General features: G+C 37.2%; 2 protein-coding genes across 2 annotated transcripts; one reads left to right on the top strand and one right to left on the bottom strand.

The window, feature by feature from the left end:
• Positions 1–14,796: 14,796 nt before the first annotated feature.
• On the bottom strand, positions 14,797–18,283 carry LOC145778671 (speriolin-like protein). Its single transcript, XM_082590213.1, has 4 exons — positions 18,120–18,283; positions 17,072–17,270; positions 16,222–16,375; positions 14,797–15,308 (listed from the first exon to the last, which is right to left on the bottom strand). Exons 2-4 carry the CDS (start codon positions 17,256–17,258, stop codon positions 14,825–14,827), a joined length of 825 nt encoding a protein of 274 aa, XP_082446339.1. The 5' UTR covers positions 17,259–17,270; positions 18,120–18,283; the 3' UTR covers positions 14,797–14,824.
• Positions 18,284–46,056: 27,773 nt separating this feature from the next.
• Positions 46,057–137,691, top strand: LOC145778979 (uncharacterized). Its single transcript, XM_082590562.1, has 140 exons — positions 46,057–46,333; positions 46,411–46,622; positions 47,390–47,589; positions 49,729–49,927; positions 50,350–50,559; positions 50,753–50,918; positions 51,371–51,519; positions 52,938–53,168; positions 53,457–53,550; positions 53,634–53,666; positions 57,634–57,764; positions 58,082–58,333; positions 59,603–59,777; positions 60,072–60,223; positions 61,499–61,669; positions 62,201–62,356; positions 62,468–62,620; positions 63,712–63,864; positions 64,865–65,047; positions 65,205–65,360; positions 65,573–65,728; positions 66,194–66,349; positions 66,706–66,861; positions 66,999–67,154; positions 67,345–67,497; positions 67,924–68,082; positions 68,341–68,496; positions 69,314–69,469; positions 69,680–69,835; positions 70,590–70,745; positions 70,932–71,087; positions 71,770–71,925; positions 72,080–72,232; positions 72,451–72,606; positions 72,725–72,880; positions 73,128–73,283; positions 73,458–73,616; positions 74,559–74,714; positions 74,932–75,087; positions 75,303–75,458; positions 75,912–76,061; positions 76,340–76,498; positions 76,893–77,048; positions 77,202–77,357; positions 77,991–78,149; positions 78,416–78,574; positions 79,093–79,248; positions 79,716–79,871; positions 80,043–80,198; positions 80,617–80,772; positions 81,001–81,159; positions 81,482–81,637; positions 81,803–81,958; positions 82,251–82,394; positions 82,851–83,009; positions 83,781–83,930; positions 84,049–84,204; positions 84,630–84,782; positions 84,931–85,086; positions 85,201–85,353; positions 85,541–85,696; positions 85,810–85,965; positions 86,241–86,385; positions 86,541–86,673; positions 86,793–86,948; positions 87,447–87,564; positions 87,852–88,007; positions 88,160–88,315; positions 88,476–88,625; positions 88,760–88,915; positions 89,295–89,444; positions 89,834–89,989; positions 90,206–90,346; positions 90,581–90,736; positions 91,216–91,371; positions 91,780–91,938; positions 92,119–92,274; positions 92,510–92,665; positions 93,189–93,344; positions 93,725–93,880; positions 94,318–94,473; positions 94,638–94,793; positions 95,533–95,688; positions 95,835–95,990; positions 96,148–96,303; positions 96,553–96,708; positions 96,871–97,026; positions 97,490–97,645; positions 97,728–97,883; positions 98,193–98,348; positions 98,856–99,011; positions 99,580–99,918; positions 100,380–100,535; positions 100,784–100,939; positions 101,078–101,233; positions 102,366–102,524; positions 103,264–103,419; positions 104,422–104,577; positions 104,813–104,968; positions 105,063–105,218; positions 105,449–105,604; positions 105,678–105,821; positions 105,894–106,049; positions 106,311–106,466; positions 107,074–107,214; positions 107,594–107,749; positions 108,160–108,315; positions 108,494–108,649; positions 108,760–108,915; positions 109,299–109,454; positions 109,599–109,745; positions 109,862–110,017; positions 110,178–110,333; positions 110,532–110,681; positions 113,121–113,276; positions 113,540–113,695; positions 113,856–114,017; positions 114,287–114,442; positions 114,744–114,899; positions 115,098–115,253; positions 115,424–115,579; positions 115,905–116,051; positions 116,378–116,533; positions 117,132–117,290; positions 118,180–118,338; positions 118,658–118,813; positions 118,964–119,119; positions 120,460–120,615; positions 121,768–121,920; positions 122,143–122,301; positions 124,627–124,785; positions 125,197–125,362; positions 127,277–127,468; positions 131,671–131,807; positions 132,593–132,809; positions 133,260–133,468; positions 134,615–134,776; positions 135,651–135,732; positions 135,888–136,022; positions 136,301–137,691. Exons 1-140 carry the CDS (start codon positions 46,057–46,059, stop codon positions 136,519–136,521), a joined length of 22,329 nt encoding a protein of 7,442 aa, XP_082446688.1. The 3' UTR covers positions 136,522–137,691.
• Positions 137,692–144,179: the final 6,488 nt, after the last annotated feature.

Genomic DNA, 144,179 nt, shown 5'->3' with positions numbered 1-144,179 from the left:
TTGAATACGTCAATATTCTTTCGCAAGGTTAGAATTACATCAAAAACATGAGTGGTCCAATTGCCTTGTCTCTATGGTTTCACTTTTCTCATTGTTTAAGGCTGCAGTAGAATGTCGATTCAAACAAAATAATACGTTTAACCGCAGTATCAGAAACTTTGATTTTTAAAATTGCTTTGCTTCTTTGTCTTTCGTCCTTATAATGCTAGTATGAACATTGTTTTTGGTGGACTTGGTTGTTTTGTGTGTTGAGTCATACTGAAAGCCCAGATGGCTCTAGCATGTCAGGCAACTATTTTATTGCAAATACTGTGTCGAATGACAATGAGAACGCATCCGGGGGTGTAAGAAATTTACTGTATTGCACTGCCTTTTATTTTTAAGATTTACTGCTAAGATTAAGTTGAGTACATGATTGCAATAGCCACTCGAAATCTGGCTAAGTTAAAGAACTTGAACATGATGAGACAATGTGTACTGATTGTGTAGCCGCAAATAGCCGACTTTAAGCAATCAGAAAATAGAACTTGTTTTTAAATGTTGCTGTCAAACATGATTTTTATTGCAGATGAAACAACTGTTGATGATGTGACCACGTATCGTCAACTGGACTTTGCTCTGAAAGACCTGGTTCTCTTGTCAGTTCGAGCAGTTGATAATTCTCTCTCGTACTCTCTGCGCTTGCCTCATACCTTCCTTCAAAAGACGTCAGGATTGTTAGGTTTGAAAAAAATTGTAAATCAAGTTAAGTTCGTCGTCGCCGACGACAAATGAATCAATGCTAAGCTAATTTCATTTTAAGCCTTGCAACTTTCTGATGTGATTTGTTATCGGTTTTAGAATGGTTATTTTGTAGCGGGTAAGGCAAGATGAAAGCAGTAAAGGTTTAAATCAAAAGGTTATGTTATATTTTATTTTAATCTGCATCTGCATGTTCAGAAAGTTTTTATTGAAATCGAGTTTTCTATATTCTGTATATTCAGATATTAGTTTACTTTATGCGGCTTTGATATTTCAGGAAACTTTGATGGCAACCCTGCCAATGACTTTGTGACATTCACTAGAATTCAACTTCCTGTAGCCGAGGAAGAACAGGAAATATCGTCCGCATTTACTCGTCTTGACACAGATGAAATGGAGGACAGATATTCACTTTCGTGGTCGTTAGGTGTTATTGCCAAATATTCAGCGATCTCTGAAAAACAAATTTCCGCTTTCATCAACCACTACACATTTGACAAGACTTACGAGACGTCGGTAGGCTATTAGTAATTAGGAAATGTTGCATTTATAAATCATGTACATAGCAGGTCATGTAGTTTCTTCAACTGTTTCTTTAACGTTTAACCGTCTACTTCAATTTAAAAGTCATCAGCAGCATCAAATGTTGCCCATGTTGCAGATTGAAATGCATTCATCCAGCAATTCCAATGTCGATATCGATGCTTGCTCGAAGTTTTCCAGTGACGACCAGTTTATACAAGAAATGTGCCAAAGCAGCCTGCATGGGACAGGCAGCAAGGTCTTCTCACTGGCAACAGGAGAGGTTATGTTGGGATTTAAAGAACAAGCGTCATCGAATGTCGTCGGTGGACCTCGCCCAATAGTTTATTGTCCGGAGCAATTGAATGTGTGGATTGGAATGCTTGCGGTAATGTCTTGCACAGTTGAGGTGAGAAAAAAGCAACATCTTTTATGTTACATGAAAATGATTAAGAATGATTTTTTCTGTAGTGCTTGTTCATGTAAAAGTTCATGAAAACAAAGAAAACATTGAACTTCAAAATACGTAACATTTTTTGCTCTTTGAATTTTAGGTCAATGACTTGTATCACGCTTGGATGCGTCTTGCTGAAGGCTCGGCAGGGAACTTATCATTGATTACGAGCAAGCCAGGAAAAAGTGTTTATGAATTCCGCTTCGATTTAACAGAGCAGCCATTTGATCGTGATGCCTTCCAAGCAGCAAGTGGCGATAAAAACTCCAATGCAAATATCAACTTACTTCCAAACTTGCTGAAACAGCCAGTGGTGTTTGAAGTGCTTTTGGGTGACCTACCTCAAAATGGTTTGTTTTAGTCTGTTTTCTTTTTAACTAAGCTTTCAAAGTTGAAAATAACTTCCACCCCGGTAGCCCAGTTGGTTAGCGCGTGACTTCGTGAACGAAGAAGCGTTCAGATCAAGCGACGCTGGTTCGACTCTCGGAGTGTGCGCTTGAGCAGCGCCTTTCAGGACTGCTTTCCATTCTAGCACCTAGTGAAAGTATGCGAAACTACCAGAAATAAACCATCAAATCAAGGCTTTGTCAGTCCGAGGATAAAGATTCAAAACCAACCAACTTATCAAAGCATAGTCCACTACTCTACATAACTGGTATGTAATTTTGACGTGGCCTAAGTGTTGATTTCCTAATGAATTGCCTACTGTGTTAAAATCAAATGTAAATTAATTGTATTGATACGGTTTTTTTAGTTTATCTCATCTTTGTCATCACTCTCACCCCACGTTTAACGTATTCTCTCACAAATTATTTGTAAACTCGTGCATGGTAATGTAATGAATATTTTTGACTGTTCACTATGTTCTTAAAGGTCAAAGATATAATTAATGTAGGCTATTTCGTTTTTAAATTGTACTGCGGATTCCTAATGGATGAAAACCGGTTCTGCAACAAATAAATTCTTACAAAATGCTGTGTGAGTGATATCGCTATTTAGTTGCCTTGAAGGTTTGACGAAGGTGAAAAAACTTTGGTGTCTCTTTCACCTGATGTGTTAAAATTGAACTTGCACGAAACATTGTAGCCTCCAAACAAAACGAAAGTGATACGACTGATGTACCTCGTCCACCACCGACTATTGTTTCAACGCATCTTCAAACACTGGTGTTTTGCCCATGCGCGAATTACTCTCAATGCACCTTTGATGAAGTAAGTCATGCAGCAATGCTTGAAATTTTCTCTACATAAAGAGAAGCATGCTTTTATACAGTGCCATGTCATTGAAGTTAGTGGCTAAGCCTTGAGATATTTTTTAATCTTGTGTAATGTTGGCATTGAAGATTCGGGGTGATTTGCTCATTATTTCAACCTATTATTACAATATAAACTTATATGAGCATATTAGCTTCACTTTTCAACGTCAAGTTTTTGCATTGTTAGAATACACAGCTTGATCATCTATTGTGGGATGCCCGGTTTCCAGGAGGAGATTGGATGAGGGTTTCTGCTTGTAATTGTCCCACATGGAGCAGTGGGAACCTTTGCCAACTCTACGAAGACCCTTGTTCGTATCACATTTGCTTTGCTTGTAAGTTCTTTGTACATTCCGATCATTCCGATGCTATATCATTGTTTATTCGGTGTTATCAGTGTTAGTGCTATCAGTAGTATCAGTGTTATATCAGTTATTTATTCGAACAAAACCTGTAGTCACCTGTCGTTGGCATGTGCTCACATCTCTTGCTACTTATCTGTAGATCATGGTTGCTATTGACATTTTATTTCTCAAAACAACACAGTCAGTTTGAATGTCGCTGTCTTCTTTTTAAAGTTTGATTTATACTCTTGTAAAATGATTTCACAGATGATAACATTTTTGAAATACTTTGTCTATTCCAATAAAATTTTATTTCTTCAATGTAAATTAACGTTTTTGCTAAATTGTGTTCCAGCTGTAAATTGTACTTCCGATCCTTTGCACGGGAATTACACCTGCGGACAATGTCCTATTGGCATGACTGGTGATGGAGTAAACTGCTACACTATGTCATGTGATGATCTTTCCACTTTAACGCCACTGGACTGCGACCACGAATGTGTGTTAGATGCTGGACTTCCTACCTGCACTTGTCCTTCTGGGTATAATCTCCGTGAAGATAAGCTTACCTGCGCAGGTACGTATTATTGATGTTCTTTTTGTCTCAAAGCGACATCACTGAGATAAATCGGCTGCATAGGCGAGAGATGAGAGCCCTAGAACAACACCAAAAAAGTTTCCAGTTCGACATCGCAGAAGAGACTGCAGCTGTGTCTTTTGTAGAACAGTTAGTGACATGCATGAAGGTGGACACGAGGCTCCCTTGTCTTTCCGTTCATTTAATCTAAATTCTGATCTTTAACCAGTCACCACCGAGTGTAAGTCTGGATACTACAAAAAATATATTAAAGTTAAAAACGATTAGAAAAATTATTTGCGGCATCTACTTATTGTGATGACATCTTGTAGAAAATTTTCAAACCTTAAGTTGGAAAACGTTCTTGTTTATACTGTAATTCATGTTAATTACTGTGTCGTGAATGATAACTCGTCAGTTTTCGTTTTAATTGGTGAAGTATGCAAATTACTCAGTGAGAATTGCTAAGATTCAACTACACTAGTGCATATTACTTGACAGATATTGACGAATGTGCTGAAGGACTGTTGGAATGCATAGAAGAAAATTATGTTTGCGTCAACACTAATGGAAGCTCTCAGTGTCTATGTGCTTTGGGTTTTGTTCAAGAAGGTTACAAACTTAGTTATTTTGTGTTTGAATAAGTTGTTTATGATTAAAGTTATGTAGAGAAAGCAAATGTGGGACAAATTATGTAAATCGTAAGAAGTAATCTTGTGTTTAAGAAAGGGATGGGCATGTTTGAATTGTAATTATAGTTTGATAACTCAACAAAGATCAAAAATTGTTAAACTATTATGAAGCTTACTGAAAGCCGCAGCATTGATGTACTTAAAATGATGACGCATTTAGGAGAAAGGTGTTTGGACGTGGATGAATGTCTGGTTGACAACGGAGGTTGTGACATGAGATGTGAAAACACCATCGGCGGTTACGCGTGCTCTTGCATAGCTGGCTACACGCTAGTACGAGAAAGTTAAACTCAGTATACTGTTTAATTCAGCTACTTTTTGTTTTAAAAACGACATGGTAAAAATTACAAGAAAATCTGCCTTAACAACTGAGTGTTTAACTTAATAAAGTTACGGTTAATGGGTCGAGTTTCGCCTTTAGCAGCATGATCATAACTTATTCTACAAGTCGAGTGCACAATGCACATTACTAGGGAACTGTGTTCCGAAAGCTTGTGAAAAACCGCTATTTCTCCTAACCCTAACCCACAGTATCACTCTAAAACATATCGTTTTATTTACACTTGTAGATCAACAAAATTATGTAATATGTCTTGAAGTTCAAGAAATCAAACGTTACAAGTTATTGAAATCCAAAGCTTAACCAGCTCTCAAGTGTGCTTGGTGTTTACAGAATGGGACATTTTGTGAAGATATAGATGAGTGCAGCTTAGCTCATCGATGCACTCAAGGATGCAGCAACCAAGCAGGCCAGTATTCCTGTTCCTGCAATAGTGGTTTCATTCTAGATACTGACCAAACAACTTGCATACGTAAGTACAGCATATTGCTTTACATACAGGGAAATGATGTATTTAACCATGGCAACATAGCAACCTAGTATGTTGAAAATGAATGAGCATATTATTCAAATTAAAGCAAATTGTCTACTATATTAGCATTTGACCTCTGATATGTTGGCTATTTTTGAATAAGATCTTTGCGTGCACGTCTAAACCATTTTGGGTTTTCCACATTTCCCTTTTGTTGCTGCATTGCATTCCACAATATCGTTTCTTTTGCATTCCAATAAAGAAAAAGAAAATTGAATTGAAAGTTGGCTATCAAGCTAAGGTAATTCGCTGTATACTGAAAGCTTACTTTATGCTTTAGCTGTTCGAGAATGCGACGAAGAAACGTCTCGACATACTTGTCAGTTTGAGAACTCTGTGTGTGCTCTTGATGACATTGATAAGCCTACATGTGGATGTGTTCACGGCTTTGTTTTGGAAGGAACAAGGTAACGCTTGAAGTAAACAAGTAGAAGATGCTCAACCTTTCATTTTTATTTCAAGCCTTTTTCGCAAAACTTTTGACTTCTACATTTCAATCTGACGATTGTTTTCATTAAATAGAACCTTTGGTTTGAATAAACTAGTGTTTTTGAAAAAACGTACTGGATATAAAATTTTACAATTGTTGATAAAATTGTATTGTTTATCATTTTGATTAATTAATCTGTTTTTCGCTAGTAGAAACTGGCCTTTGTATTATTTTCTCTCTTTTCCTTATCAATGGTGGGAGGGATGGTCACGTATGGGTTGAAATAGTGATATTTTCAAATCTAAAAGTGCTCAATGCCTTATAACTCACCTAATATGATATCGGCAAAGATGTAGCACGTAATCACCACGTTATTCGGGGTATTAGGTAACGGAAATCACGAAGCGCATACTTATTCAAATAGCATAACATGTAGAAGTGATTTTTCTTTTTCTTTTGTTTAGATGCAAAAATATTGACGAATGCTCAGCGACGGCAGAGCTATGTCCTCCTGAGTCATTTTGCGTCGATACTGAGGGTGATTTCTTCTGTCAGTGTAAGGTCGGATTCCAACGGGTTGAAGGTGGTGTCGGCTGTGAAGGTAAAATCGCTACAAAGTAATTGTGTAATTTTTATTTTCCAGTTTGTATTTCAGATTTTATCAAGAAATAATTTGTGAGTCTTGTATTTTGCACACAAGAATGTAGTCAGTCTCAACCGTTTCAGTGCTTTCAATCTTTTTGTATATATTTTGAATAGCTTAATAAATTTAGTAAAACGCTGGCCACTTCGGAAAAGAAATCATGTTTTTTAACGGTTTAAAATTAGGATTTTTGATTTTTCTTGCCTGTATGCAGTGGATAATGATTGTGACTTAAAAGCAAGTACAAATTATTCAATCATTTTACCCGACAATGTAAAACTTTAAAAGATTTGATTATTTGGTTTGTTGCAGACGTGAATGAATGTAAGACAAGGAATGGAGGGTGCGACCAGGTGTGCGTCAATGTTGTCGGTTCCTATCTGTGCACGTGCTGGAATGGATACAAACTTGACAGCGATGGAACGAACTGCATGGGTGTGTTTTCTGCATGACAAAGTATTAAAATGCCATTGTTTAGTTTTGATGTACATTTTAATGTTTTGTTTGCTTTGTATTTGTCAAGTTAACAATGCGTGCAGTATGATAGACTTTCACTGTCTGATGTTTGTGCAGCAACCTGATCAACTATATCTTGCAGTTTACATAAGTTTCCGTTATCAAAATAATTTTTTAAAGGCAAAGTAACGAATATGTCCTATCTTTTATGGCTTGTTTGTTTTCCTTGATGACCTACAGTCATGAAAGGTTGTTCGCTGAAGGTCCTAAAATGCCATTTTCTTATAGATGTGGACGAATGTTCTTCATGGCAATTGAAAACCTGTGATGTTAACGCAACATGTGAAAATATTCCTGGGTCCTTTCTGTGTTACTGCAACAAAGGTTTGTCAGTTTGTGAACTTTTAAAATCTTTTGTTTAGCCTTCATTGCAAAACCTATACCTGTTGAAGAGTTCCATGAAGTCACTCGTGATAAGTATTGTGTAATTGTCGACTGCACGGCAAATTTGTGAGAACCGTCACTGACGATCGACAAGACATCGTTTACACACATCCTTCTTCAGAATACCAATTTCTTGACTACTGTAAATTTATGATACGTAGCATAATAATTTGAAAAAAGACACATAATCGGCTTCTTTTTCTTTCCTTTTTTTCTTTCTTTTTTTGTATAAACCCCATCTAAGTCTGGAGCCAGTCCCAAGTCTGAATATGGCAAAAAAAGAATTGCAAATTGTGTAGTTTTTGAGCTTGTTAATACAATCTGTCACTGCTCAGAAATGCATTTTTGATTGAAAACATATCGCAAATTAAATTGGCTAACTTGAACTGTATAAAAGAATGATCCTATTTCGTATAACACGTAGCCTATTGTAAACTTTCTACAGATGCTTTTCCTGAAAAGTTGTTTATCAACACTAAACGTAGCAATCAGTCGGTTATTTTTACATTGATTTAGCGTCTTTAGAAGTTGAACTGGTGCAAAAAAAGCCAATTTAAAAACTTATTTACAATTTGTAAACTTACAAACGCAATTTTAGGGTTTGTTGGAAACGGTTACAGTTGCTTGGATTTTGATGAATGTGATTACAACAACGGCGAATGTCAGTTTCTGTGTTACAATTTTGCTGGCGGTTACCGGTGTTCCTGTCCGAGTGGATACATGCTCTTGCCCGATGCTAGATCATGCCGCGACGTAGACGAATGCATCATACCGGATATGAACACTTGCTCAGGTTGACAAGTTTTCCAAATTATTTACCTATACGAAACTTAATTGCTTATTTTTCTGCTTATCTGCGCAAAATGTAGCCTTTTATGTAGATATCATTTTGTCAAAGAATTGAAAATGCACGTCTGCTCAAAATTTATCTTTGCGGGTCATGCGACTCTTGCTTTCCAGGCTTGAAGAAATGCTTAAATTACATTCCCGGATATTCGTGTGTTTGCCCGGAAGAATACACTCAGTTGGAAACCGGCAAGGATGCAACGTGTGTTCAGTCAAGTGAAGTGACAGCAATACTAGAAGATCGTTTTGATTTGTCCAGGAAATGCTCAGATTGTAAATTAGGGTACGCAGATTTTAAAATTGAAACTTCACTTTTGAGCGAAATGGTTGGAATGCCTAGTCAATCTGATCAAAAACTAAGTAACTCCAAATCTAGGCTACATACTAAACTCATGTTCAGTACACGTTTCGAAAACTAAACTGTTTTGATCTTCAGTGCAATAATTCAAAAAATAATAATTTTCTTATATCGTAATATTAATATTTATTATAATTCAGTGCTATTGAAAAATAAAAAATAAATAAAATAAAAGCGTAAGGATTTAATAACGCTGATGATGAAAACAGTTTAGTATTCACAACATTTGCTGAACAAGAGTTTAGCATCTGCATTTTGTGTTTTTGCTTTTGTCTTGTAATCATCAACATCATTAAAATTACTTTAACTGTGAACCTTTATATCTTAATCTTTGATGAACATGATATGCAGTATTCAACAACAGTCCTTATCGCCTTTTTTCTAGTTGCAGTCTATCTGAAGACCAGTTAGGATCGTACAATGTTTCCTGCATATGCCAGAAAGGATACGAGTTGGTACAAGTTGATGGATCACAGCAATGCCGAGACATTGACGAGTGTGCAAGAAACGTCACTGTGGGATTATCCCACTGCGGTGTCAATAGCTACTGTTCGAATCACGAAGGTTCTTTTTCTTGTGAATGTATTCACGGTAAGCCGATCTCATAGTTTAAACTAGAACATATTCTCTACTTTGATTATGTTATATGTCTACAGTAGGGTCAACCTTACCCATTTTCATCGTTTGTGCTCAAGCTGCGGAGAAAATGGTTGAGCGTTAATAAGACGACTAACCATTAGCTTTATTTTGCAAATAAATTAGATGTTGAACTTGTACCGAAGTCTATGAATTCTATCAAGTTGTGCTGACACAAACAATTTCTGTATAATTCTGTTCTGAAAGAAGCAACAATGTTGTACATAGCCTAATGCGCTTTGCCAGCTGAAATCTTAACACTTAAGAGAAACCCGAAACAATTTGTCATTCCTTTAAATTGATGCATTTTTGCGGTTGATATCTCGAAAGCATAACGCATTGAACGTTTGCATGGACATACATAGACTTGTACGTTCTGGACGTGGACAAGCTGGCTTGCACTGAACACAGAGGCGCTTGGAGTGCTTGGACTGAACTATCGTCTTGTCCAGCGGCATGCGATTACGCTTTGCAAAGCAAAAAGCGATTTTGTAACAACCCTCCACCAACAAATAATGGACCGTACTGTGAAGGACCTGATCAGTTCACTCAACTGTGCGCCACAACAAATTGTGCAGGTAATCGTTGAAGACAGCGATTGTATAGCTACAAAAAATGGGTATGCGTAGGCTAAATGACTTATCTAAGTTTTAGTAAAAATGTTATGGATAAACAATAGGTGAAAACAAAAAAAAATTTAAATGAAAATTTTAATTGATGCCGGTGTAGACAGTAATTTATGGATGAAAAAATGGTGCTAGTAAAAAAATCTATGCAGTAAAATGATTTGCACGTTTATTTTGTAGAGTATACAATATGGTACCCTGTACGAATGTACGTACATGTTTCCTTTATAGATTGTGACCTGTAGGCTGCTGGAGTTTTTGTTAAGATCTTCAAAGCAAACTGGTAGATATGTTATGGTATACACGTTGGGTTATAATGGGCCTAGGTTAGGACAATTGTAGGGTTGGGGCTGTTTTTATCTGATATTCGTACCACCATGGCCATGGTACCACCAACAAAAATATGAATATCGTTTCGGTGTGGTTTTTTCTTATTCGTTTTTTGGCATCAGTAACAAAAGACTATTCTATTTGTATTGCAATATATCCTTGTTGCTCACAGATCACAGCTGAAATGTAGATAACAAGTTATTTTAGCCTATAAACATGCACGTAAATCACCTACTTAGCAAATTGTGAATGAGATTTAAAAATTTAGAAAATATGATTTTTTTGTAGTGGCTAGTTATCCATAATGTAAATAAGCCATAGATATGTTTCAAATTTAAAAGCGGAAACCACCATTGGCTTTCAGTTACAATATTTGACTACAATTTTATATGTTCAGTAAACCGAGATGAAGAATATCACTCCGTCGAAGTTGTGTTTGCGAATTCGAACATGTCAGATTGGTTGATCGATGTAAACGGCCAACTCGCATTTTGGGTCTTAGACTCAGTAGATCAATTTTGTCAAGTATGTATTTACTTTATAGTAAAATGTGCTTTTGTTGGTAGCTTCAAAGTGTTTTAAAACTTGTAACCAACATTGAAAATTAAAATAGTTGAAACTACTTAAAGGGAACCATACAGCTTGCAATGTTACAAGCACTACAAAAGGCAAAGCTCCCAGTCTACATCTGAACCTTCTCGTGGTATCATTTTGGTAACATTGTAATAGATAGGGCGACCACGAGTTTCTAGCTAAGTATATCTAAAAAAAAATCAAAACTCCTTCTTTCTGTACACTACCTGTCGGGAGAAGGTCGCCAGTGTTGTAGCGTCTGAGAATAGGTCTCGGTTACATATAGACGGGAAAAAGTCAAGATCTGAGTAGGGATAACAGCCAGGATAGGCGATATTGTAAAAAACATGTTTCAAAATCACCTATACTGGTAGAAAAAACACAATGTATTTATCGAAGGTGGTATTTTGTAACCAAGTACTTGCACATAATTCCCAGTGTCACAGGAAAGGTATAGTTCGAACTAAATGCTCATGATTTTTGTCATTGTTTTCATGCACCGAGTAGGCTAAGGCTGCTGTGTTTTTTTTATTCGACACTGTTAGCCTACATCCGCACATAAGGTCAACTTTAGCAACTCACCACCTTGCGTTGTCGCTTTGGTATTGTTTCCTTGCTAAGACGCTTTGTGTAGCTCTATACAATAGGAAGTGTTTAGTTACCCTTTTTCAAGCTAAACTGTTTGTGCAGAATCACTTTGAAATTTGCTGTGGCTTTCCTCCTTCGGATCCTAATAGCACTGTAGCTGGCAATTTTGCCCTGCTACGAGATCCTGTGATTGCATCTTATCCACGAATCGAGCAAACTGATATTAGGTAATATAGGCTACATTTGTAAGCAAAGCGTTTGAACAGTCCATTCATCAGCCTAAAGCTATCGTTGCTTTTGACGAATCTTCTGGGATTCTGTTTTTTCTATCCCCTTTTTTATTGGTTTACCAACGATAAAAACGGAACAAATTAACTTGGTTGTATTTCCATTAAAATTGGCTATAAAATTGCAGATCAGGGAACTTGTTTGCGTTTTTGATTAGATTTTATACTTGTTTTCTTCAATTTTTTGAAGTGAATTAATAAAATGTGGGCAGTGAATCTAGAATGAAAATGCGTTAACAATAAAATTGACCAAGAAAGAAGTCTCATGACAGAACTGGCGGTGACACATCTCATCGGTACAAGAAACAACGTACTTGGTGTTTTTTAGCTTTATGTCTCACAAACTGATGTAAACGTGTTATAAAAAGTTACTCTGTGCATTGCTGTTAAATAAATTTTAAAAATCTATTATTTCTATCGCAGTGTCAAAGTGACGTCCAAGTGGATTCCTTTCAATTACTTTTGCTACTCTAACTCCTTGGAGCGTGAGATGAATGTTAATGGAAATTCTGGAGCTGAGTATCTCAAAGCACAAACTCTTTTGTTAGCTCTTGAAGCCGCCAATGCATCCAGTACCGATCAACCCCCCTTTCCTGGTTACGTAATAGAACGCATAGAACTTGGCCGCGAAAGAGATATTCCTCCAATTTATTCTGAAACTACCATTGCTGTGGTAGCAGGATTGTCAGGCACATTGCTATTAGCCTTCAGTCTTGCCACAGGTCAGATGCTGAGAAGAAATAAGTCAGGAATAGAAGCATAGCGAAACTGTAATTTTTCTGATTTCTCTTAAACTTATGACTTCTGCTTTGCATAACTAAAATGAGCGTATGGTAACTCCAAATCGTAGCCTATCCGTATAAAGCCACAATGAAGGCTACTTTGTTTGCTGTAGTGGGTGCTATGACCTAATTAATGAATTTTATATACTAGCTTAACACTTCTGGACATTACAGAGCAATAGCCTGTTAAGCATACGGATACGAAGTTTTAGTCCAACTTGTGGTATCAAAATAATCTTGTTTTAAGTATGAACTACTGTTCCCAATTATTTGAAAGAGAAGACAAAAGTTGTAAAGATGTTCTCATGTCACCCATAAGTCTTAGAACGTTTCTCCTCATGATATAGGCCTAGTTCTTTATAGGCTACTTGATCGTTTCAATGTTTTATTACAATGTTTCACCACTTGTATATTTTAAACATAACATATTTGTCAGTCCCTAGAAGTCACGTAGAATATTTTTATTTGAAATAAACGATGCTGTATTTAAACATATAGTACTGTACTAAAAGGTTTTCTACGAATTAAACTGTGAGGAACAAACCACAGATCATGCTTCAACGACGGCAACATTTTTTTTTACCACCAAACGCTGAAAGTCTGCAGACTGCATGTCCTGGATGGCAAGGCCATATTTTTCCTCATCTCTAGTAGGTCTACTCCTCAGTAAAATCGAACTACAAACTCATGACGTTTGCGTGAAAAGCATTAACCCTCAAAATCGGAGCTGATCAAGTACATCTCATACGAAGAAGAACATGTTGAAAATCTGATCATGGTGACTTGTCAAGCTCAGTAAAACGTCAGTGTTTCTATTGATAATAGCAGCTACAACGTTGTATGGAATATGGATGAACGTTGCTGCACTTCCTGGACAATTGGTTGACTGAGCCGGTCACCTGTAGCCTACCGTCTTAGCTAAATCGGATGTAGCCTCCGACAAGCCTAAAATACGTAATTATTTTTTGAAAAGGAAACCGTTAGTTTGTGTTTTTCACAGGAATGTTCTGTAAGTTACATGCTATGAGAAAAAAAGAGGTTTGCGTCTCTGCCTGAACATGTTCTTTCAAAACGTGCTTTAGAAGTTATTTTTAAAATACCGTAAACCAGGACTTCCCAAACTGGGGGTTGCGACCCCGCAAGGGATCGCGTAACAAACTTCAGGGGTCGCAGAGAGTATACCAAGTTTAAATAAAGTACTGCATATTAACACTTATGTGCAAGAGAGCCCTGTAAAAGTTATTAACTCTATTAAGCCGTGCACTCAATACCCGTATTTTTGCAAGTTTATGTGATGAAATGGAATCGGAGTAACTCTTTCACTGCATTGGGAAGTGAGGTGGCTGTCACAAGTCAAAGCTCTGAAAAGGCTATTAATGTTGAAAAATGAAATCGAAGGCGTGATTTTGTCTAACAGAAAAAAGTTCAGACTTGATCCGCCATTTTCGCAATGACATCTGACATTTGAAATTATGCCAAATATCAGATTTGCTTGAAATACTGAACGAATTTAATTTGTCCCTCCTACGAGAAAGCATAAATGTTTTACATTGAAACCTAAAATTGATGCGTCCATCAAACAGTTAAACATCTGAAAACAAAAGTTTCAAAATGACTTTTTTTGAAAAGTATTCTTTTACGGAAGAGTTTTTGGCTAACAATGGTGTGGAACCAAAACAAAGTAGGCCCACCAAGCACCTCTCTCTTGAATCTCTGGAAGAACTTGCAGATCTAAGTTGGGGCTTGAATTTTCTGAAAAAAAGCTTCACACTTTTGGGCTGAACATTAGAGTGGAATATCCATCATTATCTCACTATATCTCATTTCACGAATATCTATGTATCCGTGCGAGTCAACGTTTTCAGTGTTGACGTCAATCACAATAAAATAGGCATATCGTTCCAGGAACTTCCAGTGCAAGATTGAAAACACCTTGATACCAGCATTAATAAATATTAAGCCACGGCTGGACTTGCTTTGTGGCAGAAAGCAGTCGCACCCATGACCAATCACACCGAATAAATGTGTTTGCTTTTTTGGTTTGTTTCCAGTAAGCTACGTGTAAACTAATAAGTTTCAAGTACGGGACGCCTAGTAGCTTTTAGTTTTGTTCGAAGTAAGCTTTTCAACAAATATCACAAATATAGTCTATATTTCGCACTGTTTATCAATTTGTCATTTTAATCGTGAAAGGTCGCGAAAAATTTTAGATGATTAAAAGGGGTCGCGAGCAAATAAGTTTGGGAAGCCCTGCCGTAAACCATTATACTGTATCCTCTACTCCGACCAAAAAAAACTTAAGATCCCCTTACTTACAAGTTCTAATGCATTTTTTTGTTTATTCCAAACTAATAGGTTGTCTGTTTTTTTATTGTCCCATAAACAAAGGTTTACCATCTAGTTTGGACAACTCAATCAATGAATTGAGTAAGATCAAAGCGTCGTATGTGTATTCAGGTCCCATTGTCTCTAAAATAACAGATTTAATTTTTTCTTCGTTGAGCTCCGCTTTCAGTTTTGCGTCTTTCGCTTTGTTATGAAGGACGCCAAAAGCATTGACGAGCATTTCAGCAAATATAGGATGATATTTGGAGTTGTAGCCAGTAGTATATCGAAGCATATTCATCATGGCTTCGTGTTTCGAACGCAGCATGTTTCGTTTCTCGACGTCAACAGTTCCTTTGACTATGTCCGTTGTGTATTCGTCAATTTTCTCCTCGATATTCCGCACTGTGAAGCCATACATACGTTTCCTGGGAGTGAAGACAACTTGAAGAATTCTTCTGTCGAGTTGAAATGCTACTTCACCGATAATCCGACGAAACTGTTCATCCACTTCATCATTTTCACTTCTGCCAACATCAATTGAAGATTTTCACGTAAAGTAGGTTAAAAAGAAAACAAAAAAAAACACGCCTATGCTAATAGCCTAGGGATATTCAATTTAATTTATTTTTCATCGATGGCGTGAACATGTAGAGAACGGTAGAGTAAACACACGAAATTGGCACCAACAAAAGGGAAAGATGGCAAAACCAAAAGGTTTAAAATGTGCAAATACAGTGTTTGGATGTCACTGTTTTTAATTTGTACAGCCACCAAACCTAGAAAACAGCTGAAAAAGATAAAAAAAAGTTATATGAAAATACTACAAAAATACGCTACAATTACAATCAACACTTGCCAGTGCAACAAGGGCGATTTTAACCACCAGCTGAAGTTAAACATAACAACCCCAACCCCTCTCTTCAACAAAAGAAAAAATAGGCCGAAAATTACTGTACAAATGTACAATGAACACTTGCAACAAGGGCAATTTAAACTTTCAATTCAATCCATTTTAGTTCAATTTATTTTTCATTGCAAAAAGGAATCTTGTTTGAATTCAAAAGGAATCTTGTTTGGGAAAATCAAAATCTTCGTTGAAAAATTGCATTTCAAGCGAAGACAATATAAAAAGTTCCTGTGACGCAACCAGAAAGACGATTTTTGAGAAGCAAGCAGCCTATTTTTAATTACCGGTGAAGAAGTAGTAGGTCACTACAAAAAATTGTTATTGGTAAAAACTTTACTTCTGAATTTTCTTTGGCGTTGTGTTTTATAACTTCAAGAGGATTAATTAAATTTACTTGAAGTTATCGTCCATAGCCTACTCGTCCAGCGGTCCCACAAAAGCCTACAGCAGAAGGATAAATCAATGATACGTATCTTTAAAAACACACACTGGTTAATTGAAGCTTTCATCCAGGTACATCCCGCACTCACGTAGCTTTGAGCAACTTTTCTTCTTTGCCTCCGCTAGAGGGTATGCTTTTAGCTATGAAGCAATTAGGGTCAGTGGGATCAAACTTTCCATCATCTATGCAACAGTTTTGTGTTTGTGATGGACGTTCCTTTGGTTTAGATGTACTTTTCCATTCTAAACAATGAATTAATTACTTCATGAAAGTAAAATCTGCAACAGTTTAAGCATTTTTTAACGAAAATCAAACTGTCAGAACGGTTGTAGAGTGCTCGAGAAATCTTGTAAATTTGACTGAGCCAAGAGCAATATTGTGCCCAAAGTCCGCCCCGATAGCTCAGTTGATTGGCGCGTGGCTTTGAGAACAAAAAATCTTCAAGATCAAACAGCGCTGGTTTGACTCTCGGGGTGTGCGCTTGAGCAACGCATTCTAAGGACTGCTCCTTCAGTGGCACCTAGTAGATGGATTAATTTCCCGGCAACAACATTTCAACAATCGAAAACCTCACTCTGTCAATTTCGGTAACCGATCCTACGTCAAAAACCTATCGAGGCTTTGTCAGTCCGACCCCGAGGATAAAGATTCAAAACCAACCAACTCTAAACCAGTCGTGCTTAACCTTTTTCGATATTAACATCACTTTGAAGTCTCAACCAGTTCTCGCGCTTCCTTTTGAGAACGGCTAAAAAGCAGCAATCACCCTCAATTCAGAGTGTAAGTTAAAACCCCAGTAACCGAGGCACAGCTTCTTCAATGTCATTCTATCTATTAAGTTATTAACCGTAATGATTCAGCATCCACGCACCTCCTAAGAATACGTCTCGCACCTCTGTGTAAGAACTCCTACTCTAAACCAATGTAAATTTTCAAACCTTTCAATATGGTTACATCTCTGCTGACTTTGCTGATATTTGTCGAGCAACGCGATATTGATTGAAAGACTGGCAAGGAAGACTTCTTGCTGGAAAGCAATGTTTGGATTTCTTCTCTCAGTCTTTCATTTTCATCTAATAAAACTCTGGCTTCTAGATTCGTATCAATATTTTTATTCTTTTCCATCTTTGATATGATCTGAATAAATAAAAACTATCAATTTCTATGTTTGTGAAAAATATTAGGTGTTTCATAAAAACTTTAATTTGAGGTAAAAGTTTTGCATTATACGTCACAATATCAGTTATTGACAAACAGATGTTCTGATCACAGCCCATTGAAATTAAGCAAATGACAAAGGCCGAAAGATTAGCAAGCAAAATGTTGAAGGTTTTCTCAGAATTTTTGTTTTTTACAGTAGGCCTACAAAGTATACCGTAGGTACAACAATTGCGTCAGAGCTGTAAATGAGATTTCTATCAACTGTGCTTACTTTGGGCTACTTCTAGCCACACCTTGATTAGCTGTTTGTGCATTCGTTGATAAAAACAACACACATCTTTATTAACAAAATCGTTTTAATTTTACTCTCGTCTCAGGTTTGAATCTCAAATCTTTATTAGTAAAAAAGGATCTAGACGGCGCTTGGAATTTCGAAACTCAAATCGAAATCTTTGATTCAGGCTTGTTATCTCAGGCTAATTTGAAAATTGTTCGGGTTAATAACTAGGTGAAAAAAATGTAAATGTAAAATCTAACATTTTTCCGCCAATAAGGAGGTTTAATTTTTTTTTAAATGTTGTGCTAAAAAAAGATTGGAGTAGGTCGAAAATAAAAAAATGTAGAAATGGCAAGAATTTTTTACAATTTTTAATGCTTGACTTCTTTAAAAAAAAAATTATTTTGATATACTTCAATCATTTCTTGGCACACTTTTTGTGAAAATTGAACCAAGCAAATTAATTCATTTAAATATACGAGTTTCACATGAACAAAAAAATTGTCACCATTTAAGACAATTTTTAACTTTTGAAAAAAATACTTTACCGGAGATAGCACTTGTGGTCCCAATCATAGGCGTACGCAAGGGTGCGGCTGGGGGTCAAAACCCCCCATTCAGCTTGTTATCTGAAATCGATTTATTGCTTCTTATGCTTTTCCTATACTAGATTTTTTTTTAATCAGAGCAAAGTGTTAATGCTTTGTTTAAAAATGGAGATTAAAAAACGCATATTTTTGTTGTTAGCCTTTGTGATCAATTAAAATAGCCAAAAAATGTCTGTGACGTAACAAACCAGTGAAAAATTGCGTAGGTGATATTGAAATTTCTAAGTTTTTTGCCTTCTTTAAGGAATCAACCCAAGTGAACCAAACGCTTAAATAAATCGGTTTGTTTGTAAAAGGTGGCTGTAGTCAGACTTTTTGTTTTATTTAGGTAGAGATTCATGGAGGCTCACTGTGCATGAGGCCGTCTCCAAGTATGAGGAAACTCGTATAGCCAATCAAGAGGAAAAGTGTCGAAATAGACACAACCGTCGGAATCCTCATCATCACCGGTGGCAGGCTTTACATGTTATCGTTGCGGCCTCGCCTGCCAGTCACGCATTGGACTTTTTAGCCATACGAGGGCTTGCTAATGACGTGATTTTTAAACTACTACCTTCTTTCCAAAGTTGACTACTGCCATACATATTAGTGTTTCTAATTTGGGACGATTTCAAAACCCAGGTTTAGGCGTTTGAGAAACAAAATTCAATTATTTTCGCGTTCGAAAAGATGCAATTAGGCGTGGATACTTATTATTAGGCTACTTCAAAATCACTGCTATTGTTTAATTCAAAGGTCTCCAACTCCAATTGCTCTGAGGGCCAAATGAATATACTTGATGTAAATGAACCCGAGGGCCGCAATACCTTTTTGCATTTCGAAAAGTTAAGTCTGTTTCCCTGGCCTGTATTGATTTTCTAAATTATGCGGACGAGTCCTACAGAGTTTTCGATCCACATTCTCCTTCCACAGGTACCTCGACTCCTAAACCTAGCCCCCACAATTTAATCTTGTGGACCTCTTCCCTGCTGGGTGCATCGCCACTTTTAAAAAACGCCGCTCCCCGTCACCGCGGGTGTGGCAGACCGGTTCTTTGAAGTCTCTAACCTGGCTGTGTTCATTGTGCTCTTCTCACCGTGTCAATTATGTGTAGCTTTACGTATAGTCAAGGTTGATAAAACAGTTCATCACCATTCAATAAACAAAATAAACCAGTAAAAACGTAATAAAAGGGGTAGAAAGAACGAACCAAGAACGTAAGATCGCAAAAAAAGAAACAGTAGTAGGAACAAAGAGATACAAAAACCTGTAAAAATGCAAATGGAACGACTTGGACCTCGAAAGCAAAAAATCTTGCAACCGACTTTTAAAAAGCGCGGAAAAAACAAAATCCTTAAAGAACTTGAACTGCTGCAAATAGACAACCAAAGTTGACAAATGGCACAAAAAGTGACTAGTCATTAATCAATGTGACTGTGATGTAAAAATATGGTTTTCTCGAACGTAATAACATTGCGCGGCATTAGGCAATAGCGCTTAAAAGTCGGGCGAAGTTTGATGGTCATATTCAGACGTTTTGAGCAATTTTAGAATGAATTTTATCTTATTAAGGGAATAGTGAATAAGAGTGAAATTTATTTGTTAATTGTTTGAAAGTTCAAAAATGCATCGCAGGCAGCACAAAAATGTAAGCTGCACCAGCCACGAACAATAAAAGAATAAATCCATGGGATTTTTTGGAATTTCAATTGCGGTCTAGAATCTAGATGTGTAGTTTTTAAATTTTTTTTGTATTTGTTTATTTCCAGTTTAGGCGCTTGCACTTCTCTTTTAACTATGTAAAGTTGAATTATCAAGTGACCTGTGCACAAAAAGAGCAGCTGACTCTGTAGATTAGGGTGCCACAGGCGCCCTCATGTGGCCGAAATCACCTGAACTTTTTTTCTGGTGTGACATTTCACATATTAAGGCACTTTGCAAAGTTTGATTGAGATTGGACAAAAATTGGATGTGCAGATTGAAAACGAAAGTCTAAACTGAAATACAGTAAAATTAGGGGATTTCCCTAGTTTGAACATCAGTTTTTTTGCTATTTCTCATCTTTTTCTCAACATTGAAACAAGGTAAATTCAAGAATTAGGTTAGGAGACCAGTGCCAGTATGTCAAGAATCAAGCTCTCAATTGAAGTCAAGCATGACAGCTCCGCGCCTGTTACATTGATTCACCATCTTGCAACATTGAATCAACATAGCTGGCTTGACCTCACTCAGGGTCTTGGAATAATGGCTTTAGTATTTCTTCTTCTGTTGAATCAGTATTGCAGCGCCCAGGAAAGCTTAGTATTAAACCCATGCAAGTTGTGACTTAATCTGGGAGAATATAGCAGACAGCAAAGATAAGGCAGGTAGCCTACTGTAAGAAAGGGTTATGTTACCTTTGCTTCTTGCAGGAAAGGCTAATAATGTTGTAAAACCTATGGTTGTATTGTTTTTTAGGTTATTCTACTAATGATAATTGATACGGTAGTGCTTTTACAAATCGGTCTGGTTAGTATTACAATCATGAACAGCCAGTCTCAGAATGCTGAGAAACAGTATCTTCTTTCTACTATTCCAACGAAAGATGATCAGAAAATCAAGGGAAGTAAACTGCCAACTTATCATCAAGTGATTTTAAGCTTTCTTGCCTTTAAGCAGGAGCTTGAATCTCAAAATCCCACGAAAAGGAAAATCCAAATATCAGTAGATGCAGCAAACGAGACAGTGAAGGACATCTTAACGTTTTACTACAAAGCTAATATTCCAACAATTCATCCAAAAAAAAATGGCTCAAAAAATTCAATCTTTTCGAGATGAAATGAGTCTTATCTTCAAAATTCAGATGGAATACTTCCATAGGAGTGATGGAAAGCAATCGGAAAGGATTAAGGAATTTAAAAAGAAATTCAATTGACCTTTCCTTTCTGGCCTCGCGATGTAATGAAGAAGATGTCAATTGAGGAAGATAAAGAATTTTTGTGGAGCATGCAAACTACCAGAGAGGCGTCAATGGCAGGGAGAGACAATGCTTTGCGTAAGATGTTGAAACGAAAACATTCTAGAAAAGAAGCAGAAGTGCAAAGGAAAAAAAAGAAATAAAACGTCAAGAGGCTGAATCCAGCAGCAAAAGTAACATTTTACTTTCTTCTAGCGATGATACCAGTGATGAAGTGATTGCAGTTAACACTGCCGAGCCTTCTACATCCACAGGAAGTAAAAGGAGTCACCGTCGAGTTGTAAAAACCGGTACCGCAATATTTGTACCACACGACATTTTACGATCACCTGGTTTAGTGGCCACAAGTTTACTAAACAGAATAACACCAACTGCATTATCTGCAACACTACACTCGTTAATCAAGAGTTGTTCTGGTGAAACTATTCGCGTAAACTTAAACCACATGACGGCTCAAAGGTATAGAGTTGAAACGATTTTCAATATTTCTGAAGCGGTTAAAAAAGGTTGGATACCTCCTGAAGTTGGAACCATTCATTGGGATGGTAAAATGATGGAGTCACTAACAAACCCTAATAAGCAAGTTGATAAGCTTCCGATATTACTATCAGGTATTGGAGGCTCAAAACTGCTTGGTGTTCCTTATTTGCCTGCACAAACATCCGATCCAAAAGGAAAGCAAATAGCCAATGCAAGCATGGAATTGTTAAACAATTAGAACTGTACTGCATGTCTTGCTGCAATGGTGTTTGACACCACAAGTAGCAATACGGCCACAAAACTGCGGCCTGTATCCAAACACAAGATCATCTTGGAAAAGACCTACTTTGGGCAGCATGCAGGCATCATATTGGGGAGATAATACTGACGCATGTTTGGGAAGAACTCAAAATAGAAAGCAGCAGTGGACCCAACATTTCCATATTTCAACGCTTTAAAAGCAATTTTCAAACTCTTTCTGATAGCGCATCAGGTTGTTTTCATACATCAAAATCGCACGAGGAAATTGATCTGCTTGCCAGCAAGCGGGAAGAATTGTCTAATGCATGAAACCTCATATTTTTAGGCATTTTTCATAAATTGTTGAACATATACAATTGACACATGGTCTGTACGATTGTAAATTAGTGAGTAAGTTCACCAGAAAGTATTTGAAGTTCAAATACTCCGTAACTGAGAAGAAATGTCTGAGTTTTGATGATTTAGAGAGGATTTTACTATTGAAATTGTGAAAATTTACCTTTAAAAACTTTAAACTTAATCTGCACGTCCAAATTTTATCAAAACTTATTGAAATTTCTCACATATGCTTTTTTTACCAAGTGTCACATACAAAAAAAAGTTCAGGTGTATTGGACGCAATTTTAATTTTTGACGGGCGCCTGTGGCACCCTACTGTAGATGTGTAAGTGTATCAAAAGAGCAGCTGACTCTGTAGCTGTGGTGTAAGTGTATATCCCTTCGCTGCTTTTTGTTGTCTGTTGTGTTGCATTGTAATCGCAGTGCATTGTATGTTGTCGCAATCGGCGCGAAAGAAAACATGATTATGAAAAGAGCCACATAATTTTCCGGATAATACTTTGAAATTTTTATTCAACCTTTCTACTAACCATGAGTTTCGTGCAGTTCGGTTAAAATTTTAAAAATAAACCCAGGTTAAGTTTTCATTAATATTGCAACACTGCAAACGTAGACTTTTTGGTGCTTTTCCTATGACAATACAAGCTACTCTTTATTATGTAGCCGACGCTTTCATTCAAAAAAGTCCGCGCCCCGATAACTTGGTTGATTTTGTGAACGAAGAAGCTTCAAGATCAAGCAGCGTTAGGTCGACTCTCGGGGTGTGCGCTTGAGCGACGCGCGTTAAAAACTTCTCTCCATTCAGCGGCATCTAATGGATGGAATAATTCCTCGGTAACAACATTTCAACAACCGGAAACTTCACTCTGTCAATTTCGGTGACCAAGCCTGCGACAGTAGTTCAAAGCCTCTACATTCTACTGTACAGCTATGCGAAATTGTGTGGAATAAGCTCTCAAACAAGCTTTCCCAGTCCGAGGATAAAGTTTCAATCAATCGATCAAAAGTAATAGGATTGTAGTATTTCTTTTGAGCGAAATTAAATAATTGTATTTTTCATCACTGTGGTAAAATTTCTAATTATTAAACTTAACCTTCTAATACATGTTGCTTAAGGATTGCTTTTTAAAGTTCTGATAAACATTCAAATTTTTCCGTATGCAGTTTAATTTAAAGTGTGAATGTTTCCACTTTTTAAATTTAAAAAAAGGAAACAATGTGTTATATTGTATTTAAGAAACTTTTGTAATTGCGGCATGATAAAGCATTATTATTCTCATTGCTTCAAAAGATTCAAAATGGTTTGCAATCGGTTCAAATAAATTTACTACTTGCCAGTGGAGTAAGTTTAGCCAAAGAGCGCCAGTGATCATCATATGGCGCCATAACTTTGGCGCCGTATCACACTGTTCAGTGTTCAAGAACATTAAAAAAAAACTTTTCTTGCATTTTATCTTTCGAACTGAATACGTGGTGCAGAAGCCGAATTTTAGAACAAATTTCTTCCAGCGCATCAGTTCTTAGATTTAATTAACCAAGATTATCCTTATCCAAAAATTGCATAATTTACATTAATATTTGGTGGCCTACCAAGTGGTTTGTGTCACATCGACAAAAAAAATTGAAGTAGGCTACAGTGAAAGAAATTTTGATACAAAGATATTATGATGCAAATGATTTGCCTAAAAAGAGTGGCCTGATAAAATGGAAAAAAAAGCAATAACTGGGTAGGCCTACTGGTACTTCCTTGATACTATTTTAAATTAAACCACGGAATCTGCATCAAAACCGTGAGTCCATTTTAACTAGTGTTAGCTTTTATGATACAAATCTGAGCCTACTTAATACATCACAGCATAACATATGTACTTGATAATTGCAACCTAAATTACGCAACCTTTGACAAAAATACATATTTTTGTTATTACATCAAATTCAATGAGTCTCCAACAGCCTGTTTCACTTTGTTAGGATCATCAGAAGGTACTTATGTAAATAGCAAATAGATTCAACTAGTTGTGTTATTGTATTTCAAAAATTTGTTGAAACATAAAAATGTGAACATAAATTTGAATTCAGTACTGCTATTTTAAAGTTCCTCTGATCCAGTTTGCAAAGTAGATGTTTTTTACCTATATTATTTTCCACTTGAAATATAAGCAAAGAGTCCATGATGTTTAGATTTGGTGGTTCCTTTGCTACTTTGCTTCTTTTCAGTTACTCAACCTTATTTAACTAGAATTTGTTTATCTGCCCTCAGTCTTTTCTTTGATTAAATATGATTTAGAGTTAAAATTAAAATTAATCAATACCTTGTAAAAACATCAGCAACAGGTTTAATTCTAATTTAGAGTAGCACTGACAATAAATGTCTCTTAAAGCGTTTTTAAATAATTTTTCTTTAAACGGATGCGTTTCACATCAACCGGTAGTCAGAAAAGTTGCCTGGTTTTTGAGGTGCAGCATGTTGTGGTTGCAAGAAAGCCTAAGGCAAGTTTCTAAACTGCTATGCAGGAAAGAGGTGTGCAATTGTGCGTTCTTAGCCGGCAGATAAGATCCATGCAAGATATACAGCATTTTTTCAAAGCTTTTGTTTGCTATCAGCGCCATTGTTTTCCTTCCAATGCAAAATACATGAAATTAAAGCACGTCTGTCGTTAAAGATCTGAAAAAAGATATTTTTTTGGATGGTAAGGTAAACTATAGTTGTTTTTTAGATTTTGAAAAGTAGGCCTATAGCTTTTAAAAATGAATCGTCCTTTGAATTACCAATGACTTCAACACTATTGAATATTTTTTTATATAACTAGTTCTTTCTGTAACAACTACATCCAATATTTACATAATTCAATATAATTTCATATAATTTAATATAAATCAAATATAGTTATTACTATCTAAATCCATAACAGCCTGTTTCACCTTTAACGGATCATCAGAAGGGTCTTATTCAAATAAAATTCATTCTATTTGAATAAGAAATTTTATTCTAAATTTTGTTTTATTCTAAATTTTATTTTATTCTAAATTTTGTTTTATTTTAAATTTTATTTTATTCTAAATTTTGTTTTATTCTAAATTTTATTTTAAGAAAATTTATAAGGAATTTTATCAATTTTATTAATTCTATTTGAATAAGACCCTTCTGATGATCTGTTAAAGGTGATACAGGCTGTTAAGGATTCAGATAGTAATAACTATATTTGATTTAATTCGCTCTGCTTTGCTTTTTTGCTTAGCATTGAGCACTTTTTTGTAGTATGAATAGTATTTATTGTTTTTATAATTTAATATAAATATTTCACAGCTTCTTTGCTATGCAATATGCATTAGCTATTGTTAAAAAAGGGTAAGTCACAGACTTAATACAAACAATAGTATATGTTCGTCAATGTACAAAAAAAATGTAGTTTATTTTTTTTCTGATTTTACATTTTTTTCCTCAAAAATGCTTAGAAGAAACATTTTTCTAATTCTAATCTAGTCACCAATAGAAATTACGATTGACAGATTAGCTTAAAATTTTCACACCAGAATACCGCTTCTTTGTAACGAGAATTAATTATACTGCAGGAGAGGAAATCACTTTACATTTTTATCTGGGTATTTGTTTTTTTACGAGAAGCTTAAAAGTGACAAATATTTCATTTATTTTCATATTAGATATTTTGGTTACAAATTTTTTTCCATTCAGTGTTTCTTGTGCGTCCACCTCTGTCAACGAGCTGCCAATTTGGTCTTCACTGAAGCTCTCAACTAAGTCAAATTAAAATGTTTTATTTCAAAGTACAGGTAACGCAATATAGAAGCAATAAAACGTTAAAAAAATGAATTTGTTTAAATGAGGTAACAAGCCGAAAAGTAGGCTAGATCATAGAAAGTAGCACGACTAAGAAAAGCTCAATGGCATGGTACTGCAGAAGTAAAACTTTATTTTACAGAAATCAGGCTTGCTCTAATGAAATGCTTCACTCTGCCCCGCTCTTTGAAAATTTCTCAATAAGAGTTGTGATATCAAAATTGTAAATCTCGCTTTTTTAGCAAATTGAAATTTCTACTCCATATTAAATTTCTAAATGTAAGAATTAAAAAAACCTAACAGAAACTCGTTTGAGTCTTACAACAGCAGAAACAATTTAGTGTATATATAGCGTACCAGCAATAGGCTGATGTTTGAGTGTGGATTTGGCATTGATAAAATCTTTGATGTTTTACATTTTATGGTATAAACGTCACTTTTTACGTGCGGTAACAAGAAAATCAAATCGATGAAGAAACAAACTTGAATTTAAGCTAAAAAAAAAAAATGTTAAATCAAATCAGCTTCGCAAATTTTTGGTAAACTCAAAATCAAAATTGAACTCACATAAAGTTCAATTGTGGTTCGAAAAGTTGAGATGATGTTTATCATGTTGCTTTATTTTGTTAAATATAAGTACTTTAGTACCTACATAAACTTCTGCTTACAAAAGTTTTTCGATCGTGCATCCGTTGTTTCATCAAGTTGAATATCAGAAATCTTGAACGTTAGTGAGATAAAATATAACAAATTATTTTAAATAGCAACAATATCACACAAACTGCTGGTTTTCTACCATTCCATTGGGCCTTGACGTTCATGTAACTACATGCATTTACGATCTTATCGCTGTATCAATATTATCATAGGGTCTAGTGTTCTTGGCCTTCAAGCAATGATCCCTTCGTCGTGGCCAACTTGTGATACCATCATAAATGGGTGGTGTTTTGCCTTCCGGCTCCAAATAAGCGCCACGCTTTGTGTTATATTGCGGTTTGACTGAACAATTCGATTGTTTCCGTTGAAATGTTGTGATTTTTTACGAATTATGTTGTATCTTACTCGATTTATGGCAATTTTTTGAACAATGAATTAGAATGACGACAAGAAAAACAATTTTAGCCATCGGTTACAACTTACTGTACAAGTACGTGTCTTCATGCCTGTCCTAAGAAACTTATAATAAGATTGAGCAAGTAGATAGGTAATCATGGTTTACAAACACAATTTTGCGGTTAGATGAAACTATGAATATGTTAAAAACATATACTAATGTAATTACACTTGATACCATGAGATGAAAGATATTGTATACAGTAGAAAGTTTTAAGTAAAACTGATCAGTCATTGAATTAATTGTCAAGTTTCGGTGGAAGCTATTTCTTGTCTGCACGTTGTACTTCTGCGATAAACGTCGACGATCGAAGATCATTAGAAGACATTTTCTAGATATTTGCATTTATGATCTGGAATGTGTCTGTATTGGTTAACTCTTTATCCACCAATGAGTCGTTTAAAAACTATATCTGTACAACAAAAAAATTAGTTTCTTAGTTTGCTCAAAGCTTGGTACGGTATGAGTATTTGAAATTACAGTAGAGTAGATGGATTACAGTGGTGGATAGAGGAACTCCTTATAATTCTATTTTTGACGTTTGAGAAATGATCGTTGCAATCTTGCGGTGTGAGAAATACTTAGTGTGGGATGGCAAATGACCTACAATTATTATTTTTCTAAAACAATTGTATTTAATCTTTTTTGGCCAAAGATAAATAGTTTCTATAACAATTTATCAACTGAAGGTAATAAAAAATATTACGAGGTGATTAATACATGATCTCAACATTTCCTGTTTTATTTCAATTCGCTTTTATACACATATTAAAATTATTTCATAAATGATTTAAAAAAATTTTTTTTTGCAGCAATAGTAAGAAAAAAGTTTTTCTGTGGGCAACTGTGATCATTAAAGTCCATGTTTTGAGACAAAAACAACTATTGTGCGACTGGTAGATGGTGTACGATATATCGAGTGAACAACAATTTATTTTTGTATAATTTACGTTTTTGTCTTATCTAACGATGCCTAAGCTACAAATTAATTTTAGAATAATACAAGCCGTATCTAAGCGATTATAGAAAAACAGTTTGTTTAACATAAACCGTTACCAGAGCTTGAAAAACATGCTCGATCTTTTCAAAGCTTATTTTTTTGGTTAGGCTATATTTATGAAAATATTGCCTTTTTTGATAAAATTTGCCACAAAGATTATCTTTCTTGCCTTTCCTTCCACTTCGGCTTAATTTAAATGTTAAACCACCGCGCAATAAGGCTGGATACAACAAAAAAAGAAAAATCAACCACAATTATCATCCACAAAATACTAAACCTTAAGAAAACGGAAACGTCAAAAACGAAAACTGACACTACATCAGGCCGATCCCCTAACATCGTAAATGGCCTATAAGCATTAAGCAAGCATCGCAAAATATAAAAATAATCATCTTGAAATGGAGAAGCTTCGATATGATGATTTATTCGCCAATATAATGAGATGACATAACCGATCGTGTACGAAAGGTATTTCAGCTGATGAATCAAAATTCGTAGAAAAGTTTTGTCAGTTGAAAATTAAGCACTTCAGCTCTACTTTGAAAACATGAATCGATATTATTAACAATTTTTCTACGGAAACAACTCCTTGCCAAAAATAAATCAATATAAATCTCGATCATTGTTGTAAGCCGACCAAGGTTCCCGCATAATATCACAAATATTTTGTTACAGACTGACAGAGCAAAACTTTATCAACATTGACCTGGATTTGTTCTCAGTGACTAATCGGTAGGTAGTATGGCTTTTTTATTATTTCTAAATACTGTAAAACACCAACATATGTTCACCAACACCAACGACGTTCAAGTTCCAATTCACTTTATACTAAACTGGCAAATACCCAATTATTTCAAAAAAGTTTAAAATGCATGGGAATCAAGGTATGGGACAGTTTACCTCAAAATATGAAAAAAAACATGAACAAAGGCTTCAAATATTTCAGTAAAATGTGCAAAATACACTTCTTCAATAATCAAGAGCTATAAAAACGACATCCACTACCTGACTATGTTAATTGTTATTATTGTTTGTAGTATCTGTATTTGTTTTGTTTTTTCTGTTCTTCCTTTCTTCTTCTTTTTTGTGTCAATTTGCAACAATATTAACAACGCAATACTTTCATTTGTGTAACTATTTGAATGAGAGAGTGCAGACTCGACGACCTCCTACGCCTTCAGGGCTACGGTCTTTCGCACTCTCTCATTGGATGCACACTGTCAGTTTTTGTTTTATGTGTGTTTCGGCGTTTCGCATGCAAACAAAAATAAAATGACCATCCATCCATGTGGTTTAATAAACTGCTAAAAATAAACTGCTTAAAATTAATCACTGTATACATCTTCAATAAAACGGGCAACACTGCACCACGGTTTGGGCAGTGGCATGAACGAATTGACCAAATTCAATGAGCTAATATTCTGCGGATACCTAAATTCGTGTGATGCACTTGTGAAAACGAACAAAATGAATGATTAGGTTGATTTTAGAGCAACTGCATCGATTTGAACAGTTTCCTAAACGGTTTACCCAAATTGAAGATGATTTCGTGTTTCAAGACTTCCCGAATCAATATGATACATATAGGCCTACAGTAGTTGTAAATAAACAAAACATTAATATGAGAATGGCAATTAAAATTATTGAGTAAATATTTTGTGAAATTTGTAATTTTTCTTATTGACGCAATTTGGCGGCTTTTTATTTAATAACTAGGGCAAGTTTTTGTTGCACTAAAATCGTGAAAAAGTTGCACTTAATTTTAACAAAATTTGCAGTAAAAAGTTGCATTTATTTTATTTACCTTTTTACAATTTATTTACCTCGAAAGACTAGACACAACCTGTTTCCGTTTGAGCGTGCTTGGCACAAAACCTACAGTAAGTCATACCTACTTCCACTTCTAATTTAGTTCGGGCACTGTCGTGCTTGGCTGGGGTTGTTGAACTTCTAGCTTGCAAGCCAACTCTTGCGTCATAGATAACATTGAGATGCAGCTAATCCATCACATAGCTTTTTGTTATGCAAATCAAAGAGAATAGAACCATACAAGAATTAGTTTTATAGCATAATTTTTAAATCACACCTTTACATTTTGCGCAATACTTCGTCCGCCCCGTTAGCTCAGTGGTTACGCGCCCGCTCAAGATCACGCGGCGCAAGTTCGACTCTCAGGGTGTGGGCTTGAGCAACGCATTTCAGGACTGCTCTCCATTCCGCGGCACGTAATGAATGGAATAATTCCCCGGCAACAACACTTCAACAATCGGAAACTTCAATCTGCTAATCTCGGTAACCGGCCCTGTGTCAAGAGCCTCTACAAGTATGCGAAACTACCAGGAATAATCAATCAAGGCTTTGTCAGTCCGAGGATAAAGATTCAAAAAACCAAACCAACTTGATAAAAGTTGCAGTAAAAAGTTACATAAAAAATAGAAAAAGTTGCAATATAAAATTCCTACAAACAGCTTAAAATATTATACTACATAAATTCTGAGTATTAAGGAAGCTGACGGAAGCTGTAAAAAAAAGTTGCAAAAGTTGCAAAAACTTGCCCTATAACCTTTTGCCAAACAAACCGTTGATTTTTTCCAAATTTGCAACATTTTTCGTAACAGGGGGAGCAGTAGCAGTTCAGTTTGTTTTTATTTCTGACCATCACAACAAACAACAATATATGCCAAACATATGAGAGATCTAGAAAAAAGGTAGAAGCGACAAAACCCGAACGTTAACGTGCTTGATACCGATACATGATGATCAGTTGAAATATGGCACGATCAAACACCAGAACAACTGCCTCCTGCTTCTTGGCTATACGCCAATATGTAGTTGAACATTACAAACACAGCGAAAACGACAATTGCAACTTCGACGGTCAACCACCATTACTGTTTGTGACAGATAACTGGAATTACAACAATAATTTTAAACACTTATTACTCCATATAGGCTACCCTTATTTTATAAATAGTTGCGGTGACTATTCATGAAATCATTTTTTCTGAAACTTTATTCAATATTTGAAAAAGCATTTTAACGTCTACAACAAGTTTGTTCTTGTTTCTCGGCAGCCGATTTGTAGCAAGAATTGACAGCGATAGACACGTGTTTCGCCCATGAGGCTGGGCTCATCAGTATCGCACCGTATTCTGCCACAAATTTATTCGACCACCGCTTTACCAGTCAGTTTAACTCTTATCTTTGTGGAAACAAAGAAAGAGCCAACAAAACCAGCAGGCGCCAGGGCAGAGGACATTGTGAAGAAAGGGGCGTTCTTCCCGGCTATCAGCACAAGGCTGAGCACTCACTAGTACAGCGAGCAGCTGCGATTCGCCAACCATAACGGTGTAGCTTCCACGCTAGCCATTCAGACCATCCAATCAACAATATGTTTCTCGGCAGCCGATTTGTAGCAAGAATTGACAGCGATAGACACGTGTTTCGCCCATGAGGCTGGGCTCATCAGTATCGCACCGTATTCTGCCACAAATTTATTCGACCACCGCTTTACCAGTCAGTTTAACTCTTATCTTTGTGGAAACAAAGAAAGAGCCAACAAAACCAGCAGGCGCCAGGGCAGAGGACATTGTGAAGAAAGGGGCGTTCTTCCCGGCTATCAGCACAAGGCTGAGCACTCACTAGTACAGCGAGCAGCTGCGATTCGCCAACCATAACGGTGTAGCTTCCACGCTAGCCATTCAGACCATCCAATCAACAATATGTTTCTCGGCAGCCGATTTGTAGCAAGAATTGACAGCGATAGACACGTGTTTCGCCCATGAGGCTGGGCTCATCAGTATCGCACCGTATTCTGCCACAAATTTATTCGACCACCGCTTTACCAGTCAGTTTAACTCTTATCTTTGTGGAAACAAAGAAAGAGCCAACAAAACCAGCAGGCGCCAGGGCAGAGGACATTGTGAAGAAAGGGGCGTTCTTCCCGGCTATCAGCACAAGGCTGAGCACTCACTAGTACAGCGAGCAGCTGCGATTCGCCAACCATAACGGTGTAGCTTCCACGCTAGCCATTCAGACCATCCAATCAACAATATGTTTCTCGGCAGCCGATTTGTAGCAAGAATTGACAGCGATAGACACGTGTTTCGCCCATGAGGCTGGGCTCATCAGTATCGCACCGTATTCTGCCACAAATTTATTCGACCACCGCTTTACCAGTCAGTTTAACTCTTATCTTTGTGGAAACAAAGAAAGAGCCAACAAAACCAGCAGGCGCCAGGGCAGAGGACATTGTGAAGAAAGGGGCGTTCTTCCCGGCTATCAGCACAAGGCTGAGCACTCACTAGTACAGCGAGCAGCTGCGATTCGCCAACCATAACGGTGTAGCTTCCACGCTAGCCATTCAGACCATCCAATCAACAATATGTTTCTCGGCAGCCGATTTGTAGCAAGAATTGACAGCGATAGACACGTGTTTCGCCCATGAGGCTGGGCTCATCAGTATCGCACCGTATTCTGCCACAAATTTATTCGACCACCGCTTTACCAGTCAGTTTAACTCTTATCTTTGTGGAAACAAAGAAAGAGCCAACAAAACCAGCAGGCGCCAGGGCAGAGGACATTGTGAAGAAAGGGGCGTTCTTCCCGGCTATCAGCACAAGGCTGAGCACTCACTAGTACAGCGAGCAGCTGCGATTCGCCAACCATAACGGTGTAGCTTCCACGCTAGCCATTCAGACCATCCAATCAACAATATGTTTCTCGGCAGCCGATTTGTAGCAAGAATTGACAGCGATAGACACGTGTTTCGCCCATGAGGCTGGGCTCATCAGTATCGCACCGTATTCTGCCACAAATTTATTCGACCACCGCTTTACCAGTCAGTTTAACTCTTTATATAGAAATTTTATTTAACAAAGCAGACAATATCATACCAGATTGGCAAATTCAACTTTAATAAACTTTTATGTTGCACATTATTTCACATTTTACGGTAAGCAATGCATAACTTGCTGCCAAAAATTATTAAGAATATTTTAAAGGTCTTTACTGTGCTACTGCTTTGTGTTGGTGTTAGGCTGTTAGCCTTAAAAAGATTCTAATGGTGTTCCGCGTACAAATGGTCAAAGCTGTTGAAGAAAAACGTAAAACGTTTTGTGACACAAAAAAATATTTTTAAGAAATGGTTCAACACAATGTTCTGTCTCGTTTGCTTGGTCTGAAAAAAGCGCTTACTTTTTTCCTGAATATAAATTTTCTTTGTACCAGTTGTCAGTGACAACAGCAGCGAAAAAATTTCACTCATTGTTTTGAGGAATAGCATAGTAGTCATTGCCAGGAATTATAAGTTGTTTTATGCTAGTCGTTAACACAGTAGACACAATACTGATTATGGAAGGATTTTCTAAATAAACCGTATTCATTATTGGATACCAGCAAGTAGTTAATGTCTTTCTATTAACAAACCTACAGTACAACTTACTTTTGTACAACAATTAAAACAAGCAGTCTAATAATTCGTATGCCATGTATGAATATTTATCAATTCAAAAGACATTATCAAGTGGTTTTGGAAAATGTGGTTGATGTATTTGAAGCTTTCCAATACTACATCAGATAAAGCTGTAGTTGCTTACGTTATGATTCGATCTTGACCCGAATTATGTCTATGAAAGTAGAAAACATTGTGTACACGACACATTACACTACACACATTACGCATTCTCAAAATGAAAATTAATGTTTTTTCAAAGACTAAAGTCAGCCTTTTTTCCCCCAAAATTTGTTAGAATGCTTCACGCAGAAAACGTTTTTTATTTACAGTAAGCTAGAGTGCTAGACTAAAGTCAAGTCTGTGTTCATTAATTTAGTTAGAATAACAATAATTTGCAACAACTTTCACTTTTTGCAGTAACATAGTATATTATTTTAAGCACTCTCATAAAATTTATTTGTTTATATAATGAAAATACTTTGACAATAAAATCAATTGTAGCTTTCGTCATGGTCGGCTTCTTATATAATCCTTTCCAGGAACTTGCATCACAGTAACAACGTAATTGTGAGGAGCAAAAAGCAATGAAATCATAGTTTATAGTTTACCTATGAAGTAGATTTGCCAAGTTAGCCTTGCAAACACAACTACGAGAAATAATATGCAAATAGTTTGTGTCGATATAACTTTATTGTCTTGTTTTGATGTAAGGTTACTTTATCTTCAGAACAATTTGAAAATATCTGCTGGACAAAATGTTATGTTTTTTCAACAATTGTTTTGTTTATTATAAGTTGTATGAATTAGCAGTTAGTGACAAGGTTTACGTCTGCGAAAGAAACATTTACTCAAAAGCATAGGGGAAAATGATATGAGGGTAGACACTGTCACCCCGTGTCAGGTACAACCGAACTGTGTTCAAGTGAGAGCGCTATGCCTGAAGGCTAATAGATCGCTGATACCGTTTGCCTGTCCGTATCAACTCTAACGTTACGCAAGATGGCATTTGTATATTTCTGTTATTAATCTTTAGGAACGCAACGGTTTCAGTTTTACTTTTCGGAATCATAAAATTTTATCTTTCCTTTTTCGTCGTTGATGCATAGTGAAAAAATAAGCTTTATTTCATTTTCTGTGGAAGCGCGACGTCTTTTTCCCTTTTTAATGTTTAGCTTGATACTTTAGTCGCGCTTTAATTCGATTCCAAAACAATCAAATTTAACGTTAAAAGATAGTGTAAGTACTTGAACAAAGCGTTTTTCAACGAACTTACCACCATACAAAATATTGTTAGCTTTCCTGTGAGCTACTTTTTTTTTACTTTAAACAGGCCTGCCTGATTAAGAAAAATTTAGCCGTTTTTTTAATGACATGTTTGCTTTCAACAGCAAACCAGAATTATTGGCTTCAAAAGTTAGGTATCAGAAGAAGAAAGTGTTTAGTAGGTTGCATGTCAATACAGGAAAGCTTACAATGGTTGTGGATTCATCCTCAGTGGGCGTACTAGAACCTTTACTTTTCTACGTTCAAACCGCAGAGTTTAAAATATTGAGTCGAAGATGGAAGCTGTTGATTAGTGTCTAACAGCAAATATATCAAAATTTAATGTTCTACAAAATTATTTACCTTGTTTGTTAGGGCGTGATGGGAATGTTTTGTTGTTTCTATATTGCGTTAACACTGTGTTTGGTTCATCTCTGTCTCGCCCGCAACAAAGATGAAGACTTCCTGGCTTTGGCAGAAGGAAGACTTAGAGTAAGTGGTTTCATTTTGATTTTGAGAATATGTATGGTTCTAAAAAGAAAGCACTGCTGCACGGTTTGGTACCGAACACATTTTTTACAAAGCAGTTGTTAAAGAATTAACAATTTATGAAAATTTATTTAAATACATCTTTTCATATGAAAATTTATTTAAATACATTTTTTCAACTATATCCCTACAGACTCATCGCAGGAGTCTGTCTTGTACAAATACCTGAAAGCAAGCGCTGAAAGCAACATATTTCTGAAAACAATCACACGTTATAGCTAGTCATTATTATTTTTTTCAATTCTGCGTCTTTTTTTATTTTATGATTTGCAGTTCCTTAATTAAAATAGATTGCCACCTAGATTTGTTAAAAAAGTCATAGCAATTATTCAAAGTCATGTTATATGGTATTCTTAGTTTAAAGAAAATTATTCTTTTGTTTTATGCGTTTCAAATTATTAATGTGCATTTTTTAAATGACTTTTCTTGACATTTGTACACTACACAAAAAGCATACACTGCGATAACCAACAACAACGAGGCGAGACGAAATTAGCCGCTAAAAATTTCACACATTTTGATAATGAAGAAGAACAGTAAATTCAATTCAATTTTGTTTAACTTCTTTAGAACTTTCACTAATTTTCATTTCAGCTTACATCTTTTGAATCCGTTTACGATAATATCCTCGTACCATCAAGTCACAGCGAGGTTTTCACCTGCGCCATCGTGCCAGATAATCGAGGAAGCCGTATCAAACAGGCGTGTCGATCGAATGATGGTGAGCTTACAGTAAAAAAAAAATTAAACATATTCTGCTTTAACAATCTTTCTGCATTTTGGTATTTTATAGAAGATCTAACTCAACCAACAAGTCATTTGTTACATCGATTCAGCGTCTGCAGACGTCTGCAGACGTTGAATCAATGTAACAAGAACTAATAACTTGCATAAGAGGAGAGCTACAAAGTAGACGAAAAAAATACAACCTTGACTTCGTTTCAAAAGCAATGATCAGCAAAAATCTGGTGTGCAATACTTTCCTGAAAATATCCGCTTGTTTAAAATGATGTAATTGTTTTCTAATGATGCTTTATTGTGCATGTGGTTTAACATTTCCTAATGCCATGTGTTCTTGCTGGTTAAATTCATAGTAGAGGAGGTTTAATGGAGAAATTAATGTATTTGTTTGCAGTAATCGTTGGACAAGATAACCAAACCGAATGTGCCTTTGTATACGGTTGTTGCTTCAACTGGTTTGAGAATATTCTATCTCCAGGAGTTGTAAGTAATACTAAGAGACCACTCAAACTAATTACACCTTATTTATTTTAATCTAACCTGATTTTGAACGAACTTTAAGTACGGTGCAGTAAATGACTTGGGTCAAATATTTAATTCTCGAAGTTTAATAACTTTTTAAGTCGAAAATTGAACGACACGGACGTAAAAGACATGGTGTTCCCATAAATTTATACATAGGTTGAAGAAAAATTCATCATCACTATTTCAGCTTGAAATGTATCAGTGACGTATGACAACATCGGTTATCAATCCATGAAGTTTTTGCTAATTTAATTGCTTTCAATAGGTGCCTACAATGTGTAACTTTTCTGGACTAGATGTTTATTTTGATTGGTTTATTCATCTGCTTGTTCCCTTCAAACTTACTTGAAAGGTTTCAAGCATGTACGGTAACCGACTGTCTATCAAGGAAACTGAGTGTTGTTGCGTCTTGGTTGCATCCTGCTGTCGTTGGAAAAATTAAACTCTGAATGCATTTACTTTCAGCCTGCTTGTTATCAAACGGAATCACTTAGCACTTACAGGCAGGGTGGCATTGGAGTCTTAGTTGTTCCCAATACATTTCAAGCTACAGGTGTTGCTGTTCCTTCTGGCGTTCAACCAGGATCCGTTGTTACTATGAGTAGGCCAAACGCAACCCCACTCACAACAGCAAGTAAGTATTTTTAGTTATGCCAATGCTGTAAATTATTACATCTTACATTTTGTTTTAATCACGCTCTTATTTTTCAGCAAGATCTTTTCAATTTGGAAATCAGATGTTTACATACAACATCGATCGACACAGTTACGCAGAAGCAATTCAGATATGTTCCTTATCAAACGCCCAACTCCTGATCATCAACTCAGAAGAAATTCAAGCCGCCGTTGTTCGACATCTAATGGAAATTGGAATTCTTCCTTCCACAACTTGGGAAAGCGCACTGGCACCTGGTTACTGGATTGGTGGAACTGATGTTGACGTAGAAGGCAATTGGCTATGGCGAGACAGAACAACAATTCCCACTAATACAGTCACTCCTGGATATCAAAATTGGTATAATCAAGGAGGATTTAATGAACCCGACGGATCAAGACCTGGAGACGATTGTTTATATATCAGCGGATTGATTTCTGTCGGAAGGTTGCAAAATACGCTGGGAGCCTGGTTTGATAGCAATTGCTTTGTCAGAAAATACTTCATTTGTCAAGGTCCCCTTTCAACACCAGGTAATTTTAAATTTAACTAACTTTCTCGTATGCTTAATTATTCTATGTGTTTCTTGTGTGACCTACATGCAAAGAGTATCTTTCGAAACACTTAACAAAGCGTATAACCGAATTTAATTTTTATTTCTACATGCAATATAACAATAATTGCATGTCTACATTTCAATTCGTGTATTTTAAAAATAAAACTTTACCCTAGAATAGGCTATAACTTTCCGGTAACCAGATACTTCACCCGTTACCAGTGCTTCCCCTCATTGCTATGTTTAGTAGCGTTGATAGGGGGGGTCCAGGGGGTATTTTTTGACTAAGGCCCGGAATAATTTTAAAGCCCGGAAACTTTCCAAGGGGGCCGTAAACTTGAAGAAGCCACCGTTTATTTTTAGGATGTGATGCATTTTTCTTAAAAATTTTTTGGTTTGGGGTTCGAGACTTTCATTGGTTTCATTGGTGCCAAATTATCCTCCCAACGTCCCTATGTTTAACAAACTGTCTACAGCAGAAACCGAAGTGAAACATGCAAGCCGTTTAAATTATTGTCATTAAGTGAACTTAAATAAAAATGGTAAAAAAATCTTCTGTTAAAGGAAGGAAATGTTTGTTGAATATAAAACAAACAATGCTTACAGCCTTACAACAATACTGAAAGAATTTCAAAAAGAAGTTTCGTTAAAGGTGCAACTTAAACCAGAGAAGGAGAATACAAACCTGTTTCAAATAGTTACATCAAATTGCAACAGAAATTTTATGTAAAAAAATTTCAATTGATATTTTTTCAGATCCATGTTCTTCATCGCCATGTCAGAATAATGGGTTGTGCAGACCAACTGGTACAGGAAACTTTGAGTGCACCTGCAGAGCCGGATACTCAGGAAACCTGTGTGAAGTTGTGCAAAGTAAGTGATGTGGGCTTTAAACAGCGCTTAAGAAATATCAATCTAAAAAATTAACGCTAGCTTATTTTTAATGAAAATTGATTTGTGTAGTTTGTATGCAATAAAAAAAACAATTATCTTGATTTGTTCTTAATTCCTGAAGACAACATGTAGATAGCTCTCTCAAAATTTTTTCAAAAATGTTTAAAATTGTGGATTGAAAGCAGCCACAAAACAATCATTGTTTTTTTTTTTTGGCGTTTGATATAACCCATGACATTTGGACAGCATATGTATTTCAAAGTAGCTACCCTTTGGTTTTGTAATGGTTATGCAAAATTAACAGCCTAAATTAAAAAGCAATGGAGTAAATTTTATCTTCAAAAACTGCCAAGTAGGAAATGAGCGAAAAAGGTCGAAAATCTACAATCTAGACCTCATAGCTAGAAACATTTGACCTTGCAAAGAAAACTGCGATGTACAAAGAAACAAAAGCTTTTGAAATTGTTTTCATCGTGCAATTATTGTGATTTCAAGCAAAGACTTTTCAGACTTGTTTTAGTGTTACACGCTCAACTTTATCGCTTTATTGTCAATCAAAATGCCATTTTTATAGACAGGTGCGCTTCAGTTACGTGTCTAAACAATGGAGAATGCAGAAGTGCTGGAGGTTCATTTCAATGCATTTGTCGGCCAGCATATTCCGGAACATTCTGTGAAATAGAAACTGGGCCAAGTATGTTTAAGTAGCAATTTGTTAAATATGTCTAATAGTATCTAATTGTGCAATAACTACTTGTCCATGACATGGCGGCAGTGCACAGAAACAAATACTTAAACAACAAGGAAAGTCAATATTACCAATTCAAAAAAAATTCCTAAAAATTAGGAGTACGAAAAGACCTGAAACAATGTGTTAATCAAATCATAAAAAAAAAAAATGAAACTTAAAACGGAGAAAAAAATAACAGGTACTCATCATGAAAAAACGCATTTCTTTCTCACCGTTACGCACTTGTTTATATAATTTTTACTACATTCTGACTAAGTAAAACAAATTAGACGGTATCACACTAAATCAGAATCACACTACTCATCTTATTAGATCATCAGTTAAAAAGAGATTTGATGAAAAGTTTAACAACTAAGTTATGTTTTGGAAATCTAATTAGCCTACTTTTTTGCATTTTTGTTAGATCCATGTAGAACTTCACCTTGTCGAAACAATGGTCAATGTATCCGTCGTGGATCGAATTTTTTTTGTCGATGCCCTAGGGGTTTTTCTGGAACCCTTTGTGAAATCATCGATCGTTCTATTGGTAGGTTGTTTTACGGTAGAAACAGTCAAACTTCTTATTTTATGCTAATCATAGAAACACTTCAAGTAATTTTGTATCTATTTTAAAAAGCACCTGTGTCCATTTTAGATTAAATTTAATAAGGTAATTCATTACAAATCATGCGTGTTTTCAGTTTAGCTCATGACATGCTTTTTATTCAGATGCTTGTTCCTTTTCTCAATGCCTGAATGGAGGGCAGTGTCGTGGGACAGAATTTGGATTTCGATGCATCTGCACAGACCAATACATGGGAACCGTATGTGCTGAAAGAGTCCCAGGTATTAACTCAATTGATTGCTTTTCACGATTTTGATCACTTTCATCATCACCATGTGTCATCTACGATTCGAAGATTGGCTGTCAACAGTTTCCGAATACCTCAAACTTTAGCTCTTTCTTGGCTTCTTTAATATTTAGTAAGTCAGCAAATTTCATCTTCCAATGTTCTTCCTCATCTTTCCTAACATCGTTTTTTCCTCTTTTAAGTATCAGTTGATAAAGCTAGCTTGCTGATCTTTCAGAATCCTGTCAAACCTGCTGATCCTGTCAAACCATCTTTCTTGCATTCAAGTCTGTTTCTAATTTCTTTGTTCGTAATGTGTTCTTTGTATGACATTTTTAAGATTTTGTTTTAGCACCAGAGTAGTAGCAAAGCAATGAGTTTGAGACTGCAATGACAACATGGCGTAACAAATCACCTACAAAATCATTAAATTGTAGCAAGTTACTTTTTTATCGCTTGCGTGTGATACAGTAATATTGCTTTGCTAAATCGTCTTCGTTGTTTTAACTACAACATGATGTTTCTTTCAGAACCTTAGACTGATTAGTAATTTTGTTCATTCAGATCCATGTGGACCAAGGCCCTGTTTAAATGATGGTGCATGTAGGCCTCTTGGTGGACCCCGTTATGTATGTTTGTGCAGATTTGGTTATAGTGGAACAAATTGTCAAACGGGTAAGAGAATTATAGCAAAGGCATGCTAAACGAAAAAGAGCATCAATAAAATGTACATAGTTCATCGTACCTAGTAGTTGCATTAATATTCTATTTGAATAAGAATGCTGAAAATCACACCAAGAGTGGAACAGACTATTAAGGTTTTTAGAAGGGTAAGAAGTAGGAACTATATTTACTTCATCGTAGGTGTAAAAGTGAGTTTTTATGTCGCTTTTGGAAAGCTTTTGTTTATACGAATAATATTTATTGGTGGACGACATCTTTAAGTTTGACTATTTTCCGTTCTTGCGTTTACCATTGACATAGTTAGCGTAGCATTTTAAGTTTTATGTTTTGTTTCACAGCTACTCTAACCACATCCACTACGACCACTGCGCCAAGAACCACAACGCCTGTAGCTATCAGTGAGTCGCAATAATTGTAACTCGCGTAACTGTCAAAATCAATCAACTAGTGTTTAACATAGGTTACTAAAAATTGAATGAGGCTGTTCACCAGGCATTTACTTAAATAAGATGATATACATTCAATGTAAATAAACACAAAACATCTACTTTGTAGGGAGTGGCTGGTTGAATTGGAGTGCATGGAGTGATTGTTCTTTTACATGCGGTTCGGGAACACGAAATAGGTTCCGTGGATGCATTGGCGGAACAGCAGGAAGTTTCATCTGTCCTGGCGTTGCTAGAGAGGTGTGTTTTTTTAAATCATGGTGTTATATAAAAGTTCCATAATCACTTACTGAGCTTTGGGGTATAAGAAGATAATGCTCTCATCACATCTTTGGCACTAATGAGAATATGGTGGGTAGTTTCTTTCTCTAGGCCGCCTTTCCTTCAGCAACTATACCCACCCAATTTATTATATCCTGAGTAGAGGCTAGTGGTGATGTTTGTCAGCAACCAGCTTAAAGTTGAGTGTCGAACTATTTGCATTATTGAAAAGCCAAGGCCTTATCTGCTACGCTGTCTCACAACCGATTAAGGTGTGAATTGTCTAAAATCAACGTTAATAAACTGGTATTTGCAGAGAAGAGGGTAGATAGCTTAAACAAAATCTAAAATTGTGATACTGCTTTTTTACTCGCTTCCATCAGTCATGCTCATTTCTTTATGTACCAGTCTGTTAGCTGTTTTGAAAGACCATGCACAACTGATCCACCTATGGCATGGGGAGGTTGGAGTTCATGGAACGATTGCCCCGTCACTTGTGGAGGAGCCTTCCAATTCCGGTAACTTACATTTGAATAAATTTATGAGTCCTACAAAGTCTTGATAACACTGTGTCGTATACTAAGTGTGCATGATCTGTGTCCCAATTGATCGTGGGTAAACAAGGTTTTGCCAACTATTTCCTCTTGTTTGAGTAATTCTTTTCATTTGTTCAACTGTTCCCTCGATTTAATCGTTTTAACTATTCTTTTAGTCTTTTCCCGCATTTTGGCCTCTTCCCTGTTTTTTCTTTGTTGCTGCTGATATGTATTTCATACGTTTTATTGCAACTCCTCACGTTTACTTGCAGAAGCCGAACATGTGAAAACGCATTGCCTGGTCAATTTTGTCCTGGAAGAGGAGCAGAATTACAAAATTGTTCAAATAATCTTTGCCCAACTTGGAGCGAGTGGTCATCATATTCTTCATGTACACTAACGTGTGCTAGAGGAACAAGGTTTCGACGAAGGTAAATTGTGTTGGTAGTTTGAACACAAACAAAATAACTTTTGTTACTAACAATTAGTTCTCTGGAGCTCGAGATTGGAAGCAAGTAGGAGATCTATCACTTGAATTTCACTTTGCGGCAAAGAGATACCATTAAAAATATCTTGTATAAAAACAAATTCGATCTCACAAATATTTTGTGACTGTCAAAAACTGTATGTACAGTACAGTGCGTGACTTTAAACTTTATTTGGGCCTTAGACGTTCTACGCCTACGTACGTAGGCATGGTGTAGGCCGAAGGGAGAGATTAGTCCTTATTTCAGAAGCAGTCAACTAACTAAAAAAATATGAATCCAAACACTCTTTATTCTATGCAATTCGTTGAAAGTTAGTGACGTCACGTTATAACACAGTATCACAAATATCGTAATTGAACAAGTATTGTAGTTGCAGTTGATGCGAAACGCATTTCAGGTGAAAGAAGGCTTGAAAAGGAATTTTTTTCTCATAACCGTCTATAAGCGTACTCTGCTTGACGTTTTACAATGAGAATTCCAGAGGTAGCAACAATTAAATTGCTATAAAATTTGGCCCAAGATTTATCTTCACAAGTTGATCGTGATATGACTTCCTGCAGTTGGTCGCAATACTATGCTAATTTAACTTTTCTAGTGTCTTATTTATGGTTAATTAAGTGAATGGTTATTCTTATGTTGAACATAAATAGATCAAACCCTTTCAAAAAATATCTTCGAATGAAAGTCTACAATAAGTTCAGGTTTCAAACTCTAACAAAAAAAAGTTAAAATACAGAACTTGTCTGAATGGAGAAGGTTGTATTGGAAGTGACGAGGAGACAACAATTTGTAACAACAACTTATGTCCGACCTGGGGGCAGTGGAGTCAGTATGAGAGATGTCCTGTGACATGCGGAGGAGGTAAAGAATTACAAGATTATTTATTATTTTTTAATGCATGGCAATAAATTGTTGACGATGAATAAACTTCATGACAATAAAAATACAAACAAGAAATGATCTACTTAAAACTTTTTGTAGATGTTTGTGTGAACATGTTTTAATCAAATGGGCAGGGTCGCTGTTAAAACTGAACCAATAAGGCAAGCAAGAAAAGGTTAACCATACCTAACATTTAGCGCAACAATCGCGGACAAGGATATGTGCATTTGGCAACATTGGGCAATCTGGATGTGACAGCATCGATGATGCTGTTATGAGAAGAGACTGTGGTTTGCAGAATTGTGAAGCGTGGACACAGTGGACCTTGTCTGAATGCTTGGTCACCTGCGGTTCTGGCATCAGAGTAAGTCATAGCTGAAACATTTAGATTTCCTGTGCAATAAGTAGATGATTGGAAACCAAGTAAATGGGTGGTTCAACTGGTTCAACGTTATTCAAACAGCAACTGGTACATCTTTCTCAGGCATATATTTGAGTCATATTGAAGTATAATGATATCAAGAGTTTCCACTAGCGTTGTTATTTTATGTATATTTATGATTTTATTTTTATATAATGTAGATTATTTATGTTATTTTTAACTATGCATTTAACTTATAATTTTCAGTATCGTTGATTGGGTAGAGAATGAAGCTGGTGACAGGCGTAAAGAATCATGATAACCTAGCTTGTGCAATATTTCTTAGCTTGTAAGCCTATGTAACTTGTAAATAATTAGACGTAACACCCTATCATTATACTGTATTTCCTCTGTTTGCTCGGTATGTATATAAAGTTTTCTTACAGACGAGGACACGAAGATGTGTGAACGGTACTCCTGGCATGCCTGGATGTCCTGGTGACGAACGTGGTACTGTGAGTTGTTCAGCTGCTCCTTGTCCTTCTTGGAGTGATTGGAGTAATTTAGGGCCATGTACAAGAATTTGTGGTGGAGGAGTTCAAACACGCACTAGGTAAAATATTATTAATAAAAAAATGGATTCTCTGCGTTTTTCAATCACCCAATTAAGAAATCGGATAGTGGTCACCTTTAAAGTACGTGTCAAATTTGGTGCTATATGGAATTTAATAAGATCCCATCACAGGTTGAATAAAAGTGACAGAGATTTTACCAATTGTGTTTTAGCCTACACGAGTTAACTATATTGTGTAATAAAACCTTTCTGTTTTTGTGAACCAACTCAGCAAACCGACCACTTGAAGCAGTTGACTTTCTCGTATATTTTTACAGTAGTGTTCCCTTGCTAGTTACGTATGTATTGTTACGTGAGTAGCAAGCCTTATGCAAGTTAATTATAGGGTACTTTGCATATTAATATTCATTTGTGTAACAATTGTTATGGATCTGTCTCATTTTGCAGACAATGTTCGAACGGCCGTGCCGGTATCGATTGCGAAGGTCGTTCAGATGAGGCCGTTTCTTGTCAGGTACAGGCTTGTGAAATGTGGGGTGAATGGACAAACTATAACCTTTGCTCGGTTTCATGCGGAGGTGGGTCTCAGACACGAACGAGAGCATGCATTGGTGGCCGTGCTGGGGATCCAGGATGCCAAGGAAGTAACGAACAGGTCTCTTTGCTTAGTTGACAGAATGACGATTTTTTATGTTATTTAAAGTTTCAAGAGTATTTTACAAAATATGCGCCTGTGAAGTGCTGTCATTGGTAATGTTTAACTATAATAAAAGTCTTGATGACACCATCGATTTTTCATAATCAGCCAAATTATGGTTGGTATATGATAAAATAATACTCTAATGACGCGTCAGCCGATATTTTGCTTCAAGATAAGGATTTTCATTATAGGGGTAAAATAGCAAGCAAATTTAAGAAAGCTTGTAAAGTATTCTCTTTCAAACACTGTTACTGTGTGAAGTTTGCTGCACGTTTCTTACAAACCAAAGCTATTTAAACATTTTTTACAATATAACTTATATTATAGGCTATATTGTGTCTGTAAAGCGCAAGGATTAGATTGCTGTATGTTATCTTTATTCAAAAGCTACGAAACTTGGTGTCTCAGGAGGCTACTACACATTATCTAGAGAGAAAAAATAAACTCGTTACCCAATAAACAGAGGATACACCGACCTCAGAAAACTGCGTTCCTTCGGACACACTGCTAAAAGTTTCTCATTAGAAAATGTATTGATGACTGAGATGGTACAAGACAAATGAACAAAAAGACGACAAAAATTGAAATTTTAAAACAATTTTAAGCAAATTATAGGTTGAACGGTGTGGCAAAATTATTTATAAAAACGAAAAATAGAACTAGAGAAAGTTTATAAGGGAAATCACAGCGTTGTCAATCTATTGAACAAGAATGGTAGTTTCTGTCTGAAATTTGCAAATCTAAATCTTATAATATGCAGTAGGCTAAACCATGTAACAATAACAATTTATTGGAATAATGCAGAGTGAGTCATGCGGTGGCGCCTCCTGTCCATTTTGGTCTCTGTGGGATCCGTTCGGAGAATGCTCTGTAACGTGTGGAGAAGGTATTCAAGTGCGACAAAGAAGTTGTCTACCGATCGGTACCCCCAATCTTCTATGTGGTGGATCCAGTAGAGGATCCAAGCCATGTCGTACTTCAAGTTCGTGTGATTATTTTGGAGAATGGGCATTTGTTGACGTATGTTCTGTTTCCTGTGGGAGTGGTCAAAGAACAAGAAGGCGTCAATGTCTCGGTGAGTGAAAGTGAGAAAGTGGTCATACAATAAGTGAGTTACCAACATGGTAATTAACTTACTTCTGTCGTAAGGAGGTGGAACTGTTGGATTTGGGAATTGCGATGGTCCGGCTGAAGAAAGAGTTTCATGCGACCTTCCAAATTGCCCTATCTGGGGTGAATGGAGCCCAGTGAATTGTAGCGTCACATGTGGCAGTGGAACTACTATTCGTCAGAGACAGTGTCAAAACGGAGCTGAGTCGGATTGCGCTGGTTCTGCTACAAGAGTGGAAGCGTGCAATCTTGAGGTGCTTAATTATTATCTTTAACGAAGGCCATGTCGTTGCAGCAGTCTTCTTTATTGGAGTTAATTTGTTGGGTTTAGTAACCACAGAACCACACGTCCGTACTAGTGTGCAAAGCATTTGTTATCAGGACTCACATAAATAATACATTATCTTTTCATACATATTTTGTACAGAACTGTATTAAATTTACTTGCGATTTGCTCATTGGTTGTACATATCTTGTATTCGGCTTTTGTTCTTTGATGTTGTTCGTGACTTTTTTCGGCGTAGTTCTTAGTTGAGTTTAGATTTAAGATCAAATATTTAAGTCTTATCTTCGCTGCTAAGTCAAATTTGGTGCTGAAAATTACCATTTTTCTGGGCTTAATTTAAAAGTTCGATTTAAATTCTTTTTCGTCAATTTTTTTTGTACACTTAAAAATTTATATCTTAACATTTACATTCAATAATTGTAAATTCTAGAATCCATTGTGATGTAATTATGTAAGCACAATTTGTAACCAATTTTGCAAATAAGTACATTTCCAACATTGATAACATTCCATCCTACATCGTGAATTTTTTTATTTATTTAATAATTAGCCTATTAACTTAAGACGAAGAGTACATTCTTCCGACAATCTATTGATTCAAAGCGTAGCTATTTTTTTGAAATAAACATAGAGTTTAGTTTTGTGTATTTGTGCCAGCCATCACCAGGATAAATCCATTACAAAAGCTGCATAAATTATGTAGCAAACCATTATCACAAAGTACATCAATTGTAGAACTGTGCCATTTTTACGGAGTGGGCGAGTTGGGGAAGATGTTCTGAAACATGTGGTCCTAGCGCGCAGACACGGGTTCGTGCATGCCAGTTTGGACGAGTTGGAGATCCTGGTTGCACAGGACGTGTAACTGACGTGAGAAGCTGCCAGAACAATCCGTGTCCGGAGTGGGGCGAGTGGACTTCTTACTCTACATGCACGTAAGCATCTGATGCAATTTATGAAACGTTTGTTTCTTGAAAAGATAGTTGATCTCACTTGAAGGTGATCTCAAACCTGTTTAGTATCAGTGTTGTAATCTTTACATTTGCCTTTTATTGTAAATTTTACCTGTCAATACTTCATTTGTATGTATTTTAAAAAACAGTGAATACAAACTCAATTCAAGTTCGTTTGTTGGATCTTTTCAAACACGAAGAACGAACATCATCAATGGCTTATGCTAAAAATTCTTATTGGTTTGATTACATGTTTGATGAGTTTGCAATAAAATACGTGGGCTACTTAAAATTATTGTTTACTATATCGCAGCTGCTTTCATTCGTTATAAACAATAATGCTAATGACAAAAACAACTACTGCACCATTGTTAAAATTTGCAAATCAATTATTTTAATATTGCGATTTTTCAACGGCAGCGTCACAATAGCCAACATTCTGAAAAAATCTAATTTTATTGTTATCTTGTAAACTTCTTAATTTTTGAATTTCTATGGGGAAAAACGTGCTTTGACAAAACATGAAAATTATAAATCATAACATAGCAGCAGATAGGCCTATTACTTTCTTCAATTTGCAAAGCAATAGTACAAAATACACTGAAAGCCAATTTTATGGGTTTCACTTCAAGTTTACTACGGTAGGCTACTTAAACATTATTTCAACGAGAAAAAACTAGACCTACCAACATTTTGCACAGAAGTAAGCCATGTTAAACAAGCGTTTCGTTTTAAATCATATTTTTCGGTTGGCAGTTCAGCCCTAGAGTTCGGTGAACCTTGCTTGTTCGGTTGTAGTTCTTGTCTGTTTTTGTTTAGTAAGCAAAGTCAGGAATATCTAAAGAAGGGGATAGGCTACGAAAGCTTTTATTACGTCTGACAATAGAAGGGCTTTTGTTTATCGTAAATAATCTGTGTTTATCGTAAAATGACAATTGGCACCGATAGTAGTTTAATAAATCTTGTTATGATAACTTGCATTGCGCTATTAGAATCAGGCCTGAATATTCACAGCATGCTCATGGTTGCTTGTTAATTCAACTACCAATATACTTGCTCTAGATCTAGCCTACTGCAAAGGCTTTGTTAAAAAAAACAGCTTACTGGTAACTTTTCAACTTTCTTTGTAAACAAGTATTCTTCAAATATGCTCTACGTAACATTTGCTAACTGTCTTTTGTAGCTCATTGCACCAGCTGCACTATAAAAATTTCTCTAATTTTAAAAAGAACCACATGTTTAAAGCACTACAAACTACTGCCCTGGTAGTGTCATGAGAATAAGGCAATCGCTGCGAGTCTTCATATCCCCTTCTCTAGATATCCCTGAGCAAAGTCTACAAAGAAAACAGTTAGAAAAATATAGTTTGCTGTACGGTGTCAATTAATCTTTTTAATAAATTTAAAGTTTCTCCTGTGCTGGTGGAACAAGATTTCGTTCTCGAATCTGCTTGAACAGCGAAGGCCTCGATTCTGCATGTCCAGGTTCATCTACCGAGTCTGAGAGCTGTAACACACAGAACTGCCCACAATGGACAGAGTGGACAAATTTTGGAGTTTGCGATGTTCCATGCGGCTCAGGAAATCAGGTTGAATGATTGCTTACTTTGCTCATACTTGAAAATTATTAAGAGATAGTTGCCTTGTTAAGGAATAGTTACCTGCAAAGCTATTGTATTTCAAGCAAAGACGTTAGGGTTGTTTAAAACAAAATTACGTCATCTCGATTTAAAATGTTTTGTTTTTAGATAAAATGTTTTTGTTTGATTATGAACTTTAAATAAAAATAAAACGCAAAAATATATCCCGACCCAGAAACTATACCTTGCAGTTTAAAGTAGGCGGCATAGCGTCCATATTTTTTGAAGCATCGCTAATTGAGCTCAGATGCATTCAACTCAAGGAGCTTCCAAGTATTTGTTTCGTCCTGACCCAAAATTTTGTCTTGTTTTCATTTCGTTTCAAAATAACTTTGTTTGAGAAGGATCTTTCTTCATTTCGAAATGATTTTTTTATAGAGTAGAATTTTGCATCCCAAAAAAAACTTCTTAAAATATCCTCTACAACAAATGAACATGCATTATGAGACATAGTTGGCTTAACCAAGAAGTTTTTTATTTAGGTTCGGACTCGTTCGTGTAACTTCGGATTCTCAACACAAGATGGCTGCCGTGGCCCTCTTGTCGACTCGAGAAGTTGCAATACCCAACCTTGTAGTAACTGGGGACCATGGACTGAATTTACCCCTTGCACTACTTCCTGTGGTAGTGGTATATCTTATAGAGAAAGAACATGTGTGCTCATTGACGGAGTTGATGAAGGTACATTTTTGTAAACGTAAGCTTGTAGGCAAATTGGTAGGCAAGCATAATACGTAAGTCTAAAGTTGTGGATTGAGCGCTGTGGCATTGAATTCTTCATAATAATGTAACGATGACTTAACTCACTTTTTTACAAAACTACATTTCAATCAATCATGGCATGTAAAAATGAAAAAAAATTATGGAGTAGATCTTCGCATTTGTGTTGGAAACAACAGAGAAGAGCTGGATTGCAACACACGCGCATGCGCGGAGTGGAGCTCCTGGGAACCATACGGCACTTGCTCAGTGACTTGCAACAGTGGTACCCAGACTAGAAGTAGATCGTGTTTGAACGGACAGGTGGGTAGCTTATTTGTTATCTTTTTTATTTTTATTTTTATAAATATTTACAAATTCTCACGTTTTCTTTTTTGTTAAAGATTGAAGATTGCGGGTTTGGTCCATCTACTGAGATAAACGCATGCAATTCTCAACCGTGTCCTTTCTGGGAGTCATGGACAAATTTTACACCATGCTCAGAATCGTGTCTTGGTGGAACTCGTTCAAGAAGTCGTGGTTGTGTGAATGGTACTCCTGGAGATATTGGGTGCTTGGGTTTGGACACAGAAATTACAAGTTGCAACACTGGAGTAAGAAACTTTGTTTCATTGTAAAATAGGCCAATCACAACACTACACATTCATGAAAGTGTATATTGGATTAATATATTGTAAGTCTTTTGGTTAAAGATAGATAAAATTACACAAAGTAGTTATATAGTATTCGCGTGACTAAAGACCAACATTTGTTCACGCAGTGAAGTCCATATACTCTTGAGTTTAGGTGTGTCCTATTTGGGCCCCGTGGTCGCCATATACCGCATGCTCGCGCACTTGTGGAAATGGCGTTCGCACGAGAGAACGCTCATGCACCTTTGGAGGAATAGGTGAAGGTGAATGCAGGATCGGAGGGAATAGTGAAGCCACAGCTTGTAACACCCAAGAATGCCGTAAGAAAATTTCTTTCAGTTATATGAACCAATCAACGATTTTGAAGTGTGTCGTTATAAGGAAATCGTAAAAATATTTCATAGTGCGTTTTTGGTAAAGGATTAAATGACACCATGTTCTTAAAGTATAAAATAGTAATCCCAATAGACATATTTTATTACTTTGTAAAAAGAAGGAGAATAAAATTATTTTATTACTGCATATTTTTTTTGCACTTTGTTAATGGTTACTAGGTTAATTCCGTTTGGGAAAGAAAAAAAAAACGATTTTACGTGATAACATAAACCTAAGGGTTTTAATATCACCAGTAGGCCATATGCCATAAGTTCCGTGTGGGTAGTCTACATTTTATGCATTCAAGATTATTCCAAAAGTGAGATTGAGAATGTGTTTATGAGGATTTATAAGCAAGAAAATGATTTTCATAAATTTGGAATTTTGTTTGGTACAGCAAGCCTTGGTGAATGGGAGTCCTGGTCTTCTTGCAGTAGCACTTGTGGATCTGGTACCCAAAGACGAAGTCGACTATGCTTGTTTGGAGACTTTGGGTTTAATGGTTGCACTGATGCTGCTTCGGAATCTCGAAGTTGTAGTGAATCGGTATGTTGCTATTGTGTCATTCAAAATAAATTGATAAATTGATAAATAGATGAAGAACAGCCACTAGCTAGACTATTCCTTGAAGTGATCTCTTGCTTCCAACTCAAACGCTTGGTGGGTAGAATTGATAGTGCAAATTGAAAAACAAACTTTTACACTCCTTCATTCAGTACACCTAAAAGTGGAGTTGGAACAACTTCTCATCTTCAATTGCTATGTCATTGCAGTAACGTAGCCAGGAATTTGGAAAGGGGGGGTTTTGACCACCCAGCGGCGGGGGGTCTGGGGGGGCCTCCCCCAGAAAATTTTGAAAAATTACTTTGAATTTGGTGCATTCTGAGAGCATTTTCAACTAAAATGTGGGTACGAATATTCCTGTAAAATGGTGCTGTCCGGTAGCATAGCAAAAGGATAAGATTATGTTTTCTTCGGCATTTTTCGGAAATAAAGCTTAGTCTCTGTGTTTTCTTGTTGCTAATTCCTGGCTGAGATGTTTGGTATTGGCAAAACTCGCTCTTTTAATGCAATTTTGTTTAAAATTAGGCAATTTGTTTTATAGACTGAAAGCATCATTCTCAATATCGTGACGTCATACGCGTGCCAAAGGGGGGGGTTGTAGCCCCCAAAACCCCCCCCTTGGCTACGCCACTGTGTCATTGGGTAATAACTTTGTAGAAGATGAGAAATTTTTTTCGTCTACGTGAAAATTCATTCTCAAAGAAGTCCACTTTAAAGTTTTTCTCTCTTCATATAGAAAAATCATTCTGCAATTAAAACTAAATTAAATTTAAAGGTGCAGTAAACTGTAATCGCACACAATTTACGTCAGTAGAACGTGTTTGGCCCAGTTATTACAGTTTTCATTTGAGATACATTTACATACTACATTTCATATACTTTCACAAAACTTTTCTTATGTTGTAATCGGATATAGCTGGTTTACGCCGGTTTACGCAAACCTTTTCTTGGAAGTTTAATGATCTCCGCAAGCTTATTAGCAAGCGTATGCAAGGCATTTGAGTCGCTGTATCTCCTGTATATTGGGTCCAAACGGCATGCTATTAGTGAGATAAGGAAACGTTCAAATATTACGTAACGCCTTCGAGGGGGAGGGGGGTTTATGCAAAGCGTTACGTTAGCGTCACATCGGGGGGGAGGGGGTTCAAGCAAAACGTTACGTAACGCTTTCGAGTACGGAATGGTAGTTTTTTGTGCTAAATTTGTAGTGAAAAACCGTTACATGGGGGAGGGGGGGGGATTGAAAAAAGCGTTACGTTGGCGTTACATGGGGGAGGGGGGGTCAAAAATTCGGAAAAAAAGCGTTACGTAATATTTGAACGTTCCCTAACTGATTGTTAAAGTATTTGAACCTTTATCAATGTTTATGTTTTCCATAAAAGTACGTAATATTGTTCTAGCTGCCTGCTTGTGGATCATGGTCACAATGGACTTCTATCGGAACTTGTTCTGTGACGTGTGGATTAGGAAGTCAACAGCGGTTCCGCACGTGTCAAGGAGCACTTGCTGGAGAAGATGGGTGTCAAGGATCCAGTGTAGAAACAGTTGATTGCACTGATGGTGTATGTCCTGTTTGGGAGGAATGGACAGCATGGACCACATGCAGTTCTCTATGTGGTGGTGGAACTTCGGTATGGTGATCTCTTTCTTCATGATTACATGGGTCCGAAAATAACCATACTTGCTTGCTGTTGCAATCTTAAATTTTTAGTATAGTTCAAGAAGTAAATTTTTCATCAAACGATTATATGCTAGATTAGCTTTCGATTTGAAACGTACAATAGCCTACTATCGAATAAAAGCTTTGAGGTGTGATCTTGACATACATTAAGTAGCCTATATCTGCCTTTCTGCTTTATTTAGACGACTTGAAAACTGAAAAATGTAGGTCTTCAACAGTTCTTCCTCTTTTTTCGTAGACGCGAAGCAGATCATGCATCGACGACGACCCCTCTCTAATATTATGCATTGGTGAATCTTTCGAAATGCGAACTTGCAACAGTCAAGTGTGCGGTACGCTTATTTTTTATTGATTTATTTTCATGTTACAATAGAGAAAATCTTGTTTCTGATTTTTTAATTGCTTCATTTTACAGTGTTGGATTTTGAGAGAGACACTGCAGTGGGAAGTAAGTTTATGTTACAACAAAATAGCCTTTGGTCCAAAATGTTTATGTAGTGGATTACTTTGCAAAATGTATTTTAACATAGGCTAGTGACATTGGATTAACCCAGTGGTTCCCAACCTTTTTTATTTGATGGACCCTTTTAGTCGATATTCAAATCTAAATCCCCCCCCTATAAATTCAGTTTGTTAAAAACTTGTTTACATTAATATTATAATCTAAGTTTTGGAAGATAAACTGAACTTTCACTCGTAATTGGCTTTTTAGCCTGTAGACTACGCCTTTTCATAGTATTCCTTTTCGTACTAGGGATTGGTTGGTTTTGAATGTTTATTCTCGGAATGACAAAGCCTTGATAGGTTATTCCTGGTAGTTTCGCATACTTGTAGAGGCTCTTAACGCAGGGCCGGTTACCGAGATTAGCAGAGTGAAGTTTTCGATTGTTGAAATGTTGTTGCCGGGGAATTATTCCATTCACTGGGTGCCGCTGAATGGAGAGCAGTCCTGAAATGCGTTGCGAGAGCGCACACCTCGAGAGTCGAACTTTTGCCACGTGATCTTGAGCCGGGCCCGTAACTACTGAGCTAACGGAGCGGACTGATCCACTGATACTAAAATAATTTAATTAATGATAAACGTTGCTGAATAATATTTTATTCAAAGAATACATTCAAAAATATATGAGTCAGATGCATTTAACAGTCTGTGTGAAGCTTGTGATTTTTTTGTTTCGACAACTCATGAATGTGGTAGAAGAGTATCGGAAAGAGCACAACGAATATTATTTTCCACGTCTCATCTGTTTCTCTATTTTGTTTTCATTTGCAAGAGTTGAAAAACTTGATTCGCATAGATAAGTGGAAGCAAACGGAAGGATACTTCGAATAGCTTTCTCTGCCACTTTGGGATAGGAATTACACATTAATGGCCAAAATCCAGTTATTGATTTTTCTCTGAATAGGTCTCCAGCGCAAGAATCCGTTTTGAGTTCTAAAAATTCATCCTGCAGTATATCGGGAAGTTTTCCCATCAACTATGGGAATAAATTTCGTATTAAATCAAGCTCATCGTCATAAATTTCAGGAAAATATCGAATGAATTTCAGCTTTAATGCTGTGAGATGTTGTAAAATCAATTCTTTTTCAACTCTGGAAGAACTTATTCTTTCCTATCAGCAACTAGCACCGATAATAACTGTTTAAACGTGGTAACATGTTCAAGTGTTCATTCTATTTTTTCTCCTTCAATTATCAAGCTTGCTTGTGAAAGCTTCCAAAGCATCTGTAAATTCTGAGCGATACTGGCATCTGCTTCTGGAAGGGCGACCCAAGCCAGGCTGGTCGAAACGAGTAGAGACCAGACAAAACGTAGTCCCCCTCGACCAGGACAGCAGAGCCTTCTAATACCTTGACAATTTCCTAATGACAATGACATACATCAATCACTTTCTTTCAACCTACCTTGAGCCAGCATGGAAGCACTAGCCTACTGTACAGGTTGTAAATTCACATGGTATCAATATTTCAATGGCTCATGGATACAGATAACCCATGTTGATGCGCAATCTGCTTTAAAGGGGGATGGTTATTGAATATATACCATATATTGGTATTTTTCTCTTGCCTTTTCAGATTTAGTTTGTTCAGTGGAAAAACATATCAACCAAATAATCAAGAAATCTAATCCATCTGTCATCATTCAACAATGAAACAAATTCCAATTTTATTTAAAAGCCAAAAGAGAATTTAAGCTCAAACTCTGAGCTCAAACAATCGCTTGGTTACGTTTCCTCTTGAAATCCATCGAGTATTTGCATGAAACAGAAGTAGTAGCCTAGGGCTGATGTGGTGGTCTGCATCCATCTACAATTGCTCAAATAGTCGGGAGTTGATCTAATAATAATCTCCTCTTTAACGCTCTAGTCTAGGTCAACTTACCAGGCTTAAAAAAGTTTAAAATCCTAAAACCAAATTCCCCTCTGAAAATTGCAAAATTTCCCCCTGGTGTGGAATTTCCCCCCCGGTTGGGAACCACTGGATTAACCTAACTATAGGCTATTACTAAAATTTCACATTTCAAGCAGTTTGTTACTTCTTCAATGTGTTGAAAAGCAAAACGGACATGCTAACTTTAAAGTTCTCTATTTGAGCAAACCAATCATATATTATGGATGTAGCCTATTGCGTTTTTTTAATTAACACGTCACGTCAAAACAACTGTCCTCCAGAGAATGAAACTTAATGTGTTTTTTTCTCTTTCTTTAGTTACAAAAAATTTTTTTTTTTTTTAGCTGCCTGTTTTGCCCAGGCCATGAGGCAAAGCGGACTTAATATGATCACTTTTTTCGTAGTTCATTTGGTTAATTAGTTGTCAAGATCAAGCGAAATTTTGTGAACTTGTTGCAATGAATAAAAACGATTAGATTTGGAAATCAATAAATTTATTATAAATGAAACTATTGCCGCCGTAAAGGCAGCGTCTTCAGTATTCTTATTCAAATAGAATTAAACTAAAACTGTTAGATAAACAGTGATTGACAAATGCAGCTTTGCTGTTTACAGGACTCCCAAACAAAATAGCTATCTGTTTAAAAACAGCTTTTACGATAAAAAATTATTGTTTTCTTTAGGCTGTGTTGCAAATGATATCGATATGTCCGTTTTGCCCACTCATCTTTTGTCGTTGTTCCCAAACAAGTTACCCAAGAAAGTCTGTCATTACAGACAAAAATGAAACATGCCAAAAGATTTTTTAGGAGGATAGTGATCCAATATCCACCGATGTTCAGAACTAAAAAAGAAAGCAATTTTTTTAAATCACTTATCTATCGTCACACTTAAGTGGACAAATTTTTATACCAAAATGTTGAGAAAACTATGTCAAAGATGGCAGAGTGTGGCACAGTCATTCAAGTACTTTTAGAAGATAGAGAAAAAAGAGCTATTTTTATCTGTAGTTCCTCCGCGTGTCCGTTTTGCCCCGCTTTCTCCTACTGTATTTGTTGTAAAAACCATCACGTGAGTCTCGGCTTGCGATTGTTATCATCATCTTTGCTTTATTTGCTGCTGAACTGGATTGAAATAAGCCTGAATTTTTTTCAGCGTTTTTTTTTTTTCAGCTCAAGCAGCTGTCAGGACTTTTTAATCACGTTTATGTAAAGTCGTTTCAGATATCTATAGGAAGTAGTCCCTCCTTGTTAAGTCACTTCGGACCTGGCGATTTTGTACTTAGCCTGAGACGAATTTCTTCCACTCCTATAGGCACAGTTGACTAAGATCGACTGTAATAACAACTGAACACAACGATACGATCGATTCTTCTCGATAATTGCGTTTTTTTGCAATTCGTGTCAGCAACGAACCGTATTTTGTACAACCCAGAGGGATGAGATTCAGATGAAACGGTTTTTGACAAAACAGTTGAATTAAGAATTAAATTAGCAACGTCGTAAATCGTGAAATTTTCCAAAGCAAGACAAAAAGTAGTAAATTGTGACGCCCTTTTACACAAATTTAAGCAACTGTAATTGAAAATTAAGCGGGGTTTTGGACTTGTAGAGCAAGTTTTTAAATTACAGGAATGATTTGGAGAAATTCCGGACCGGATCAAATTGGATTTAATAAACGGGTGGACATATTAACCATGGGCTTAATAAGCGGGACCTACTTACAACTTAAATCTCACACGATTTTGCAGCATAGGCTACCTTCGATTTCAATACCAAAATTCACTCGATTAGGAAATAAAAAAAAGTAACAAAAGTTCAAACTGTAAAAATTATTTTATCTACTATTTCTTCTTCTATGAGCTACATAACAAAGGTATCAATCTGGTAGGCTACTTACATTCCACAGATTACTATGTGATGCGGCTTTTTTTCGACATTTATTTACATACCGTAACATTTTGTTTGTGTGTAGCTGCTCGTGCATTGTAGCAAACAGAGTAAAAAGATAGATTTACTTCACAGATTGCTCTCTCTTGGACGTTGGCTTAATCATCGACTCAAGCAGCAGCATTGGATCAGAAAATTTTGAAGTTGTTCGTGAATTTTTGCGTCGCTTCATATCAACCCTTAATGTTGGATTGGATGGAACTAGGGTATTCAAGACTAGGCTAATATTAAGCTACTTTCTTTGTTTTAAACGTTAATTATATATTAATTTTATAACGTCCGCGTTTTATCGTTTCTATCTTTTTTTAGACCTCTGCTATTTTTGGCATTTATTGTTTTTCGTTGTGATGATCAGAAATAAAAACAAACTGAACTAAACTGATGTTATCGTTTCTAAAATGTTTTTCATATTCTATTTTTAAATAATTTTATTTAAAAAAGAAATGCTAAAAACCCCAACAAGAATTCTCATTTTTTATATTTACGTTTTATTTCAAACGTTGTCTCTTGTCAACAACATCAGATTGCTGCTCTCCGTTACAACAATCGGATTGAACAACTATGGAGATTCCTCGACTCCACCAGCAGAGAAGATTTAACAACAAGGATCGATAACATTGTTTACAATGGCCAAGGCACGCTGACTGGCCTTGCATTAGCATATGCAGCCGCCAATCTGTTCAGTCAGTTCCAAGGCAACCGACCTGATGTTCCCGATGTTGCGATTGTCATAACAGACGGTAGAGCCCAAGACAATCCCGAAATCACTGTTGCGGTATGATGTTGGTTTTAAAATGTTGACTCCTACCACTCAAGATATTAAAATTAGGACTGATTACTTCAAGGTGTATAAAAACTAATTAGCTTATAGCCCACTTTTGCAGATAAAAATATTAAGCTTTTATAGTAAAAGCCGCTTAGAAAATTCCCGAATCATAATTTAATTCTGCTAACGCTTTTTCATTGCAAATCGTCTTTGAGTGGCTTAAAGTGACTAACAAAAAAGGTTTTCGTTGTCTTGAACGCTGGTGTTCCCAGGTTTCCAGTTCATTTGTTTTTCAGTTTTTTTTTTCTATGTACCCATTTCATTCAATCACAATTATTTGTCCCTAACGAGATTGAAAGGTCCCTAAACTTGCAGATAAACTCTCAACCTGTTTTGCAGCAGTTTGGTTCATCCTTTGGTCACAATTCAGAATTGTTAATTATTAGGAAATTTTCAAGCGCATGTGACTTATTCCTTTTGGGTCAAGCTGCAGGGCCAGCCAAGCAAGGTTGCTAAACTCAAAAGTGTTGGCCTTCCGATATATAGAATAGAAGAGCTTCTCCATCAAATTTATGCAAACTTTGTAAACTCCGAACCTAAAAAGGTTGTGCTGACGTGATATTGCAGTGTCAGTGCAATATGATGATACGCTCATTGTTTGTTAAATATCCGAATTAGTAGTGTTGAACTATTTAGCTAAATACTAATACTTTATACTCTTGGCCGGTTTGTTAAAGTTTCTGAAACGCTTGGCTTCAAATCAAAACGTTTTCCCACACGTGATGTAAAATATTGTCTACTATTAGCCGAAGAATATTCATGCAACAAAAACTAAAAATGAACCTAAAGAGCTACAGTATAGTCTACAAGCTTTCTTTGCAGACATAAGTTTTGCTTTTTTACAAGAATGCAAATTAAATCGTCGAATGTATTTACGGGATACATGACGCAAACACAATTCTTGTTCAACAGTCAGGTGCCCAGTTGTGCAAACTAATTATGTCGCTATGATTCCTGGATGCAGTATTTCTCTAAGAGTAAGCCTACTCATTTCAGTCAGACTTGATGAACGACAATATTCTTGTGATGCTCTATCCTGGTTTATGCCTGATGGGTTAAGGCTTAGATCATGTGAACTAAGGGGAAAATATGCAAATTTTCGTGTCCGCCGTTAAGCATGTCGGTGTGTACCTTCCTTGCAAAGTTATCTACTCTTTACCGCTCTTGTATCAACTTTTAGCCTTTACAAGCCACTTGTGAACAGAAATTTTCTTACAGCTGCTCAAAGAGCGAAACATCCTTGTTGTCGTCATCGCGGTCACGGACTTTATTGACATCGAACAAATCAATGCAATTGCGTCAGATCCCGATTCCGCCAATGCATTTTTCATCGATGACTTCGACGGTTTGTTGAGTGTTGTAGAGAATATTGCCCTGGTCGCCTGTGGTCAAGGTAAGTCTTGTTAAGTGTCATGACGCTTTTAAACTTTCACGTTGTATTTTAAACTTAATGTTCGTTGAATGGGAAGAAAAACTTCATTGAATTGAAAAAATACGGTATAGGAAGGAGAACGACAAATAACAGTAAAAGTGTAGGCCTAACACGTCACAGCAAAATATAAACAAAGTGATGAATAAGAGTTACTAAGTCATTGCTTGCATAATGCATGTTCACAAAAACAAGTCGAAGCTTTCGTTAACATTTCTGAACGAACGAGTCAATAAAAGTACTTTGTTTTGTTACCAGCCCAGTGGACACCATGGGGACCATGGGGTACGTGTCCTGCAACGTGCCAAGATTCACCAGGGTCAAACCTCCGCACTAGAACAAGAGAATGTCTTGGTGGTTTCGGAGATAATGTAGAGAATTGTGGTGACGGATCTTCTACTGATACAGAAGTTCGTAATTGATAAAAAAAAGTTTGATTGATATTATAGGAATCGCTGCTTTGTTTTGCGTAGACTAGCGTAGAGTGTAGTGCAGAGTGTAGAGTATTGATCACTTGCAGCATAAAACTTGTTACCAATTGAAATTCGCAATTATCTGAATAATCCTTGCTTTGAAGCGACTACATATACTTTTAGGTTATAGGTTCATATGACAAACAAAACAAAGTAACCTTAGCGGGTTTAACATGTTTTATTACAAAGAGATATAACATAATCAAAAAATCAACTCAAACATTTTCTATACGTACGTGTGTCCTCATCAGGAATTACTTAAATCTACAATATACATAAATAAAAAATTATAAGATAAATTTGACTATGCACTATAACTGTAACGACATTCCGGACTGAAAAGCACAAACTGAACAAGTGATTCAAGAATGATTACGAGTAAATTATACGACGGGAAACAGATCACATGAAGTGTAAAGTACAGGCATGTTACAAACAATTTGAACACACACAAAAGGAACGATGAGCCACAGGCGAATAACTGCCTGTTGAGAGATGGATTGTTACTTTTGATTCTTAACGCTTCCATGATCTTAGCCTGAAACTCAGATCTACCTCTAGAGATGATTTTAATTTGATCTTATTTTAAACTTTACACCTCATCTGATCTGTTTCCCGCCGTTTAATTTACTCGCAATCATTCTTGTATCACTTGTTCAGTTTGTGCTTTTCAGTCAGGAGTGTCGTTACAATGATAGTGCATAGTCAGATTTATTTTATAATTTTTCATTTATGTTTATTGCAGATTTAAGTAATTCCTGATGAGGACACACGTACGTGTCGAAAACGTGAGAGTTGATTTTGTAATTATGTTATATTTCTTGTATGTCTCTTTGTAATAAAAAATGCTATAACTCTTTGTATAATAAAACATGTTATATCTCTTTGTAATAAACCATGTTTAACCCGCTAACGTTACTTTGTTTGTTTGTCTAGGGATCAACAAAGCAAATTCTCTGATCAAACTTTCAGATTCATTTGAAAAGTCTACTTTAAATCAACTTTTGGTTTTCACCATAAGATTTTTTATTATGTAGCCTATGCTATGTTGTAAATTTCATACTTATTACCACTACCTTCCTGCGTGCATTGCTCACGTTTGTCTTAGGCCTACATATGAGTTTCGTACAAAATATTTTGCAGCTTACTTTATGGAATATTAAACAATAAAAAAAAAATTGCTTAATAAGTGGAAACAACCCTTGCTTTTAGGTTTGTAACACCGATCCTTGTCCTTCATGGTCATTGTGGACTCGATTTACCGAGTGCACGTTAAGCTGCGGGGGAGGGTCTCAGCGTCGCTCCCGCACATGTCAGTTTGGCACGGTTGGACAAGATGGGTGTACTGGGGAAATTAGCCAGACTATTGACTGCAATTCTCAGGTATAGAAATCAAGTAACAATTTTGAAGCAAATTACAGCAACCGACAGAAAATCATAAGTAGGCTACCGTATTTTCTCTTATTTTCAAAACTCTTTTACGCATCTTCATGGTAAGATAGATTTATGGAAGCTTTATAGTTGTAGCAGAGATACCAATGTTTTAATGCTTTGTTATTATTTTTATTTTAATTACTGAACTATTATTTGATTAAAAAAGAGGGGAGTTTGCGACACTTTTTAACCTTGAATGGGCGTAAAGTCCACAAGTCTGTCTCTTTCTCTTCAAATTAACGCGTACTTTAAAGGGTAGACGTTAATATCTTAAAATTGATTCAAATATTTTTTTCACTATTATTTAATTGCTGCACATTTCTAATTTTATCTTTTTGTCGGATATTTCACTATTTTAATGTGTCGGCTTTTTTTAATGGTAGGCTACATCGCATATTCTGGCTGAGAGTTTTTTAGCTAAAAATAAATTGAAATGAAACTGCTATATGTGCTATAAAGGTTATGTTTTTAATCTATTAGGCTTGTGCTTCTTGGGCTTTGTGGCTTCAATGGAGTAGTTGTGATGCCACTTGCGGAAGGGGAGTGAGAGAACGCAGTCGCACTTGCATGAGAGGTGTTGCTGGATTTGCTGGTTGTATTGGGCTGAACGCCGAAGTTGAAGATTGTAATACTCTGGTTAGTAAAACAACTTGGTTGTGTTGGTAGTATATTACTTTTGAAAAGCCTTTTTTTAGAAAGTATTTCCACCACACTTTCAAAGAGAATAACAAGAAAATGTTATTGCAGTTATGCCCGACATGGACAGACTGGACCTCTTGGACAGGCTGTGCAGTCACATGCGGAGGTGGTAGTTCTTCTAGAACTCGAACTTGTCAATTTACCACTGACGTTGCAGCATGCCCCGGGGACGAGATGGAAACCAGAGATTGCGGCAATGAGGTTTGAAAGAGTAAAATGCATGAAAAATATCATCCTTCACTAAACAACTCACTTTATTTTTTTTTAGCTAACCTACTAACGTGTTTATGTTTTAGCTCTGACAGTCATTCAACTGCGACGTGCTTTTGAAGTCAACGCACTTTTACTTTCAGCGCTTTGATTTCTTTGTAGGATAGCTTTGATTTTTTTATTACAAAGGAATGCCATTTAACCATGCAGCCTTTTCAAGTGACCTTGATATCACCCTCTCGTTTTAATCCTTTCATGTAACAGCTTCAAAACGGGTGTAGTGCTTTTAGGCTGATAACCTGCAACTAACATCATGGTAACATCTAACAGGTACGTTAATAGGCTACTACTAACTTAAAGCTGTTCATTTTTGTGTTTGTCGCAAGTTGTCATGTAGCCTTCGAAAGCTTGGTTTTTATATGGTGTCAACGTCGAAAGATATTTTAACTATGCAAAGTAGCAACTCATGCGGATTGGTTAAGCTTTTCTTTTCAAAGTGGTTGGACTTAACTAGGCCTACATTTAATAAAATCGACAACGTTGCTAAATTCTAATCGTTTATGCTTTCCCAAAGGTATTGCCTTTGCCACAGTATGCATTCCAATCTTGAATAGATGATGTAGGCTAGATTATTGTGACTTGTACATCAAATGTATCATAACAAACATAGGCTTACTTTAAAATTATTTGTTTTAGATGGATAATTTGAATGCTCAACCTTCAAAAATTGTTTTTTATTCGCTATATCTTTGTAGTTATGCAGTTTTTGGAAAGATTGGACCCCATGGTCTGCATGTCCAATTACATGTGGCAGTGGATCTCAGACGCGAAGACGTATTTGTGAAAATGGTCAGCCAGGTAGCCTGGGTTGTCTTGGATTCGACGCAGAGCAGCAAACGTGTTCCGACAATGTAAGTTTTTTGGCTTTGAAAGATAGGGAGGTACTGTACACATTTTTATAAAGCTTTAATCGTTTAGTTCGGTTATGAACAAAGCTGTCTTCCATTGACGTTTGAAATATCTTCTATTGGACTACCTAACTTAGTAATTTTAATATGACATTAGATGGCATACTTTTGCAGCAATGTCCTCAATGGACTGAATGGGGCTCGTGGAGTGCCTGCAGTGCTACATGTGATGTAGGAACTACGACTAGAAGCCGCACTTGTATTTCTTCAACATCTGGCGAGTTTTGCATCGGTGATTCTGAAGAAACCGTGAACTGCATTCTACAGGTATCTTTTCTTAGCCAAATGTGATGGTACTCAATGGGTGTAAAAAATCTGGGTTTTTTATACAAAATAAACAAGAAATCTTAGAGACAATTGATGGCAAAGTATGTATGGAATTTAAAGACAGATGTGACAGGTGTGTAGTTTCAAGTTTTTGTTTTGTTAGACAGGGGTTCTCGAACATTTCTTTAGCATCACAATCTGCGTTTAGTTAATATCTCGCGACCCAAGACTCAGACAACATGTACAAACAATTTCAGTACTCTACTGTTTTTGTTTTTTTTCAATCTATGGCTAGTATCCATGAATAGCAGAGGAACGTGGAAGCAAATGACAGCCAAGCTTCCGCTCGGGGACGGCACATGTTGATGCCTGCAACAGACAAGACGCAAACAATGAGTTGTAGGGTGGTTTATTACAGCTCGACTTGCTTAGAGGCTACGTAAAAGTGCAGGATTTGTTACTTAGTCAAACCAGATGCGCTTCAATGCCGCTTCTTGGTGCTTAAAATAATACTTTCGTTTTTTGCATGTTCCGGATGCTTCGTCTTCACATGTCTCTGTAACTTCGTTCGACAACATTTCATAGCACAACCCACATTTCGGCTTCACAACACTAGGTTTGCACATAAAAATGAACTCCACATTAAAAAAAAATACTTTAGAAATCTTAAACTGTGAACTTCCAGTATAATTCACGTTTACCGTGATTTATTGAGAAAATTGACTTGAATGCTGCAATTGAATTCGTTCAGACTGAATTAGTCGAATTGCTAATGCAAAAATAATGTTACCAGATATTACAACTACAAGACAATACTAAAAAATCTTTGCGCCACTGACCTTGCCTCGGAGGCCACAAAATGTTAAATTGCAGACCAAACTTGGTCTGCGGGTCACGGATTTCACACCTTGATATATTATTCAAGAAGCAGAGGTACCCACCTATATTATTGTTTTGAGCTAAAAAGCACTGATTTTATAACAAATATTCGTTACTACAGGCTGTTTGTGCAACTTGGACGGAATGGCCAATTTCTCCCGATCCTCTCAATGTTGTCACCCCTGACTGCTCTGAATCTTGTGGAGGAGGGACTGTGAGGCAAAGAAGAACATGCATTGGTGGTAATCCTGGATCACCTGGATGTGAAGGAGCAGAAACGCGATTAGTTCCTTGTAACAACAGGGTAACGAGACCTATTTTGTTTCAGTGTTTATATTAAAAGCTGTTGACATTGTGCAATGAACCAACAACACATTTTTGGTTAAATCATCTAAATTTGTGACATTTGCTTTCATAAAGTTTCTTTTTCTTATTAAATTGTATTATTTTGTATTACGTAGCCCTGTAGTGCGTGGACTCTTTGGCAACCATGGGGATCGTGCAGTTTTACTTGTGGCGATGGAGTAAGAGAAAGAATCAGGACATGTTTTAGGCAAGAAGCTCTTGCCAATGATTGTGTTGGTCTCGGAACTCAACAGGAAGCTTGCAACCTCCGGGTAGGATATTAGAGTTATAAAATATTTTACGCAGGCAAATTCAATTCTTAATTTGCAGCAAATAATCGCAAGATTATTAAGATCTACGGTTGCGTTTGAAGCCCTGATAAAGCAACTTTTCATCTTTCGTTATAGTAACATTAATTCTGCTAAAATTGATTCATGTTACAATATGATTTTAGATTTAAACGTCATACGATTATGTTTTGAAGGAATGTCCATCTTGGTCAGCTTGGGCAAGCTGGTCAACGTGCGTGGTTACTTGTGGAGGCGGTGTCCGAACTCAAGAAAGATTTTGTCTTAACAGCATAGATGGTGTGGATGAATGTGAGGGTGTTGATACGAATCAAGAAGCCTGTGCTACAAATGTAAATTTATTTCTTAAATTGGTTTAAAAGTTCCATGATTAGTTTAAATTTAACTTACATTATTCATAATGCAAAATTAATCGCTTATCTATTGTGAAACCTATTGTGTTCAGTTTAATCTTATCCAATTTCCAACATTGAATTTTAGGGCTCAACTTGAAAGCTTTATCGCTGTTCTGTATATCTATGAAACGGTACCTTATTTTTTTAGGATACAAACGAACAGTGAATAGTGATACGTTGTTTGAAACATTCCATCCACGCTTACGCCCTATGCTTGAATATTTCCATTATACGGAAGGAAACAAAAAACATTTAAACGTTTTGTCCATCTTGAGGCATTTCATTGAGTGTCTTGCCAGGGGCATAACTGCTGATTTCAATGGACGTGGAACCGACGTCCTTTCAAGAGTGATATAATCGCTTTCACCACTCGGCTGCATCTTTACCTTTATTTGTTTACAGTCATGTCCAACATGGAGCCCGTGGACTTTCTGGGGTGGTTGTAGTGCCCCATGCGGTGGTGGATTACGTAATCGAACGAGGTTTTGCAATGTGAGGCAAATTGCACAAGATGGCTGTCCAGGAACGTCCTTTGATGAGGAATCGTGCAATGACCAGGTTTGAAAATGAATAGCTTATCATTCGAAAGCTTTTAAAACTTGTAAAAGTTTTAAATATAGCATTGCTTTAACATCACAACGAGACCTAGTTTGATGTGTTTCCAGTGCTTTATAATTTGTTTTTAAATCTTATTTAAACACATAAAATTAATGTTCCATATGATTAAACTACTAGGACAAAAACAGCAAAATTTATCGCAAATGGATTTGAAACAGGAGTAGGCTGCGTATTAACAAAAACCTATAATTTTTTAAAGTTAAATGTAGATTAGGTTAAAGTTAACATCAGTTTGTAGTAGGCCTAATCCTTTTTCTTTAACTTTTTAAGATATTGGATAATTTTCTGTTTTTCAGGCATGCGCAATGTGGTCAGAATGGAGCGAGTACAGTGGTTGTGCAGTCACCTGTGGAGAAGCTACGCAAACAAGACGTAGAATATGCGTAAACGCTCGTGATGGCTTGTCAAGTTGCCCAGGACCAAATTCGGAAACTATTTCTTGCAATTTCGAGGTACTGCTAAAATTTCTTGACAAAAGTAGTTGCAACAAAAATAAGATATTCATTCATCGGTGGACATCCCAAAAGTACTTTAAATATATTGCATTGCTAAACTTTTAAGCTCTTAAACAACTCAAATACATTTTTAGGAGTGTCCATTTTGGTCTCCGTGGACTCCGTACAGTGATTGCAGCGCTACATGTGGCCAAGGAAGAAGAACAAGAACACGCAATTGTATTCGTGGACAGAGTGGGTTGGGAGATTGTATCGGGCTTGATACAGAAAGGCAAATTTGTTTCTTCGAGGTAGTCAACGATTTCAAAACTGATTCGTAGATATACTATCACAATTACTACAATGAGCTTTGTTGCAGCAAAACATAAACAATAGTTTATATTATTCCAGAAAAAAGCGTGTGATTTCATCAGGAACCATTTTTTATGTAAATGTATAACATTGTGCTTGTTCCTTTTTACTGTAGTCCAACTTTTTTAGGACTGCGCTTCATGGTCAGCTTGGAGCGAGTACCAAGCATGCTCTCAGTCATGTGGAGGAGGAAGTTCTACAAGAGTAAGAGTATGCCAACCTATCGGAGCTGATTGCTCGGATTTAGGGAATGCAACTGAGCTCATCACATGCAACGAGCAGGTATGCATTTTAATGTAGAACTTAAATCTGTATTATGAGTTTTAGAAAATTACTTATTTCTGAAAATAACGTAAAGATTTTGTGTTAATTCGTATTTAATAAATTTTGCTATACATTTTCAAGAAAAGTAATGTCTGGTAGTCCTATACACCTACTTTATTCGAAACGTCAACACGATTTCTGCTGTTAGAAAAAAAAGATTTTTACATGTTTGATTTTTTATCTGTTCAGTTCTTAGCTATGGGTTGTTGGCGAGGTAAAAATTTGATTTGTCAATGCTGTCGATTGTATAAGTTAAATTATGACTGGTGATAATTGTTATTAGTAAGTAGGTTATGTGTTTTCAAGCGAGAACATGTTTGTAAACCATATAGCAACAATAGCAGTGTTGCAAAGTTGATCTACGAACCTACAAAATTGCTGCAGGACTGTCCAAATTGGTCCCCTTGGTCTTCATTTGACAGCTGTTCTACAACGTGCGGGGTTGGAGCGAGAACTCGCAGACGGCAATGTACCAGCTTGACACCTGGAGACGATTACGAATGTGAAGGAGCTGAGTCAGACATTGATGTTTGTGACACCGGCGTAAGTTTAGAACGATTGTTGGATCACTCCCAGACTGAAAATCCACCTTTTATTGGCTTGATTCAATGTATTCAGACGTTAAATCGATGTAAAAATGGATTGCTTTCCTGGCTGGAATGCTTAAATGCAAAAGCTAATTAATAGGATTTTCTACCTTTATTACATTTGTTAGCAACGAACGATAAGAATAATTGTTGGTTGTTGACGAACAGCAAAGAAATTACTTTGACAGTAAAATCTGTCAAATGTCATTGACAGGCTTGTCCATCGTGGACACCTTGGACATCTTGGACTGATTGTAGCCGCACCTGTGGTAGGGGACAGCGTCATCAGCTGCGATCCTGTGATAATGGATTTGTTGGCCAGGTTGGATGCATCGGTGACGTCAAAGTTATGGAAGATTGCAATATTAATGTAAGTGTATGCTGTATAACCAGTCACTGTTTCTTGTCTCCACAACGTCACTTGCTCAAATTCGAACACTGCAAAATACCTTTATTAGAGCTTGCTTATTTTCTCCTCTTCACACCACTATAAACTCCTTATTATCTAAATTTAATGTCCTTAAACTGAACTATACATTTAATCTTGAATGGGTTATTTTTATGTATAAATCTGCTTACAATATGCCTGATCGATTCTCCGAATATTTTAAAAACCTAAATGAAGTCATAACCACAATATACTAGACATAAAATTAGATAGAAATTTTTTCTGCCAAATTGTAAATCGAACATAGACAAGAAAAAAATGGAATACCTAGCTGGAAAATTCTGGAACACCTTTCCCACTGATTATAAAACCAATACTTTTAGATGTACCAAATTAGCAAAAAAAACCTTTTTAAATAATACAACATAAACAACACCACCTTGCATCTTTTCGTAGTTTTTTTTTATTATTATTTGTATGAGGGTGGCAGCAGACTTCTTTTACCCTGTTGTCTTTCTCTGTCATCCCAGTACCAGCGCCACATTCAATGTATCTATTAAAGTATCTATAGATTAATAGATGTATACGTGCTGTAGTGCTAAACCAAAAAAACAGAATCTGAATCTTGTAAACATAAAAAAATTTTCATTCTGTACTATTTCATTTATGTTAGTCGACATGATTACGTAGTAATTGCTTACCGAATTTATTCTTTGAGGAACTAGACTTGCCCTTGTAATCCACAGTAACTTGAAAAAGAAAAATAGAACTTTTTAAATAAGCTACTTTACCTTTGCAGCCATGTCCTACTTGGACAGATTGGGGATCTTGGGGTGAATGCCAAGAAACTTGTGGAAATTCTCAACGATTCCGCGCCCGATCTTGTAACAATGGGGTCATTGGCGAAAAAGGTTGCCTTGGCAACGAGAGAGATTGGGAACCTTGTATTCTACAGGTACGAATAAATATACGAATCAGTGTTGCTGAAATATGATTGATTGACTTGAAGGTTAACGTTCAGATCATTAGCTTATCATGCCATTGCTTTATTATTTGCAATTCTAACTCTCTAGGGCATCTTGATTCCTCGTTAGTTTAAATCTGGTTAAGTTTGATTGGCTTCAAGACTCAACCGATAAAACATGGTATTGTTTTTACATCTCAGGCGTGCCCTTTCTGGTCAGTTTGGTCTACTTTGAGTGCGTGCAGTGAAAGTTGTAATGGTGGCGTCAGGACGCGCACACGAACTTGTGAAAATGGAATTGTAGGCCTCGATCTGTGTGGCACTGAATATAGCAATACCATTCCTTGCAATGTACAGGTTGGAGAAATGTAGACGAGTTTGTTGTCTGGCATAAGTTTAATTAACAATATTGCAGTGATGTATAGTAGCCTATATTTGTTATAGAATTTCAACAATAAATGCTGTTAATACTACAAGAAGTGCTCAGGTCTAAGCATAAGCCGAGCAGAGCAAATTACATCAAATTCAGCTACTATTCTCAAAAAAACTTGACAACCTGTTGTATAGGATCAGAGACAACCACTTTATCTGGTCCAGATCTTTCCCAGATCTGGTACGGATCTGACCAGATCTTTCCCAGATCTGGACCAGATAAAATTACTGTCTGGGATCATGAGAATGAACTTATTCAAACAGAATATATTTGAATGTTTGAATGCATATAGTCATCCTATTCGAATAAGTTCCTTTTAATGATCTTAATAAGGTAAAACAAGCTGTGAAGGTTTTTATTGAGTGGTAATTGAATTTGATTTTATAGTAGGTATTTCTGAATATTACACTAATGCGATTCATAAGCTATTAAGTGTTTATCTACTTAGGACACTAAAATCAATTGTCTTTTTTTTATTGCTGCGAAATTACTGTGTGCGTTCTTAAAAAAACACATCATGGTTGTAAAGTTTGACCTTTCGAAATTAGAAAAACAAAATTTTAGAGAAATTGGTCACAATTTGTAAATTCTACTAACTACACTAGTTTTGCTTAATTTAATTTGTTTTGCACTTTTGTGTAAACTATGAACGCAATAAAATTGTTTGAATATTTTAAGCCTTGTCCTGTTTGGAGTGCTTGGACTGAGTTCAGTGAGTGCAACAGAGCATGCGGTGCAGGATATACCTCTCGGAATCGAACTTGTGTCGGTGGCTATCCTGGAGACGATGGTTGTAGAGGATCTGAAACCGATAGAGTTTCCTGTGTTGGCCAGGTGAGTTGTGATGATTTATAGAAATATTTTATCGTTGTGTGTTTGTGAACAATTGCCGCTAGTTAATAATCCTGTACAACATTGCTGGGACAATCAAGTGCAGCCTAATTTCCAAACCTTGTATTTTTATCTGAAAAACATATCAGTTTATCTCATTTATTTCATTTGATTTGTTTAATATTGTAGAACTGTGCAAACTGGGTAGAATGGGCTGAGTGGTCATTATGTTCTGTCACTTGTGGAATTGGTATACGAAATCGGAGAAGAGTGTGCTTTGATGATAGTGGACTCAACAATGACTGCGTTGGGCCTAGTTTTGAGGAAGGGGAATGCTTTGGATCGGTAAGTTTAAACTGCACAATTTTATAGCTTAGTTAGTAACCGAATAAGATAAGCAAGCTGTTTATGTATCTATTCATTAACTGGCTCACCGGCCTAGTAGGCTTACATGCAAATAAACGTGAATTTTGTACAACATGGGTTTGTAAAGCATAACTAAAATAGCTTTGGAATATGATTAAGGCTCACCACTCAGCATTGGAGGAATGAATTTAAGTAATAATATACTCCACTGTGTTATCATAACGCTATGCTAAAAGTAGCTGTGTTGTAAACAAGGCCGGGGGGGGCACGGCTGTTTAAGGGCCCACTCATTTCTAAACAATCTTACAGTTGTTTACCCTTTGCTGAAATATCGCACGTGAGTTTTTTCCTACAGTAAAAGATTTTGCGGCCACAACCTAACGCTTTCTTGTCCTACTTTTACGAGCCATCACAAAACATAGGAGCCCGCTAGTGGATGTTTTGGGGGCCTGAGAAGATGCTCACACGGCCCTGATAGTAAAGCATCGAAATTAACGCATATCTGCGATAGGTTCAGCAGTGCTACGTTAACCCCATCAACACCATTTTATTAGTTTGTGAGAAGTAAACAATGTAAGCACTGCTTAGGCGTTTTACGTAGAATTATGTTATTTGTTTGACGCCAATACTTATGAAACCAACTTTTATTAAAACTTTATAGATTTGTTCTTATTGGTCAAACTGGAATTTTTGGTCGCGATGTTCAGAGACATGCGACGGTGGTACCCGCTTCCGACAACGAGTATGCGTGAATGGAGACCAAGGTCTTGATGGATGTGTGGGGGAAGCTGAAGAGCTCAGTGTCTGTAATACACAAGTACGTAAATAAAATATTGATTAGCACTAAGGCGAGTTACCAGGTTCAACGCTTTTAAACATTACAAACTGAAATGTATTGTTTGATTATGTAACAAACTACTGTTGTGTAACTGCTTATGACAACTGAAAACATGAATCTATTTTCGTTGTAGGGTTGTCCTTCTTGGAGTACATGGACCGAATCTGTGTCGTGTAGTGCCACATGCGGAGGGGGCATGCGCGTTTTTGCTAGAACTTGTGCTGGCAGCGATGGCATAAACGTTTGTGGTGGAGAAAGCCGCAGAGAAGAATTTTGCAATGGCCAGGTTTCCATTAATTGTGTTATATAATTCAACGTCTTTGAAACGATTTGACGGCATTATGTGTTGTGTAAAATTAGTTAAACCAATCAACATTTATTCTGACGTTTCGTTAATCAAATACAACTGACTCCTTCAGAGGGCTACGTTCTCAATTCCATTGCATTTTATCAAATTTCTCACAATTTTTTTAATGTGTGTACAACTTTTCTTTATTTCTTCAGCAATGTCCTACTTGGTCACGATGGGGTCAATGGAGCCAGTGCTCTCAGACATGCAACATTGGAATCAGATCTCATTTTAGGACATGTCTGTACAGTGACGAGAATGACTCGGGCTGTGCAGGAGACTCAAGTGAAGACGATGAATGCTTTGAAAGGGTGAGATTCAAGACGCAGGCGTTTCAAATTTGGAAAATTCATTATAAAATTATTGAAGTCTTGAAAAGAAACTAGAGTTTCATTGTTTGTGACAAACATTTTTATGTCTTGTTTTCAGTCATGCGCATTGTGGGCTGATTGGGGTGAATGGTCGGCTTGCGGTCGGACTTGCGGCGGTGGGCGTCAGACGCGAACTCGAAACTGCAACAATGGAATTCGAGGATCGGATGGATGCATTGGAGATTATGTGCAGACTTTGGAGTGCGCTGCACAGGTACACTGCAGATAATTTATGTTGCGTACAGAGTTAGTGCGTTTATTGTAGTTTACAAAACTTTCCTTTATTTTGAGATTGAGTTAACATGATCTGGCCGGTTATCTTTTTTTCGTCGCAATTTTTGCGAAAACGTTATAATGCATTTAATTAATTTTATTTAAGGTAAATTATTCAAAGATTAATAGCCGTGATGCATTGTTATCGATTTGTGAACGTATTTTGTAATCAAGTTTATTTAACCCAGTCTTGCCCCTTCTGGGATAACTGGAGTGAATGGAGTGTATGTGGGGTCACATGTGGGAGTGGATCCAGGACCCACTTTCGAACATGTGTGAATGGAGAGCCAGGTGATGTCGGTTGTAGAGGTGATGAAATTCAGACCGACCGATGTAACGTTCAGGTGACTTGCGAAGTTATAATACGTTGTGATTAGGCTCAGTGGTAGGCCCACTTTACAATTTTATACTCATAGGTTTAAAGTTTACCTTTGATCAAATATTATGAAAGTTGAACCTGAAAGTCATTCAGTTCTTTCAAGGATAATCTTAATGGTTGTGCGATGTGCTTTTTTCAGCTTTGTCCAAGATTTTCTGACTGGTCTCCGTGGACTACCTGCTCGGCAACGTGTGGTCGTGGTGTGCGATCACGCATTAGGAACTGTCAATTCGGTGTAGTTGGAGAGATAGGTTGCGATGAAGGAGAGCTGCTTGAGCGAGGAGTTTGCACAAGAGAGGTAACGTTTATGAAATAGAATAATAAAGCTACAGTATGTTTTTGATTAAAGTTGTAAAATATTCACTTGCCTTGTTTCTGCGGTCCAACTTATAAATCGAGAATCGACTTTTATTTAAGTTAGGTTTAATTTATACGCCAAAAACTACGTTATTTTGCAATTTTTCAGAACCAACCATTCAGATTCATTTGAATAAGTTTGTGCCCGTTGATTGCTTCCTCAAATGCACTACGGTTGAGCACAATTTTTTTTATCACATTTTATTGGTTTAAGTTATTTTGGCAGCCGATTGTAGCATCGAATAGACACGTGTTACTCTTCGATGTAGCGGTAGACACGCTGTCTATTCGATGCTACAATCGGCTGCCAAAATAACTTAAACGTTTAATTGGAGGTCTCAATGGCTGGCGTGGAAGCTACACCGTTCTGGTTAGCGAAGCGTCACTGCAGCTCGCTGTGCTAGTGAGTAATCAGCCTTGTGCTGATAGCCGGGAAGAACGCCTTTCTTCGCTTTTATTGGTTTTATAATAATAATAATAATGTTAGTTTTTACATAGCGCTGTATCCATCGCAGAATGCGTTGCTCCACAGCGCTTTACATAACAAACAGTGTCAATGCAGCCGTATAGAAGCGCAACTGAGTACATTATTACCCGAATCTACTCCATTGCTCAGTGCCAAGCAGAAATTAGATTCAGTACCATTTTTAAAAAGTCTTTGGTATGACCCGACAAGGTATCGAACCCATGCCTACCGCTTCAGAGGCGGGCGCACTAACCACTAAGCCACTGAGCTGGTTTCATAAGCACAATCTTATACGGTTACTACAAAATCAAAATTCTCTGAACAAAAGCCTGCTCATTGTCACTTCCATTAAAATATACATTCATAGAGGTGGCCCGACCTTTATCGTTGTATTATATTTCACTCGTATTGATGTAGGTATGTCCAGCCTGGTCATCATGGGATGAATGGGTCGGGTGTACAGTAACTTGTGGTGGCGGAACTCAAACACGATCCCGTCTATGTCTTGCTGATGGGGAAGCAGCTGAAGGGTGTCTCGGTTCGATATCGGACTATCGCTCCTGTGGTACTCAGGTTTGTTTACTGCTTTCAAGAAATGAAATTGTGGGATATCAAATTTCCATCGTTTTGTTTTGTGTGGTATAATATTTTCATAATGTACAAAAATAAATATTATTTATTTCTTCGTATGGACTGTGGAGCTACTTTAATTTTTTGTTGTGTTTTTTCATATGAGTTCAGATAACTCAAGCTGGGCCATTAAACTTAACAATTCACATCAAATGTTTAGAGTTGTTCTTATTGGAGCAACTGGAACCCATTTCGACGATGCGGTGTTTCATGTGGAGGAGGAACTCGTATCCGAACACGAGTATGTCTCAACGGAGATCCTGGGGATCCAGGGTGTCTTGGTGGAGCTGCTGAAGCGGATACTTGTAATTCTCAGGTACGCTACAGCTATTGTTAGGTTGCATCATCTGTTGCTCCAACACATCAATTAAATTTAACACCATCTATTACGCTCATTACAAGCTCCCCACTATGTTTTACTCATAATTTGCCATTATTGCAATAGCTACTCCATACAACCGTACACGATCCACTATTTATAAGTTTTTTACTTGATGTTGATCACTTACAAAATCATACTGTATTTCATAGTTATGTCCACTTTGGACCACGTGGAGTGAATGGTCTGATTGTTCAGCGACTTGTGGCAGTGGACGAAACTCAAGGACACGATTGTGTGCTAATGGAATTGTTGGTCTCGCTGGGTGCTTAGAAGATGATCAAGAATTTAGAACGTGCTCAACAGAGGTCTGTAATCGTAACGTATTATTACAATCCATTCGAGCCAGGGTCTATTGAATGTTGCAGGTTAGCGATATTCAAACGTTTTGTGCGAAGCTTTAATCTTCTCTGTGACTAGAACAAGCCACTGCAACTTGTGGAAAAGAATATCTCTTCAATTTGACGTAAACTTTGCGTACTTGTTTTGTTTTTCAAGTCCTTCGTGTTTAATGGTGAGATATGCTGTATCAGAATAGCATATCTTTTGGTATTCAACTCAAAACCAACTAGTCCATTCCCTGTTATAAACTAAATGTTCTGTTCTGTTTTTTTTTTCTGTTGCTGTTTCTTTATGATTTCACCTCCTACAGAATTGGTTTCTCACCCAATGCTCAACAGTTCTCCACAATTACCTACATGGGATAACAGGGTATGATGGAGACTACTTACTGGAATGATCAAGTATCTCCTATTTTTCAGGAATGTCCACAATGGACAACATGGACGGAGTTTTCCGACTGTAGCGTGTCTTGCGGTAGAGGAACTCGCACTCGAAGAAGAGGATGTGACGAAACTGAAGCCTGTGGGAGATCGGCAGATGGTGTTCAATTCATCGGATGTGTTATTGGCGTATGTCAAACTTAAGATGTTTCATTCAAAAATCAGTATAAGTCATTGTAAAACTGTTGCTGCTTATCGCGTCAATGATGTGATTGATGTTATATCTTCATAAGTGTAATGAGCTTCAAAACAATGAAACACGTTAACTGAAAATATTTTTCAAATAGACCCAGCAAAGACAAAGCAGCCGTACGTCAGAAAAATACGCAAAGTGTTTCGTTGTGATGCAGTCTGATACAAGTCCTTATAAAGAGTGAATTACTTTATGTAACACTTTGTTGACTTAGGACTGTCCGTACTGGCGAGACTGGAGTCAATGGACTCGATGCAGCACAACCTGTGGAGAAGTAGGAAGCAGGTCACGTCTCCGATTTTGTCAGAATGGAAGCCCTGACGTAGCAGGATGTGAAGGATCTGATTCCGAGATTGAGGGCTGTGGTGGAAATGTAAGTTTTAGGAAACTTGTACGTATACGTTGTATGAAAATGTGCGCAATAATATGAAACTAACCGTGGGTTAAGTTTACTTTAAGCCGCATTTATAACCTCTATAGGAGTTGATTGATAGCAACCTTTGTGGGCTACCGGGGGAATAAAATAGGCTAAGTGGTTTTATCAAAAAATAAAAACAAAAAGCACAAAAGTTCAAAATTACGTTCAAATGCTGTAATCGTAGCATCATTCAAATGCTGTAATCGTAGCATCATTTAAGCAGAGTACCTTATCATTCAACTAGTAGCCTGTAAAGTTTTAATTTATCGGTAGCTATAATGACTGAAGCAGATTTGTTTTTAAGAACAAGCAGATTGCCAATGGACCGATGTTTTTTTATTGTATACAGGAATGTCCTTCATTATCACTATGGTCTCTGTGGGGTTCATGTTCAGTAACGTGCAGCGGAGGAGTTAGATCTCGTACTAGAGATTGCATCAACGGAGAGCTTGGACAGGAAGGATGCCAGGGATCCACAACCGAGCAAGGGTTTTGCAATGGCCAAGTAAAATTCCTATCTGTTTCATATGCGACAGCAAAATACAATTTGCAAACTTTGTATCATAATGCTTGTACAAATTTTTGGCCATCTAAAAGGCTGCAAAATGTTTGTAACTAGCCTACTTCTTAATCCACTTTATTGCAATATTTTCTTCAGGCCTGTCCATTTTTTCCTCCATGGTCTCCATGGTCATTATGCACTCAGCCATGTGGAGGAGGATCTCGAACACGATCTCGGGACTGCATTAACGGAGAAGTTGGTGATGAAGGTTGCAAGGGTGATATTCTACAATCTGGCAATTGCAACGACTTTGTAAGCGGCAATTATTTCCTGCAAATGTATACTCGACAGCTTCATTGACAGTAGGCTAATGTCAAATTCATTGTGCAAATATAATACTTTTTGGTGTCGAAGTAGTGGATTTGCAATGCATAAACTTTTTAATTTTGTCAAAGTGCCAAAAATGTCAATGGTATTAGCAGTTGACTGGAGAAAGAATAATAAAGGTAAACGACCCACATGGCATAACATGCCTCGTCTAATAAAACTTATTTATGTTGTTTTAATTATTAATATTCGATAATAGCAAGGAAAATTTACTTTCTTTCCTAGGTCTGTCCATCATGGACTACATGGGGATTATGGACAAGATGCAGCAGGTCTTGCAGTGGGGGAATTAGAAGAAGATCAAGAACTTGTGTTATTTCTAATAACGGCGCGTTTCTAGACTGCACTGGAGATCTTGATGAAACAGAATCATGCAATAATTTTGTAAGAGCAGCGTAAAATGTATCCAGTGAGCAAAATGTTGTGAGCAAAAACAAATTTCTTATAGTTTTAATGTCAAATTAATGATTATTAAGCATTTAAATGATTTGTTATCCGTTCAAGTGTTTCGAAAGTTCCAGAATGGAATTTTACTAATTAGTAACACAAACGTTTTAGACTTGTGCAAATTGGGCAGCTTGGGACACTTGGGCAGACTGTTCTGTTCAGTGTGGGCAAGGTTCTCGATCTCGTTCTCGACTGTGTGATGGGGGGATCCCCGATCTACTCGATCAGTGTGAAGGATCGTCTTTGGATATTGAAACCTGCATAAGAGGCGTAAGTTTATAAGCTAGAGAATATAGACATTAAAACACTTAGTAAGTGCAAAAAAATCTGACTAAAATCTGTGTAAAAATGTAAGTGACTTATGACTTACAGTATATACTTACAGACTTGATGACTTACAATATATACAAAATTTGTGTGAAACTTATTTTATCAAACTCTAGTGACTTAATTAAAAAGCTGCAAACACCGCCGTTACAAAGTCGTGATTTTGGGCTTTTTTATTAAAATTCATATTTCATAAAATGTGTCATTAGAACTGCGCGTTTTTCGATGAGTGGTCGCAATGGAGCGATTGCAGCTCAACGTGTGGTTCCAGTGGAGAACAATCTCGATCTCGCAGATGTGTTGGCGGAGATCCTGGAGATGAGGGATGCCAGGATAGCACAGAAGAGTTACGTACATGTAACAACCTGGTGAGAACTTTTAAAGTTTTCTATCAGTTACGTTTGACATTGTTTTATTCCCCAGAGCTAGCTAGCTCCTAATCCATCTGGATTAACTGTTAACAAGATAAGCACATGCTTGAAGGTTTTATTTTCCTTGCCTACAGCCCCAATTATTTAATCACTAAAATAACTCATGATTTCGATATGCAACCTGAGTGCCAAAGAGTTTTTTTAATAAATTGCCAATGAAACACGTAAAAGTTGTATTTATGTTTTGCTTACTTTGTAATTAAATAATACAGTGACAGTATATTTTTTATTACCTTGGGCCTCTTAAAGGTCTTCATCCTGCTTTGATTACCAGTAAATTACTTTGGGCTTGTACAGTATGTCTTCAGAGCACTTCATAAGAATTATTTTAAAATATACCGACAATGAATTTCAAGGAGGGTATAGCAACTTTTCTGTTTAGGAAGTGTATTGACTTTTTTGCCTTTTAAGGTTTAAAACCTTTTAGATGTCGACACTTTTAATTTATTTTTCAGCCTTGTCCGAGGTGGTCTGATTGGGCCGAGTGGTCGGGCTGTAGCGCCTCTTGTGGAGGAGGATCACGCCTCCGAAGCAGACTATGCATTGATGGGGATGTTAATGATGCAGGGTGTCGGGGAGCAGCCTCGGAGGAGGACTATTGCGCAGGAAGCGTAAGTTGGTGCAGTAACTAAAATAAATAAATTTTGATTGTGATGAAAAATAAAATTAATAAATTACTATAGAGTAAATAAATAACATGCAGTTCAAGTTCTACCACAACATAGAAAAAAATAAGACATTCTTTGTTTGAATGTTTTGTACTTTAATTTCGATTGTGTGGCCGGAAAGGCAAGGAAGCTGATCGTCGTGGCCACGTTCAGACATGTCGTTGACTGTCTCACCAAGGGCACAGTCAAGTGCTCTTGATAGATGTCGAACTGATGCCATACTTTGCATCGTGCAAGATCTCTCACCATTCGGCTAAGTAGCTGACAATGAAATAACTCAGAGAGATTGAATCTGCAACAAACTGTGGTAGCAGATGATTTAAGCTTTTTTCTATTTTATGCTACCCTTGCAAACAGAGCAATAAACAAAACCAATACCAAAACATGCTTAAGTAACCATGCACTTACAGGCTTGTCCGTACTGGTCACCGTGGAGCGAATATGGTTCATGCACAGTCACATGCGGAGGCGGCTCTCAATCTCATTCACGAATTTGCGTAAACGGTGAAGTTGGCGATGTTGGATGTCAAGGACCGACGGTTGAAGACACAAACTGCAATAGCAGAGTAAGACAGTCAACTTCGTAAAAGGTTGCTTTTACTGTTAATGTTATCGCTGACAATTTTTTTGCTGTCGTCACCCAATAATGATTCCGGTCAATTAAAGCACCCTTAATAACTTTTATGAACTCACTGTCATCCGTTTTTGTAACTATGACTTTTTATTTACAAATTTAGTCGTGTCCATTCTGGTCCGATTGGTCAGAGTATTCTCCATGTAGTGAAGACTGTGGAGTGGGATACAGCACACGCACACGATCATGCATTGATGGAAGGGTTGGCCAAGCAGAATGCATCGGGGATTTGAGTGAAAGTCTGCAGTGCAATGTTCAGGTATTGGTATATTTTATAAGGTTAGTGTAGTCATGAATTAAGTTAAAGTCATTTTACCGTAAACTATGTGAAGCTAACACATGTTTACCTACAGTTTCAAAGTCACCGCACTAAATCAGCTTTGGCTTGCTTATTTACACTTAGGTTCATAGCATAGCGGATTGTGATCAGATGGCCTATCAACCTAGTGGCATAGCTGCCAAAAGAAAGATAGTAACTGCTTCATAGAAACTTTTCCCTGTTTCTTGTATGTGACGTTGTAGATATGATATGTGCAGGATAATGTAGCAAACAAATCCACATCAGCTACACTTACCTCCCTAACATAAACCCGTTGCAACGTCACTGCTGTGATGTTACTTACCGTGGTATGAATATAACGCCGGCTAACGGTCAGTTGCGTTTCTGACTTGCTTAGGACTGTCCACGGTTCGGAGACTGGGGAGCGTGGACGTCATGCACGGTATCTTGTGGCAGAGGAGTCAGGAGCCACAGACGAGAGTGTTTGAATGGAGATATCGGGGACGCTGATTGTGATGGGGAGGCAATATCGTTTGAAGACTGCGTTCGAGGGGTATGTACGTGTTTGGGCGGAATCATCGTTTGCTATCTGCTGTATTCTCCATAATAAACGCAATAAACGACAAACCGCACATAAAATTGCTCAAGCCATAAAGAGAACATTTTTTAGTTTGGATTTCAATTGGTAGGCTATGCTATATCATAGAAGAGATGTCGTTTCAAATAAAAAGTTTTTAGATTTAGTTCAAAAAGTTAAAATTATCTGCCTTCCATGTTGCAGAAATGTTCTTTCTGGCAAGATTGGTCTGCATGGACAATTTGTAGCTCCACATGCGGTGGAAATGGGACTAGAACTCGATGGAGGAAATGTGTGAATGGCGTTGCTGGTACGGGCGGATGTTCTGGTGATGGTAGAGAAGAAGAGACATGCAATACATCGGTATATTACATATATAATTTTTCCACTTATGACTTTTCTTTGACTTCAGTGAATGACAATAACTTGTATTTTTTGTATGTGTGTAGTCAATTGCCCATTAATCACATCAATAGTGGGTACGAAAAGCTGTTTTCGATAATAATTTATCGTAACATTGTTTTAAATGAAGTATTATTTCCAAATTGATCTTATGATTAAGACATTGAATCCTGGGCGGAAATTTTTTATAAAAAAGAACATGTTGCACTATCATGTGAAGCAATGCTCGTTGAAGTTGAAAACCTGAATCGTTTATGATTTAAACTAATACTTTTTCTAAAAGGAATGTCCCTTCTGGTCGTTCTGGACGAATTGGAACGAATGCGACGAACCGTGTGGTGGGGGCATACGGTCGCGCTCTCGATTATGTGTCAATGGTGACCCAAAAGTGGACGGATGTTTAGGGCCGACTATTGGGGAAAACTTCTGCAACGAACAGGTCTGTACCATACTTTTGAAAAGTGCTACTTTAACCCACATCCTCCTGCGTCAGTTTAAACTGACGCTAAGAGGATATGGGTAAAAAATGAACATTAGAACTTTCAACTTAACACAATCACAAATTGAACGTAACATTTTTTGAGCCTTTTTTCATTCTTTCCAGCCTTGCGCATATTACTCCGCATGGAACTCATGGGGAGAATGCTCTGAAACGTGCGGAAGTGGAACTCGCATTCGCAGAAGGATTTGTATTGATGGTGAAGAAGAGGAGTTTGGTTGTCTCGGATCTTCTTCTGAAACTGGAGTCTGTTCTGAACAGGTAAGCTAGGCAATAAAGTAGGCTATTGTGGTACTACTGTATACTGTAGTTCTGGTAAGAAAGCTTTATTTACTCCTTCAACTATTGGACTTAATATAAACGTAACAAAAGCACTTTTAGACATGGTTATGCTGTTACTAGTTGCAATATTTCACATGCAAACTAGTATGTTGTATGAACTGCGCTGAAGTAGTGTGCTTTACTTGCAAACAATTTTGGAATTTCTAGGTTATAATGTGTTCTAGCTCACTTTTATAATAGCTACTTTAACAAAAATATTTCATCGCTTCAGGAATGTCCGACATGGTCAGAGTGGAGCGAATGGTCAGATTGCAGCATTACCTGTGGCGGCGGTTATTCTCGACGTTATAGAGAGTGTAACGTGGAGAGTGGATGCGATGGAAATTCTACAGACACTCGAAGCTGCGCCAATGAAGTAATTTCACTTAATTTTAACTTCATCAAAATGTGTTAGCAGAAAAAAGATGTTTTGCAGAAAAATAATATAGGCCTACTTTGTGAAACGATTTTTATTATTGTGATGTCACATAATATTGTGATGAGTAGAAAGTGGATGCGTCATCTTTTATTGCGTAGTTAAATGGTTGACCTTCAGAGTGATTTGACGATCAAACGATTTAAACAGTTGGTTATCGGAAATTTATCGTAGCCCACTGCTACACCAAAACAGATGTTCCCTTCTAAATGAATTTGACAGTTGTAGTTTTGCTGTCTGGCTGCAACTTATACATCACCAAACTTTCGTGGTAGACTTGCAACCCTCTTGTGGCACAGCAGTGTGTCAGGGAACATAATCTGAAAAAGACTTTAGCTTATTTAAACACCAGAAAAAAGCACCATGTTCTTTTAGCAGAAGGTCATAATGTTGCAGGATTGTCCGACGTGGGTTGGCTGGGGAGAATGGAGCGAATGTAGCGAGTCATGCGGACGTGGATTGCGCTCTCGAGAGAGAAGTTGTACTGATGGGGCGATAGGTGATGAGGGATGCCCGGAAGGCCAAGAGAGGATTTCAGAAAGTTGCATCAGAGGGGTACTTTTAATTTTAATATATTATTATTGAATTTTTGTAACTTTGCGTGTGGTTTGATGGTTTGGTTTTGAATCTTTATTCTCGAACTAACAAAGCCTCTGATGGGTTATTTCTGGCCGGTTATCAAGATTGACAGAGTGAAGTTTTCGATTGTTGAAATGTTGTTGCCGGGAAATTACCTCATCCATTTAGTGCCGCTGAATGCAAAGCAGCCTGAAATGCGTTGCTCAAGCGCACATCTTAAGATCTGAACTAGCTCCGCGTGATCTTGAGTTCGGGGCTTAACCACTGAGCTAACGGAAGAAGAAAAAGTTCTTTCATTTTTGCATCATCAGCACATGTGAAAAAAAAAATACAAGATTACAATGTGAGTTAGGTTGTTTGCTGATGATGATGGGAGTGGCAGAAGGACCGAACTGGTCATCAAGTCTGCCATACCCGTGTGGTGTCATAGCTTATTTGACATGGAACGGTGTCGGAGTACGGATCAGATAAATATTGAGCTAACGGGGCGGACACTGACTTAACGGGGCAGACTGCGGGTCACTAGTAAGGTTTGCGATCGATTGCTATTGTTTGTTTTTTTCAATGTACTTTTGTGTTGTATTATTTTGGAGTTGCAACTACTACGACCCGTTTTAGGCGTTTTATCCAGTCTATCTGAGCAAGTTGTTGCTCAAGCTACTTTTGCGCTGACCACAGCTTTCTTTTCACAAAAATACATAAATTACTTAATATGACTAATTTGATTACAATGATTGCTTTTTTTAGTTTTGTTCGTATTGGGCCGATTGGTCTCCATGGAGCCGCTGTCCTGTGACTTGCAATGGAGGAACGCGAGTTAGAGATCGCGTTTGTGTCAATAATGGATTGTTTGAATGTGCCGGACTTAACACTGAAGAAGATGTCTGCAATTCTCAGGTGGCTTACTGCACTATTAATTTTAAACAATCTAATTTATCTGGTAAGCAACAAATACGTTTGGAAAGTTTTATTATTGGACACCTTAACTGTATCTTAAGTAGAATTTGTTTTCCAGGCCTGTCCACTTTGGAGCGACTGGCAGGAATGGTCAGCTTGCTCAGTAAGATGTGGTGGCGGTATTCGTCAGAGGGGAAGGACTTGTGTCAACGGGTTTCCTGGACTAGTCGGTTGCGGCGGTGGAGCTCAGCAGGACAACTTTTGCAACTCCCAGGTATTTGATTCGATTTCGAAATGTAGGCTATATTTTCAATTTACTGCTTAATCTAACGGGTTTTCAACTTCAATGTACTGTAGGTTTCTTAAGCAGAGCTATTTGTCTCAAATAGTTGGTTTAGTTCTTAAGCAAAACGACACGCAAAAGCAGTAAAAATTCAAAACTAGATTTTAGTTTGGTTATCCAACATGTTACCAATGCAAAATACACAGAATTGTTCATTATCTAAAATTTGGTTTGTGAAAAAAATCAGCCTTTTTTTTAGTATTAGTAAAAGCTTTGATCAATCTATAAACAATTTTACGCTTTGCCGTTGAAACCAAGTCGTTTTTGCTGAGTTTCAGTTGCAGATGAGAACTTTTGATTTATATCAATGCTTTTAGTTAAGAATCATTACAAGTTGTTTTATTAAAATAAAACAGGCATGTGACTATTGGTCTTCGTGGGGAGCCTGGTCTGCCTGCACTGACACCTGTGCTGGCGGATTTACCACTAGATTGCGAACTTGCATCAGTGAAGATGATGAATTAGAATGTGACGGTTCTGAAAGCGACACCAACTTATGCAACCAGCAAGTGAGTTGAAAGGATTTTTGTGGCAAAGAAAATCTTGTGTAACATTTAACCACTTAGAAATAACTCTACAGATGCTTTGTATAACTTGTATTAATTTATAGAAAATAATAAAATCCTTAGACTGTACATGCTCATTTTACAACTTCAGACATGTCCTTTCTGGGATGATTGGTCAGACTGGACGGCATGCAACGTTTTTTGTGGAGGTGGATTGCGCAGGAGGACTAGAGCATGTCAGAACGGGTATCCTGGTGACGATGGTTGCTTAGGAACCGGAAGAGAACAGGAAGAGTGCAACAGTGAGGTAAGTAGGCCTAATTGTGCTATAACAATGTAGCTGTGTAGTAAACTAAAGATAAACAGAGCTTCATGCTAATCACACATTTGCTCTGTGTAAGAACAAATGTTTTTACAACAGGCGTGCGTTTTTTGGAGCGAATGGGCAAATTGGTCTACTTGTTCCATATCGTGTGGTCGAGGAGCCAGATCTCGAACTAGAACTTGTGTCAACGAAGATCAAGATAATTCATGCGAAGGAGATGAAGAAGAAACTGAAAGTTGTATTAGAGGAGTAAGAATCTTATCTTTCTGGCTTATCATAAATGTGACAAAAAATCACATCTTTAGTTTGTGTTGATTGCAAAATGGAAATGTAGTTTATGTGAAACTTATATTAATATTAAAAGTGTATTCTTAAAGTTAGTTTTTATTTTGCTAAAGGTTACTAAGACTTTCAACCTTCTGTCTACTTCTTCCAGGATTGTCCGTTTTTCAATGATTGGTCAAACTGGGGTACTTGTTCAGTTACGTGTGCTGGTGGAACACAGAGACGAATGCGAACTTGTTCCGGGGGTCAAGTTGGAGAAGACGGTTGCATTGGTGAAGTTTTAGAAGAAATCACCTGCAATGATTTGGTTAGTTTTAATCGAAAAACAAGATATCATGAAACCTTGCATTATTGCTTTGCAGCCTATTTAAAATCACTCGATTATTTTGCCGCACTGAGTTTTAAAATCTTCTTCACCAGCCTTGTCCAATGTGGTCAACTTGGGGAAATTGGACCGAATGCAGCGTTTCTTGCGGAGGTGGCATCCGTTCTCACACTAGGGAATGCATCAATGGTGAAGCAGGAAACTATGGATGTAACGGACCAGTCACTGCTCAAGAATATTGTCAGAGTCAGGTACCATATGTTTTATCTTTGAGTAGATTTCAGTAGTCTTTGTAATTAATAAGCATTACAAGCATGAGTACTGTAGCCTATCCTTTTAAGACTTCTAGACATACCCTACGTTAAGTAAAAATATCAGTAAAATTCTGTTTCTCCATGCATGTTTTTCGAAGGCTATGTTGCTGTCGCTTTTGTATGTTGCGAATGCATTTTCATTTGATTTATTGCTGTTGTTGTTTTATGTTTTATTCATTTAAAGCAAAAATGTGACAACCATTTTTCTTTAGGCTTGCCCATCTTGGTCATTGTGGAACGCATGGTCAGCCTGTAGCCTTACCTGCGGTGGGGGAGAGCAATCTCGCTCGCGACAATGTGTCAACGGAGTAGTCGGGGAAAGTGGATGCACTGGCCAGGCTGATCAATTGCAGCTCTGTATGATTCGAGTAAGTCTTCTAATTTTAGTAGATATTTAATTTGGAATAAATTGATGATTTATGTTTGTCGTATCCTGGCTTCCACCCAGTAGTTGCAGATTTGGCTGAAGTGATCAAAAAGCCAATGAAGCCAATCTTCGTGTCCACTTTCAGGCATGCCTTTTATTGTCCTGCCCAAGGCCCAGTCGCATGCTCATGAGCGGTGTGGAACCGACGCCCTTTCGATTGCCGTGCCAGGGCTCTCACCTCTTGGCTATGCAGCCATCAGACTGCTGATGATGATTGTGTATGATAATTTTACAGCGACAGTTGTAACAAGTTCAGTTTGTGGAAAGATGGCATCGGGAAAGAACACCTCGAGGAAAGAACAGTTCGATTATTTTATAAAATACCTTTCTTTTCCAGGACTGTCCAGTGTGGCAACTATGGGGTGAATGGTCATCTTGCACTCGTACATGTGACGGTGGATACCAACGACGATCACGAGCATGCATCAATGGAAGGCCAGGATCTTCTGGATGTAGCGGATCAGAAAATGAAGAACGATTATGTAGCCAAGCCGTAAGTGATTGTAAATTAAAGTTAAAAAAAACGTATTTTTGCTCCCACTTCTGTTGTTCAAAGCGCTATCTAAAAAAACACACACATTAGTATTATAACCTAACAAGCTAAGGGAACACTGTACACAGAATGTTGGCAGCAAGATTCAATGCTGTTGTGTATGCTTTTAGTGATGTTTAACGCATTAGTTAGACATTAAATTTATATACTGTATCTCTTCATGTAGTCGTGGTATCTTGATAAAAGCAAATATTAAATTTTTAAAATTTCTTGGTTGCATCCTCAACTGAGATAATACTGTAATACACCCAGCAAAACAGGTTATTGAGGGCTATTTTGTCAATCAAATAAGCAATAAGCATGTGTGCTAATACTGGCCGAGGGACATTAAAGAAACAATCGCACAGTTGACCCTTCTACGTGTAGCCAAATGCGCAAATGCTGCCGCTATGTTTTTTTATCTGACAATTGACTTAAATGCTTTTTGTATTGATGAAGGATTGTCCTGCTTGGGGAGAATGGATTCCGTGGTCGTTTTGTACCGCTTTATGTGGTGGAGGCACCAGAACACGGTCTCGACAATGCAGTGAGGATTCAGAATGTGAAGGTCCTGCGAGTGAGCAAGCAACATGCAATAATCAGGTGGGCAACAGCTAGAAATCAATTTTCACAAGTTGTCGACAATGAATCTTTTTTGTCGCAACATGACACGGTAAGCTCATATTGGCTTTGCTGTTGTGTGAAGTTTGAATGATACAGTCCAAAGTAAAACAAGCTTTTTAAAAAGCTGTAAATGTTTATTTATTTGCCGTTATAGGCTACCAAAAAGACAAACTTATCATTGACATATATTTTCGTTTTTACGAAACAAGGAAATATTGTATAATTTATTGTATGTTGCAGCTATGCGCAGAATGGACGTACTGGACTTCATTTTCGCGATGTAGTCTATCGTGTAACGGCGGAATTCAGATGCGAAACCGTTCTTGTGTGAATGGGGAAGTTGGTGACGATGGCTGCGTCGGCCCAACAGAAGATACTTATATTTGCAATACTCAGGTATTGTTATTTTCAACTATGATATCAACAGCCATTGTTCGATATTTCATAGTAGGCCTACCAGGACATATTTGTTCAAAGTCGTTATCATTGTTAGCCTACATCGAATTTATGTAAATTTTACAAACTGGATTAAAATCATTTTTGGTTAGCCCTGCCCAGCTTGGACTCAGTGGGATGGTTGGTCATCATGCAGCAGGACGTGTGGTAGTGGGCAACAAAGGCGAGAACGTACATGTGAAGAAGGTGTCCAAGGTGTTTTGGGATGTCGAGGATCAAGGGAAATGTTTAGACCATGCAACATCCAGGTAATTTCACCAACCGTGTTGTGCAGTCATAAAAATCTTTTAAAATTGTAGTATGAGATTAAAATATTTCAGATAATTACAAAGTTGATGTAGCACAGTTGTTTACTTTTGAAAAGCATAACACTTTATTCAAATGACCTTAAAACAATTTTTTGGGTAGGATTGTCCGCGGTACAGCGATTGGGGTGAATGGAGTGTGTGTTCCACAACTTGTGGTATAGGAACACGATCTCGCGTTCGGCAATGCTCTGACGAAAATGCGGATAATTGTGTGGGACAGCCAACGGAAAGCTCGTCTTGCGTTGAAGGAGTAAGTGCCGATATTACCTTTCGATTATGTAAAATCATGCAAACTGTAAAGTTGGGGTTTGACTTGTCATAATTTGTGTGGTTTATTTGGTGCCTAAATTACGAGAAGAAATGTAACGTTGTCGCATGTTTTAGAATTGCCCATACTTGAGCTTATGGAGCGCATGGTCACACTGCACTGTCTCTTGTGGCGGTGGAACTTTATCTCGGTCGAGGGTTTGTGTAAATGGAATAGTTGGATCTGGTGGGTGTATGGGGGAACTCACAGAAGAGGATTCATGCGAATCACAGGTGTGCTAATTTAAGATTTACCGAATCATCCCTGTTTGATACTTTGTTACCTTCTGTGATAATATTGCGGTTGATTTTGTTAAATGTTCTGTACAATGTACACTGTATACAGCTTATTCAACTCTCGTCTGTTATCTTAAACTACAATATACAGTTTCCTAGTTTATCAAATTAGAAACAGAAAACATATCAACAAATAGTTGACATATTTAGATTTGCAATAAAAGTAGCTTTGTGTTTGTTTTTGTTTAAGTTGCAACTTGTGATTAAATGCCTTGAAAGTTAGTTTTAAGTAAGAAAAGCTTTGCGGATGAATACTTTCTGCATAATTCAATTTTAACCCGAACCAGGGTAAAATGTTAATCCAGTGCATTGACAGCCGTGTGCGACGTTATCAACGTGGACAAACTGGAGTGAATGCAGCACAACATGCGGAGGAGGAATAAGGTCTCGGGAACGAGTTTGTCTCACCCGAGAACTTGGTAGCTGCAACGCTGCCATAAACGGGGAAGAATTGTGCAATGAGCAGGTCAGTACAATGGTTATTTTATTAACAAAAGTACGTTTTCACGTAGACAGAGACCCATTCCAATGGATTAATATTTGATTAAATCATATCCTTCTTTGCACATCCGTAGGCACTGGGCAACGTCTAATCCATTCTTGAAGAGATTATGATATAATCATCTCAGATGCAACATGCTTTTTGCCATAGCCTAATGGTCGAAAACACTGGTGGAAACGGTTGAAAACAACACCATTTTCAACCTTAGGCTTAGTTACAATCGAACGAAATAAAACGGAATTTTACATTAATTTACAATTTTTTTATTTTTTAAATACTCACATAGTGCTCGCTTCTTCTATCAGGAATTGCAGATTTTAAAATAACTGCCTTAACTAATATTTGGAATTCAGCCATGTCCTTTCTGGAGCCAATGGAATGACTTTGGTCCGTGCACTCAAAGCTGTGGTGGTGGCACGCGTGTTCACTTCCGCACTTGTGTGAATGGAAGTCCTGGCGATGGTGGTTGTGAAGGAGATTCTTCAGAAATACGTACTTGCAATGGAGAGGTGAAACATACTGTTTTTATGGTGATTTCATACATGTTTCAATTTTATCTAATCAGTAGAAGGTTTGCTTTGTCAAAACTATTTGCAAGAATGGGCTTTGAATGTCGCTTTCAGTTTGACATGCCAGTCATTAAATTGCTGGCAAGCTGTTAGATTTACTTACCGTTAACGCTAGATTTATTTCGATGGTGAAATAACTTTTGTTGTTTACCATAGGAATGTCCTGTGTGGTCTGAGTGGTCAAGCTGGGGACAATGCAGTGTGTCGTGCAATGGAGGCATTCGCGCTAGAACGCGAACGTGCGACAACGCGGGCTGTGATGGTTCTTCGATGGAACAAGAGGCTTGTCAATTGCAAGTGAGTCATTGTCGTTGGGGCTAAGTATTGTTCCCAACTATTTTTAAAGTCACTAATAAATGCATCAAAAACTTCGGAATTGATGTAAGTTACAAGGTTAACTATAATTTATTTTTTATTGTTTTGGTACAAATGAGCATCATCCTCAGTCTGTAGCAACTGATATTTGAAAAAGTGTAAGTGTAATATGATACGCTTCACAAACAACTTTTTCAACTAGTTTTGTTGTTTTAGGCTTGCCCTTATTTGTCACAATGGTCTACCTGGTCTTCTTGTAACTCCACTTGTGGAAGCGGTGTGCGTATCCACCGACGCATATGCATCAACGGCCTCGTTACTGATGATGGTTGCTTTGGCACCACAATGGAAATGGATGGCTGTGATTCTGGGGTAAGTAGCAAGGGCAGCCAGGGCAGAATCGCTTAATGTAATTCTGTATCGATTGTTTAGTAAAATGAGATACTGTATATATCTGGTATAAACTGAGTAACAATAACGAAAAATATAATGCTGTAAAAGAATGTATCGAGGCCTTAGGATATTAACGATAAAGGCACAGTAGTTTATATCTGACATAAAAAGATATACCTGTCAGCAATGACACGACCTGTTACTGATGATAATATACTGAAGACATATACAAATGTATATACATATGTACAAACTTTAATACGTATGTAAATAATAAAATACGTATGTACATACAAATGTATTATATAGTATATATGAAAAGTTATACAAGGATTTGTATAACTTTTTATACAAAGAAAATATTGGCAAATTAAACCTTGCAAATTAAACCTAGACTTGCATTATTCGAGTCTTACGGATATTTCTTAATATTTGACCAAACTCATCTCTTTTGATAGAGTTGTGCTTACTGGGGTACGTGGAGTGCTTACAGTTCATGTTCAGCGTCATGCGAAGGAGGTTCTAGAGAAAGGTTTAGGGAATGCAATGGTGGACTAGCTGGTGAACCTGGATGTCTTGGGCTTGAATCTCAACAACAGATGTGTAACCAGCAAGTAAGATTAACACGTTAAATAATTTTTTTTATCTTGTTGGCAATAAAAATCATTCTTTTATGATTTTATATCCTGCCGTGTTAAGTAGTTTGGCAACAAATAGTTTGATTTTTAATTTATTGAAGTATTTATTTAAGCTAAACTGGCTCTTGTTTGAAGACCAGGGCTTTTCAAAACAGGAATATTTTAAAAATGTTATGACACTTAATTTTGTCTTGAAATTTCTTCAATTTAGTTTTGTTTCAAATTAAGTTGCTCAATCAATAGTTCCTTTTCGCTTTGACCAAAATAATAGCCTACTCGTTTGACAAACATTTTCCTAAACACGCCAATGCAAGTTTAATCGCTTGTATCTGTATTTGTATATCTAATGTCATAAAAAATTACTCAATGACTGCGAATTCTCAGCTTTGTCCGTTTTGGGACGAATGGTCGTTGTGGACTCTTTGCAGCAGGACGTGTGGCGGAGGAAGAACTTCTCGGCAGCGAACGTGCGAAAACGGATTTGAAGGAGATATGGGATGCGATGTTGGAAGTTCGTTTGAAGTATCAGAATGCAATTCTGGCGTAAGTTAAAGTTACCTATTCAAAGTCCTATGGTTAAATTTTTCTTAAACTCTGTTTTTCTTTGAATTCATTTCCCACCAGGATGGTTGATTGTACGTAGCATTGAGGCTTCACCAAGTAGGTTTTTATAAAATGAAAACTAGATCTTTTCATTCACAGAGCATTGCAAATGTGTTTTAGAGTTGTCCGTACTGGTCTGGCTGGGGTGCTTGGACATCTTGCAGTGTAACTTGCGGACGAGGCTTTAGATCGCATACGAGAACTTGCATCGATGGAACCATCGGAGACGAAGGCTGTGAAGGTCGCGACGACGAATCATCAACTTGTATCGCCGGAGTGAGTTACCTTTCATTTATTTAAACACAACTAGACGTTCTTTGTACAACATTTGCTATATCTGGTATTGCCTTTTGCTATTCTGTTGCCTAATTGTTGCCTAATGCCTTTTGCTATTCTGTTGCCTAATGCCTTTTGCTATTCTTTTGCTATTCTGTTGCCGATTTGTCAAGTTTAACGCGTTGTATTTTAAGAAAAACACAATCTATTTGCAAGAATTTCTCTCCGTTTGCAGATATGCCCTTTCTGGTCTGAGTGGAGTGAATTCACAGACTGCAGTGAACCATGCGGTGGTGGGACTACTCGCCGGTATCGCAACTGCGTCAACGGTAACGTTGGAGAAGGAGAATGCATCGGAATTGCTCAAGAAAATAACACTTGCAATAATCAGGTTTCGCAATTCAAATTCTTTTGTGCTCTTTGTTTGTTTGACGGTGTAGACTGCGATGAAAGTGTTTTGTTTGCAAGCATATGCACTATGCAGTAGTCGCAATGGGCAACACACTACTTGATATTGTTTATCACTAATCAGTTTATCCATCATGTTTGAACTTAACTTTGCTTTATTTGAAAAAACATAGCAGGTTGAAAAGTGAAAAAATTTGATTAGATTTTTTAAAGTTACTTATTTTTATTGTTTCTTTTTTAATTACAATATTTGCATTCAAAAGTTTTCTGTACTAACTACTGACCATAATTACTTTTTAAAAGCTTCACAAGCGGTCTATTGGTTTATACAAAACTTTTGATATAGCGAAGATTAATGAAAGCTAAAACAACTAAGATGCATTGATACTTCTTGCTCTATGACTTCCATGTGAATTGTGCTTTACAACTGCTCAACTGATTCTAAAACACAGAGATAGACTGCCCACGAATAATAAATGTAAAGTATCACATCTTCCTCTCTTCAGCCCTGCGCAGAGCTGTCACCATGGAATGAATGGTCGGTGTGCTCACAAAGTTGTAACGGTGGAAGGCGATCTCGCAGCCGCGTCTGTGTCAATGGTAACCTGGGTAATCGTGGATGCTTGAGTGCTCTCAATGGACAAGACTACTGTAATCCTCAGGTAAGACAAACGCCACAATGGGTTATGACCTTAGGTTATATATTCAACACAATAATCTACTTTATAGGCTACATTTGTGACAGCGTAGTTTTGTATTGAACTCAATAAAGTAGAAAGAGTGCTACGTTTCGTTTTTAAGTTTTCTGTTACAACTTTTAATCATTCATTAGACAAAATGTACACGTTCTTCCCTGGTACAGCTGTAACGATAAAAAAAAAAGCTTGATCTCAGTCTCATTGGCCATCTTCGGAAACGAAGGGCGAACATCATCATCAATGATCAAAACAATAAATTGCAAACTACAATACGGTAGTTGAAAACTTAAACTCTTTTGGCAGAGAAAGGTGACGCTTCCAACAATATGTTTTTATGTTATCAGCCCTGTCCTGAGTGGTCCCTCTGGCTAGGTTGGACTCAGTGTTCAGCCAGGTGTGGAGGTGGCACACGATCACGAGTTCGAATCTGTTTGAATGGAGATGTTGGAGAAGTTGGATGCGATGGATCAGCAACTATGTTTGGAACTTGCAATGAACAGGTGGATACTGAAGACTTGCAAATACAAATTTTATACTAATTCTTGTGAATTGGCTACGGAAATGTTTAGTTTCGCATTCACAAAACCCTCAAGTTATAAGTGTGTAGCTAAGTTTTTGTGTCTACCTTACTTCTCGTTGGTTTGACCGTTGGTACATTCGATCACCAAACAAATGGATAACTTTTATTTGCTTATAGTTGAGATCATGTCACAGTTTAGAGATAGATTAAGCAATGACGCCTGTTATTTTTATTGAATTGTGAACTGGTTTTGAAGTGGTTTGGTTAACCACGTAGGTTATATGACGTGACATGAATTAATGACCTTTGGTTTTACTGCGTCTATTTTGCATAACAAATCCGTTGACATAATCTGACACTTTTGCATAGTCGTTTACTTTTCTTTATCTGTGTCACGCTCTTGCTTCTATTTCTCAGACATGCCCGGCGTGGTCTTCATGGGGAACGTGGGAAGTTTGTAGTAAAACATGCGGAGAAGGAATCAGGGAAAGATCTCGTACTTGCTTTAATTCGACGCTTAGTGGCGTTTACTGTGAAGGTGACGGAAACGATTATGGGCCATGCAATGCTGAAGTAAGCTTCTGATTATATTTCGATACTTCAATTTATTAAAATGGATTTAGAACGGTATACTATACAATAAAACACACATGTACTTCACAAAACGAGCACATTGCTGCAACAGCTTTTCGACCAATTTGATTTTTTTTAATATTTTTGCTTTTGTTTATCTTAAGCTTTGTCCTACTTGGGATGAATGGGCTCCATGGACATCATGCTCAGTTAGCTGTGGTAGAGGTTCCACGTCCCGCAGCAGAACATGTTTGAACGGGGAAGTCGGCCAAAAAGGTTGCGAAGGAGATGAATTTGTTTTCATTTCATGCGTTCGCGGAGTAAGTAGCTATATTATAAATTATCATTTATGTTTGTCAGTTTTATATTTTTGACTACCTTACAAATGAACAGAGGTGATTGAACAACTAATCTTCTGTGGCACAATATTCAGTGATTTTTAGCACAATATTCAATGATTTTTTTTTTTTGTGATCTTGCTTGGGGGATATGATTCTAATTTTTAATTTCACTATAACTAACTCTTCCAAGTTCACTGACATTTCTTAATTTGCACGAGCGTACGTGCAAACATCTAAAATGGCCTACTTAGGAAAATTAACTAGACCCAACTTTTTAATAAAAATACACTTTGGATGCAAAATATAAGCAAAAAGAAGTCCAATTGTAATAGCCTACTTAGTGTGTGAGAGTTGGTAGTTTCCCTTCTCAACCCCCGTGAATTATAGGCTTTTGCTATTTTTGTCGTACGATACACTTACTATAACCTATAACTTAACTCTGCAAGTTGTTCCACAAACAATGCTGTTTAATAAACATATATCTTTGCTGAACTAGAATTTAAAACGTCAAAATTCACAAATTACCTGCCTGTTTTCAAACTGCAATTGTCAGCGTGAATGTCAAGAAAGGGCTTCATCATTCAGCTAAAGCTGTTTGTGTTGTACTGAATGTAGAGCAATACATATTCATGAAATATTCAAAGGTAGGCTATAGGTTGTATACAGCATGTCCAAATGCAGACCTGTTGACTATTTTAAATTGTGTCGTTTCTTGTAGAATTGCGCTTTTTGGGATGACTGGTCCCTATGGAGTGATTGTGGAGCTAGTTGTGGAGGAGGAGACCGAAGACGAGTGCGAGTTTGCAAAAACGGAACGCCTGGTGATGTAGGTTGCGATGGCGAAGACAATGTAATAGAACCATGTAATCTGCAAGTAAGTTGTCATTAAAATCACTTAAGAAAGTTGTGAAAGCAGTTGCTGCCAAAATTTGTCTTATTTATTTTGATGCATCCTGTAAAAATGCATGATAGTTTCACTAATTGAGACGTCTTTTGTTTTTCATGGTATCTGTTTGATAGCCTTGTGCCCGATGGATGTCCTGGGGTAATTGGACTGAGTGCAGTGTTACTTGTGGAGGAGGAACTCGATCACGATCACGATTCTGTCTTTTTGGAGAGCTAGGAGATCCTGGATGTATAGGCAGAAGCTTAGATAATGACTTCTGTAATGCCGAGGTATTTCTATACCATCAAATAAAAATAGATTGTTACTGTAAAAAACGAATACATTCATTCTAAATGACTTTCAATGCGTTTTTTATAATTATTTTACCAATTTTAGTTCAATACTTGTCTAATCCTTTGGAAAAAACAATTTAATTTAATCTTGCAGTCCTGTCCGCAATGGTCACAATGGACGCCAAGCGGAAGATGCTCACAAACATGTGGCGGAGGAATCATGACCTTTTTGAGACAATGCTCAAACGGTCTTGTCGGAGAAAGTGGTTGTGAAGGTTTACCAGTCGACTCTCGATCTTGTAATGATCAAGTATGCAAAGTGCTGTTGAAATATGACGGGTTTAACTAAGCTTTATCTATACTTTAGCAATACTTCAAATTCTTCAAGTTTTCGTTATTGTCTTCCGTCGATTTCGGAGTGGCGCCCCTTTGACTATAGCCCTTGATTTCTTTAATGATTATGAACAGTACTATGCTATAAATAAAAATACCTACCTCCTTATTTCGGGCTATGGCCTGCTGAAATAAACTTTGGTTAATGAAAGAAATGATTTTTTAGCTATGTCCGCTGTGGAACGACTGGGAGCCGTGGACCGATTGTAGCAGATTTTGCGGAGGTGGACGTAGAAATAGAGTCAGATTATGCATCAATGGTCTTCCTGGAGATGAAGGATGCGATGGTCGTGTGGTCGGAATTGAATCCTGCAATACCGTGGTACGTAGGTCATGCGCTTTGTGTTTCCTAAAATAAAATTAGTAGTACAAAAGAATGTTTTATATTTGGCAATACAGTAGCCTTCATCTAATTCTAGGGAATATATTTAATTAAATTTCTTAAATGAAAGAAAAAATTAAGAAACTTTCATGATTTTTTCAGCGCTGTGCGCGATTTCAAGCTTGGTCAGCATGGTCAACATGTTCAGTGACATGCGGTAGAGGCTCATATACCAGGATACGCGAGTGCATTGGTGGAAACATTGGTGACGTAGGTTGTATAGGAGATGCAACTGAAACTGGAGATTGCATTGAAGGAGTAAGCGCTGGTTGATACTGAAAATGTTTGAAACGGTTGTTTTTGGTAGCAATAAATTTCTTCCATAAAAAAAATTATTCGAAACAAATTGAAACCGAGACAAACTATTTTACGTAAAAATGAAAGAAACTACAGTATTTGGATTTTTTTTAGGGATTACTAAATGTCTGGTATCTTTGATTTTTGTGCTAAACGCTAGCTTTTTCACTAGGGCATCCTTGTGATAGAAAGAGAAAAATATGCAGTATGGGAGTATAATTATGCTGAAACGAAAAATGAATCAACGGATAAGCACATATTCTTTCATTTCTTAAAGGAAAAACGTCTTAAAATTTCAAAAAAGCTCAGTCGCAAGTTGAAAAGATATAGTTTAAAACAGGTTTCGAATTTCTTGTGTTATTAGGCTATCCTATAGTATGGTTTCGTAAATTTGCTGCAGCTTTTCAAAAATATTACGTTACAGAATTGTCCTTATTGGACGGAATGGTCCGAATTCGACTTTTGTACTGCATCTTGCGGCGGTGGCACCTGGAGAAGATATCGTCGCTGCATTAATGGACCTCCTGGTGAAGGAGAATGTTCTGGAAGCTCAGAAGAAGCTGCAATCTGCAATGATCAAGTGAGTATTATCGCCTTATTGAATACAAACGCATTATTTTTTCTGTTGTGTGCATCAAATATAAACCATTTCATGTTTCCAGTTATGCGTGGCTTGGTCATCGTGGGGAGCATGGTCAGAATGTTCTGTTATTTGTGGATATGGTCGCATCACCAGAAATCGAGAATGTATCAACGGAGTAGTTGGAGATGATGGCTGTCTTGGAGATGATGCTGAAAGCAGAGGCTGCTATCAAACGGTGAAAATACATTGATATACAGTGATATCATTCAAAGAAATCTTTAAATTTGTGTTATAAAAATAGGCGCATTTAACCGAAAAGCCATAGTATTATGTTCACTTACTGCAAAATTTATTAACTTTATTACAACTTTCGATTTTTTCCATTAAGAAGACATGCAACAATGGTCTTTAGCTACTCCTGGTTAGTCCTACTGTGTTACAAAGCATTATCTTCTATTTAATTGTACCAGGACGAGATAATGTTTGACATTTCATTGGCGTGTTATTCAGCGAGAACATAAAGTTCTTTTCTTTAACTTTTTAGGCTTGCCCATTTTTTTCGGACTGGACTGAGTTTAGTGGTTGTTCCTTGACCTGCGGCGGAGGTTTGCGCTCTAGAACGCGAGAATGTCGCAACGCCATTGAAGGCATAATAGACTGTGATGGAGAAGTTCTTGAAACCGTTGAATGCAACACCAAGGTTAGTGATTTAAATGTTGCCTGCCTAACAGAATATTCCTTTTAAAGTAATATCCAAAGTGATTTACAGTAACTCACTTTTCATTAGTTAAGTGATTTTTTAAACGAGTTAATAATTCTCTAAAGACATTCGCTAATAATGGAATGCCTTTCGCTTTTGGCAATTTGACCTTTTACCATGTATTATAGCAATCAAGCTACAAATTGTTAAAATGGCCGTGGGTTACAAATTTAGTGTGTTTTTTAACCGGGTGATCTACAGTGCTTTAAGGTTAAACAGGCTGTAGATGTAACTTTTATCGGCTCCAACCCTCGACGAGAGGAAGGAACTTAATGATAACGATGAGATGTAACCAGTTCTGCAATTTGCTTCATATTAGGATGTAGTTTGATCTGTTCTTATATGTCTTCTCATGTGGCTTAGGCATTTCATCTCACCACTTGCATTGACACAAAGACAAAAATAAACGTGTGAAAGCCGAGTTTTAACAAGGTTATTGAAAAACAGCTTTGCCCATCATGGAATGAATGGTCGGACTTTTCCGATTGCTCAGCATCTTGTGGAAGTGGATTGTCACGACGGACACGACGTTGCGAAAATGGAATTTTTGGTCTTTTGGGTTGTAGAGGACCAGCTTGGGAATACTCAGTATGCAATGACCAGGTAAATATCGAAATTTCATTTCTGGTAGAAATATCTGGCTATCTGCTGAGCTTGTTTCCTTATAACATTTTTGCTCTTGTTTTATGCTCACCGTTGGTTACACCATGGCCAGCTAAAGATACGGCCTGATTTGTCACATTTTGCAGAAATTTTCAGGTTTTTCTAACTTTGGGCGAACGTTTAAATAAATTTTTGTAAAAATTTGATTTTTACGCTTTCTTTACTCTTTTCCACAGATGACACAATAGGTTTTAACATCCTCACATGTTAAAAAACAAAGAAAATTTGATTTCGAAGATTTTAGTCAGACTGTTAATTTTTCAATAACAGTCTGATTTAGCGTTTTACAACTTACTTTTTCTCATTTGCTACTGCTTCCCCAAGGCAACAAAAAAGTTTTATGTCATTAGGAGACAGCAAAAAGTAAAAACATCTCAAAAAATTTCAGTCAAGCACTAGCAGTAGCTTTAATCAAAATCTGCAAAATGTGACAACTCAGGCTGCATCTCCAGGTGGCCATGGTTACACCTACTTTGAAAGACGTCTACTTATTTTAGTTGTTTTGCAGGGTTGTCCATTCTACAGTCCGTGGAATAGCTGGACTGCTTGTAGTGTGACTTGCGGTAGAGGGACAAGATCTCACATGCGTCGGTGTCTCAACCGAAATGACGACGACAATGGAGGCGGCAGCTACGACGACAATGAAGGCGAGGGCGGCTACGACAACAATGAAGGCGTGGGCGACTACGACTCAGAAGTCTACAATGGAGACGATGACCTTGACTTAGCAATTTACGAAGGAACCGACGGCTTCGGCTTGGCAGTATACAATGGAACCGACGGCTTCGTCTTTGAAGACTTCGGTTGCAATGGACCAGCACAAGAAACTTCGGATTGCGTCGTAAACGTAACTTTTCTTTAGCTCAGCCATTCTGCTCAACAAATTACGTTTTATTGATTTGCTCTATCACATGTTTTTTTCACCTTTACACAAATGGTTTTTGGTATAAAAAAGTAAAATATCGTTTGTTGCGTAGGTTATAGCTGCTTGCTTGTCCTGATCGAGAACACTTAATGTTGTAGAATAATGTAGACAGATAAATAATAGCAACTTTATAGGATTGAATTGCATATTTCAAAAACAATACATAAAAATAAAAGATAACTACATAAATTCGAACGTTTTCGAAAAAACTTTCTGCCCTTGTCAGGAAAATAACTTAATTCATCTAAACTAAACAACAGATATTCGTAAAATGTTAATAATAAATGACTGAAATTAAATTAAAACTGTGCCGATAGTAATTTTGCTATAAGCCATATAATTTTCACAAAAAAATCCCAAAATAATAGATCTTCATTTCACAGTCATGTCCGTTCTATTCTGACTGGTCTCCATGGAGTGAGTGCAGCCAAACCTGCGATGGCGGCGAGCAATCACAAATACGATATTGTATCAATGCCATCAATGGTGATGAGGATTGCGAAGGTTCAAGTGTGCTTAGGCGATCTTGCAATGAACAAGTAAATTATATTCCTTTGAAATGTACTATAAAAGTAACAACCTTCTGTGAGGATAAACTGTAAAATCTAAAAATGTTTTTAAGCTATATTAATTTTCGTGTATGATATAGTGATACAATACGCTTGAAATTCACATCATAAAAAAAAAACAGCGGAAAGAGATTAACTGAATATATTCGTTATGTATTTCGTCCACTTTTTGAATTAGCTAAAATTTCATTCTAACGTTGATACAAACCTTTTTTTAGCTTTGTCCGATGTGGACGGATTTCAGTAATTACACAGAATGCAGTCAAACTTGTGGTGGTGGAATTCAAAGTCACTCAAGAACATGTTTAAACGGTCAACCTGGCGACGTTGGTTGTCGTGGGCCAGAAATTGAGGAACGATATTGCAATGGGCAGGTACAAAATTCTAAACCAAACCTGGTTGATTTACATGCATTTTCTAGAGTAATTACATACAGACGTATTAATCTTGTGTTTTCATTGTTTTCGTTCTATAATTAATAAATTTTCCACAATAATTTTAATCGTTTTTAGCCTTGTCCATACTTCCTTCCATGGGGACCATGGAGAGCATGCACTCTGACGTGTGGTGGTGGCTCCCGATCTCGCTCTAGACTATGTATTAATGGAATTCAAGGACAACCTGGTTGTGTTGGAAATGTTGGACTCGTTGAAGATTGCAACACACAGGTGAACTAAAATATTTATGTAGCTTTTTTTCTAAGCTATGCCTTACAATGCATGCTTGCCAACGACAACCTAAAAGTTTAGTAACCCATCTACCCAGTATAAGTCTTTTGTTTCTTTACCTTATGTTAAGGGAGTTTCTGAAAAAATTCGGCGTATCTTAAATGAAATTGGTGTAAAAGTCGCTTTGAAACCTTTCTTGACAATAAGTAAATTTTTGCCATCTTTAAAAGACCCCTTGAATCAAAGCGAAATCTCAGGTTTAGTGTACCAAGTTTCTTGTGATGATTGCAATTTAATTTATGTTGGCCAAACAAAACGAGATCTCAAATCTCGCATTAATGAACACAAAAGAGCTTTCAAATATCAACGCCCTGAACATTCCGCTCCTTGCATGCATGCCATAACTTCAGATCATAAAATAACTTGGAGCAATTCTAAAATTCTAAAAGTTGAAAGTGATTATAAAAAGCGAATGTTTTCTGAAAGTTGGTTCATCAATCAAAAGCCTCATGTAATGAATCGCAATGATGGCATCTCTTTTCCCGCTATCTACAAAAAACTATTGTAAGTGCTGATTTGACGTTTTTTTAAATTGGTTTTATGCTGATTGTAAAACTGTGCAGTAGTGCGTACAAAACTCGATTCATGACTCATGCCGTTCACTCTCCTATCTTGTTGTTATTTAAGTTTCTTGTTGATCGCAATTAAGTCCCCCTTTTTTCTAACTTATTTCAAACTTTGCGCGCGATAAGTTTTTTTGTCCAGAAGTTGAATTTTCATTTTGCATGTTTAGTTGTTTTCAGCAATATGTCCTGTGTTTTGCCATGCTAGACAGGTAGTCACTACCTGGTCTAGCCCCCTGAAGAAGTCAGTCGTGTCTGATTGACGAAACGTCGGAATAAAAGCAGATTGTCACTGTATACATCTTGTGATAGTTTAGCTTAATTTGCACCAGTAGAACATCTCATATCATTTATGCCTTACATGTTCATTATCGTGTTAATTTTGCAAACGTTCATGATTATAGTTTAATTTTCAAAACTGAGATTTTTTATTAGTCTATTTATTTTAATCACGCCATTTTGTACACATTAAGTTGCAATTAAGGAAACTCTATGACTTTTTCTTTCAGGATTGCCCTATGTGGACAAACTGGTTGTCATGGGAACCTTGCAGTGTGACGTGTGGTGGTGGAGTGCAGTATCGTCAACGTGGCTGCTTTGGGGGTGCACCTGGAGAGATTGGTTGCCACGATGGTGGTGTGCAAGAATCACGTGCCTGTGGTGATACTGTGAGTAGCCTACTTGACAGATTGCACAATGTGATGTTTTGAATAAAATTAGTTTAACGAAAGTATTCGTACAAGGCATTTTGGGAATGTCGTGTATTATCTGAAAACGTTTAATTGTTGTTTTTAACACCATCAACATTATCAAGTTATTTCTTAATAAACAATAATTAAATGTGTAAAATTGTTTCAAATGTATAAACTGGGTTAAACGCTAAATTTTAAATGACGTTTTTTTACTTTTAGATTACCTTACTTACTCGACTTTTCCTTTTCATCTGAATGATATTGTACGGTTTGTTGCTGCAAATCACCGAAAGCATAAAACAGCGTTCTTCATCGTTTTTGTCATCGCAGAACCCCTGATTTATTTTCGCGTTTATCACGAAACCCCCACTAGCAAAAATTTAAGATTCAAAACAATAACGTTCTTGTTAATAGCATAACAATGAACAAGTAACGCAACAACTTCATCAGCTTTTATTTTTCGGCTATTGACTGCACTCAACCTCTTGTTTAATTAAATGGCCTACTTGGAGTGTTCAAAATTCAGAATGACGTGTCAATATTCTGAAAGAAGAAGCCAATTCCTCTAAAAAACGAGGAATTCACGTGAAAACCTTTAAACTTACGGAACCCAACGAACTTACCTGTTTTCTGAAACTCTATAGTTCCACAGAACCCCTGTAAAAGGGTACTGGCATTACACGATAGTTATAATCACCACTATTACCATTATTAGGATTGCGAGTTCTGGACACTCTGGTCAGATTGGACAAGTTGTGATGAAGAATGCGGTAGAGGTGAAAGGTCACGTTTCCGTCAATGCACCAATGGGATAATTGGTGAAGGATCTTGCACTGGGCGCAGTATGATTTCGGAAGCTTGTCAGCAAGGGGTACGTGAAGCTGGTGATGCGATTTTTGTATTCTGCAGTATGTGGTGACACGTGGGGTGACACAGCAATCAAGATTATATTTTTTAAATTTACCATCATTTATAGAAAATAAGAACAAAATTACCGCATTTAATTACAATTAAGTCTCCCACGACCTACTAGAACACGGCCAAATATGTTGCTATTTGGGAAAATTTTTAAGAGTCTTAATTGTTACAATCATAACCATGACAAACCTGTCATTTTCCTACTTAAAGAAGTAGCAATATTTGCATCTAGACATATTTTTACTTGTTTTGCCAGAGATTAGATATGTATGTTAAGCACAATTTATGCAATAATAATGTAAAATATGTAAGACTTTCCGCAGCTGCATCCTGGCAGTAGTCTCATCATAAAGTCGTTAGGTTTTTTGTATAGCAGGATCTTTCGCCAAAAGCCATATTTTACTTGCAAAATTAAACTTGGCGAAAAACGAAACGAACTAACATTTCAATTGACACATCAAATGAGCAGCTTACAGCATAGAATCTACAAAAAACTCATGATGTTTTGGAACATGCAATTGCACCTAAAGCGATACACCAAAGGATACTCCCTCCAGGGTGCAGTTGGAAAGTCTTACATATTATATTATTATTGTGTAGACTGTGCTCAACGTACATGCCTAATCTCCGGTTAAACAAGCCAAAAATATGTCTAGGTGCAAATATTGCTTATTTTACTTACTTTTGGAAATGGGAAGATGACAGGTTTGTCATAGCTATGATTGTAACAATTCAGACTCTTAGAAATTTCTTCAAATAGCGACATATTTGGCCGTGTTCTTGTGGGTCATGAGTCTCCCTTAGCAACTCTGGATAACTTTATTTTGTTTTATTTTGGTAAACGGTAAGAAATGAGACGTCAAAACGTTTTTTTATATTGGCGTATGTGCCTAAATTTAATAGATGTATAAAAACTTCAATACTAACCACTCTGCGTTGATTTTATGTTTTATAGTCCTGTGCTTTCTGGGGTGATTGGACTTTGTGGAGCAATTGTGGACTTACTTGTGGAGGTGGAAATCGTGTAAGAACTCGTCGTTGCTTTAACGCTCGTCCTGGGGATCTTGGATGTGAAGGACCTGATGTTGAATCACAGATCTGCGGCACTAAGGTAAGTAGTTGTAATTGGAGTTGGTAAAAATTCGGTTTTTAGTTTTGGTACAGATTTTGTTTCTTTGTTGTAGTGCAAACCACATACATATTTGTTTTATTTTGATTTCAGACCTTATAGAAATCTTTTCGTTTGTTTGAAATTTTGTCAATGTGTAACTGCTGATTCAGGTTTGGCCGCGTAAGTCTAAAAGAAAATGAGAAAACGTAAAATTGTTGTTGCTTCTTGCAATTAGGTTTGTCCATTTTGGAGCGACTACAGCAACTACACGTCGTGCAGTGTTTCATGTGGAGGAGGAATTCGTTCGAGAGAACGAACTTGTCAGTTCGGTATTCCTGGTGACCAGGGTTGCATTGGAAGCACTACTTTCCAGGAAACATGCTTCGACCAAGTACGAAGACCATTAGGCGCAATACATTGATTATTTTATGTTTTATGTTTATATGTGACAGCATTGTATCTTTTTAACAACAAAACTTACGCAGTTATGCCCACGGTTGGCTGACTGGAGTCAATGGACTGAATGTACTTCCCTTTGCGCTGGAGGTTCATCTCTAAGAACCCGATCGTGTGTAAATGGAAATATTGGAGAGCCAGGATGTGACGAAAATGTCCAAGAAATGAGAGATTGTAACTCCGAAGTAATATGCATTGACGTTTTTTATTTTTTTATTTAAGTGTAAAATAACCGCATTTATGGTTTGAAGCCAACTGGATTATCTAAATGATGTGGTTCAAAAAAAAAAAAAATGAAACAGCTTAGTTTGCTAACAATCTTTGAAACTGTTGGTTTATTGGCTGGTTGTTTGCTTCCACGTATTAAGCATACCCGTATACCTCGACACGTTTTAAGTGTATGAACATTGTTTAGCCTTGCCCGTTATGGGCGGACTGGACCACTTGGACTGTCTGCAGCACAATCTGCGGTGGTGGAATACAGACCAGAAGTCGGACATGCGAAAACGGCTCTCCTGGACAGGATGGTTGTGAAGGCGAGTCAATGGAAAGTGTCGTGTGCAATGCTCAGGTACAAACAGTTTAAATATTGGTTTTCTGGTAATGTAATTTTTATTGCTGTAGCTTATTATATACCTTTGCAGGAATGTGCAATGTGGTCATCGTGGGATACCTGGACGGAGTGCAGTTCAACCTGCGGAAGTGGTGTAAGAAGTCATTCCAGAACTTGTACTATCGAAGGAGAGTGCCAGGGTTCAGCTACCGAGCAAGAGGAATGCCGGCGAGGAGTAAGTTTGCTATCTGTAAGCTTTCTGACTCCTCGTCCTAATTAAATTATTTTCGCATCTTTTTCTCCACAGCAATGCGAATTTTTTACTTTGTGGTCTTCGTGGAGTCCTTGCTCATTGACTTGTGGAGGTGGTGTTCAAACACACACACGTATTTGCATTAACGGGATAGAAGGAGATCCAGGATGTTCTGGAGGTACATTTGAAGCAATCGATTGTAATAATGAGGTATGTATCGAGTGCGTGTTGCAAGTAAACTTGGAATGTGGGCTTGTCGATAAATATTATAATTTTCTAAACAAAACATCGTTTGGTTTCATGTAAAATACTTTAAATTTAATACCACTTTTGCTTTAGATTTGACACAGTATGTACGTTGTACAAGGTAAAAAGATATACTGCAAATTGAAGAGAATAAAACCACATGATTGTAAAACACTTGATATTCATACCTGCTATAAAAAAGCTGATATCTTGCGTCTTGTTTAGGTTTGTCCGTCGTGGTCGCCTTGGTCATCGTGGACAATTTGTTCAGCAGAATGTGGTGGAGGTGTGCGGTCTCATCAACGGGAATGCGTTAATGGAAATGTCGGTCAGAATGGTTGCGTCGGAGCAACACTTGAAGAAGAATATTGTAACGGACAGGTAACAGTAGAAAAAATCACATAGTTTCGTTTGTAAAACAATGAAAACTATCAATACTACAAAAAAGTGCTCAATGCTAAGCAAAAAAGCAAAGCAGAGCAAATTAAATCAAATATAGTTATTACTATCTGAAGCCTTTACAAATTGTTTCACCTAACGGATCATCAGAAGGTCTTATTCAAATAGAATAGATTTGATTTAGTTTCGTTTGTAGATGTTTTAGCTTGAATGTTTCCATTTTCGAATAAAAAAATAAATCGAAATGATATTATGCAATATGCATGAGTTGGTTCGGTGCTGGAAAGCTAGTAGAACCAATTATTAGTGTGCTTTGAACCCCACGTCTCGGTTTTGGTCTTACTATTACAAGCATATCAACACAAAACAGATTTACAGTAATAGTGTATGACGCTGGTCACAAAATATGTCTAGTACGGTCAAACTTGGAGGTGGGCTCAACAAATCATTGAATTTGTCACAATTTAACTACTAAACAAATAGGCTACATTCTTTTCAAGTAACACCCAAAAAGTAAAAATCTTTGTCGCAATATCTCATTGAGCATAAACTTTACCAATCTAAATGCTCAGTAACTGTTCAACTGTAGCAATGTTCGGAATGGACAAGATGGGGATCGTTTGATGAGTGCAGTCAATCTTGTGGAAACGGAACCCAAGTGAGACGTCGCACATGCATTGGAGGAAACTGTCCAGGCGAAGATCTTGACATAGCGTCGTGTAATACTGAGGTATAAATAGAAAAATAGGTTGACCAAAAAGATAAATAAGCAGCCTTAGAATTAGATCCTTGCACGCACGTATTAAATCATCACGGTTTTACCACCTTTTTCTTTTGTTGGTTATGTTACTGTATTTATTTCCACAACAACGTTTTTTCTGCATTTCGACAAAAAATGAATTGAATTGAATAACATTCCTATATTTAATATTAATAATTACTTCAAATCACTTTTTTTGCTCAACAAAAAATATGTTAAACCCATGGACGTTACTCAATTTGATATGTTTGTGGTGCAATGAAAAGGCTTACTCTATCAAATAGTATTGTTTTTACAAAACAATTTTTTTCTTCATTGCTTATTTAGCAACTTTTCTTTCGGTTTCAAGGATTGTCCCCAGTTTGATCCTTGGGTGCAATGGACAGAGTGCAGTAGAACATGTGGCGGGGGTGTTAGGCGCAGAACGCGTGATTGCTTCCAGCAACGTCTAAGATCGTTTTCGTGCGATGGAGTTCTTGGAGAGTCGGAAGCTTGCGCAGTTCAAGTAATAAACTTATGTTATGTTCTCTCATGACTTTTAGATACGAACCTTAAAAGTATTGTTAAATTTCACAATATTATCATCATATCATTTTATTTTTCGTCATTAACTCGTGCAAAACAAAAAAGTACTTGAAAGTAACTTAAAAGTAAAAAAGTATTTACAGTAACTATTCCTGAAGAGGACATCTTGTGATGTCGAAAACGTTCGATATTTAATTGTTGCGTAGTTTTGTGTTTTTTTTTGTAAATATAATAATCTTTAAATATGTTAAACTTGATAACGTTGCTCGGCTTCGTATGCCTATGGTTCAACAAGACAAACTCTCTACCGAAGCTGTAAAAAAGATACCGATACTACTAACTACAATAGTCGATATACCAACACGTCGTTTATTTACTGCCTTGTGGCAGGAATGCGCATACTGGAATATCTGGTCGCCATGGACAAGTTGTTCTACTTCCTGTGGCAGAGGAGAAGCAACTCGAATGAGAATGTGTATCAACGGAATTCCTGGTGATACTGGATGCACTGGAGACGTATTAGAAAGAGAGACGTGCATACTTGGAGTAAGTATTAAATTTTAATTTCATATCAGAACTACTGTATAGACACAGAAAACTACATACAACTTCAGTTTAACTGTTAAAATCAAAGCGATGAAGGTTACAATAATAAAGTTACAACACACTTTGGAAATTTATGAAAAGGTTATATAGTCACTCAACGTGTTATGTTATTGGCTAGAATTGTCCATTTTGGTCGTCATGGGGAGCATGGTCAGCATGTGACCAAACCTGCGGTACTGGTGTCCGCTATCACACTCGTCGATGCATAAATGGTGATGAAGGAGAGGATGGATGCTTGGGTAATTTCAGAGAAGAAGGCGAATGCTCGACACAAGTAAGCTCTAGTAGCCTACCATCACCATTTCCTTTTTGTTGCATGCAATCCATGTACACTACAGTAACACAACTTTCAATTTGGTTGCATTCATGCTTGTTGATGTTTAGGATTGCCCAACTTGGGGACTATGGACCCCTTATTCGGATTGTTCTTACACGTGCGGTGGTGGAAGTCAATCTCGAACAAGGATTTGTATCAATGGCGAACCTGGTCAGATCGGTTGCTATGGTCTTGCTGCTGACGATCGTTTCTGTAACGGAAATGTAATTATCTACAGTTTACGAAACTACAACACAGTAGAAACCGGCTAACTTGACACCTGAAGGGGAATCGAAAAAGCCGTCGAGTTAAGCGGAACGTCAAATTTAGAAAAACATGAATTTTTCACCCAAATAAGACAAACCCTGTGTATTTTTGCTTATTATTGACTGTAGTAGACGCTATCCATGTGCGCATCTTAGTTTCTTTTACTTACCGATTCTACCGCTTAACTCTCAACGATTTGAGACACTTTGACAGAAAACTGTCGAGAAATCCACGTTTTATTATACATTATTTGCTGCAAAGCATTTACCAACAACCTTGACAAAAAATATTTACAGTAACTTGATAAATACTGTAGGCTAACTGTTTCTATACTTACAAGGCTTGTGAATATTGGTCACGTTGGGGGTCTTGGAGTACATGCGATGCTGTGTGTGATGGAGGAACACAGACAAGACGGCGAGTATGCATCAATCAATTTGAAGGCACACCGGATTGTGTCGGAAGCGATGTTGACGAAGCTCCTTGTAACACAGAGGTTCGTTAATGTTGTCGTAAACATGCAATTTTCCTCTCCGTTTGTTTGATGCGATACAACGTTACCTAATTTACGCTTAGGCTGATTTGTTTTTTTAAAGAGTGTGATATTTTCTTAGAAACAATGCAAAATACATCATTTTAGGAGTGCTCCATATGGTCCCAATGGGGCTCATGGAATGGTTGTTCAAGGACCTGTGGAGGAGGATCTCGGACCCAACGAAGAGTTTGCGTTGGTGAGCGAGGATCTTGCTTTGGAAGCAATGAACAATCAGAAACTTGCAACACACAGGTCAGTATCCTACACAATGCTATCACTTTTCCGAACTACATCAACTAAGAATTAACGTAATTCAAAGCTTTTCATAATACAGCTTGTTTTATCAACACTTGCCGTTGTTGTGTTAGACGTGTCCATCCTGGTCTTCCTGGAATCCATGGTCACCTTGCAGTGTATCTTGTGGAATAGGAACAAGGTCGCACACTCGTACTTGTAATGATGGTTCTCCAGGTGAGGTTGGATGCCTCGGTTCAGACAACGAGGAAAATTCTTGCTCTGAAGTGGTGAGTGCAAAAATACCATATAATTTCTCATACCAAAATTCGGGTATTATTGATCAAGTTTAAAAAAAGCTTAATTTTATCATTTACTCTAACCTTTTTGAATTTATTTAGTTTAGGAAAAATAATGAAACAAGCATATGTTTTTAAACTTTTGTTTAAGATTTGTTCTTATTGGACTTCATGGGCACCTTGGACACGGTGTTCTGCAACCTGTGGAGTCGGAATTCAAACACATACGCGAGAATGCGTGAACGGTGAACCAGGAGAAGATGGTTGCGAGGGAAACGTCGAAGAAAGTGCAACCTGCAATGGACCGGTTGGTGTTCACCACATTTCTTTGTTGCTATCGTTTTATTTTTTCCTTTATGATCAAAGCTTTGATTCAGTATAAGCTTGCATAAAAAGTTTTTATTTTTTGACTAGCAATAAAGTCATCGAAATAATAGTGTAAAATTCTCATATGAACATATTAGTTTTTGATATTTTTCAGCTTATATCAACATTTCTTGCGCAGGACTGTCCTTTAGAATTTGAATGGTCACCATGGAGCAGCTGCACACGATCATGTGGCGTTGGAAAACGCTTCCGAAGCAGAGAATGTGGAGGACCACTTGCTGATGTCTGCGATGACTTGCCAGGACAAGAAGAGATCTGCAACGAACAAGTATGATTAAGCACGTCGCCGTAGCAAACATCATTGGTAGTGTAAATTACTTTGTGAAGTTTTTCAATTAACTAGACATTTAAAACCAAGTTAAGTTCTAAAGCAAGGGTATTCAACCCTTTCAACCATGGATAGATTTATTTCTAAAGGTATTGATCTAATGACTCATCCTCTTTATCTGCGCAATTGACAAAGGATGTGCAATGATGAATGCACATTAGACACTTCTCCCCAGACCCTTGATTTGCTACTAAGGGAATCTGGGGTTTCCAGGAATCCCTTTAAGAACCATTGTTTCACATGAATAGTATTCGAAAGAAACGAAACAAAAATCTCAATGCTGAAGTGAACTGCTTTGTGTGACTCTGTGGTTATTTTTGAATTAAGTTTAAGGATGGTTTAAGTAATATGATATTCTTCTATTGCAAACTATGCTGAACTATCACAAAATGTATAAGATGAGATTTTAAATGTTAATTGACTGTCTAATGAGATTCTGTCTGTCTGATAAATATTCTGGTTAATTTGGCTATCTGACTCCACTAAACTATTTCCACATAATTGTAGTTCATATTATATTGTCGAATTAATCAGAAGGTCGTCCAAATTGGTACGTAAGAACTATGCACTCTACTAAGTATTTTTTTTTCTTTGGCCTTTGATGCCAAATGCAAAGTGTTTTTATTGTCTGCTCCTTTTTTTTCTATTTAACGCGGAAGCAGCTTAGATTGAAAATTACAAAATCTTTAGAAAATGATGCAATAATGGATTGCTACAGAGTCCCCCAAACATTTGAGACATGAGAAATTACAGAAACTTAAGGAAATGAAAGGAAAACTTATGTTAAGTAATAATGGATCGCTACAGAGGCCCCTCAAATTTGGGCTAAATTGGGACCAAGGGAACCAATGCAATTCAAATTTAAGGAATTAGAAATGATACAACAAAATCACAGCACATAATAGTATAAGTTTGTTATGTTGAGTATTTGTGATGATAATGTAGTGTTGTATTTGTGGCATCGTGTCGAGACGTGGTTCTGTGTTATTCCCCCGCCTTCCGAAAAAGAATTTTTGAGTTTGTGCCCTGTAGAAGAGTCCAGTGTTGTTGTCGGATTTGATCAGTTAGAACTTTCATGTATGCAACAAACACGTAATCATTTAATGAAACTTTCATTGTATTTGGACTGCCTTCGTTTTAAATTACTGCATGTATAACAGTGTGCTTATTTAGGTATCATTGACTTTCTTTTCTAACGCTACACATTTTTTCTACAGATCATGGATTGCTTCTTATTCTGCTTTGAATAACCAGACTAACAAGACTAAGTCATTTCTCTCCTTCTAACCACTGACTAGTTTTCACAGATTATGACCATTAGTTTGTTTTTACTTCAAAACATTATTTTAATATGCAAACAAAGTGAATTTAACAGCATGTTGTAGTCTATAGTATTCTAGTAGACTAATGTTTGCATGTAATCTATGAAGTTTGATACTAATGTGCAAAGCAACTTAGGTATATCAATACAAATATAGGCCTATGACATATCTATATTGATTAGTATTTTTTTTAATATTATTAATTATATTTTGGTACTGATTTGTGTTATAGTTTTTATTAGAAATTAGAAATAATTCTTTCTAATAAAACGATTTAACACTGATGTCATGATGCTAACTTGTTTCATTTGTACGGTTAATGCAAATGAGTTAAATGTTTCCTAATATTCTAAATCCACGTTCTTCACTAACACTTCACTAGTATATCAGTTAGATTTTTTTCAACTATTTTCACAACTTCTACACTGCAGTCAGTTGTGCTTTCATATACGTAACATGAGCGTTGCAACGACGGATGATTTAAATATTAAAACGCTATTGTTCTGACACCTGAAAAATAGCTTGTTTATAAAAAAAAACTGTAATATACAATTTTGTGCAAGGGAAATAATAAAACATGAAACTAACACATATTATGTTTCGGTCACGTGGCTGGCATTGCATTGCTAACACAGTTTTCCATTCAATGGAATTTAAAATGTGACTGTTGACTTGTTAGTATCACTATAACTGCACAAACTTCTTAAAAACTACATCAGTGGTGTCATTCGTGAAATCCCACGAATTTTAATGACTTAAATGCTTCCCAAGCTTAAAGATGAGTGCTTATATAATTAATTGCATTGAAAACTATTGTTTGTTTTCATGTCTGTTATCCCATCACAGCATCAGCAGGCTAACCAAAGTTTGTTACGGTTTCCGTAGGCCTCTTTTTTAAACATGTAGGTATTCATTGTAAACATATGCAAACTTAAGAGTCAAAGCTGCATCCCGACGATTGTCGATTTCGGATTTTGATGATATCTGCGAAGCTTTTGGTTGTCGTTGACCAAAAAACTCGGAAAATGATGAGGAAACTTTAACGGAATGTTTTTAGGCTTGTCCTGATTGGTCAGAGTGGACCACGTGGTCTCAATGCAGCGTGTCATGCGACGGTGGTTCAAGACGACGTACTAGGGTCTGCTTTGGAGGGATTATTGGCGATGTTGGATGTCTTGGGGATTCAGAAAATGTTGAGGATTGTGGTGAAGGCGTAAGTAAACGTTTTGTTTTTAATTAGCATCAAAATGAAAATGATACAGTTAAAATCGGCCATCAATTATCTTAAGTTGAATACTATGTTGAAATGTTGCTTGGGCACAAAATTGTTTGTGTTGTTCTTCATTTACAGGCTTTTGATATGGTCTTAGTTCGAATTGGCCTCATATGACGTGCTAAATCTAATCGGTCTTTTTATGCTTGTTCCCGTTTTGAGTTCACATTGTTTGTGTTAAACATTTTTTTACGACTTTGCAGCCTTGTCCATCTTGGGAGGAATGGGGAAGCTGGAGCAGCTGCAGCGTGACTTGTGGAGTCGGCGTCTGGAATCGTCGCAGAACGTGTGAAAATCGACGATTTGGCTATCCTGGTTGTGTAGGAAATGCTAACGAAGAGCAAACGTGCGGAAGTGAGGTAAAGAAAAAACAAGATTTTTAAATAACACTTTAAGTTCTAATAACTCACTTTAATTTAATATAACAAAACGCCTAAAAAAATTTTACATTTCAAATTTTGCGTAATCCTGCAACCTTCGTGTAAAACTTATAATTTACCTTGTTTTGAATATTGTTAGGATGACCTCTGTCCAAGATGGTCGTCGTGGGCTCAATGGACGTTATGTTCTGTCACTTGTGGAGGCGGCTCTCGTACTCGAGGAAGAGAATGCGTGAATGGATCACCGGGTGAAAGTGGATGCTTGGGAAATGATCAAGAAGAAGGAGTTTGCAACTTTCAGGTTTGTCAACAGCTATGTTGTGCAAAAATTGTATATTAGTCATATCAAGCATCAGATTATACAAAGTCACTACCAATCAACAATCAATTTTGCACAATTAAAAACAGCTTGTTGTACTGTAAGTCAACAATATAAAGTATGCTATAGCTGTACCTCTGAAACCAACTGTACCTTACTTTACAGCTGTACCTTAGAAACCAACAGCATTTATAAACACGCTATGCTTCCTAAATAATTTGTAAACATTGTAAACAAACATATTTTTACAGAACTGTCCTTCTTGGGAGGGCTGGGGACCATGGTCTTCTTGTTCATATTCTTGTGGCGGAGGTAGTTATACAAGGAGTCGAACTTGCTTGTTTGGAAGTGCTGGCCTTGTCGGTTGCCTTGGCGACACCACCGACTTTGGTACTTGCAACAGTCAGGTACTATTCGTTAATATTCGGTATTATTATAATTTTAATAATTATTTTAGGAGCCTACTCTATCATCGTTAAAATATAGCCTACAGTATATTGGTCATCATTACCTTGAATCATGGACTTTTTGATAATATACGACAAAAGCGATTGACAATTCTAATAATTGCTTTATGAAAGATTTAGTGTTTAAAATATGGCATTGCCTAACAAAATTCGATAGGCCTAAATGTAAATATAGGCTGAAACATAAGCTTTAACGTTTTGATTTTACATAAACAACGGTTTGAACTTTTTTGTTTTTTAGGACTGCCCCCGTTGGTCTGAATGGGGTACTTGGGGTGCTTGCAGTGTGACATGCGGTTCGGGCATCTATACACATTTTAGGCAATGCATTGATGGCGATGTCGGAAATCTTGGTTGTATTGGACCTGAATCGGAGGAAGGATCGTGCCAAGAAGAGGTGGGTTGATATAGGCTTGACAACTTAAAAAATTAAACGCGTTTCTTTTCATAGCTTATGTATGAACAACCCGTAGATACAGAAAGCGTTTTTGCATAATTACGAACCGCAAGTAATATTTCTGCGACCTATTTTGAAGTTCTTGAATTTTGCAAAAAATGATTTAAAATTAAATTTAAAACCTACTTGTTTCAACAGGCTTGTGCTTATTGGGCGAATTGGGGAGAGTATAGTAAATGTTCTATGACATGTGCCGGTGGAAGGTCGCTCCGACGACGAGATTGCATAAATGGAGACGAAGGTGATCCAGGATGTCTTGGTTCTGGTAGTGAAATGCTGGTCTGCAATACAGAGGTAAGTTACAAAATGTTGGTCACGTTAATTTCATGCATGGAATAAATAACTTAGATATCAGCGCAAACAAACGTTTCTTAATCGTGTCCTAACGATAGGCTACTGACTTTCTTTATGAGAATAATTTTCGATGAATTTGCCATTCACAAAGTGTTATTTTTGTTAAACAGAACTGTCCTATTTGGAATGATTGGTCCGAATGGTCGGAGTGTTCTCACTCCTGCGGAACAGGAAGACGAACTCACGTCAGATCCTGCTTGTTCGGAGTGCCTGGTCTGGATGGGTGCATTGGATCGAAAGATGAACATGAACCATGCAACGTGGAAGTAAGTCAATGCTTCAATTCAGTAATCCAATTGTCAACAAACCTACACAACGTATTACAAAACGCAAGTTAACTGTAATATGTAATCAGTGTAATTTTTTTTTCGTCGTGTCCAGGCTTACACCCAGTGGTTGAACATTTAGATTAAGTGGACGGGAAGGCAAAGAAGCCAATCTTCGTATCCACCTTCAGGCATGCTTTCAAGTGTCTTGCCAAAGACACAGCCGCATGCTCATGAGCGGTGTCGAACCGGCGCCCTTTCGATTGCCGTTCCAGGGCTATCACCAGAAAGTGTAATAATGATACACAATTGTATGCATTGACAGCCATGCCGTATGTGGTCGCCATGGGAAAATTGGTCACAATGCAGCAGGACATGTGCGGGTGGAAGTCAAACTAGGATACGTGTGTGTGATGGAGAAGAGGAGGAATGTTTCGGAGAGTCGTCGGCTTCAAGAGGATGCAACTTTAATGTAAACATTTGGTTGTGTATTTTAGAAACTAGAGATACAATCTATAGCTTATCGTAGATTTCCGCGTTTCCATGAGGGCAAGAATGCTTCATTTTGCAGATTTCTCTTGGATTGTGAAGTGGTTTGTGCCAAAGGTTTTATATTTTTTGTTGTGGGTATAGCATAGAGAAAGAGGGGGAGAGAGAGATGTTTTATTAGCCTTTTTAGCACGATAAAAATGAATAATTACACAAAAAAAACACACATATATTGCAGAAACGACTGGCAACACCTTAGTAAGCTTGTGATAGTCAACAAAAATTTCGAAAAGTTGTTGTTCTTTCCAGGCTTGCCCGACATGGGGACAATGGAGCGAATACTCTCCTTGCAGCGCTACCTGTGGAAATGGCACAAGATCACATACAAGAGCTTGTATTGGCGGTACAGTTGGTCAACTTGGATGCATTGGTCCGTTTACTGAAACCACCTCGTGCAACTCTGGAGTAAGGAATACTTTTTTATGTTTTTTCTCGACCAGTTTATTTTGTCAATCTTAAACAACTCCATTTCCAGTGCTTGTGGAAATGTTGTTGAATAATATTTCTATGGTGAAAAACAAAAATCGGATTTGTTTATTTGACCATATTAGAAAAGTTTTACATTTTCTTGGGTGATCTCCATTGGGTGATTTTATCCAAATATTTACGAATCCCTTCCATCAATATCACCATAAAACATGCATTTCTTTTGAAATCTTTTTCAACTCAGATAGAATGGTTTTAACTAATAGGCTCTTTCTAGCTCATCGTTTCATTTCATTTGACGTTTTTTTTTGTCTTTTTTTTGTTTTGTTTTTACGCGCTTTTTCTATTTTTTTTAGTCATTTGTAACTCAAAATAACGCTATGCAACATGATCACAAGATAGTCTGTCTTATTCTGTTTAGTTTTCTGCTAATACATCGTATGTTGCAACATACGTTGGTGTTATTTTTCTCTGTTCTCATTCACTTTAACAACTAAGTTACAATAAATGCACGGTAAACTATATGAGATATTCAAATTGTAAAACGTAGACCTTCTGATGATTTAACTTTGTGCAGTTTTGCCCACAATGGTCTCCATGGGGAGAATACACTGATTGCACTCTCACTTGCGGTGGAGGTCGCACTACTCGGCAACGCATTTGCATATACGGTACTATTGGTGATGCTGGTTGCCCAGCTGGTGATGGGGTGGAAAGCCTTCCTTGTAACATCATGGTATGTATTATGGGGCACTGCGAAAGCAACCTATGTTTAGCTTAGGACAACCTGTCTTTTATATAGTACGTACAAGTTACAACAACAATCAAATTAGTTGATAATTATAATCGATTTTGCTAATCAAATTTAATCCTAATTATTATAACCACACAATGTTTCAAAGGCTCCAATATTAAAGGTTAAAGAGTAATATAAATGACACTTGATGTCTTGTTATTGCTTTTTTGTTTTAAAAACGTTTTCTGTGTTTATGGTAGCCTAATTGTATATTTTATTTTTATGAGATCATGGACTGTTCATGTTTGACTGATATCTCGCCTTTTGAGGTTTCTGTTTTTAAAAGCTAGTCCATTCTGAAAATTGTTTTATTCGATGTGCTGAACTACTATAGGTGCTGAAAAACTGCAGATATTTGGATATTTAAAGTTACCGGTGCAGGTTTATTTATATTTTTCTTTCACTGCCAGGGATCTTTACTTTTACTCTTACCAAGGTTTACGTATCCGAGCTATGGTTGGCATCAAACTAAAAACAATATTATATGATTGATAGTCAGAATATTCGCAAGCTTGAAAGTCTTTGAAAATTAAATCGGACGCAGACCCTGTCACTGAAAATGACAGAGTGAAATAACCGCTTGTTGTTGCAATTGTCGCTATATGTAAACTATTCTCCGCGTTAGGTAGCGCTGAATGTCCTTGAGACGCGTTGCTCAAGCGTACATTTTTCACGATGCGCCAGAATCAGCACAGTTTCTTCTAAAATATAGATCACCTTATCAAGAACACGCAATGCATACCTTTCACAAGAAATTTTTACCAAGAAATAGCCAACTTCAGCATTAAAAGCATTTTCAGAATGTCACATATTTCAAATGATTTCTCAGGATTGTCCTAGTTGGAGTCCATGGAGTCCGTTCGGAGACTGCAGCACAACTTGTGCGAATGGAGTGCGCACCAGAAGTAGAAGTTGTAGAGAAGGAAATCCTGGAGAACAAGGATGCCACATTGGACAAACTACCGAAAACGCCGTCTGCAACTTAGGGGTAATTACTTCAAGTAGCCTATACACCATGGCTGTAAACATTGTAAATTTATTATTATTAAAGCAGAAAATTCTTGTAAGAAACGAAATAGATTTATTTGCAATCAATGTTGCTTGATATCTATTTGATGTTTAGTTTATCTTACATTACAACCAATATTTGATTAAACATGTTGGTGTTAAGACTGGTTTTTAGCTTGGTTAAAATTTTTGTGAAGGCTGTATTTGTAAAACAAAACTGATCTTTAGGTTACACTTCACATAGGCTACTTGCTGCAACTGTAAAACGTGATGTTTACTTTGGACTGTTATTTGCGCAGCTTTGTCCGGTTTGGGGACCGTGGTCAAGTTGGAGTTCTTGTAGTTTGACTTGTGGTGGGGGATTTAGAACGCAATCCAGAACGTGCATAAATGGTGAGCCAGGTCAAGAAGGATGTACTGGTCCCGGAACGGTGGATGAAGACTGTAACGTTCAAGTACGAAAAACTAATTTTTAAGTGGAATCTTCCATTGGAAAATTTAACTAACTTGCTATGTAGGCCTACGGTACTTTACCTAACTTGCAATGACTTTACTTACCTCATTTGACAAAATAAAAGTAGCTTAAAAACTCACTGTCACAACAGGATTGTCCTTTCTGGGGACCATGGAGTGACTTCTCCGATTGTGGAGTTACTTGTGGCGGCGGAACTGTAACTAGAAGTCGAGTTTGCATCAACGGAAACAGATTCGATATGGGTTGCGAAGGCCCTGATACCGAAGCATCGGATTGTAATACACAGGTACGCTCTGTGCTACTTTAAACTTCTGCATATAGGCTAAACAAACAATTAGTGATTCTAGTATCAGCTTTAGGGTTCATCATAGGCTGTAGGCTACATATCGGGTAAGGTTATGGATTAGCAATCGGAAACTATACTGTCCTTATGGAGTCAACTGCTGTGTCAATTTTTTCAAAGTTAAGTTTTTCTACAAAATGTTGTTCTCTTATTTGACTTGGCCTATGATCCCCAGGTCATTATTCGCCTCACTTTCAAACTGATTTAATAAGAAAGTTCATGCTTTCTTCTAAATAAGTCAGCAACTAATTTTTGTGTTGCGAGCCTGCAACTGTCTTTTTTATTGACTGATTCTGCGTTATTATCGCAATTGTGCTCTAGAATTTTAGGCCTTACCACTTCATGACCAATGATAGCTAAAGAACGAAAAAAATCTTTTCTGTCCGATTGTTGTGAAATGTGGATTCATTATCAATTCTAAACAGGATTAGCTAACCAACTTTCTTGAACAGTAAATACCAAGTGCAATGACACGACCAACGATAATGGTTTCAGCATGAGCTTATTCATACTTTTAACTTTACCGAAAGCATGTCCTTTAGAGTTACGGCTATATCTATGTCACATTTTGTGAGAATTTCTAAAGGGCCTACTTTTATTTTCTTGATCTTTTCAAAACTGAAAAACTGTAGTGTTTGTTGAGGTTACTAACAGTTCGGAAAACTTGTTGCAGTTGCTTTGGCTTGGAAATGTTAGCTTTGTCCGCCCAGTCAGCTCAGTGGTTACGTGCCGGGCTCAAGATCACGCGGCGCTGGTTCGACTCTCGGGTTGTGTGCTTGAGCAACGCATTCAGGACTGCTCTTCATTCGGCGGGCACCTAGTGAATGGAATAATTCCCCGGCAACAACACTTCAACAATCGGAAAACTTCACTCTGTCAATCTCGGTAACTGGCCCTGTGTCAAGAGGCTCTACAAGTATGCGAAACTACCAGGAATAACCTATCAAGGCTTTGTCAGTTCGAGGATAAAGATTCAAAAACCAAACCAAACCATAATGCTACAAACAAAAATGGTACCACGGCATGCGCAACCAGCCATAATAGAGCGCTGCATGCAGCCAGAGCTCTGCAAACTCAAAGAATAAGAATACTCCAAAGTATCCTTTGAACCCCATGTCAACGCCACTGACTGTACCTTTCTTGAGCAGCTGTAGATGAGCTTCACAATTCTACATTATCTTTTATAAGAAAAATTCATATAAAAACGATAGAACATTGATGCATTCAATAGAACAATTAAATTCTACATAAAATTCCATTTTTATTGATGTAAACAACTTCAGGAGTGCCCGATATTTGGTCCTTGGTCTCCCTGGACAGCATGCTCCGAAACTTGTGGAGGTGGAATTCGGTCCCACAACAGAGAATGCATCAATGGAGAAATTGGACAGCTTGGGTGTGAAGGAGCAACATCTGAGCAACAAGAATGCAATAATCAAGTAAATAGGCAGCATGTTTTCCGTTTGTACTGTTATAGTGTACATTTTTGATTTCAACAACTAGCGAAAAAAAATTGGTGCTTAAACTGTTGAACATAAACGTCCACATTTTGTTGATATAGTTCAGTGGTTCTCAAACTTTTTGTCTTGGCGGACCCCTTTTTATTCCTTCGAAGCTGTCCTAGACCCTCAAAAAAAATTATTTGAATTTTTATTATATATCGCGTCTTCTAATGGAAACATATATTTCATAAGTTTCGAAGCGACACTCTAAGAGGAATTTGATGAACTCGTGACGCACTTATGACGATTGATGACATTGATAAAGTTATGTTATGAACAATATATTGGCACATAGAATCAAAAATCAGTAATCTTTGTGCAAATTTTATGTTTTTTATATATTTTATCAAAAATTAATAGAATGTTCGTGACCTTTTTTCGAAATTCTCCTTTTTCAATATTGTTATTAATATTTCATTGCATTCGCAATCATATAAATTGTGAATGAATAGGCTGCTGACTAACGTTTACATTTCTCATTTAAGCATTGATCAACGATCTGCTGTCTGAAAGGGCTTAAGTTGAACATATAAGCCTTATAAAAATTGTAACGCTATCATATGAAAATCATTTTAGTCACGAAACCGAATCTATGTGTGACTGGGAGTAGGCATTATGGGGATTACAACTAGAATGTGACACCGATGATTAGAAGCATTGCCCATACTCTACAAAACATAAAAAACAAAGTAACGTTAGCGGGTTTAACATGTTTTATTACAAAGAGATATAAAATAATTGAAAAATCAACTCAAAGGTTTTCGATACATTCGTGTGTCGTATTGGAAAGTAATTTGCAGATTTAAGTAAATCTTGATGAGGACACACGTACGTGTCGAAAACGTGTTGATTTTTTAATTATGTTATATCTCTTTGTAATAAACCATGTTAAACCCGCTGAAGTTACTTTGTTTTGTTTGTCTATGGTTCAACAAAGCAAAGTCTTTACCAAAGCTTTATAATACGTGAAAAGTTAACGAAAAATGATAAAAAAGATTGTTAAAATTTAACCAAAATGAGTTACAAAATGCATCAGTAAATGTCAACTACAACCCATCTTTGAAATATTCAACCGCAAATGTTATGAAGATTTGTTCAACTTGGTCACAATGGAGCTCTTGGGGTGAATGCTCAGCTTCTTGTGGAGGAGGAAACTCCACGAGATCCAGACGCTGCATAAACCAAGACTTTGGTGGCGATTGCCCTGGCGATTCTTCCCAGACCAATGTTTGTAATGGACATGTGAGTAAACAGTGTGTAGTGTAGTTGTAGACAATGTCTTTGCTCAGCGTGTGAGTAATTTACATGTTATGACTTGCGCCACAAAAAATGATTTGCATGAATAACGTATAACGTAAACTTGGCTTAAACTTGTTCAGAAAAAAATCAAGCTGTTTTTTTTTAGTTGAATTGTAGAAATGTAGGCTATTTTAGATTTTATTAAAAGTACAATGCATCCTTCAGTTGTGTCCTACCTGGGAAACTTGGCGAGACTGGTCTCCCTGTTCATTGACATGCGGTGGTGGCAATCGCAATCGTATTCGTGTTTGCATCGTGGATGCTTTGAGATCAAACGACGTGTGTCCCGGAAACAACACTGAAGATGAAGAGTGCAGTACACAGGTGGAGTGCTAATTTGTTCAAAAATGCATTCTATTTTCGGTTTTTAGTAAAGTGGTGTTTGTGTACAGATGTTTGTAAATACTTTTTTACACTTTGTAAATACCCGACTTGGGACTAAGCTATTTATGGAAGCTAATGGCCTTGATACAGCAAGATTAAATATTACTATTGGAGGAATTCTGGTTGAACGCGTCAAATGCTTTACCTGTCTGGACATATAACAACTGAAAATGGCAAAGGCAATACGTTAATATTGAGATGAATAGATATGACAAGAAACATTGCAAGAAATAAAAGGTATATCAACAACACGCAAAATTAGCATTAACGCTTGAAAACGAATTATGACTATAGATGACTGCTTATGGTCTTTTGCTACCATCCTGATTGCACCATAATCTAACCAACAGTTGTACTATGCATTGTTATGACAATTACATATACTCTGATTGTTTGTTAATATGTGGCGCTGTTGAAACAAAATAAATTGACTTGACTATGAAATGCTATATTTGTAATACGTTGCTGTACAGTGCAGGAACATGGACAGTATCATTCCTAATGGAAAAACCAATTTAGGCATTTGAAAGTGGATTTACAGAAGAATGCTTAAATTTTTATGAAAGAAAAAAATTACAAACGAAAACGTAGGCTCACTATTTACATGGAAATTCCGCAAACACAAAACAAGAAAACTGAAATATATTGGCCACATGGCTCGCAATAATTCTATTCAGAATTTGGTCTAAAAATGTTAAAAAAAAAAAAAAAAAAAGTTAAATCGACTGTGTGTAGTTTGCAAAATTCTAAGTCAAATAATCTGTCAGCATTAAACCCAATTGAAACCTAAAATCTTCAAACTTATGAAGCTTCAATCTTTGGTATTATTGTAACTGTCTCCGCCGCCAGTGTAGCCAAATCGTTTGGCATCCGCTGGCTTCGACCAGTCTTTCAACAAGGTTGATAGGATCTCCATTCTGTTTTGTCCTTTGCGATGTTTTGCAATCGATGGAGATGTGGTGTGCTGAGCAGGGATCCCAGGCCAGCTTTTCTGATGTCAGATCTCAGCAGTTGTAATAAATTGGTACGGTGACGTCCGGTTCGGCCTTGGTACTTTTTGCTGCCAATTATTGCAAATTCAAGGGCTTTCTGGGGAGGTGAGTCCTGGTGAAGTCTCAGAATGTGTCCAAACATGTTCCATCTCATGGTGGAGATCTTGCAAGACAATGGTTCACTGTTGCATATTTTGTAGAGATTTTTGTTCGAGATAAGACTGTTTGGCCAAGTATGACCAGTTATGACACGTAAATGTCTTCGATGACAGGCATCCAATCTTTCAAGACTTCCTTTGGTAACAGACCAGCTATTACAGTTGTAGATCATAATTGGGATGCAGTACGCGTTGTACAATCTTAGTCGCAACTGTAATGGGATTCTCGATCTCTTGCTCCATAGTTTCCAGTGTGATCTGAAAGCGACATTGCCTAAATTGCAGCGGGATTTGACATCGGCAGTGCTGCACAATAATGATCCCAAAAGTTTGTGTGTACGCCATTTTTCGTTTCCTCGAATCGGTAGGCTATCAGTATCAGTTTCATTTGTGTCTGCAAGAAATATGTGGGTGAATTCAGTTTTAGTCTCATTCATGAAAAGATTGTAGTTTTTCAGGTTCTTTGTAGCAATAGATTGTAGCATAGCATATCTTTGGTATTGTTGCTGAAAAAAAATCTGGCAGCTAAGAAGCCTATGTTTTTGTACATGCTTGAAGATATGCGACAAAAAATGAGTATGACAGGAATGGCATGAAATAACAGTTTTCTGTTCTTTTTTTTGACCTCCAGAAAGTCAGACAAAGAATTTTAAACTGTTCAGTGAAATTATAGTTAAATTTAATGTTCATCTCAAAATTAGGAGAAGTATTTCGGTGGGTTGGCCTTTCATGAAAAATGGTCGCCCCACATGAGCTACAGTATATTAGGCAACCCAGCGCAAATAAAGTAAGCCCTATAGGCTAAGCACTACTATACAATCATTGGCTTCACAGTTAATTGTTGGCAACCCCAGCTTGACAAAATGCAATTGGTTATACGGAAAATTGTTGCTAGAAATTAATTACAAAATAATAACAAAACTCCTTTGTTTGTTTTACAATTGTTACATTGTGCAAATGGTGTAGCTGAAAGTAAGTGCTGTAATTTATTGCTCGATATTTAAAATTCATTACAGTCAGAAAATAAAAAAATTCCTCCATTACAAATGGTCTTTAGAATATTTATAGTCTACTATGACCTTAGTATTTCTAGCTTACATTTAAATCTGTTGTAGACTTGTCCGTACTGGGCTGTTTGGTCTAATTGGGGAGATTGCAGCCGAACATGTGATGGAGGAAGCTACACAAGAACTAGAACTTGTTTGTTTGGAGAGCCTGGTGATGTTGGATGTATATTGGGTGGAACTTCTGATACTGATATTTGCAACAGAAGGGTAAGAGGCAGCTTGTCACTCAGTAGCATCTCATTTTGGTACGTCAAGACTTTAAAAAAATCCTCTTTCATAAAGATGTGGTTTCAATCACAGTGTTCTAATGAAACGACGCCTAAAGTGTGTGTGCTCCAACATAAAGAACTATATGTTTCTTGACAATCGATTGTAGCAAGAATTGGCAGCGATAGTCGTCACCGCACAGCGATACACAGTTATCAGGGACTTGTAAATTTTGGCTTTGATACCGCTTAAAACTGAGTAGACGTTCTTACCACTCGTTATTTTCAACAATTATCGTGATTTCAAAGTTACACACGTCTTGAGTCTGGAGCTCAACCCTTTCTGCTTACTTTATTATCCGAAAGGCTTTCTTCATATGCGGCACATCATCAATTTTTCTTATGTTTATAGTCTTGTGCGACTTGGTCGCAATGGGGAGCATATGGGGAATGCACTCGTACATGTAACGGAGGCACAGCAACTCGAAGGAGAATTTGTTTCAACGGGAACCCAGATGGCAGCGGATGTGAAGGGTCTTATAATAGTAGTCGGCCTTGTAACACTCAATCATGCCCAAGTTAGTATAGCCTAAATTACAATTAGCACTGTTGTCTACCATGATGTAAACAAACGTTTGTAAGTTATATGTAACAAGTCACGGGGAACTGTTGTGTTAGCCTATGTTGTGCAAATAAGCGTGGGAATTTATTTATATCGCCCACACACAGAGATGGGCGTGGTCTTGATCTTGAAGATCACAAGTGATCTTGAAGATCAAGATCGTGATCTTGATCTTGAAGATCACTTTTTTTTTGGTGATCTTGATCTTAATCTACAGTAAGATCACTTTTTTTGTGTGATCTTGATCTTGAAGAACAATAAGATCAAGATCACTTTAAAATTGAAGTTTACTTACTAGAAAGAGGCATTTTTTTAGAACTCGTACTGTACAAAGTAGTTAGTGGCAACTACCATGGCCACCTGGAGATGTGGCCTGATTTGTCACATTTTGCAGATTTTGATTACAGCTACTGCTAGTGCTTGACTGACATTTTCTGAGATGTTTTTACTTTTGCGGTTTCCTAATGACATAAAACTTTTTGTTGCCTTGGGAAACCAGTAGCAAATGAGAAAAAGTAAGTTGAAAAACGCAAAATCAGACTGTTATTGAAAATTAACAGTCTGACTAAAATCTTCGAAATCAAATTTTCTTTGTTTTTCAACATGTAAGGATGTTAAAACTTATTGTATCATCTGGGGAAAAGAATAAAGAAAGTGTAAAAATCTAATTTTTAGAAAAATTTATTTAAACGTTTGCCCAAAGTAAGAAAAACCTGGAAATTTCTGCAAAATGTGACAAATCAGGCCATATTTTTAGGTGGCCATGCAACTACTAACAATAAGCCACTGTTAATATGATATGTGTCCAACAAAAGACGATTTAAACGTCATCTAATCTGGTCACTGGTCAGTGTTGCCATTTCAAATTGAAGGAAGTTTTCTGTGTTGGTCATAATAAAGAAGTCAACTTCCGTGTATGGTACTTTATGTTGACTTATAATAAAAATGATTTAACTTTGTTCACAATTTTCATGTATGAATTTTAAAGAAATGTTTGCTTTCTTTGACTCAATTTTAGATGTTTCAAAAGTCCAGATTGGCGGTATTAAAAAATCTGGACTCTAGCCGACTTTGGTCATGTAAAGTGGTTTATTGCAGCAAATCAACCAGACCAAGACTTGTTTAGGGTCTGAGTATGAAGTGGTTTGTCTGACCGCAAACCTCTGAACGTTTTTGAAAGCAGACAACAGCATCAAGGTTGCCAGATGGGTAAATGGTGCAATAAACATTGACATAATGCAGTGAAAGTTAAAACTACTTAGTAACACGAATAAAAACTCCCACACGGACCAGACAAAAATTTGGTAAAAAATGATGCAGTTCAAAATTTATTTTAGTTTATTTATTATAAACAAAAAGTATAAAACTAATTGCAAATTTTGTGACTTTTTCAGTACTACTGTAATTAACCTCGGCCTTGGGTGTGACGTTGCGATTTTACGCAAACTACGTCAACAATTAATAGGCCTAATAGCAACAGTCACTAACTGATTACAATTCTTAGGCTAGCGTTCGAGTAGTTAAAAGTAAAAGTTAGCAATACTAACTATATACCTTTACCCAGGTGGCTTATAGTAATTATTTTATGCAACATCATTGATCAAAAACTTGATTTTTTTCAAGTACACAAAAAGTGATCTTGAAAGTGATCTTGATCTTCAAGATCACGATCTTGATCTTGATCTTCAATATCGCATAGTTTGGTGATCTTGATCTTCAAGATCACCTATTCTTGGTGATCTTGATCTTCAAGATCACCAATACTGGTGATCTTGCCCATCTCTGCCCACACATCGTTTATCAATTTTGGGCTTCACGTACATGCAATTATAACAGCTTGTCGAATATAACAAACGTTGTTTTTTGTTAGCGTGTTCACCCGATTATGAAGATGTTGGTTTGGAATTTGGTTTTGTTGTGTGCACCGATGTAACCAATACTGGATCGATATGTTTGTTTACCTGCTTCCAAGACTATCAGATTGTCGGGGTTTCAACATTAACATGTCAAGAAGTGGAAGCAGGGGTGGCCCAGTGGGATGAATCCCCACCTTCCTGTCAAGGTGATGCCAAAAATGTGTAAACAACGAGTATAGACTAGTAGTCCAGTCAAAATAGGGTTTGACCCACCACTAGTTGCAAATGTTTCGACCCATACATTTTCTGAAAGCTTACATCATACAGAATAACATACTAAAAATCTGCCACGAAAAATTTAGTGGAATCCCCTTTTTAGGGGTAAAAACAAAATGGCCGCCATGTGTCCGAAAAATCTTCATTTTTCCATATTTTTTCACCTAATTCATATAACTTAGGTCTGTAAAAGAGCTCATTCTATATAGGAATCCAATAACAGACATTGGAAAGTTGCAATATGAGACAAAAACGTGTCTTTTTTAAATTTATAACAATTTAAAAATAAAATGGCCTCCACAAGTCCCAAAAATCTTTAATTTAACCACCATAATCGGAAAAGTGGTTTTGAAGATTTTGCATGTTTAGTTTTGCCCTCATATATGAGTGCTGGCGGTCAAAGCGTTAAGGTACCACGTCCTCAATGGTCTGGATTCATGCAACTTATCCACCAAGGAGAACATCAAGGCAAAACTTCCGTCTTGTTCCTGCCCATGATTGCCATGGACCCCAGTGATCTCTCATGCATCTATTCTACCCTGAAATTCATTTCGTCTCATGCAACCAGATACAAAGTGTGTCCTGTCATCACACTTGATCAACCATTGTGGCTAAAGGCATTTAGCATGGTTGAAAGTCAGCCAGTTGAAAGTCTTCAACCATCTGTGATAAGACTCGGAGGATTTCACACCATGATGAGCTACCTAGGCAGCATTGGACATTTGATGAACGGAACTGGACTTCAACAACTCTTGGAAATAGTTTATGCACCTAATTCAGCGGTCCACATGCTGTCCGGAAAAGCGGTGAGTCGCGCAGTCATAGGACATCTTTTGGTGGATGCAGCCCTTAATGCATTGTTAACCTCGTCAGCATTAGATATCAACTTGTCTCATATTCCTGAATCCGATGAGTGCTTTTCAAATGACCACGAACAGGACAACCACTTGATTCTTCAGTTGAGGCATCTAATGAAACGATTACTATTAGGTGCAGTGTCTCCATCAGATCTAGATCAGAATGAAGTGATTCAGTGCTTAGAACAGAAAGTACAGCAAACTAAAGACACCCTAAAAGAATCTAGAACAGCACGACTTTGGCTACAATACATTTCGATGGTCACAATCCTGTGCAGATTCATTAAAGCAGAGCGACTAGGCTTATGGCCATTGCATCTGCAGTCCATGTACGAAATGCTTCTGTACTTGGCAGCATCAGGTCACAATCACTTTGTGAAAAGTATCCACTTGTACCTAGCCAAGATGTCCAAACTTCAGAGTGAGATGCCTCTTGTCCACAAGCACTTCATGGAAGGACATCACGTTGTTTGTCGCACAGACAGATGCTTGGCTGGTCTCTGGACTGACCTGACAATCGAACAATGTCTAATGAGGAGCCTGAAGTCAAGGGGTGGACTTACAAGGGGGCGTGGATTGACAGAGACACAACGACTCATCTGGGTTCTATCTGCACCAGCATGCGCCCAAGTAAATGAAACCATGCAAGAGTTCACAGGGGTGAAATTTCTCACCAGTGAGCAACACAAAGAGAGTACCCCAGCAAGGATGAGCAGAGATATGAAAGATCTTCAAGATATAATTCAGTATTTGACAGTGAGAAATCCATTTCGAAAGGATGGCCCACCAAGCCTGAGAAGCATAGTGACAGGCATTGCAGCTCATGACAGTGTCAACTGTGACTCAGCATGGGACGTAGGTATGAAAATCCTTGCACTAATGCCTGGAGTAAAGGTGACTGAGCATTCCTTCAGAAAGAAACACCAAGCCATCACCATGGGTGCAAAAGAATCGGTCAAAGTCAAGGACAGGGAAGTGAGTGTTGATCCCATCCTCCTATTTCAACGTTTAGTCTGTGCTGGCACAACAACGAATCAGCTACCAGAGGTATTCCAGTATGAACTTTGTCCATTTCCATCAGCCTTGTTTGAATTAAAGTCCATCATTAGACCAGCCAACAAGGCCTCCTTGGCTGACTTCTTGTGGTCTTCATCAATTGAGTCTGCTCCAAAACCATCTAAGCCCTTAGTCCAGCATGTACTAGATGGAGGTGCCCTGCTCCATAAACTTCCTTGGACAAAAGGAGCTGCATGGGATGAAATCATGCAGATGTACACTGATTATGTGATGTCCAAATATGGACCCTGTATTGTTGTGTTTGATGGTTACACAGATTCGCCTTCCACAAAAGATGGTGCTCACTTCCGAAGAACTGTTGGTAGGATTGGGGCTGAATATTAACCTTCGATCCAACAATGAAGCTCCAAACCAAAAAGGAAGACTTTCTTGCTAATCATAAAAATAAACAGCGACTAATCCATATGATAGGGGACAGACTCGAAAGAGCAGGATGTGTTGTCCACCATGCCAGAGGAGATGCAGATGTCCTGATAGTAGAAACCGCGATGTCATCTGCACAGCAACAAGACACTGTAGTTTTAGCAAGTGATACTGACATTCTGATTTTGCTCATACATTACAAGAAAAGTAATACCACACACTAGTAATACTAATTGCCAGAAAAAGTTAATTGCCAGAAAAGTAATACTAATTGCCATGTACAATGGAAGGCAAGATGATAATCTTGACGATCTAAGATATCAAATTTTCTGTGGAAAGACAGCAAGACGTATGACTGCAGTAGACACATGTTCTCTTCCTCCCACGTCATCAGCAGCGAGGTTTCACAGTCTCAGGGTATATCATCAAGTGCAGGTGTGGCTGGGTCATGAGACAGATGTGCCACCGGAACAGTGGGGTTGGCGTTTTAGTGAAGGCAGTCTGATGCCTGTGATGACAGACAAACCTCCAGCTCCATCTCAGTTCCTGAAAATGATTGTCTGCAACTGCAAGACCGGCTGTTGTACACTTCGATGCACATGCCGGAAATCTGGTTTAGAATGTACAGTTGCATGTGGTGAATGTCATGGGTCATGTTCAAATTCGTAATTAGGCCTAATGGAAGACATTGACTCTGATGATGATGCCTTGGTTTGAACTATTAATTGTTTGATTAAATTAGGTCCTTTACAGAACTAAATTGTGCGAATTAGGTTAAACGATAAGGAAAAACGAAGATTTTTGAGATTCATGGCGGTCATTTTATTTTTAAATTTTGTTATAAACTTTTATTAAGACAAGTTTTTATCTCATTTTTCAACTTTCCAGTGTCTGTTTATAAATTCCTTGTACCAGAAATATAGAACGAGCTCTTTTACAGACCTAAATTACATGAATTAGGTGAAAAAATACGTTAAAATGAAGATTTTTGGGACACATGGCGGCCCTTTTGTTGTTACCCCCAAAATGGGGTGTTCCACTAAATTTTTCGCAGCAGATTTTTAGTATGTTATTCTGTATGATGTAAGCTTTCAGAAAATGTATGGGTCAAAACATTTGCAATTAGTGCTGGGTCAAGCCCTATTTTGAGCCGGATTGACTGGACTATAGTGACAAAAGAACTCTCACCGAATCGTTCATTGGCAGCATTCATGTTTGTTGTCATATTTTGTCTTACGATATCAAAATTGAACATTAGTAAGTTATTTTTTCAGGTAAACTCAGTTATTTTTAATTCCACGCGCAGATTGAACATGACAACAATAAACAGCGAATAGTGTAGTAACTGTGTTTTACATAGAATGAGAATTGTAAAATGAATATTAGAAAATAAGTTGAGAAAGACAAATAGACTGAAGAATTAATAAATATGCTGGAGATGAGGGAAACTATAAACCAACTAACAAATGGAGTAGAGTGGTGCTAAGGAGGAAGGAAATCTTCTCCAAAAGACATCGACCTTTAAGGTGTATAAGAAAAAGAAACGGAGACTACATAAAAGAACATGAAAAGAACAGGTTAAGATTGAGAGGCAGGCAAAGTCAAACTAAAAAGTGATGATGCAATAGACAAAATGACATGGAGAAAAGAGGTAAAGACAATAACTGCAAAAAATGAATCCGCCACTCCCACTAGTGGAAACAAAAACAAGAAAACCGAAATTAACTTATTTTAATCAATAAAGTATACAACCTATAGGCCAACTTGTACAGTAATTATTAATTGTATTAGAAAGGAAGCGCCAAATTTTAACCAATAACAATTGTCTTGTATAGAAAAATGTACGGATCAAGTCGACGTTGTGTTCTTGATCGACAGCTCATCGAGTATAGGCATCGAAAACTTTCCTACCATCCGTAGATTTATTGAGCAATTGGTTTTACGATTTGACGTTGGACCTGAAGATGCGCAAGTAAATTTTTTTTTTATGTGCTTTGTGTGTTTGTCTGGTGTTTCTTGTTTAAAATTTATGTTATTATATTTGGTTGCGCTGAAACTGTTTTTTTCACAAAGCGCTGTGAGCAACGAACGCCGACAATTAGGCAGTATTTCGATCTTTTTTATTTCAAATAGCCAAAAACGCTGGACAGATTAACAGTAGTTGCGGCCCTAGACGACGGTGATACCCCTGCTCACCAGCCGAGGAATAGGCCTACAGGGTGGTTAAAATGACCCTGCACTGTCTAATTAATTTATGTTTGTTGAAAATTTATAAAAGTATTCGTTGTCTACCACAAGCACGTTTTCCCAGAAAGTGACTTCCTCGGATGCTCATATTCTTTCTCTAGGTTGTGTCTTAGATGTTGAAGTTGTTTTTGTGTTAGATTGCTCATGAACTTCCGGTGTTGTTGCACGTGGTTTAAAACTTTTTTTTTATAATATGGTCGCCTGTGCATGGAAATCGAACATTTGTCTGTAAAATCACATTTACGTTGCTCAAACGTTTAACCGAACTTTCACTGTGAATGTCCATGTCTCTTAAACGTACAAGAGAATGGTGTGGATGATGGTTACAGCACTATACAAAACCAAGCATTTTTATTGAGTTGAACATACGAAAAGCGATTTATAGATCTATTCTATTGTGTGTGGATACAAATGCTGAAATTCTATTGTGTATACATTGTCAAAATTGCATGCTTGCAATTACTGTAACTTGGTCTGATTTAATTTTTGATACTTTATGCTTTGCTATAGTTTGCTGCCGTTCGTTACAACAGTGAAATCGATCACTTGTGGAGCTTAAACACCTTCCCCAACAAGCAAGATCTTTTGACTGCTATTGGAAATATCCCTTATGACGGTGTGGGCACTTTAACTGGTACTGCTCTCAATTACACTCGAAGGAATGTTTTCCTCTCAGCACTAGGGAGTAGACCCAACGTCGCAAGGATTGTTCTTGTTCTTACTGACGGTAAGATCTGTGGTGGCTTGTGACATAGGCTACTTACCTTATGCTACCTCTGATATTATCCTGTCGACTTTAATTTTTTTTTTTTTTTTTGATGCAGTCCAATGTTTTTAGAAACACAAATAACTGCCTTCTCCGTGCAGCTTCCTAAGTATATGCTTCACTAAGTGTTTTATTTTTGATAAAGTTTAGGCTAATGTTGGAATGTTAGTATGATTCAAGCGGTAAATATTACGGTGTTTGTTTTCAATGTGCTAAAAACTTTTGGTTGAAGAATGGTGGATTTGCAAAGCAAATGCACCAATGCCCTAAATGTAACATATTCGATTCTCTGAATTTTTCTAAAAGATGGCTGAGCTAACTAGAGATTTCAGTTTTACAACATTATTTCATCACGCTGTAGGCTATATTTGCTATGATTTACTACATTGCGAAATGCTTTCTGCTTCTCAGGCGTGTCTCAAGATGATGTTGTGATCTCATCACAACTTCTCAAACGCGATAATACTCTTGTCATTGCTGTGGGCATCGGAAATATTGATATCAATGAAGTCAACGAAATTGCTTCTGATCCCGACAGCGATTTTGCTACGACTGTGGAAGATTTCAATTCCCTCAACATCATAGTTAACAGCATTACGTCACAGATTCGATTATGTCAGGTTTGATATTTTTATTCGTTGCTTTACAGTAGCCTACTTACTACAATAGTTTGTTAAAAGTAGGCCTAGTTTTTGTAGGAATAGGTTGAAACGTTAATCGTTATAAACAGCTTCTTGAAATTCAATTTATTTTTTGTTAACTGTATGTTCGATAAGTAGCCTAAGGGCGTTTGACCGATGTTTGAACAGTTGAATCCTTATCCTCGGTTTTTTCAATCTGGTGGTGAAGATTCAAACTAACACCAGAGTTTTGTTTAGTATCAGTTCTAAACCCTTTTTATTTACTAAAATAAGTTAGTTTGCCTTCCTCTGCACACATCTGTGCATGAATAAGCAGTTAGATTTATTGGGTGTTGGATGACTAGATGACCGCTCATGGTCTTCCGCTACCATCCTGATTGCGCCACAATTAGGCCTACCAACAGCTGTAACTTGCAATGCATCACTTTTTCTTATCATTTACTCTGCTTGTTTGGTTATATGTGGCGCTATTGAAAGAAAAAAAAAATGATTAGACTTGACTTTTTGGTCCGTAAAACAATTAAAATCACATTGAAGGTGGGGATGAATATTGGTTGCTTTATATGTTTCTGTTTACGTGATGTAAAGTGGCCACATGGACTTGGTATAAAAGATAAAAATGATAAAAAAAATATTTTCAAAAGAAAATTTCCTTACAAAGAAGCCCGTTTCTACACGGCTCGGATAAGCCGAGCGACGATTAAGAGGCTACCACATAGCTTTATTGTGCCTGCAATATAAAAAACGAAGTTAGACAATCACCAAGCAGACTTCACCAGCAATCTTGGTGTAATCCGCAAGAAAAAGTTACATTTCCTAAAATAAGCAAGTCTAAACCATGCATGTAGTCAGATCGATACAGAACCTTTCATGAAATCGAAGTCATGTTTCACTCAATATAACGAATAAAGTAGGCCTATATGAAAAAAATGTATTACTGCTATATCACAGATTGCATGAGTGAACTACAATATAGTGTAGCCTACATTTGGAATAGCCTAAGGAAGTGTATTTTCAGTTACCGAATTAATTATTGCAAATCGACATCAAATAAGTAATTAGCTGTACACTTTTATTATCAACTAGCCTACTTTGCTAATTAATGTGACCTGGTTTTGTTTACAGGGCCGTGAAAGCAATTTTACAGAATGTCCGCCGGATCCAGTGATGGATGTCCTTTTTATTGTCGATGGTTCTTCTAGCATAGGGCTGGAAAATTTTGAACTTGTTCGAAACTTTATCACTCAATTGATCAATCAATTCAACGTTGGACCAAACTCCACAAGGGTACGATTCGCATATAGGCCTGGTGATTTTTATTGATATATCAAACTAATGCAAAATAAGTAGCCTAGGCATAACACAGCGTTTTACATAAAATTCGCATTGATCTTGATCGCAAAGTGATCAGTGTTTGTTTCAATATGTTTTAACGAATTTACAAGCCTTTTTAAAAGTTTTTGAAACTGCTGAGCATTAATTTTAGAAATTGCTTTCTAAGGATAAAATCTGAAGATAAATTATATATCTGAGGACATTATTCAGTAGTCTCTAAATTTATACTTGCTGAATGCATTGACTTGCCGAATGCATACTCTCATGAATCTTCATCATCTCAATAGCTGTTGTTCAAATGTAGGCTACAACCCAGCTATAGTGATTTTCAACATCAGCGCTTTTTGTATAATATGGACGCGTACAATGCCCATGGTCTGCAATTCTGCAAATGATAGCAACTCGTGGGAATGGAGTCAATTTTTGCAATCGAATTAATCGTATTAGCTTTTGCACCATGAAAATTTTATTTTCGAGTCAGTCTGTTTGGTACCCGGACATTTTGCCGAAAGGACATTTTGCCGAAAGGACATTTTGCCGAAAGACATTTTGCTGAATGGACATTTTGCCGAAACTCATTTTTGTGTTATATGTATCGATGTTCTCCACAATGTGTTTTAGTCTATCGTTCACAACCTTAGTCCTTTCGGCAATTTGTCCATTCGGCAAAATGTCTTTCAGCAAAATGTCTTTCGGCAAAATGTCCGCGCACGGTCTGTTTGACGGCTCAAAATATCAATCTGATGCCTGGGTATCACCAAACGTTACTTGTCTAAAATATTGAAACAAAATGGTGTTTAGTTTTAATTCAATTTTACACTTGAAGGTCGGTTTGATTCGATACAACTCGATCGTAGATGAACGGTTTGCACTGGATGACTTCGAAACAAACGAACAAGTTGTTGAAGGTATAACACACAGCCCTAATGATAAACAGATAAGAAAAAAAAATTAAAAGTTGTGTTGAAGGCTAAACTCTAATTAGTCCACAAGCGTTTATAGCCTACAGTATAGCTTTAAAGCCACCATGGGATGCTATCTTACTTTACATTATTTGTAACAGCTGTCGATCAAATTCCATACGATGGCCAGGGAACAAATACCGGGTCGGCTATCAGTTACGCAACAATGAATTCTCTGCGTGCGGCTTCCGGAAGACGGCCAGGAATACCTGCGGTTGCAATAGTTATCACTGATGGTAAGCTGCGTTTTACCAGAGTGGTTGCTGTAATTCTAGTCTATCTTAACTACACTCGGTGATCTGAATCTTGTGTGATGGTCATGATCAATTAGATTACTTGTAAAGTCACATTTAGCACAATAAATAGACCACCATTTGCAATTTTGGACCTATAAAGTTGGCAACTTTTCGGACAAGAAGCTGTCAATGCTTAGAATCAAGCCTGACAGTAACAGAGAAAAGTAATATTTCAACTCAACATCAGATAAGTTATAAACTTGCTTTGTTGGTTATAGGAAAATCTATGGATGACGTCAGAGCGCCGGCCATGGAACTTCAAAAAGTCGCCCAGGTTGTAGCAGTCGGAGTTCGTGGAGCGGTCGAATTGGAATTGAGAGATATTGCTAGTGAAGAACTGAATGTATTTAATGTCGAAAATTTTGACGCCCTTGCTGGAGTTGGTGAACAAATTAGTACGGCTGTGTGCTTTGCCGCTCGAGGAAATAACTTACCATAACTGACGTTTAACAGCGGCCTATTAAGTGAAACTGTTTTTTTATATGTTATAATTTTGTATATGAAATTTATTTGATTATGGCATCACCCACTAGTAAGTTTCGTCAATAAGTTTGTATTTTTTGTTAGCATTTCAAACCGCTTGCTGGCTGTAGCTATGAAAACTTCTTTCAAGGTGTAGCCTGCGTGCCAGCAGCCTACTTGCAAGTATCCAAAAAATAAAACTTTGGTTGGAAAATGCAGTGCTTTGATCATAGCTTTAGCTTGCCTGGAGGTGCAAGTCATTAATAGCCTAAAGCTTGAATTTACACATAGCCTAAGCTTAGGCTACCTTGATTTCAATCAAATGAGATTAACAGGTTCACGATTATAAAGAAAATGTTAGACACTTGCCCAATATCTGAAAAACACATGGGTTGGGCCAGCCTATAGGCTAGGTTACAATTTTCAAGAAACTCTTTAATTTTATATAATCTAAACTGATTAAGTTGCAGTAAGCTTTTCACTCTATAAGTGCTTTCTTTCATTTTTGAGACATTTTTGCACGAGACTTTTCTGGTATTCAGACCGACGATTCCAAAATTCGGCAAAAATCGAAACTAAGGAACTTTCCAAAACCGCATTTTAAATTTGCATTGCGCGCCATCTAGCGGTTGCAAATATTTGCTCTAAATAAAATGCAAATTATGACGCATATATACACGTAATTAACAGTCACAAGTTGATAAGTGTATTAAAACTATTTAGAAAGGTTGTGGTCATAGGTGTCGGCAGGCAAGGGGCACTTACCCCTCTCCGGATTATGATTTTACATGTAATTTGCTCACAAGAGTGCAATTTTCCAAATCGGATTCGCCTTCCACGTAAACACTTTTCCATCAGGTTTTCAATTCACTCTATTTTATTTTTTTGATTTCTCTAAATATTTTTCCGCCGTAGGCGCAACAACCACTTACAGCAGACGTTAACAGTAGTTTTTTTCACAATTCTCGCACCTCACCACTCAAATGGTACTTTAAATTTAGAACTTTTCTTGCCTATGTTGCAGCTTAGAAGATGAATTTGGCTTTAAAAATTGTGTCTTTGCAACCTCTGCCTCTCCCCACCCTAGCATTTTTTCTGCCGACACCCATGTTTGTGACGTATTTGGTCATTTATTACAGTTTAATGATTTTCACGCAATTATAATCGCCTATGTTCAATTGATTGATTGATTGAATTTTTATCCTCGGACTGGGAAAGCTTCTTGCAGAGCTTAATCCTGGCAGTTTCGCATACTTGTAGAGGCTTTGAATCACTGACGCAGGCCCGGTCACCGAGATTGACAAAGTGAAGTTTCCGATTGTTGAAATCTTGTTGCTGGGAACTATTCCATCCATTAGATGCCGCTGAATGGAGAGCAGTCCTTAACGTGCGTTGCTCAAGCGCACACCCCGAGAGTCGAACCAGGCTATATGACACTTCAAGAACATTAGCAACTGAAACAAATGGTGACACAACGTTGGCAGATGTAGAATCAACGTATAATAAAAAGATGAACATCAGCGATTTGAGCGATTAATGTTTATCTGAAGACAATTCAATGTCGTTTATTCAGTAGGCTACTATTTTTTTGCTTCAACAGAAAAGGCAGCGTATATTTAATATATGCGTTCACTTTCATTTACAAATCATTCAGTGCAAAAAATATTTCACTTGCAAAAACTACCACAGTAACAATTTGAGGTCCCGTTCTAGACCTACAACTATTTTTGTTAAAGTAAATATACCTCTACACTTACAGCTCTTGGGTATCTAACACTCTAAAAATGATGAATTTTCACACTGAGCTTCACAAGCACAGTGAATACTGCGCTTAAAGCCTTTCTTGGAGCAACCACAAGATGTGCATAAACGTTTTGCGCTCTTGCAATTACACCTAATTTCTTTCAGAAAGGTTTTCGGTGCACATTCATTATCTGGCATTATTGGGACCAGACCAGAAGCTGTTGCCTTGTATCCATAGAAAGTAGGATTCAGCACAGTTTTTAAATGGCGCCATGTTGACGCTTGATGATGCACACGAAGGCTATGAAAGTAGCATGCTCTACTTGTTGGAGGCATTCTTTCAACTGATATATATTTTGGGGATACAGCGTAATTGTAGCGCAATAAATTCAAAGTATTCATGGAAAACCCTTGCTTGTACAGAATTTGGGAAAATTCTTCTCCAATTCTGGAAATGTCTTTTTTTAAAGCTTCCTTGTTTCCGAAGGCGGCACATTTATGTTGCACTTAGTCCAGACTTTTTAAGATTTTAAAAACTTTTACTTTTCCCGTTTCGTAAAAGCAGGATGTTGTATCGCATCCAGAGAACGCATGGCAAGACAGCAACGAACGGCACATATTTTCTCCGAGAGCAAGCTATGATCGACGAATGGAAATTTTTGCGTTAGACGTTTTCATATAAATGCTGTTTCCGCATGGTGCGTGATAAAGCAAAAGGATGACTATATCAGTATCGTCAGCCATCACAGTAACTTGACCATAGGTTTCATGTTCTTCCAGCACCTTCGGACGATAACAACATCAGCGTCTCCTTATCCTTCGGCCTTGTCCACAGCAATACCATTACTACTAAGATTATCAGAAAATAAGTTTATAAAATTTTGCTTGTTACGTTTACTTGATAAAAAAGCGGATTCATTTGCCGGGATGGGTGTGTCTAAGCAAATTGCTACATCGGGACAAGATGTGTTCAGCTTTCTGCGCTTTTGCTCTGCTCTTTTGGTTGTTTCAATATCATTTGTTAAAAACAACGGTGATATTGGTATTTTCCCCGCGTAGAAGATATTGAATGAAGATTTCAAGCAAATTTTTCATATTCCTAACTTTTGGCCAGGGAAGTCGGTGAATGAGAGCACAGCAGCCATCAAATAGAAGCGAAAACAAGATAATCGAGAACTAGTGCACAAAATATCTTCATTTGCAAGATTATGTATTTGAACAATGCAGATTTCTGAGATTTCCGCGTAGGCTACTTCTGTCATCTGAGAAAAGTGATGGTGGAACATTGGCAAGTTCATACGAAAATATGTCCGGTTTCAGTGGCCCCTGCACACAGGCTATAGACAATAGGCTAATCTGTGAAAGATTTCGGTGGATGACATGTGGATCTCTTCATCTCTACATTTTAAGGCTTTTCGCATAACGGCAAAGGTACTTGCTTGGTCAGATCTATTTAGCGAAATCTCTTTCAGCTTCTTTCCACATATTTTGCGAATAATATCGTTACCAATAATTAAGGCGTTATCCACATTTACACGAGTATCAGCGATAAAGCCTGTTGAAATGTTGTACAAATCTTCTCTCTCTGTATGAAATGGGTTGTGGCTTTGCAAAAATGACAAAAACTTGTTTAAATGTAAACAGTTAAGCTTAATATTTCCATCTCGAAGATCTAGATGTTGGTGGGACCAAGTGCCAGAAAATTTCATTGTGAGAAATCGGAGTGCTTCGGTGTAACTTACTGCAACAGGATGTTTGCAGTTAAAAGCCATTTCACCTTTGCAGATTCGCTGTGAGTTATGCAACTTATGCTAATTAATCCACCAGATGCTCTCCCTGATCTTATCAACGTTTGCTCAATCGTCATATCACTCCATGTTCTGCTCCAGTACAAATTTTTGTTTTTCCTGATAGTGAATAGACCGTTCTCCATTGCAGATTGAAGACAATGGCATATGTTTTCATTATCTTGAAGATACAAAATACAGAATTTCAAATAATGGTTCTGTACAGCAGCTGCAAAATAGGGAAGCATGTCCTTGGTAGCCTTTAAATGCAGGGCCCAGTCTCCGCTGCGATCAGATTTCACATACATTCGAATAATAGACAAAATTTCATAAAGATCACCCACAGTTTTCTGCTTTAGTTTGGTTATTTGAGGTTGAAAGTAAATTAAAACTTGATTGTCAGTAATCTTATCTAATCCAATCTCGTCTGATGAGACATCATTGTACAACTTCTCCAACAGTTTCCATTGTAAATCACTCGCAAAAGCATCTCCCTGTTTAATAAGCATAATGGTGCATAAATAACAGAATCTTAGGATACCATTCGAAAGAGCTTCTATGTGGTTTTGTACATAACAACTAGAACATTTGTTCTGGTCATTTTTTGAAATATTTTCTTTGTGAAAGTTCAAGGTATAAATCATTATCCAATTTTATGTGCTCGTAATTTTCATGTTGGTCAGATACGTTAAATTACATTTTCCGAAATCTGTCTTAGTTAATTAGCATTTTGCAGAATTTTACAACCACTGCACTATCATTGCAGCCTAGTTTCTGTTACATGAGGCACTAAGCAAACAAAAATATGTTATTTTGCGTCGATTCAACGTCTCCAGACGTTGAATCAACGTAAAATAGCAAATTCTGCAGAAGGGTAATTCTAGACACTATATTAATCATCCTTGTTTCACTTGAAATTGTCGAATTAGCACGACGGAAAATACTTATATTTTTCTTCCGCTAGGTGGCGCGCCTATCAATAATTGCTCCCCTCAAAAAGGCCTTTCCTTTTCCCGTCCGAATTTTGCCGCAAGTCCGAATTTTCCGAAATTTCCGAATTTTCCGAAATTCGTCCGAATTTTCCCGAATTTTGCCAGTCCACAATTCGGACTGGCAAAAGGCCTTTCCTTTGGCCAGTCCGAATTTTGCCGCATTTTAGATTTGGGGTCTCAAACAGGTAGCCCATCTTTTTGTGAAGAAAAGTGGTTGTTATCAAAAATGTCCGGGTCCGGCTATTTTTATGTCAATTCTTACTCGCCTAGGAGGGGGGAGGTAGTATAAAGATAGCCTCAATAGTGTTGCCAGATAAGGAATTCTGCCCTAATTTAAGAAAAGTTAATTTATGTTTAAAAGTTAGATTTTTGCTACATACCGTAACTTAAACTCACTCCACCTCTAGTCTTTGTCTAATTAAACTGTATGTTATTGTCTAAAGGTTTAGTAATTTAAAACTTTGAATTAGTAAACCTTTAGACAACATACAGCTTAATTAGAAGACTAGAGGTGTAGTGACTTAAGTAATGTAGCAAATCTTGTTAGCCTAATAAAGGCTAGTTGTGACAACTGACAGTTTTATATTATTTTAAGTCAGCAACGATCACAATGAAGCTAATTGAGAGACGTTAAAACCAATTTTGTAACCAGTTTTCCTCTGGTTAGTGCTATCGTACCTAGCGCAAAACTCTCCTCATTAGTCTTTATTGTATTACCATCATTGCTCACTAGTAGTAAATCTTAAAATAGCCTAGGTGGAAACAGTAGACATTATTTTTATATTGACGAAACAGTCACTGAAAAAACAAACCATTGTATTTGATAGTTCTCGTGATCTTTCCGATTAGCCTACTAGTACTGACTGTGTAATCTTTTTTTTGTTTAGGTAATTTGAGGTTACAAACGTTAACTGTACAGTAGGAACTGATATACTATGCAATATCTTAAAATAGGGACATGTTGGAAAATTATGCTAAAAACAAAATGTAATTTGTCTTGAAAGAAAAACAACGTGCGGAAATCGGGCCATTTTGCTACTTTTTTGCTATTTTTTGTGACAAAAATCTGGCAACTCTGCTTCCAGCAGATTATTTGGTTGGAAATCCGAAATTGGAATCAGGGAAATGCGAATAGATATTAATGACTCACATGACAGCCCATGACATCACTTCAAAGTCGTCACTCGTCAGCAAGGGCTCAGATTAAATATTTACAGAATTAAGGTGAAAATGAAGGTAATCAGTGAGAACAGTTCAGTTCAGTTTATTTTTTGTTTTGTTGGCGAAAAAGAAAGCCTCCGCCCCGATAGCTCAATTGGTTAGCGCGTCACTTCTGGAACAAAGAAGCTTCAAGATCAAGCGGCACTGGTTCGACTCTCGGTCTCGGGGTGTGCGCTTGAGCAACGCACGTTAAGGACTGCTCTCCATTCAGCGGCATCTAATGGATATAGAATAATTCCCCGGCAACAAAACTTCAACAATCGGAAACTTCACTTTGTCAATCTCGGTGACCGGGCCTGCGTCAGTGATTCAAAGCCTCTACAACAGTGGTTCCCAACCTTTTTGTTGTCACGGACCCCTTTAGACAAATTATTAATTCTGCAGACCCCTACCTACATTTTGCCTGAAACTCAATTAACATACTAATGACTATTGCAAAGAAATTTATTTTCACACGAGTCAGTTCAATGGATGCAACCTAGTTCGTACCATGAACAGTTCGTACCCTCAGTTCGTACCTTGAAAAGATCAAGTGAAAAAATTGAAAAAGCCAAAGTTGCTGATCGCAGTTTCCGCAATCATTTTAAAATTTTCCCCCTGAAAAGATTGTGAGAAAAATTAGCTCAAAGCCGAAGTCTGCTGATCGCAGTTTCCGCAAACATTTTTCCGCAGTTTCTGCTAACCCTACCCTAATTCTAATCATAGAGTAATCTATGCTCTAACCCAGTAGTTCTCAAACTGTGCGTCGCGACGCCCTGGTGCGTCGTTTCAATTTTCCAAGGGCGTCGCAGAAGAGTTTCGTTTCGCAGCTGAATTCAGTTTATCTTATAAAGATGAAGATAATCCTTTGATTATCAGTTGTTAACTTTCAAGTTTCAGTTGTCATCAAAGTTGTTAACTTCATTAAAACACGCCCACTGAAGTCAAGAGTTTTCAAAAAACTTTGTGGAGAAATGAATGCAGCGCATCTGAGTTTGCTCTTTTAATTTTCATCCAAGTGGCTTTCGCTTAGAAAATTCTTTGAACGCTTCTAAGAATTGGTGGATGAACTTCAGGCTTTTTTGCAGCAAGAAAATAATCCACTTGCAGATTGTTTAGCTCAGAACAATTTCTTATTGAAATTGGCTCACTTTACTTGTGTGATATCTTCGCGAAACTGAACATTTCTATGCAAGGACCGAATAAAAATAACATTTCAGATAAAATTGCAGCATTCCTTAAAAAGCTGCTATTGTGGAAGGAAGATATAGCAAACCTGTCTGGAAGCTCTCGATACTTCACTTTCTTGTCCAATTTGCTTGAAAAGAAAAGTATGACGCTGCCTTCAAATTTGTGAAGCATAGGCCTATTTGGGCAACATTTGTCCAAGCTCGAGTCGAAATTTGCAAAATACTTCCCGAAAAATTTATCAAACTACGAATGGATTCGTGATTTTTTTGTCCAACCTACTCCACTGTCTTTTACTGCACAAGAAAAAGAAGCCTCGGCAGCCGTGGGCCAGAGTCGGCAGCCGGCAGAGTCGGCAGCCGTGGCCGAGTGGTTAGCGCGTTGGGCTCGCAGTCGAGAGCCTGCATGTTCGACTCCAGCCACCCGCACTTGCTGTTGTTTCTCTGGGCAAGAAACTTAACGATAATTGCCTCTACCTAGTGATCGATTTCGAGTAATGGGTAGTACCAAATTTAAGTCATAAGTAAAGTAGACAACCGGAAACAGACATTGCCGTCGGCTGCAGCGTGGGTCAGGTGTATGTCGGAAGGCGTACACCGATGCATAGCGCTCAAGTCCGCTTTCCAGCAATGCAGGATAAAGGGGCGTCTTTAAATGTCGCAAACCTAGCAAACCTCGCAAACCTAGCAAACGTAGCAAACCTAGCAAACCTCGCAAACCTAGCA

Source organism: Aplidium turbinatum, chromosome 10, assembly GCF_918807975.1.
Source record: "Aplidium turbinatum chromosome 10, kaAplTurb1.1, whole genome shotgun sequence".
Lineage (NCBI taxonomy): Eukaryota > Metazoa > Chordata > Ascidiacea > Aplousobranchia > Polyclinidae > Aplidium > Aplidium turbinatum.
This window is presented reverse-complemented; position numbering and strand designations above follow the sequence as displayed.

Excerpts from the sequence above, each read along its gene's own strand:
- LOC145778979 (XM_082590562.1), top strand. The coding sequence starts at position 46,057 with ATGCAGAGTGAGTCATGCGGTGGCGCCTCCTGTCCATTTTGGTCTCTG. Across the intron at positions 59,778-60,071 it reads CCTGGTCGCCTGTGGTCAAG|CCCAGTGGACACCATGGGGA; the intron begins GTAAGTCTTGTT and ends TTTTGTTACCAG. Across the intron at positions 105,605-105,677 it reads GTGTCGTGTGCAATGCTCAG|GAATGTGCAATGTGGTCATC; the intron begins GTACAAACAGTT and ends ATACCTTTGCAG.
- LOC145778671 (XM_082590213.1), bottom strand. The coding sequence starts at position 17,258 with ATGGAAAAGAATAAAAATATTGATACGAATCTAGAAGCCAGAGTTTTA. Across the intron at positions 16,376-17,071 it reads AGATGTAACCATATTGAAAG|AATGGAAAAGTACATCTAAA; the intron begins GTTTGAAAATTT and ends TTCATTGTTTAG. Across the intron at positions 15,309-16,221 it reads GAAAAGTTGCTCAAAGCTAC|AAGTGAAAATGATGAAGTGG; the intron begins GTGAGTGCGGGA and ends TGATGTTGGCAG.